Here is a 127,667-nt window from a genome sequence, read left to right as displayed (position 1 = left end):
GGAGCCTGGTGGGCTGCAGTCCATGGGGTCACTAAGAGTCGGACATGACTGAGCAACTTCACTTTCACTTTTCACTTTCACGCATTGGAGAAGGAAATGGCAACCCACTCCACTGTTCTTGCCTGGAGAATCCCAGGGATGGGGGAGCCTGGTGGGCTGCCATCTATGGGGTCGCACAGAGTCGGACACAACTGAAGTGACTTAGCAGCAGCAGGTTAATTTTAAAATAATTAAATAAAATATTCAGTATAATTCTAAATCCTCCCCCCTCTTTTTTTTGGATGGGTAATTCAAGGCTGTGGTTTTTCCAGTAGTCATGTATGGATGTGAGAGTTGGACTGTGAAGAAAGCTGAGCACCAAAGAATTGATGCTTTTGAACTGTGGTGTTGGAGAAGACTCTTGAGAGTCCCTTGGACTGCAAGGAGATCCAACCAGTCCATTCTGAAGGAGATCAGCCCTGGGATTTCTTTGGAAGGATTGATGCTAAAGCTGAAACTCCAGTACTTTGGCCACCTCATGCGAAGAGTTGACTCATTGGAAAAGACTCTGATGCTGGGAAGGATTGGGGGCAGGAGGAGAAGGGGATGACAGAGGGTGAGATGGCTGGATGGCATCACTGACTCGATGGATGTGAGTCTGAGTGAACTCTGGGAGTTGGTGACAGACAGGGAGGCCTGGCGTGCTGCCATTCATGGGGTCGCAAAGAGTCGGACACAACTGAGTGACTGAACTGACTGAACTAATATTGACATAAGTACTGAAATGTTTCCCGCCTCTGTCCTTCGGCCACCATTGTCACCTCCCTGGGAGACAACTAATGTCATCTGGTTTCCTGTTCTGGCTTCCAGACACATTTTATCCATACATAAGGCAATCTGTACACATGTTTTCCCATCATTTACAAAAAGAATAATATGCACTGCTATCTGGAGCTCTAACCTATTCCCCACCCCCAGCCCCCACATAACAGGTCTCGGAGGCAAGCTTTCTATTTTGTGGTTGTGTTGTAACTCATCATTCAAAAGGCATCAGTGGGCTTTCCTGGTGGCTCAGTGATACAGAATCTGCCTGCTAGTGCAGGAGATGCGGGTTTGATCCCTGGTCCGGGAAGATCGCACATGCTATGAAACAACTACTGAGCCTGTGTTTTAGAGCCTGGGAATTGAAACTACTGAGCCCATGCTCTGCAACAATGAGAAGCCCGGGCACCACAACAAAGAGTAGCCCCCGCTCACCAAAACTGGAGAAAAGCCCCAAGTTGCAATGAAGACCCAGTGCAGCCAAAAATGAATACATCTTAAAAAAGAAAGCACTTAAGAAAAAAAAAAATATCAGCGTTTGTTCCCTGCCGAGGTTCATGTAGTCAGTCCTAATCCTTTGCTGCACACGTGCTGCCGTTACAGTGAGCGACTGTGTGCTCACATGGCTTCCCCCACGTTCAAGGGCATCTGTAAGATAGGTTCCCATCGGGAACCGCTGCACGATCTAACCCAGTAATTTAGAAAGTCGTTGCCCCCAGAAAATATTTCGATGGTTGATAAGGCAGGTCTCTCTTCATTCTTTTTTCATTCTTCTTAGCTTTTTCTTGGGCAGCTTCTTTTTTTTTTTGTATTCTTTTTTAAAAAAAATTACTTTCCCTTATGGTTTATCACAGGTTATTGGGTAGAGTTCCCTGTCCTATACAGTAGGACCTTGTTGTTTCTCTCTCTTTTTTTTTTCTTTTGTCCTACCCAGTTAAGGGGATATTTTCTTGCCCTTTTAGAAGTCTGACATCTGCCAGTGTTCTGTAGACTTTTTTTTTCCAGCCAGGCAGCAGGTGAATTTTTAGTTCCCCCAGGGATTGAGGAGGTCATGGCAACCCACTCCAGTATTCTTGTCTGGAGAATCTGCATGGACAGAGGAGCCTGGTGGGCTACAGTCCATGGGGTCACAAAGAGTCAGACGCGACTGAGCGACCAAGCACAGGGATTAAACCCATGTCTCCTGCTGTGGAAACGCAGAGTCCTAACCACTGGACTGCCAGGGAATTCCCTGTAGATGTATTTTTTCCTTAATTTATTTTTATTTAATTGAAGGCTAATCACTTTGCAATATTGTGTTGGTGTCTGCCATACATCAACGTGAGTCAGCCATAAGTATACATGTGTCCCCTCCCTGTTGAACCTCACTTGCATCTCCCACTCCATCCCATCCTTCTAGGCTGTATATTTTTGATGTGTGTGTGGGAGAAGGTGAGCTCCTTGGTCAGATCACAGGACCCTGTTTCTTATCCATTCTATATTTAGTAGTTTGCATTGGGCAGCTACCTTTTTTAAACTTTTATTTTAGACAACTTAAAGCATATTCAAAACCAGGAGGAATAATATAATGAACCTACACTTAACCAAGAAGGGCTTCCCAGGTGGCGCTAGTGGTAAAGAACCCGCCTGCCAGTGCAAGAGACCCAAGAGATGTGGGTTCAGTCCTGGAGGGCTATGATCCACAGCATCGCAAAGAGTCGGACAGGACTGAAGCGACTTAGCACACATGCACACTTAACCAACAGCCAGCATCAACAGCTTCTAATACTCATGGCCCATCTCTCTCTCTCTCTTTTTTTTTTTTTTTTTCGGCTGCACTAGGTCTTAGTTGCAGTACTCGGGAGCTTTGTTGCCGCATGTGAGATCTAGTTCCCTGACCTGGGATCAGACCTGGGCCCCTGCATTGGGAGACCAGAGTCTTGGCCACTGGACCACCAGGGAAGTCTCCCCATGGCCAGTCTTGCTTCAACTTGACCCCTGCCTCTGGATCATTTGGAAGCCAATCCCAGAAATCATGGCATTTCATCTGTTAAAACTGGTATATACCTTGAGAGATGTTACCACAAGCAATAACTACAATGTCATTATCACAATTGAGAAGTTCAAACAGTCATCCCTTAATATCATGATATAGTTCAGAGTGTTTAGATTTTCCCTTCTTCAATATTTGATGAATGGTTGTTTACAGTTCATTCAAATAAAAATCCAAACAGGGGACTTCCCTGGTGGTTCAGTGACTAAGACTCTGTGCTCCCAATGCAGGGGGCCTCACGTTCTATCCTTGGTCAGGGAACTAGAGCCAACATGTCATGACGAAGTCCCAGCACAGCCAATAGGTAAGTAAAATCAATCAATAAATGTTTATTAACAATCCAAACAAGGTTCATGCACTGCTTCTGGTTGGAGGCAAGTTCCTGTAAGTTTTGGGTTCCTCTTCTTCCTTCCCCCCCTTGCAACATATTTGTTGAAGAAACTAAGCTGCTTGTGTTGTAGATTTCACCAGTCTGATGGTGTCCTTGTGATGTAGTTTACCACATTCCTCTGTTCTCAGTTTGACCAACCAAGCATCAGGTTCTGTGTCCAGTTTAGGGGCAAGTCTCCCTCACAGAGGGCAGTGAGTCCTCTCAGCAAGTGACACTCAGGGAATGTTTGTCCGTCCTTTCGTGACACAAGCCGCCACCTGGTCGATCAAGAGGCAGGCTTTCTTTTCCAACATTTTATCTGAACAATTACAAACATTCAGAAAAGCTGGAAGAAGAGTACAGTGAATATTCACGTGCTGGGCTTAGTCACTCAGTTGTGTCCCACTCTTTTCGACCCCATGTGCTGTAGCCTGCCAGGCTCCTCTGTCCATGGGGATTCTCCTGGCAAGAATACTAAAGTAAGTTACCATGCCCTCCTCCAGAGCATCTTCCCAGGCCAGGGGTTGAACCCAGGTCTCCCGCATTGCAGGTGGATTCTTTACCAACTCAGCCACCAGGGAAGCCCATAGGTTCCACAATTACCATGGTGCTAAATTTTCTTTATCATACTGTGTCTCTCCATCTGTCTGTCCATTCCATCTGTCAATCCATCTCATGTTTTGGACACAAAATAGGTGGATGTCACTTTATTTTATTATGAATGTTATGAATATGAATGTTATAATTTTAACCATTTTAAAATGATTTAAGGGGCTTCCTTGATGGCTCAGTGGGTAAAGAATGTGCCTGCAATGCAGGAGACACAGGAGATGCGGGTTTGATACATGGGTTGGGAAGATCCCCTGGAGAAGGGAATGGCAACCCATTCTAGTATTCTTGCCTGGAGAATCCCATGGACAGAGGACCCTGGTGGGCTACAGTCCATGGGGTCACAAACAGTCGAACGTGACTGAGCAATTGCTGCTGCTGATGCTAAGTCGCTTCAGTCATGTCTGACTCTGTTCGACCCCATGGACTACAGCCTACCAGGCTCCTCCATCCGTGGGATTTTCCAGGCAAGAGTGCTGGAGTGGGTTGCCATTGCCTTCTCTGACTGAGCAACTAAGCACACACAAATGGTTTAAGTATATAATTCTGTGGCATTAAATACATTCATGATATCCTATAGTCATCATCACAATCTGTTTACAGCACTTTTTCATCTTCCCCCAAAAGAAACTGTCTTCATTAAATACTAACTTCCCGTTTCCTTCTCCCTCTAGCCCTCCTTCTAATTTCTCTATGAATTTGCCTATTCTAGGGACCTCGTATAAGTGGAATATTTCTTCGTTTGTGTCTGGCTTATTTCACTTAACATAATGTTTGGAGGTTCATCCATGTAGCATGTTCAGAATTTCACTTGTTTTTGTGTGTGTTAGTCGCTTAGTCTTGTCTGACTCTTTGCAACACTTGTTTTTAAGGCTGCATAATATTCCAGCTATGCTTCAATTTATTTATCCATTCTTCTGTCGATGGGCAGAATTTGGGTAGCTTCCACATTTTGGTTAGTCTGAATCATGCTGCTATGAACATTGGTGGGAAAGTATCTGTTAGAATCCTCATTTTCAATTCATTGTTGGAGGTGGTTTAGTCACTAAGTAGTGTCCAACTCTTCCGACAACATGGACTGTAGATCTCTAGGCTCCTCTGTTCATGGGATTCTCCAGGCAAGATTACTGGAGTGGGTTGCCATTACCTTCTCTAGGGGGATCTTCCTGACCCAAGAATCGACCCCGAGTATCCTGCATTGCAGGCAGATTCTTTACTGACTGAGCTATAAGAGAAGCCCTTTCAATTCTTTGAAGGTCTATATATCTAGGAGTGGAAGTGCAAAATCATTCAGTTCTATGCTTAACTTTTTGAGAAACCACCAAACTTTCCTACAAGTGGTCGCACCATTTTATATTCCTGCCAACAGAATACAATGGCTCCGTTTCTCCACATCGTCACCAAGAGTTGCTACTTCCTGTTTTGTTTTGTGTTTTTGAGAGTCACCATAGCAATAAGTGGAAGTGCTATCTCACTGTGGTGTTGATTTGCATTTCCCTAGTGGCTCGTGATGTCGAGCATCTTTTTGCGTGTCTATTGGCCATTTGTACATCATGAGAAATGCTGGACTAGAAGAAACGCAAGCTGGAATCAAGATTGCCGGGAGAAATATCAATAAGCTCAGATATGCAGATGACACCACCCTTATGGCAGAAAGTGAAGAGGAACTAAAAAGCCTCTTGATGAAAGTGAAAGTGGAGAGTGAAAAAGTTGGCTTACAGCTCAACATTCAGAAAACGAAGATCATGGCATCTGGTCCCATCACTTCATGGCAAATAGATGGGGAAACAGTGTCAGACTTTATTTTTCTGGGCTCCAAAATCACTGCAGATGGTGACTGCAGCCATGAAATTGAAAGACGCTTACTCCTTGGAAGGAAAGTTATGACCAACCTAGATAGCATATTCAAAAGCAGAGACATTACTTTGACAACAAAGGTCCGTCTAGTCAAGGCTATGGTTTTTCCTGTGGTCATGTATGGATGTGAAAGTTGGACTGTGAAGAAGGCTGAGCACCGAAGAATTGATGCTTTTGAACTGTGGTGTTGGAGAAAACTCTCGAGAGTCCCTTGGACTGCAAGGAGATCCAACCAGTCCATTCTGAAGGAGATCAGCCCTGGGATTTCTTTGGAAGGACTGATGCTAAAGCTGAAACTCCAGTACTTTGGCCACCTCATGCGAAGAGTTGACTCATTGGAAAAGACTGATGCTGGGAGGGATTGGGGGCAGGAGGAGAAGGGGACGACAGAGGATGAGATGGCTGGATGGCATCACTGACTCGATGGACATGAGTCTGAGTGAACTCCGAGAGTTGGTGATGGACAGGGAGGCCTGGCATGCTGCAATTCATGGGGTCGCAAAGAGTCGGACACGACTGAGTGACTGATCTGGTCTGATCTGATCGGTCATTTGTATTAGCTTCTTTGGAGATTTACTTGAGTCCTTTGCCCATTTTTTATTTTTTAAAAAATATTTATTTATTTGGCTGCACCGGATTTTAGCTGTGACATGCATGGTCTTTTCATTGGAGCACGTGGGATCTAGTTCCCTGACCAGCGATAGAACCTGGACCCCTGCATTGGGAGCATGGAGTCTCAACTACTAGACCACCAGGGAAGTCCCCTTTGCCCATTTTTGAATTGAGTTTGTCATGGTTGAGTTGTAGGAATTCCTTACAATCTAGATGTTAATCCCTTATCAGATATATGATTTGCAAATACTTTTGATTTGGGTTTTAGTTTCTCTCTTGGCACCATGTGGGAAGTGGACTTTTGCAGAGGCAGGGCAAACGAGGAGAGATTTAACTGGGGCAGGAACGCCAGGTGAGAAGGGGGCGTGGCCTCAAGGATGGGGCAAGTGGATGAACCCTGAGTGCTATCAAGGTCCTCAAGAAGGTCCCTCTCTGGAGCTCAGATCAGGCAGGTCAGAGGCCTGAGAGATGGAACTGATGGAGTAGGAGTGCCCACCTCTCTCTCTTTCTCACTCACACACACACACACACACACACGTGTCCCTTCTCTTGGGATGAGGAGACCAGCTACCTGGAGGAAAAGGGCAAGAGGGATGAAGACAGGGTAAGAACTCAGTTAAAAGTATCACCCTTGGCAGACGATGGCTCAAGATTTAGCTGTTCCTCAAACGCTCCACCTCAGCACTGCACACAGGCAATGGGAGAGCACCTGGAGATCTTCAAAGATTTGTTGTTGTTGTTCAGTCGCTCAGTCGTGTCTGACTCTGTGACTGCTTGGACTGCAGCATGCCAGGTTCCTCTGTCCTTCCCTGTCTCCCAGAGTTTGCTCAAATTCATGTTCATTAAGTTGGTGATGCTATCTAACCACCTCACCCTCTGCCGCCCCCTTCTCCTGCCTTCAATCTTGCCCAGCATCAAGGTCTTTTCCAATGACCTTGGAAAAGACCTTAGGTGGCCAAAGTATTGGTGCTTCAGCATCATTCCTTCCAATGAATATTCAGGGTTGATTTCTTTTAGATTGACTGGTTTGATCTCCTTGCAGTCCATGAGACTCTCAAGAGTCTTCTCCAACACCACAATTTGAAAGCATCAATTCTTCTGCACTCAGCCTCCTTTATGGTCCAATCCTCACATCTGTTAATGACGATTGGAAAGATAAGGAGCCCTATAGAAGTCACCCTGGCAGCCAGCATAGAGCTTGGCACAAGTCCCCGGTAAATGTGGGCTCTGTTCATTGTCACAGTTTTACTCATCATAGGGGATCCTTCATTGTCACCCCCCAAATCTTTTATTTGCCTTCCAGGAACGTTGAGATCTCATGCTAACTCTTTGAAGCCCTGCCCAGAAGTCTGCCCATTGTTCCCTCCTTGAAACGTCACCTCGAAATCCCACCCCTTTTCCTTCAAGGCCGGTGTTCAGATATCCCCATTAACTTCCTCTCTGGGAACAAAACAGCCTTCTTCACCTAAGTTCAACAGGAAGGAGATGTCTTACCACCTTCACCGCTGCACCCCTCCAGGCTTTCCAGTACTGCGAAAAAAGGAAGCCAATTGCACTAGCACTTCCTGTGGGTTGATCTGGGGACAAGGAGTGTAACTGAGCTCTCTCTGAGACTCCTCGGAGACTCGCCAGCACTCTCCATTTCCCTGAGACCCTCATTGTGGACTCCCAGTGGGTGGCACAAAATATTCCCCTGCCCCTCCCTCATCCGGGGCAAGGTGTGGCCCCTGGGCTTCTGCATTCTTAGCTGCAGTCACAGTTCTTCCTTCCCCTGGAGGTCCTGCCTGTTCGACGGTGCCCAGCGCTTCATTAAGGGAACTTCTTCCTCCAGGCTGGTCACCATGATGCCCTCAGGGCCACCACCCAGGGTCTACTGGACTTCGCTCATCTTTCTGCTTCTTGCCTGCTGTCTGTTGCCCACAGGTGAGGCCCAGTGAGCTGGGGAGGGCTGGAGATGGGGGGTTGCTGGGGAGGGGAAGGAGAACAGTGCACCTCACACCCTGCTGCCCAGGGCTGCGGCAACACTTCTTTGACTCAGATCTGTCAGGGGGCTTCCCAGTATCCTTGGGGGAAAGTGGTGGCTCCTTAACTCAGCCTTCAGGGCTCCCTGAGGCCAGGTCCCTGCCTTTCACTTGTTCCCTGCCCCCTTCACAGCACAGACACTTACCCACCCAAACACTTATGCCTGCACATATTTGCTCCCTGCTCCATCCGGACTCGTGATCTCTGCCTATGTTCTTCAGTCTGCCAGGATCACTCTTGCCTTTCACTTGGCTAAATCCTCCTTGACCCTTTAAAACTGACTGTAGCGGTTCCTTCCAGGAAGCCTTTCCTGACTCACTTCCTCCTGGCCTCCTTCTCAACTCTCCTTGGTTCGTGATCCATCATCTGTCTTTCCCACTAAACTGAAACACCACCGAAGGCAGAGACCTTCATATCTTGGCTAAGGGGGTTGTTGAAGGATGGAACCTGCAGCTGGGTGGGCTGGGGGGCACTGGAGCCCCCAGCAGAGACTCTGTTCATGCAGGTGCCCAGGGACAGACCTACCAGGTACGAGTGGAGCCGAAGGACCCAGTGGTGCCTTTTGGAGAGCCCCTCGTGGTAAACTGCACCTTAGATTGCCCCGGGCCTGGATTAATCTCCCTGGAGACAGCCCTCTCCAAGGAGCCCCACAGCAGGGGCCTGGGCTGGGCAGCCTTCCGTCTCACCAACGTGACTGGCGACATGGAAATTCTCTGCTCTGGCATCTGCAATAAGTCCCAGGTGGTGGGTTTCTCTAACATCACAGTGTTTGGTGAGTAGCCGTGGCTGGAGGTGGGATGGCCTTGGGCAGTGGTGGGGGTAGATGACCAGTGGTGCAGGGAGCAAGGTGGGGCTGGGGCCCTGAATTTGCACAAATGGACCTGGACACTCAGTCAGAGCTCAGACCTGGGTGTGTGTGTGTGTGTGAGAGAGAGAGAGAGAGAGAGAGAGTCAGAGATAGCGGGGTACATCTCAACCGCATGCCAAAGCAGCAGCTGTGAAATCAACTTATCTGGTTCTCAATAAGCATTTTGTGTGTGTGCATGCATGCTAAGTTGCCTCAGTCGTGTCGGACTCTTTGTGATCCCATGGACTGTAGCCCACCAGGCTCCTCTGTCCATGGGATTCTCCAGACAAGAGTACTGGAGTGGGTTGCCGTGCTCTCCTCCAGGGGAATCTTCCTGACCCAGGGATCCAACCTGCATTTCTTGAGTCTCTTGCATTGGCAGGTGGGTTCTTTACCGCTAGTGCCACCTGGGAAGCCCAATAAGCATTTTAAAAATGATATTTCAGGAATTCCTTGGTGGTCCAGTGGTTAGGACTCCAGGATTTCACTGCCAAGGGGCTGGGTTCAATCTCTAGTCAAGGAACTAAAACTGTGGAACGCTCTCAGTATGGCCAAAAAAAAAAGGACATGTCTTTTACTCAATTTTTAAAATTTCTTTTAATATAGTTATTTATTTAGTTAGTTTGGCTGCGTTAGGTCTTAGTTGCAGCCCACGGGATCTTTCTTCGTGGTGCATAGACTCTAGTTGTGGCACATGGGCTTCAGTAGTTGTGACATGCGGGCTCACAGAGCATGTGGCTCTGGGGCTTTGTTGCTCTGTGGCATAGGGAATTTTAGTTCCCCAACCAGGGATTGACCTCGTGTCCCCTGAATTGCAAGGCAGATTCTTAATCACTGGACTACCAAGGAAGTCCCTACTTTTTCTTTTTTTTTTTTTTTTTGTATTTACTTATTTATTTGGCTGCCCTGAGTCTTAGTTGTGGCAGGCGGGAGGTAGGATCTAGTTCCCTGACCAGGGATTGAACCCCTGTGCATTGGGAGAGTGGAGTCTTAGCCACTGGACCACCAGGGAAGTCTCCTGTTGCTTTTATTTTTATGACAGGTAATAAATTCATGTGGTTCCCAAATTGAAAAGTATTAAAAAAAAAGGGGGAGTCAGTGTCAAGTCTCCATTCACCTAGTGTCGGCTGTGAGTGGCTGTTGTTTTTAGTGCAGACGCATAGGCGCTCACCCAAAAGCACTTATGCAAGCCCGGGCTGGGGAGGTACACTCATGAGCCTCATTTCACAGATGAGGAAACTGAGGCTCAGCGGGGGTAAAGTCACTTGCCAGGGTCCATGAGCAGAGATGCCTGGAGTCCAGGTCTCAAATCCCTGCTCTTCACAGCTGAAGTCTTCCTCTCCAGACCTGATATCTCTGTTACCAGTTTCTTATGAATCCTTCCAGGTTCTCTGAATTTAAAAGAAGACAGGGAATTCCCCAGCTGTCCAGTGGTTAGGACTCAGCGCTTTCACTGCTAAAGGTCCAAGGTTCAGTCCCTGGACGGGGAACTAAGATCCCACAAGCCACGTGGTGCAGCCAAAAACAAACAAACAAAACAACCCAATAGACTAGGAAATAGCTGAGTACACCACTCAGGGTGCCGACGGTTTTGTGAGGCCTCAGAAAAGTGTAGTGTACATCTGGAGCTGTGTGTATGCTCTTCCTGTGCGTGCACTAGTGTCTGTATTCATGGTTGTGTACCTATATGTCTGTGAGCATGTGGATCTGAGTGTCCTTATCTTTGTGTGAGTGTACTTGTATGTCTACAAATGTGTTTGTATGCTGTGTGTGCCTGCATGTGTCTCTGGACTTGTATCTTTTAAAAATAACTTTAAAATTTTTATTTATTTGTTTTTGGCTGGGCTGGGTCTGCATTGCTTCAAAAGCTTTTCTCTCATTGTGGCGAGCGGGCCTACTCTCTTGTTGCAGTGCTCGGGCTTCTCATGGCTTCTCTTGTTGCAGAACCCGGGCTCTAGGATGCACGGGCTTCAGTAGTTGCAGCTCTCGGGCTCTGGAACACAGACTCAGTAGTTGTGGTGCACAGGCTTAGCTGCTCCTTGGCATGTGCGATCTTCCCGGATCAGGGATCGAACCCATGTCTCCTGTATTGGCAGGTGGATTCTTTACCACGGAGCCACCAAGGAAGCCCCTGGATTTGTATCTGTGTGTGCCTGCACATGTGTATGTGTCAGTACCTGTGCCCGCGTGTATATCTATGTGAGTATGTCTGTTTCTGAGCATGTGTGGATGTCTGGGCCAGTATGTGTCTATATGTGTCTTTGTGTGTATTTCCGCACGTTTGCCTACGTATCTGGGTATCCCCGTCTGTGTGACTGTGAGATGCCTCTGTCCAGTGCTGTGCAGGAGCCTATTTGTCCTGGCTCACAAGAGCCCACTGGGCTCATCTCTTCCCAACTCTGTGTCACATTGAGTGGCTTTAAATCAGCCCAGAGTGGGAGTATTTACACCACAGAAATTGGCGAATACTCCACATGCGGGCTCCCTCATCCACCATAGAGAGCTCAGGCATAATCAGCATTGGCTACCATACAACTAGCCCTTGAGTGGAGGTTAAGATGGAGGCCTCCTTGTTAAATACTCTAAAAGTGTACATTTGTTGTTGTTCAGTTGCTAAGTCGTGGCTGACTCCTTGCGACCCTGTGGACTGTAGCCCACCAGGCTCCTCTCTCCATGGGGATTCTCCAGGCAAGAATACTGGAGTGGGTTGCCATTTCCTTCTCCAGGGGACCTTTCTGGACGAGGAGTCAAACCTGAATCTCTTGCATTGGCAGGCAGGTTCTTTACCACTGAGCCACCAGAGAAGCCCTGTAAATGTTTAGATGTTAAAAATTTTCCATGGAAGCCAGTCTACAGGCCTGTGACAGCTTCAGAGCCAGGCTTGAGAGCTGCTCCCCCAGGGGAGGACCAGGGTTTGGAATGTGTGCCTTTGAGAGCCACTGCAGCTGCAGCTGGGATTGGACCCAGCCTGGATCTGTTGAGTACCCCCAGGACTGTACAGAGCACCCTCAAGAGGCTGCCCTAGGCCTTGAGCACTTGGGACAGACTGGGGAGGACTGGACCAAGCTCTGGGAAAGGCCAAGATCAGAGTCCAGGCCAGAGGCTGAAGGAGGGGTCAGGGGACTTCCTAGATCTAATGTCATGGAGGTAGGTGGGCACACAGATCTGGAGTTTGGGAAACCCACTAAGCCTGGCTCTGCCCCTTCCTGGCTGCACATCCTTGGGCAGACTACCTCACCTCGCTGGGCCTGTTTCTCTGTCCATAAAAGGGAAGAACAATAGAGGAGATTTCACTTGGTTGGTGTGTGAATGAAGGTAGATGACATTTGGAAAGAGGAAGGAAAACTCAAGATAAACAGGAAGTGTTATGATTACTATTAACATCATAAATGGCCATAAACTTTAGTCCTCTTCCTTGCTTCCCCCCCGCCCCCTTAACTGTGAACAGAAAAACTGATTCATTTCAATGCCTGCCAAGGAGTCCAACAAAACAGGAAATAATAATCATGCTGTTAATGATAATGGCAAACACATATACTAGCACACTTGTAAGTCCAGCAGGTTTATTAACTTGAAGTTCACAGTCCTGCACTGGGCCACCCTGGGCTCCCCTCCACGGTGGTCTTTGCCGGGCTGGCTGGTAAGTTCTACTCTCCCCTTCACACGCCTCCATTCAGGGTTTCCAAAGCGTGTGGAGCTGGCACCCCTGCCCCTCTGGCAGCCTGTGGGTGAAGAACTCAACCTGAGCTGCCTGGTGTCTGGCGGGGCCCCCCGGGCCCACCTCTCCGTGGTGCTGCTCCGAAGGGAGGAGGAGCTGGGCCGGCAGCCCTTGGGAAAGGAGGAGCCCGCCAAGGTCACGTTCATGGTGCAGCCGAGAAGAGAGGACCATGGCACCAATTTCTCCTGCCGCTCTGAACTGGACCTGCGGTCCCAAGGACTGGAACTCTTCCAGAACACCTCGGCCCCCAGGAAGCTCCAGACCTATGGTGAGGGAAAGAACTGCAGACGGTGGGTGATGAGTGGAGCCAGAGTTAAGTGTTCCCTGGCCACGGGAATTCCTGAGAATGGGGTGGCCTGGCCCTCAGGGCTTTAAGGAACACATGCCCTTGGCCATTGGGCAGGGTAGCCTCAGATGGGAGGCTCACAGCCTTGGAACTTCTGAAGAAGGCTGTGTGTGTTCTGGAAAGGGAGTGATGCAGGCTGCAAGGTATCCTGGGAAAGAAGGACCCTGGTTTAGGGGGATGAATGTCATGGGGAAAAGGATCTCCACAGCTGTGAGACCTCCACCTGCTCACTTCTATCCTTCTTTCAAGCCATGCCCAAGACCGCCCCGCGCCTCGTTTTCCCTCGGTTCTGGGAGATGGAAACCTCCTGGCCTGTTAACTGCAGCCTGGATGGGCTGTTCCCAGCGTCGGAGGCCCATATTCAACTGGCGCTGGGGAACCAGATGCTGAATGCCACAGTAGTGAGCCACGCGGACACGCTCACGGCCACAGCCACAGCGAAAACCGAACAGGAGGGCACCCAAGAGATTGTCTGCAACGTAACCTTGGGGGTCGAGAACCGAGAGACCCGGGAGAGCTTGGTTGCCTATAGTAAGAGGGGGCGGAGCCAAAACTGCTCAGGAGGCGAGGGGTGGGGCTGACCCGGGAACGTGACTACGTGTAGTAAGAGGAAAAGTGAAAGTGTCCGACTCTTTGTGACATGGACTGTATAGTCCATGGAATTCTCCAGGCCAGAATACTGGAGTGGGTAGCCTATCCCTTCTCCAGCGGATCTTCCCGACCCAGGAATCGAACCGGGGTCTCCTGCATTGCAGGCGGATTCTTTACCAACTGAGCTATCAGGGAAGTCCCATAGTAAAAGTAGTAGTAATAGGGGGCGGAGACAAAATAGCTCAGGAAACGAGGGGCGGGGCTGACCCAAGAGAACGTGACGGCCTCCAGCCCAAGGGGGCGTGGCACACAGGCAAAGACTAAACCTGAGACAGTAGGGGCCTAAGTAACCCGAGAGGAGCCTGAGTGCCTGAAACTGGGTCGGGTGAGGGCTGCAGAGTAGACGAAGGGGTAGCCTGGATACCCCGAGGGGAAGGACGCAGGTGGGGGCAGGGCTTCACCCAAGGGAGGTGTGTGGTCAGCAAACTCCTGGGAAATGCCCCGCCTTTAGGATTCCAGGGGCCCAACCTGAACCTGAGTGAGTCTAACGCCACCGAGGGGACCCCAGTGACTGTCACTTGCGCGGCCGGACCCCAAGTCCAGGTCATGCTGGACGGAGTTCCAGCCGCGGTACCAGGACAGCCTGCCCAGCTTCAGCTAAAGGCCACCGAGATGGACGACAGGCGCACCTTCTTCTGCAATGCCACCCTCAAGGTGCATGGGGTGACATTGCACCGTAATAGGAGCATCCAGTTGCGTGTCCTGTGTGAGTAGGTCACGCTGACCTTTAATCCCTTGCTTCCTTGATTTGAGACTTGTCTCTCCCTTGCCCCATTGTGCCTCGGGTGTGTTGGGTGTGTCTGATCATTTGGCGGTCCCACAGACGGCCCCACGATTGACAGAGCTAAATGTCCCCAACGCTTGATGTGGAAAGAAAAGACTATGCATATCCTGCAGTGCCAGGCCCGGGGCAACCCGAACCCCCAGCTACAGTGTCTGCGGGAAGGCTCCAAGTTTAAGGTGCCCGTCGGGATTCCATTCCTCGTCTTGTTAAACTACAGTGGTACCTACAGCTGCCAGGCGGCCAGTTCACGGGGCACGGACAAAATGTTAGTGATGATGGACGTTCAAGGTGAGCCTCGGCAAGGCGTTATTTATCCTAGATGGGCAAGTTTAGGAGGGGCTGAGACGAGCGTATTTATTCTTCGCTTTTCCGCACAGGTCGGAACCCGGTCACTATCAACATCGTCCTGGGAGTGTTAGCGATCTTGGGCTTGGTGACTCTCGCTGCAGCCTCAGTGTACGTCTTTTGGGTGCAGAGGCAACATGACATTTACCACCTGACGCCAAGGAGCACCCGGTGGCGCCTCACGTCTACACAGCCCGTGACTGTGGCAGAGGAGTTATCCTGAGCTCAGTGATACTGAGCAAAGACGACGGGGGCTTGGCTGTACCTATCTTCAAATTCCGAATAAAGGCTTTAAAATCCTTACACAGTGGCTTGATTCCATCTCGCAGCTTCGCGAGTCTATTGAGTGACATCGCGATAGCGGAAAAGGGCGGAACCTGTAGTGCCCAGACAGGGCTTGAACACCGAGGGGTGGGCCGAGGCTTACCCAATGGACTGAAGGAGTCGAGGGGAGGCGGGGCTCCTCTTGGCCAATCGGCGGTCGCGTCCTCGTTGCCGCTCTATGCCGCTCCGCCCCGGCTCGCTGGTCCCAGAAGGCGCCGGGTTTCCCAAGATGGCGGCCGACGTGTCCGTTACTCACCGGCCGCCGCTGAGCCCAGAGGCTGGGGCCGAGGTTGAGGCTGGTGATGCCGCGGAGCGCCGGGTGCCTGAAGAAGAACTGCCGCCACTAGATCCAGAGGAGATCCGGAAACGCCTGGAACACACCGAGCGCCAGTTCCGTAACCGCCGCAAGATACTGATCCGGGGCCTCCCGGGGGACGTGACCAACCAGGTATGGGGGGGGGGGCCGTGTGGGAGCGTGGCGGGAAATACCACCGTGCGCGTGCGCGGGGGGAACCGGGCGACACCAACGGTGGCGTGCCCGGGGGGGGGGGGTCGTCGGCGGTGAGTCCACGCGGGATCGGGAGAGACCAAGAGCGGGACGTAGGGGGTCGGAGATGGAGGGAGAAACCAACTTTGGACTGAGGGAGGACGTTGCTAGGGGCGACCAGAGGCTTGGAAGGAGCCAAGTGGTTGAAGGGGGCGGGGAATGGAAAGGGGCGGGCAGCTTTGGCCATGTTGGGGGGATAGTGAATGGACAGCCAGATTGGGACAGTGGAATCAGGGACGCCAGTTGCTTCCTGCTCTAGCATGGAGTGGTGGTATCTCATATCCATAAGCTTCATGGTTGACTAGAATGTGCCTTTCTATAGCAAGCGTTTTTGAATTTCTTTTAGGGGTAGATCGGAAGTTAAGGCAGCCCCAGGGGTCTTTTTTCCTCAAAAGCCTCAGGATTAATTTGGAAAAATGGAGTCATCTCCTGTCCCCATGCCACAGGCCTGCAGAGAAGGAGGGGGCATTGTTCCATGTAGCCCTCCTTGGCTGATCCTTGTAATCCATGGGTGCCCTTCTCTTGGCGCCAAATGGGGCAGGACTTCCCAGTGCTCTTTGGACCCGGGAAGATTGAACCTAGTCTGCCCTACCCTTCAGCAATGGAATGGGTTCTTTGTCCTTGCTGTGGAGAATCCCTGCTCCCCTGGCCCCTCCAGCACACCTGCCACTGGCTCTCTCTGCCCATGGGTGGTGAGACCCTAGGAGTGTTGGGAGGGGTGTGATTTGGGGACAGATCTGAGACAGGTGTTTCTACAGTCAGTCAACCTCCTACTGCCCACCATCTCCCAGCCGGAAGCGTTTCTTATCTCCTGCAGGGTGCACAGTGTGTCTGGCAATAAAAGGCCCCAGAGCCTCGCCTCCGCAGCTGGCTTGCAGGAAGCTGTCAGTAGGAGGGAATGGGGAGGCACGTGAAGCCACACAATGTGGGCTTATTAAGTACACAGGGTCCCCAGTCAGGTACCCAGGGGTGGCATTCCCACTGCTGTGCCATGACCAGCTGCTTGACCTTTGACAATTTCCTTCACCTCTCTGAGCCTGTTTCCTCATCTACAAAATGGACTTGTTAATACCCGATTTGCAGGGTTGTTGAGTCAGTTTTGCAAACTGAGGTTCAGGTGGGTTAAACAACTTCCCTGTGGGCAGAACTGGGTCTTGAACTCAGACCGACCTGACTGTCTAATAAGAGCGTGTTGTGTTGGTTAAAAGCATGGGTTCTATAGCTGAGCTCTGCCTCCCAGCCCTGCCAGGTATGGCTGCAATGGCCTTGGGCAAGCAACTGCTCTGAAACTCCATTTTCTCACATGTAAAATGGGGCTGGTGATTGACCTGCCTTCATAGCTGGTCCTCGTGAACGTGCCACTGGGTTGCTCTCTTCATTTCTCCATGATTCTCTGTGCTTTGGCTTGTCTCCACAGGAGGTGCATGACCTGCTCAGCGACTATGAGCTCAAGTACTGCTTTGTGGACAAGTACAAAGGGACAGGTTTGTGGGACCCTGGGGTGGGGTGGGGTGGCCTAGTGGCAGGTGATGACAGTCCCTGAAGCTTGAGAGTCCTGGCCCAGTGTCTCCTGAACTTCAGGCCCAACATTCAGCAGAGAGAGGGGGGCCGTGAACCAGATGGGAGCCAAGGGATTGGAAGGGCACCAGTTATTCTGGAGGACTTGAAGAAGGTCAGACAGGCCTGGTGGACTGGCCAGCAGAGGGAATGTTTGGGATGGGGTCCCCAGTACCCAGGTATCTTCTGGGTGGCCTGGAAGAGAAACAGCAAGGATGCCCCACGATGGACACCCAAGATGAGGGACAGATTGGAGCAATAGTCTGTCCTGCCCTGGGTCTAGGAGACATGCCTCCCGAAATGACGGCCTCCCTCTGGCCTCTCTGCTTCCACGATTTCACTCACCTGCCTGCCTTCCCCTAGGCAGCCAGCTCTGATCTGATTACAAATCTGATCAAACCTGGTCCTAACACTGATCATGCTTCTGTCTCCTCACAACCTGTCTGAGCTCCTCCTGATATTACCTTGCAAAGAGGTACCTCAGCCTTACCATCTCTTCAGGTGTGTAAGGTTCCAGGCTGTTCCCTCTGTTTTTAACGTCTCTTCCATTCAGGGCGGCTCTTCCGAGTGCCCAAGCACACCCCGTACCTCATCATAGCACTGACCACCCTAGGCTGTCGCTGCTGACCCACTCGCCTGCCTCCACGCGGTCGTCATTTCTATGGGAACAGGGACTGGTCTTGGCCCCCTGCATGGAGGATGTCTGTATCCACCAGGCATCGTGCCAGGTGTTAAACCTGCCAGGGCCGTTGCCTGCAGTCTGTAACATGGGCGAGGAGGAGCTGAGCATAGGTGACCCCTCGAGGCCTACCTGGTGGACTAGGGTTGTGGGTAAGATCTTGGACCTCGGAGGCTAAGAGTCCTGGGCTCTTGTCCTGGTCTGTCCTCACTGTTTGGCCACAGGCAAGTGACTTACCCTCCCGAGCTTTGGTTTTCTCACCCGCAAATTGGACATGGCCTGTTAGAGTTGGCTATGAAGCCAAAAGCATTAAAACATCTGAAAAACTGTGGGTGCCTGGGAGGCAGCCTGCCGGGGTTCAAGTCCAGGCTTCTCCACTTGAGCAGGGCACTGCCCTGTGCCCATTTCCTTGCTGGAAAGATAGTGGTTGTGAGGAGGAAGTTATTCCCATTTGACAAAGGAGGAAACAGATTTCAGAGCCACTCAGGGGCTGGCGTTGAAACCCAGGCTCCAGGGACCACATGGGTAACCACTACTACCCCACATGGCATATCTTATGGAAAAACCCAAACAAACGTTTTGGCCAACACAGTAGTTCTTAGGATGGGGCCAGGCCCCCAGTGGGTGAGCATCACTATGGGTTGTAAGGAGCAAGCCTGGAGGAGCCAGGCGACACTGGCTATTGTTGCCTACTGCTGGTGACTCTTCCAATCCACTGGTGCCCATGATGTCCTGGTGGTTCAGTATTCCTGAGGTCACGTGTGGTTTAGAGGGAGGTGGGTGTGGGCGGACATGGGGTAGAGGCGCAGGCCCTCGGGGGGCCCCACTGACCCCATGCTCCCACCTGCCGCAGCCTTTGTGACGCTGCTGAATGGGGAGCAGGCGGAGGCCGCCATCAGCGCCTTCCACCAGAGCCGCCTGCGGGAGCGGGAGCTCTCGGTGCAGCTGCAGCCCACGGACGCCCTGCTCTGCGTGGCCAACCTGCCCCCCAGCCTCACACAGCAGCAGTTCGAGGAGCTGGTGCGGCCCTTCGGTAGCCTGGAGCGCTGCTTCCTGGTCTACAGTGAGCGCACTGGTCACTCCAAGGGCTACGGCTTCGCCGAGTACATGAAGAAAGACTCGGCCGCCCGTGCCAAGTCAGACCTGCTGGGCAAGCCTCTGGGCCCACGCACCCTCTACGTGCACTGGACAGATGCCGGGCAGCTGACACCTGCCCTGCTCCACTCCCGCTGCCTCTGTGTTGACCGCCTGCCGCCTGGCTTCAGTGATGTGGATGCCCTGCGCCGGGCGCTGTCAGCCGTCCACACCCCCACCTTCTGTCAGGTAAGCCCGGTGCCCGGTGCAGGGACCTGGGGGAGCAGATGTGAAGCCCAGAGCACCTCGGAGGGGCCGTGTGAGTCACCTGCTCTCTCCAGTCTTCTGGGTTCCCTTTCAGTGAGGCCACTTTGAATGGTTTTCTTGTTAGAAAGGCCATGTGGTACAGTGGGTGACAGCCCAGCTAGGAGCCAGATGGCTGGGGTTCAGATCCCTGCGCACCCTCTGGCGACTTGCTTAACCTCCCCCTGAAAAATGCAAACAAGGCTACTTTTGTAAAAAAAAAAAAAAAAAATGCTTTGAGACCCGCTCACCCTGCGTTCACATCCACCCCTGTGCTCATGCCTCCAGACCCCAGGGCCAGCATCAAGGAGGCCACTGGAAGAGCCCACCGCAAGTCACACATGGCCAGATCCCAGCCCTGCCCTGTGGCCCCAGACAGGTCACTCACTCTCTGAGTCTTGGTTTCCTTCCTACCCTTGTAAGTAGAGATTCAGCCCTCATGTGGTGGTTTAGGACAACAATCCCTAGTTCATTCTGGTCTCACTTGTCAGGCCCTTCTGTAAGGGTGCCTAGCCCTGTGACAGGTGCAGTGGGGCGAGAATAGGCCAGGCCCAGCTCTCAGAGAGCTCCCAGGTCCCCAAAGTGGACATTCCTTCAGCACACACTGGACACATCCTAGGACAGACAGCCAGGGTGGACAGAGGCAGCCCAGGAAGCCCAGGCCACCCTGGAGGAGGCTGGGATATGGGCTCAGAGCCCAGGTCTGCTGCCGTGGATGTTGGTGCCAGGGAACTGGTGTTAGTAGGAACCCCACTTCTTGCTGCTCCTTTTGCAGCACGCCTACTGTGTGCCAGGCCCTGGATGGGACTCAGGACACAGGTGACATATACTTACAGTCAGCAGCCACTGACTGGAGATTGAAGGCAGCAAGACCATGACCAATTACAGGTTCTCTCTCTGGGTGTGGCTGTCCCCATCTCAGAACGGATCTGGTCCTGCTTTATGACTGGGTTATTGTGAATGGTTGCTCACTCATTCCCCCGCTTATATATCTGCTGAATCCCTGGCCGGGAGGTGACCGCCTCCAAGGAGCCCAGTCACACAGGGCATCCTTGTTGAACAGAGCCTGGGCTTGGGAGTTAACCAGGTCAAAGCCTGAGCCTCCATCCCCCTATTTAGGAGCCACACAGTTTCGATTGCCCTTTGACCCCTTTCTATATTCATTGGATGAGATGGATGTGATTGTGAGAAGCAGCCCATCCAGGCCTTGGTGCAGGGCCTGGCCAGCAGCAAAGGTGAAGTGTTCACTACAAGTGGGCTGAAGGCCAGACTTTCCCTGCCTGGGCTAGTGGGCACTAGGCCCCCACCCACAGCCACCCTACCCAGTGGATCCAGCTAATGGTCTCATCCTACAGATGAGGAAACCAGGGGGCATGGATGGGCACTTGCAGTGACCTCCCCAAACTGGCCAGAAAGAGATGGACTGGGAGTCAAGATCAGGCAGCTGACCAGGGGCCCACGCTCTTAACTGGGCACCCCCACCTCCCATAAGGGAATTTGCTGCCCATGTCAGGGGGCATTTTATTTCCTACATGATCAAGAGGAGAGCATGAAGGAAAGCCCATAGCAGCCTAGTCTGGTTCACTCTGCCATTTATCAACAGGTCAATTTATGTATGTGTATATATATGTATATATGGATATATATATATGGCTTCCCAGGTGGCTCAGTGGTAAAGAATCTGCATGCCAAGCAAGAGATGCAAGTTCCATCCCTGGGTGGAGAAGATCCCCTGGAGAAGGAAATGGCAACTCACTCCAGTATTCTTGTCCGGGAAATCCCATGGATAGAGGAGCCTGACGGGCTATAATCCATAGGGTCGCAAAAGAGTCAGACACAATTTAGCAACTAAACAACAACAAATATACATGTCATTTGTATTTATTCTTTAAAAAAAATTTTTGGCTGCACAGAACTATTGAGATCCTAGTTCACTGCTGACCAGGGATCAAACCCTTGCCCCCTATAGTGGAAGTTCAGAGCCCTGACTGCCAGGGAAGTCCCTACATATTTTTTTTAATATAAATTTATTAATCTTAATTGGAGGCTAATTACAATATTGTATTCATTTTGCCATACATCAACATGAATCTCCCACGGGTATACACGTGTTCCCCATCCTGAACCCCCTCCCACCTCCCTCCCCATGTGCCTACATATCTTAATTGGTTCATTTTGTCGCAAAGTTGCTTAAAAACTATGAGTGCTATGTAGTAGCATTAGTTGCTCAGTCACGTCTGACTCTGCGACCCCATGGACTGTAGCCCGCTAGGTTCCTCTGTCCATGGAATTCTCCAGGCAAGGATACTGGGGGATAATCATCTCCAGGGGATCTTCCCAACTCAGGGATTGAACTGGAGCCTCCTGAATTGCAGGGAGTCACTTCACCTGCAAAGTGGGTGTGCCGAGACCACCTGTATCCGGGGTGCAGTGAAACAGCACCTGTGGCCCCTGGCCCATGGGCATGTGGGGCCCAGCCAGACGCTCTGCCAGGATCTGCCCACCCTGGGACAGCCCTGGACAAGTGTCTAGCAGCCACAACACCCTGAAAACCAAAGAGTCTTGTTGTCTGAGTCAAACTGACATGGGGTCATCTGTGGCCTTCCTCTTTGCATCTTGCTGCCGAGCTATTCTCAAGCTTGATTTCCAGGGTGCCCCAGAACCCCCTGGGGGTGACTGATACATAACATAGGGTATGTTTGGCTCCCTCTTCTCATCTCCAAAACATCCTCAATCCTGGAACACAGGGACTTCTTTGGTGGTCCAATGGTTAAGATGCTGTGCCTCCAGTGCAAGGGGTGTGGGTTTGATCCCTGGTTAGGACCAAGATCCCATATGCTGTGCAATGTAGCTAATAAAATTTAAAAAAAAAAAAAAAAAAGGCCTGGAACACATCCTCCCCCAGGATTGAGGGCTGAGGGCCTGAAGTACCAAATGACTGCTGTTAAGGCAGGTGAAGGGGCCTCTGGCTCACTCGTGATCACATCTCTATTTCTGCCACACACTGGCTGTGTGACCCCACCCTCCTGCCCAGCACTACCAGCCTTAAACCCGAGCTCAGTGACCATCTGCCTCATCATCAGACTGTGTGCCCTTCCCAGCTGCACCTGTAGCATCCTCGGCCTGAGGTGTGCGGTCGGGCTGAACTCCAGAGCTACCTGCTTCTCCCACCAGCCCGTCCTCTCCAGGCCCTGCAGTGTGTACTCTGGAAACCCAGGCAACATCCCCAAGAGGCACTGGCACAAGGCCTGGTGGCTCTGACCAGTGGGAAGCCTGGCTCTGCCCTCCCACCAGCAGTGTGACCTTGAGCATGCTGACCTCTCTGAGCCTCAGTTGTCCCCTCTGAATAATGGGCAGGATACAGCCTCCCAGGGCTGTTGAGAAGGTTCGATGAGTTAACACAGGAACTGGGCACAGGGCCCAGAGTCCATTCTGTCTCTGGGGGTTACTGTCATCAGAATCCTCATCTGGTCATGGCTGTCACTTCAGTTGATGGTGGTCACTGCCACCCTGGTGCTCACGACTGTCTCTCCCCTCCACAGCTGGCATATGGCCAGGACGGGCAGCTGAAGGGCTTCGCTGTGTTGGAGTACGAGACGGCAGAGATGGCAGAGGAGGCCCAGCAGCGGGCAGACGGCCTGGCCCTGGGAGGCAGCCATCTGCGCGTCTCCTTCTGCGCCCCCGGGCCCCCTGGCCGCAGCATGCTGGCTGCTCTCATTGCTGCCCAGGCCACGGTGAGTGCGTGCTGTGGGGGGCGGGTGCCCCAGAGGAGGGGCATGGGGAAGCCAAGGAGTCAGGCAAGGCTCTGAACTGCCCCTCTGATCCTCTCTGCAGGCCCTCAATCGGGGCAAAGGGCTCCTACCAGAGCCCAACATCCTGCAGCTGCTCAACAACCTGGGGCCCTCTGCTTCCCTCCAGCTGCTGCTCAACCCCCTGCTCCACGGTGGCGCGGGTGGCAAGCAGGGTAAGGCGAGGGAGGCCCAGCACTCAGAACTGGGCACTTCCCTGGACTCTTGCTGTCTGAGCTCCAAGTGACATGAGCCCACAAAGAGGGTCTGGGATGACGCTCCCCAAGGGAGCTGGTGCCCTGAGTCCTTTGCAAGGGGGCAGGGTCATGGAGGAGGGACTGTCCATCCCTGGGGGGTGAGGAGGGAACTCATCACCCAGGCTGTTTCTTGGGGTATGTCAGTTGTCCTCATGTTCTCAATGGGCCTGGTGCTGTGCTTCCTCGGGGGGTGGGGGTGGGGGTTCCACCCTCGGACCGCTTCATTTTCTGGGTCTCCCGCTAGGCCTCCTGGGCGCGCCCCCGGCCGTGCCGCTGCTCAACGGGCCTGCCCTGTCCACGGCGCTGCTGCAGCTTGCCCTCCAGACCCAGAGTCAGAAGGTAACCTCAGGCCTGTGGGCCACAGGCTCCCTCACACACATCCCGCAGCCCCTCGTGATTCCATTTCCAGCACTGCTGCTTCTGCCAACGGGTAGCTTACCATCTACCAGCTGTGGGCCCTCGGACTGTGTCCCTGGGGGCCTGGTTCGCAGGTGCTCAGGAAGTGACTTAGTGAAAGCCAGGGCCCCACAGGGGAATAGAGGGGCCTCTCGTCCCCACCCCCTCAACACGCACACGGAAAAACTGACATACCACACACAGGCGGCGCTAGTGGTAAAGAACCCGCCTGCCGATGCACGAGACTTAAGGTAGGGAAGAGCCCCTGGAGGAGGGCACAGCAACCTACTCCAGTGTTCTTGCCTGGAGAATCACATGGACAGAGGAGCCTGGCGGGCTACAGTCCTTAATGTCACAGAGTCGGACAGGACTGAAGCGACAGCGCACACATACACAGAACACGCGCCACCCTGTCCAGTTTGATTCACTGGGGCCGAGTCAGCGGCTCGGGTGTGTCTGAGGGTAACTGACAGGTGAGGCTGTGGGCGTGGGCTGTTGTGTGAATAAGAGTGACTGAATCTACGTGTGGCTGTCACACACTGCATCTCCAATCAGGGTGGTTGTGTGTGTTAGACACTGTGCGTCTGTGATAATCAGCAAGGGGACTAGGTGTGAACCGGTGGACATCACTGTGTGAATTGCTGACAGTAACTGACTGGGTGACAGGCTTTGACCCGCTGAGCATGGCCCATCCCATGTTCCCGGGGTCTCCCCAGCACCTGGGCAGGCCCTGGCATGCAGGAGGCCCCTGGTCACTGTTGGCGGGTGGGTAATGGCCAGGGTGTCACAGACATTGGGAGATGCCCTGTGTCTGCCTGTGATTGGCTATGGGCTGGGCCTGTGGCCCCCCGTCTCATCTCCAGCTCATTATCCTCTGTCCCTAGAAACCTGGGATCTTGGGAGACTCTCCTCTGGGCACTCTCCAGCCTGGGGCCCAGCCAGCCAACCCCCTCCTCGGGGAGCTGTCTGCAGGTAATGCCAACTCCCTCCTCCCCATCTCTCTGGGCTTCATCCCACTTCCCCTTCCCTCTCCTCCCTGGGTGTGGTACATTCCCAGCTGTGCAGCTCTGGGCAAGTGACCTAACCTGTCTGAGTCCCGACCTGTCAGTTGAGCACATGGTGCCCGCCTCCTTGGGGAGTCACGGACGTCCTGGGAGTTGATGGACTTCGAGAATGCTGCTCAGTGTCCGAAACTTAGTGGCCCTGGTTCAAGCAGAGGCTCCCAGGCCCCAGAAGAAGGGGTCCTGTGTGGTTGGGCTGCTGACACCCTTCTTCTTTCTGTAGGAGGGGGCCTGCCCCCTGAGCTGCCACCCCGGCGAGGGAAGCCACCACCCCTGCTGCCGCCACTGCTCGGCCCCTCTGGAGGTGACCGGGAACCCATGGGCCTGGGTCCTCCAGCACCCCAGCTTACTCCACCCCCCGCCCCCGTGGGGCTCCGAGGTGCGGGCCTCAGAGGCCTCCAGAAAGACAGTGGGCCTCTGCCAACGCCCCCTGGGGTAAGGCCCCACTTGGTGCCCAGCCATCACCCCAGCCTCCCGCCCTGCAAGCTCCCCCGTGCCAGAGGCCCTCATGAATCTAGCCCTCCCACCACAGGTCTCTCTGCTCGGGGAGCCCCCCAAGGACTTCCGGATCCCCCTGAATCCCTACCTGAACCTACACAGCCTGCTCCCAGCCAGCAACCTGGCGGGTAAGGAGGCCCGGGGCTGGGGAGGCGCTGGGAGAAGCCGCCGCCCAGCTGAGGGCCCCCTGCCTCACCCCCCAGCCCCCGGAGGCGGTGGTGGAGGTGGCGGCAGCAGCAAAGCCTTCCAGCTCAAGTCCCGCCTGCTCAGCCCCCTCTCCAGCGCCCGCCTACCCCCTGAACCAGGGCTGCCTGACAGCTATGGCTTCGAATACCCCTCAGTAAGTATACATGGCCACCCTGGGGGCAGCCCTTCCAAAGGCCCTGTGTCCCGAGAGCACGTCATTCTCCAGTCCGACATCTTTCTAATACTGACTGTGCTGGGCTGGGCTGAGTGCACGGGAGACAGGAGGGAGCATGCCAGACGTGGTCCCTGCGCTCAAGTCTCTTGTCTGTCTGTCTCTGCGCATCATCAAACCCTGCTTCCTGTCAGTCTTTCTCTCCCAAGAGGCCTGTGGCCACATGTCTGCTTCTTCTCAGCCTCCTCTCTGCCTGTCCTTCTCACTGCTCCCCTCTGCAGGCCCCATCTCGGTCCCTGGAGAACTGCTCCTTCTGTGGTTCTGACTTCTAGGCCAGATGTTGCAGACTGGCCACATGTGTTGTGTTTGGCCCACACTGGATTTTTTAAAAAATAATCGAGATAAATGCCAGTGACAAATTACTGAAACCACAAGAGTTCGCACCTGGGTGCCCTGCTTGCCTTAAAGACCCCAAGCTCCTGCCTCATACCTTCACAGCCCTCTGGGGTCCAGGTGCAGCCACCCCCTGGGACCAGGCACCGCTTCTGTGTCACTGCCCCACCCTGCTTGCTGAGTTTGCCCCAGGCACTAGAGTCTGCCTCCTCCTAGTGACAGCTGTGCTGTGGAGCTGAATTTGGGTGAGGTTGGTTATAGACACCCCTCTGCCCCCCACATTCAACGTGCTTCTCCCACTCTCATTCAGGATGTGGGACCTCGGCGGCTCTTCTCCCACCCACGGGAGCCAACCCTTGGGCCTCACGGACCCAGCCGACACAGAGTAAGAGCCTCCCTGTCCATCCCACCTCCTGGGTGTATCAGTTAGCTCATGCTGCATAAGAAGCAGTCCCAGTACTTTGTGACTTAGAACAGGAAATATTTTATTATTCTCACAGTCCTGTGGGGTGTGGGGGTTGGGGGGGCAGTTCTTTGTAGTCACCAAGCAGTTCAGCTGGGTCTTGGGAGTTCATAGTGGCTTCCTTCATGTATCTGGCAGTCAGTGGGCTGGGGATGCAGCCCCGGCTGCAGTGACTTCCCTGCTGCACTTGGACCTCATCCTGCAGCTGGCCAGCCTGTGCTCATGCATGTGCTAGTGGTCCCGGGGTTCCCCGGCGGAGGAAGGGCGGGCTGGCCCCTCTGCTGGCATTGTCACACACTCTCCTAGGGGCCAGAGCGCAGACTTCTTTGGGGGACCTCCCAAAGGGGGTGGCACAGCAGTGACCTGTCTGACTCAGGTGGCCCCCTTTCTGCAGATGTCCCCCCCACCCGGTGGCTTTGGCGAACGGGGTGTCGGAGGTGGCGGTGGGCCCCTCTCCCACCTCTATGCGGGCTCACCCACGTCCTGCTTCACCAGCGGCCTGCAGGCTGGCCTCAGGCAGAGCCACCTTAACAAGGTGAGGCGCCGCCCCCGCCAAGGACGCGGCCCTGAGGGCAACCAGGACACACGCAGCCCCGGGGGCCTTCAGTGTCACGGCCGGGTGGGTGGCAGGGGTCAGTTTTGCTCAGGGTTGAGCTAAAACAGGCCGTCCTCCTCAAGCCTTATGTCTTGCATGTAGTACTGCCCAGGCTTCTGGGCCTCTTACTTCCTCCCCCAGCAGCCCAGGGTGTGGGTGATGTAGCCCCAACCCACGGATGAAGAAACTGAGGCCCAGAAGGATGACATAATCAGCCCCCAGTCTCAGAGCTCGTAACTGGCAGCGGCAGGATTTGAACATGAAACTCTCGCCTCTGCTCCAGGGGCTGCTTCCTCTCCCATCCCACATCTCCCATTTCTCCCAGGTGGTTGGCTCCTCCCCACTGGGCTCCGGAGAAGGGCTCCTGGGCCTCGGCCCTGGGCCCAATGGCCACAGCCACTTGCTGAAGGTATGGGCAGGGGGTGGGGACCATCAGGGCTGGGGAGTGGTGGCCCCTGGGTGGCCCCTGACCCACCAGCCCTTCCCCTCTGTCTCCAGACCCCACTGGGTGGACAGAAACGCAGCTTCGCCCACCTGCTGCCCTCACCCGAGCCCAGCCCAGAAGGCAGCTATGTGGGCCAGCACTCCCAGGGCCTTGGTGGCCACTACGCAGATTCCTACCTGAAGCGCAAGAGGATTTTCTAAAGGGCCAGTGCTGGAGATGCTCAAAGGCCTGCACCAAATCGCTTTGGGGTTTTCTGGTGTTTTGTTGTTAGTTTTCTTTTCCTTTGGGTAATAGAAAAATCTCTGAAAGACTTTGCTGACCAACCAGCAGGAGCCCAAGGAGTGCGGGGGGCATCTGGGAGCACTCTGCACCTCTGGCCTGCTCCCAGCGTGGAAACCCTGCAGCCTTAAGAGGGAGGGGCACCAGCCTGCTGTCTCTCCCCTCCCCCCGCCACCGTGTCCGCCTGTGTCCGTCTCTCTGGGAGTCCCCTCCTGCCTCGTCGCTCCTGTATCTTGGCCTTTCGAGTGCCTTGGAGGTTTCCCTGACCTCCCGTGAGGATCAGAGACTGTCCCCCCTTTTCTAACTTTGACAATTGACTTTGGTTTCCTTTTCTAATTTTTATTATTTTTAAACAATCCAGGACGTTCCCTCCCTGCCCCCCCAGCTCTGATTCCTTCAAGGCCCAGCATGTCTGGGCCTCCATTCCACATTTTCCAGTTTGAAATGGCTCAGCCCTTTTTTCTCTCTCCCACACTTGTTGCAGGCATGGCTGTCTCCTGCCCTGGCCTGCCCTCTCTGGCCTGTACCCCAGCTCCGGGTCCCCTGCTCCCTACCATAGTCCCCTTGCCTTCTGATGCCTTAAAAGCCAGGCCCCAGACCCCGCCGGCCAGAGCCTCTCAGATGCTGAGCTCCGGAAGCTTGACTCAGGACCAAATGGCTCTGGCCTGGGGATCGGGCCCCTCTACCCAAGGTCCCCGATCGTGGGGACAGTAGAAGGCCAAAGTTTTGGTCTTGGCAAACCAGTCCCACCAGCCCTTTCTGCCCAGGCCTAGGTGCGGGGTGGGCTTTCTCTGCCAGCTTAACCCAGTTCCCCTGCTGTCCTACTGTCTGTTGGGCATTGTGCATCTCACTGAGCCTCTGTCCTCTCCCCCATGTTGAAGATGAGCCCTGCCTTGTCATCCCCAAGCCAGATCACCCAGAGCTGGCCTCCCTGTGGCCCAGTGCTGGAAAATAAGACAAGGTGCAGATAAACTCTGCCCCTTCCCACCAGCAGGACCTGTTAGCCTGAGGTGACCCTGGGCTGTGACCCTGGCCAGCTGGGCCACCAGCTCCCCTCCCCTGACTCGGCGTCCACATCCACTCCGGGGGGCTGTCTCCTCCCCATTCTCACACAAACCTTTGCTGAATTAAAGTTTGTAAGTAAATGGTTTTAAAGAAAGCAGACCCGGCTGGTTCTTGGGACAATGTGCCTGGGTGGGATGTCGGGGATAGCCCTGCAGGTCTTGGCTCATCCGAGCCTGCGCACTGCGCTCCCAGTTTGGCAGCCTCCCCTGGACGCGCCTCCATGCCGTGCAGCGACGCCAAAAAAAAAAAAAAAAGGCGCTTCTATTCGGGTAATTACAGGGCAGTGGCTTCTAAACGCACCAAGGCGCATGCTTAGTCCCTGGTCACGTGATGCCTGTCATGGCCGCCTCCGTGGCCTGGGGAGGTGTGAATGCTGGGTTCCTGCTGCGGGCTGCCAGGGGTGCCTGGTGGAGCCGTCCTGGAGGCTTTTGGGGGTCCGGGGAGGCGGCGGCGCCAGCGATAGCCAGGAAATTCCGGGCGACAGGTACCTGGGGAGCCTCGGGCGGGCGTTGTTAACCCATCGTACTCCAGCTGTGCCCGGCACGGCAGCTCACCCAACCGTGTTTTCCAGGCTCGCGCCCGGCGGGGGAGGAAGAAGCCGGCGGCCCCGAGCGGCCCGGGGACGTGTGAGTGTGGGAGCCAAGTCCCCCGTTAATAATAGCACGGGGTTCCTCCGGTCCCCACGTTGCCGTACAGCCTCATCCCTGTGTCCCCCCTTCTGCATCACCCTATTTCCATGTCCCGTCAAACCCCAAACATGAGTTCCTAACCCTATATTCCACCTGGCCCCTGCTCCCATCATCCAGTTGAGGCATCTGCACTCTCATCTGCCCCCAGGGTGAACGTGGTGTTCGTAGACCGGTCAGGCCAACGGATTCCGGTGAGCGGCAGAGTCGGGGACAATGTTCTCCACCTGGCCCAGCGCCATGGGTTGGATCTGGAAGGTGGGAGCCGGGCATAGGGAATTGGAGATATCTTTATTCATTCGTTTTAAAAAAACACAAGTCAGATAGGATTCTCCACTACCTAATCTTGCATGGCTTCCCACCCAACATGGTTAACTTCAGACTCCTCAACAGGATCTCATCCCCTGCTCTCTTAATCTTTATTCATTCAGCAGTTATTTATTGAGCATTTAGTAGAGGTTCCTAAAACTCCTGCCCGCCAGGAGCTTGTATTTTCTTCCTTTTTCCTCCCTCTCTTCTAGCCACACTGACTTGCTTGCTGTTCCTCAAATAGCCAAGTTCATGCCTGCCTCAGGGCCTTCGCATTTGGTGTTCCATCGAAAGTGCTTTCCCACCAGACCTTCTGGCTCCTCATCCTTCAGGCCTTGCTGTAAATGTCATCTTCCTGACAGTCTTATCCCTCTCAGCCCAACCGCAGCCCCCATGCCCCAGTAACTCGATTCATATCGGTGTGCTGTACTGTCTGCATAGCACTCCTCATTGTTTTGTTTCCTTCTTTGTCGTTTCTCCCCAAAATGAGATCAGAAACCGTGTTTGCCTTGTTCACGCTTATCTGTTGCCTGTCATGGTATTTAGATGTAACAGGTATTAAATCAGTATTTGTTAAAGGAAAGATAATAATAGCAGACGTTACTTTAAGCCCCTTACCACATTTTGACTGATTGAATCTATTTCATGACAACATTATGCAATAGGAGAGAATGTTATCCTGTTTTATAGGTGAGGAAACTGAGCCCCAGGTTGAGCAGACCTGGTCCAAGGTCAAGTAAGTGGCAAAACTAGATTCAAACCCAGCCTATCTTAGCCACTAATCTGTGCTACTCTTCTGTGAATATTGAACACATACTGTGTGCCAGGTAGCAATGTAAAAAAGCAGATAAGGCCCTTGTCATTTCACACCAGTTTCAACCTAATAGGGACAATAATCCCATGCATAAACATGTAATTATATCATGAGCAACTGGGAGAGTGGTCTTTTAAAAAGTGTATAGTGTTGGGTGTATGTATGTATACATGGCATGAGTACATGCTCAGTTGTGTTGGGACTCTTTGCAACCCCATGGACTCCTCTATCCATGGAACTTTGCAGGCAAGAATACTGGAGTGGGTTGCCATTTCCTACTCCAGAGGATTTTCCTGACCCAGGGATCAAACCCACGTCTCTTGCGTCTCCTGCATTGGCAGGCGGATTCTTTACCACTGCACCACCTGAGAAGCCCCGGTGTATATAATAAGGAGCTGATTTCATCATTAGACAGTGGCTGGGGGAGGGGGGAGAATTGGGGGCAGTCTGGCAGACCTACCTTAAGTTCTGTTCTGGAATCGGATTCTTTACCACTGCACCACCTGAGAAGCCCCAGTGTATATAATAAGGAGCTGATTTAATCATTAGCGGTTGGGGGAGGGGGGAGAATTGGGGGCAGTCCTGGCAGACCTACCTTAAGTTCTGTTCTGGAATCCATTGGCTGGCAGTTCATGACAAAGATTAGAACATGGGTTTTCAAGGCACGTGGCCTGTGTTCAGATTTTTTCTGTTGCCAACTGTGTGACCCTGAGCAAGTTACTTACCATCTTTCAGCCTCCTCGTCTATAAAGTAGGATAATTTAGTTCCTATCTCACCGGGTTGCTGTGAGGATTAAGCAGGTTTCATGTGTACGGTGTGTAATACCTGGCACGTGGTTGGTGTGCAGCGAGTAGTTGGAATGATTGTACTAGGTTATCTCTGTCTCATGTGGTGAGGATGTTAATGAGCTGGGAGAGAGGGCTGAGAAAGACACCTGGGGATGACTTGAGTTTCAAGGCCCAGACTGTTTCTTCTCCAGACAGGGAAGGTGGGCGACTTAGTCACTGCAGCCCACAGGGGAGGGTCTGCTGGATCAGAAAGCTGTCTTGTAGCTCCACCCTCATGGTCCGACCTGTCTGGAAGAGAAAGAATTCTGTCCTGTTTACTTAGAACAAGTATCTCTCGAGGCATCTACAACCTCCCAGGCTCAGTGCTGAATGCAGAGAGAAGAGGCAGGTTGACACAGCACAGGGAAACCGAGAAATGATGGTGGTAACTTCAGATTGTGATAAATGCTGTCCAGAAATTTTTAAAGGGATAACAAGAGTTGGGGGAAGGACAAGAAATAGGAGATGGGAACTTGGAGGACAACTGAGTAGTGCCCCAAGACAAAAAGGCCTAGCTATGGAAAGACTGGAGAGAAGAGCATTCCAGATCACAAGTATGCCAAGGGCAGAGGTCCTGTGCTAGGGGCTGAGCTTGGCATGGAGGAATTGAGCGAGGGGGCTGGGGTGGCTGAAGGGGCTGAGTGCAGTGAGGTGGGAGAATCTCAAGGGCTGAGGTGACGAGTTTGGGTTTTATTCTAGCTATGAAAACCGTTTGGAAGAGGACATTATCCGGAAGCCCAGCGCTCAGTCAGAAGCCTGGGAACGTGTCCGGGGCAAGCAGGAAACCCTCGACTCTGTACCATTCACCCCTTTATTTCCTGACCCCTTCTCCTGCTGCAGCACTAGATGCCGAGTGAGTCGGTCCCTCGGAGCATCAGGGCAGCCCAGCAAAGTGGCAGGGTCACAGCAAGCGTTCACAGGCTACAGGGAACCTGTCTGGCCTGTCTCCTCTCAGCTACACTGAAGTCCAGTCCATGCTCATTAATGGTGCCAGGTGCCCAGCCTGGTCATCAGCCTTCTGGAGAGTTTGGGGGAAACCCTGAAGTCCATTTGCAAAACCTGTGTGCAGATCAGCAACAGTCAGCCAAGTCAGTGACAGGGTGGAGGATGCACAGAGTGGGCCTGCAGGCCTGGGAGGGAGAAATGAGAGTCACATGGTGAAACAGATTCACCGGATTCCTTCATGGTCCAGTTGTTTTCATTGCCATAGACCTGGGTTTGATCGCTGATCAGGAACTAAGATGCCACAAGCCTGAGGGTGTGGCTCCCCACCCCCCCCCCCCCAAAAATAAGAAACAAAGGGATTTTTTTTTTTAAGCCCTTCTCTGAATGGTGCTTGCCCAAGCACGGTCCCTCACCAACGGTCCCTCACTTGCCGCCCCCAGGGGCCTGCGAAGCGTCCTTGGCGTGCTCCACCTGCCACGTGTATGTGAGTGAGGACCACCTGGACCTTCTGCCGCCTCCTGATGAGAGGTGAGTAGGGTGGCCCCTCCCAGCCCTGAGCTGCAAGGCTTGGTTGCTGAGCCTCGGCATTCCGGGATCCGCGCAGGCCATAGCAGAGGGCAGCCCTGGCTTTTCTCTCCCCTCCAGCTGCTGGCGGGAGAGCTTCCCTTCTGGCCCCTACCCCTGGATCCATTAACAACTGCTGCCGCCCTTTACTCCAGGGAGGACGACATGCTGGATATGGCCCCTCTCCTCCAAGAGAACTCCCGGCTGGGCTGCCAGATCGTGCTGACGCCTGAGCTGGAAGGGGCCGAATTCACCCTGCCCAAGATCACCAGGAACTTCTATGTGGATGGCCACGTCCCCAAGCCCCACTGACATGGGCAACCGGACGGCCCCAGACACTGACGGCCCCAGGGCCAGGACTGGAAGAACATAGCCAAGATGCCAGCCCAGCCCAGAGCGCGGACAGATCGGAGAAAGATGGCGGAAGCACCCAGAAAGTCAAAACCCTGGCTTCAGAGAGATCCCATGTCCCAGCTCTGGTGGGGCCCGGCCCCTAATGGGGCTGCCTCAACCAAGCTCATGAGAATGGGGGTGTGGATAGGGGTGGAATCTAATTGGAGCGATAATAAAACTGTTTAACAGATATCTGGCATCTTGAGCGTCCTTGGGGTTGGTGGGGGTGGGGTGCAGGCTCTGGGGTCTACAGCTGCATCTGCCAGACCTCCCCAGCTTTCCCCTACCACGGCGGTGATGGGCCAGCGGGAAACTGAGGCAGAGAGGTCTGAAGGCGAGGTTCCGCGAGCCAGAGGATCAGCATGGCAAGGCCCCGCCCCGCCGTCGCGGAGGGATTTGGAGGGCCCCAGACCGCCCTCGGCCACAAGGGGTAATCACATAGTCTGAGCAGAGTCGGAAGGGAGAGAGGGACCCAGGCGGGCCTGAGGGTGGAGCCTTGGAAGCCCGTGCCCAACATCACCCGCTAGAGGCGCCCAATCCTACTGGCTCCGCCCCCCGCCCCCCCCCAGGTGGAGCCCCTTGCACCCTCGGCCAGAAGCGGGCCCCCCCACCCAGGTGGGGCTCATCAAGTGGGCCCGGCGTGGGCGGGGCCAGGCGAGATTTGGGAAGGGGGGCTGGGCTAGGAAGCAATGGAGGCCGAGCCAGCCCCGGACTTCGCCATGCTGCGAGAGCTGCTAGCGCCGCCCTGCCTGAACCCTGAGCCGCCCCCGGAACCCCCGATCCGGCAGGCACCAAGGACCCCAGGATGCCTCAGACCCAGTGGCAGGTGCGTACACGAGCAGCCCTTCCCCCCACCTGGCCCAGTGGTCAATGGGTCATGATCTCTGGTTCCTAGGGTTACTCAGGGGTCAAAATGTTAGTTACTGGTACTCGCAAGGACGAGATCCTGATCCCCAGGGATATTGGGGGGGGTCATATGGGGGTCAGAGACTGTGCAGTTCTTGCTCCGTGTCTTTGGGACCCTCGTAGTTGCCGCCCACGGAAGGGGGTTGACCACACCGGCCATTGTCCCCAGGTCCTTCTGGCCTGCACACCAAGACTCGGTCACCGCCCTGCGCTTCCTCCAAGAGACAGCAGAGGAGCTGGCCCAGACCCCCTGGGACACCCAGGCTCTGGGGCCCTACTGGGAGCCGAAGGCCCTGGAGACCCTGGGACCTCTACCTCAGGCCAAGGATGACAAGAACATGCTGACCCTAGTCAGCCAGCAGAGCCCCAACCTGGGGTCCCCACGGGCTCCCCCTACTTCTCCAGCCCAACCACAGAGAAGGCCCCGGAAGCAGTCAAACCCCCAGCGGGGTGCCGAAAAAGTGGACCCTCTTTTTGAGGGGGTGACCCTGAAGTTTCAGATAAAGCCGGATTCCAGCCTACAGATTATACCCAGTTACAGGTAGGAGCTGGCCTGGGCAAGGGCACCCTTTCTGCAAGTAATAACAATATCAGTGGGCCTTCCCTAGTGGCTCAGTGGTAAAGAATCCACCTGCCAATGTAGGAGATGCGGGTTTGATCCCTGGGTGGGGAAGATCCTCTGGAGAAGGAAATAGCAACCTGCTCCAGTATTCTTTTGCCTGGGAAATTCCATGGATAGAGGAGCCTGGCAGGCTACAGTCCATGGGGTCAAGAAGAGTCGGAGAGACGACTCAGCAACTAAACAATAATAATAGAGCTGGGGGGTAGGGAGGTGCTCCCAGGCATTTGCTTATGGACTACCACCCCAGCCCTGCATTACAAATGGCCTCATCTCTGTAACTGCCTTTCTCCTTTTTTTATTTCTTTATATTTTTAAAAAACTTTTTTTTGCCTGTGGGATCTTTGTTCCCTGAGCAGGGGTGGAACACTCACCCCCCTGCACTGGGTGTGCAGAGTGTTAACCACTGGCCTGCCAGGGAAGTCCAAACAGCCTCATCTCTGAGTGAGACCTCAGGCTGATGCCTATTCCTGTCCTTTCTGCTATGAGCCAGTCAAATCCAGGCCTGAGCCAGAGTCTTCTCCTAGTGAAATGGCTTCACCATACCTGGGGGCTGCTGCTTCTGTTAGTTTTTCCTGCAATGATAATAGCTACCATTTGTCAGACATGACACCAGCCATAGAGGTAACAGCACTTGGTGTGTATGGACTCACTGAGGCCTTGTGAAGCCCACTTTACAGATGCAGAAACTGAGGCACAGAGGATGAAATCCCTTGTCACACAGCAAGGACATGGGAGAATTGAGTTTTCAACCTGGCAAAGCTGGCCATAGGCTTACTGTCTCCTCAAATGATTATGATTACTCATGAAGGGCAAGGCCAGGCCTTTCAGGCATCAGATGCCCCCTTGGTCAGGGGAGGGGGGAGCAGTGCTAGATGCCTTGATAGTAAATCTTCATTTGGGGGAATTCCCTGGCAGTCCTGTGGCTAAGACTCCACGCTTTCATTGCTGAAGGCGTGGGTTCTATCCTGGTTGGGGAACTAAGATCCCACAAGCCGTGTTGTAAAACTAAATAAATAAATATCATTTAAAAATCTTAATTTGGGGGCTGTCTGGGGCAGGATCCAGACCCTCTGTGCTAATGCCCTGTCTACTCCCCAGCCTGGCCTGCAGCAGCCGCTCTCCAGGGCCTCCCACTCCAGGCCCTGCCAGAGGCCCAGAGGCCAACCCGGGAGGCAGCGAGGCCCTGGGTGAGTCCTGGAGACTTAAGAGCTATAAATACTGGGGAAAGGTGCAGGGGGCAGCATTTTCTTTTCTTCCTTATCTTTCTCCCCATCCTGCTTCCCTATTTAGACCCATCCAGGAGGAGTCGCAGCATCCCCCATCCACTCAAGCTGAGTCACCCTCACCCCCGGCTTCCTCCTCTGCTGAGCTTTGCCATCTGTCTCCCTTCCTGGCTTTCCCTCTGTCTTAGATCTGGGGCTGGCTGGGAGTTGGGGGGGGGGGGAGCCTTCATAGAGAGCCCCCTCCCACCCACATATACACAAAAGGCCCATCCCACACAGGTCTCCTGAGCTCAGGCTCCTGGCCTCTGACCCCGCCCTTTGACCTCTGCCCTTTCAGCACCCCGCCGCTGTGCTTCCTGTAGGACCGAGAGGACCCCTTTATGGAGAGATGCTGAGGATGGTACCCCTCTCTGCAACGCTTGTGGCATCAGGTCCTCAAAATGGAGAGGGGTTGGGGGTGGGGTCCTCACTTGAGTCCATGCTTAGCGAGCATGGGGTATTGGGAAAACACCCACCTCTGGGAACGTGCCTCCCTCGTGGCGGTTTCTGGGCTCCCCCTGCCTGCTGAATGTCGGTTTCTTGCACCCCCATCCCAGGTACAAGAAATATGGCACCCGGTGCTCTAGCTGCTGGCTGGTGCCCAGGAAAAATGTGCAGCCCAAGAAGCTATGTGGCAGATGTGGGGTGTCCCTGGGCCCCCACCCAGCCTCAGCTCAGGAAGGGTAAGCCCTTCCTCACCCAGCCAAGCCTGTCCTGCCTCAGTTTCTCCAGGGGGAAAAGGGGCTGAATTCCTCCTAGGGGGAAGAGCCTGAGTCTTGAGGGGTCCAGCCTACCTCCTCTCCACCCCCTCCCCATCCAGAGACCTCAGATGGAAGACCCAGGCCTCAAGGCCCCAGAGCTCCTGGTTGGGGGGGTCACTAGCCCCCTCTTTGGCTCCTGCTTCAATCAGGCTTGGCTGAGCACCCCGCTCAGGAAGTGCTGTCAGCAATGACACTCATATTGTTAATAGAAGTGACAATAAAGAATAGATCTGTTCAGAAGGGGCACTGTAACTTTGGGATCCCACCTTGCGCGCCCTCACCTGCCTCTCCCCTGGCCCAGGAATGTGGGGAGGGGTTTTTTCACCGGGTTTTCCGAGGCACACACACAGTCATCTAAACAGCTACCAGCCTTCTGCCCCACAAGACAATTAGTCACCTTTGTTACAACATCCCATAGAGGGCAACTGCCAGCACATGCAGAGGCAGCACATTCAGAAAGACAGACACAAGGACTTCCCTGGCAGTCCAGTGGTTAAAACGCCATGCTCCCCATGCAGGAGACAAGCGTTCAGTCCCTGGCCAGGGAACTAAGATCCTGCATGCTATGCAGTGCAACCAAAACTTAAAAAAAAAAATTTTTTTTTAAAGACCCAAGACAGACACACAGGCTGGCAGGTACATGAAAACACAGAGGAGATACATCAGCAGACACACGCGTGCTGTCGCTCATCAGACACAGACCACACACAGGACAGAACGACACACATGAGGCACATATGTTGATAGACACAGGACACACACGCGCAGTACAGACACACACGAAAGACACATCGACGGCACATAGACACAATGGGCCCTTCATCTTGCAGCCCCACCGCGGCCTGCAGAGTGTCCCCTTCCCCCCTCCTTCCGCACACCTGTGTTCCCCTTCCCCCTTTCATGTTCTCTGACCTCACCAAAGGGTGTCCCCAGCCTGAAGCCAAAAGCCACATGGGAGAGACATGGAGCTCTGCCCCTGTCACTAGGATACACAGGACACCACTGCTCGGAAGGAGGGGCAGAGGGAGGGGTGGAGGGCAGAGAGTGTCAAGGATGGGCAGGATGGTCCCTGCTGTGGGGGTGTGAGTGAGGCCCGCTTGGCCTCAGAGGGAAGATAAGCCCCTGAGACCCCCTTTGTCTCTCCTGACTGAGCCTGTGGAGAAGGCCTAGGGCCAGATGGCTCAGCCCTCAGATCCCTGACTCACCCCATCCTGCCTTCCCTGGGCTCAGCATAACCTCCCGCACCTCTCCTGCAGCTGCTACCTTATCCTTTGTGGGGTGAGGGGGGAGGGTGCTCTGCTCGGACACCACATCTTCAGAGAAGCCTTCCTTGAGCATCCAGCCTAAAATGGACACCCCTCCCACCCCACATTAGGCTCTAGTTCAGCTTCTTAGAACGCATCTCCCTCTTAGAACCTGTGGAGATTCTAAGAGGTTCAGAAGCTTCACCTCAGGACTTCCCTGGCAGTCCAGTGGTTAGGACTCTGTGCTTCCACTACAGGGGGTGCAGGTTCAATCCCTGGTTGGGGAACAAAGATCCCACAAGCCACGTGGTGTGGCCAAAAATAATTAAAAGTTTTAATTAAATGTTTCACTTCTGTACTGGTCCAGGGTTGTTTCGTTCACATTCATCTCCCCTACTGGACCATGACTTCAGAGATCCAAGCTCACCACCTCTGTGTTCTTCACCATGAGTTCCCCACCCCACCACCAGTGCCCAGCATGGAGAAGCTCTTGAGGGATAGATACAGTACACAAGGGTCTCAGATTATGTGTCTCCAAACCCCTGGCTGTTTGTATCCACCAAGTCATATCCACTAAGTCAGTGTTTATGGAGCAAGTATTGTGTGCCAGGCCCCCATGGGGCACTCAGTTGGGAATAGAACAAGGATCCCTGCTCTAGCAAAGCCAATGTTCTAGAATAATAGTAAGCAAATATTCAGTGAGGACTAATAGAATGTCAAGTAGTGATCATGCTACAGAGAAAAATAAAGTGGAACTTCCTGGTGGTCCAGTGATTAAGACTCTGCGCTTCCAGTGCAGGGGGCCTGAGTTTGATCCTTAATCAGGAAACTAGATCCCACATGCTGCAACTAAGATCTGGCACAGCCAAATTAAAAAACAGAATTAGAAAAAGAGGGCTTCCCTGGTGGCTCAGGAGTAAAGGATTCACCTGCCAGTGAAGGAGAAACAGGTTCAATCCCTGATCTGGGAAGATCCCACATGTTGCAGAGTAATTTAGCCCACGGGCCACAACTACTGAGCCTGTGCTCTAGAGTCCAGGAGCCCGCAGCGACAGAAGCCGGCCCTGTGCTCGGCAACAAGAAGGTGCGTGCATGCTAAGTCGCTTGAATCGTGTCCGACTCTTTGTGACCCCATGGACTGTATAGCCCGACAGGCTCCTCTGTCCATGGGATTCTCCAGGTAAAGAATATTGAAGTGGGTTGCCACACCCTCCTTGAGGGGATCTACTGGACCCAGGGATCGAACCCGTGTCTCCTGTGGCTCCTGCATCGCAGGCAGATTTTTTACCACTGAGTCACAAGGGAAGACCCCCCTGCAATAAGGTCACACACGACAACGAAGAGTAGCCATGCTCACCGCAACTAGAGAAAGCCAGTGCAGAGCAACAAAGACCCAGCCCAGCCAGAAAGGAAGAAAGAAAGAATAAGAAAGTAAAGTACATAAGGAGGTGAGGAGTTGGGGATGACACCATGTTCGCAGGGAAGGCCTCTCTGAGGAGGTGACCTCTGTGTAGAGACCTGATGGTAAGGAACCAGCTACGGGGGGTGAGGACACCTGAGGCCGAGGCGATGGCACGAGCAAAAGCCCTGTGGTAGGGAGGACTCTGTGGGACTCCGGAAACCTTGAGGACTCGGGTGAGGGCAGAGAGATAAATAAAGGGGCGGGGGTACAGCAGGGATTGCACTTCACTTGGGCCTTGTCGCCTTCTGTACCTGGCACCCAGCACTGGCTTGGCCTCTGGTGCCCCTGTTTCCTGCTCTCACCTTTTCTCCTGAAATGTTGAGGTGCAGGGGCCAGCCTGTGGAGCTGGAGCTGTCCAGGCCTGCTTCCTTCTGGCAGCTCTGTGTTCCTGCTTTTGAGGGAGGAGGAAACGGGGCAGTGGAGGCACAGCTGCTCTCTCCTTCTGCTGCAGAGGGTGAGGGGGATGGCTGGTGGTGTGCTGTGGGGGATGGGGCACGCAGCTGGTACCCTCTGTGTCTCTTCTGAATCACGATGGCCAAGTCGATGAAAGGCATGCTGGGGGACATCCCAGTGGTCCAGTGCCTAAGACTCCGCCTTCCAATGCAGAGGACGTGGGTTTGATCCCTGGTCGGGGAACTAAGATCCCACCTACTGCGGGTGCAGCCAATAAGTAAAAAATACTGAAAGACAGGTTAGGGGTAAACTCCACTGTGGATGGCACAGGATGAAGGAGGCCTTGAGGGTGGGGCAGGGGTGGACTCTGTAATAGGAGGGACATCCCAGAGGCTGACACTCACAGACCCAGCTTTGTTTACCCATCCCTGCAGGGCCTGGGGGCCTGGCAGTGCCTAGACCCCTGGGAAGGGCCTCCACCCATCCAAGGAAGGCAGGCTCAGCTCTGCTCGGAACCGGGCCTGGGGGAAAGCTCATGTAGCTCCCACCCCCAAACACCAGCCGGATTAGAAGGCAGCGCTGGGTGGAAGAGATAAGTGGCTGAAAGGGAGGAAGGAGCAAGGTCCCCACCCTGGCCCAAGGGTCTAGGGAGGGCAGGAAACGGCGCCTGGAGAGCAAACTTCAGGTCTAGTCATGAAAAGGTGGCTTGGACCGTGCCTGACATGTAGTAGGTCCTCAAAAGCCAAAAGGTTTTTTTGAATCAGTAACCGGCAGGGCTGGGATTCGAACCCTGGATTGCTGAATCCCCATCGCAGAATGAAGCAGATGGAGCCGGAGTCCTTTAAAAAAATTTTATTGGGGGAGGGGGTAGAAAATGCGGGGTGACGCCCCTAGAATTGAATACATAAATAAATAGAACAATAAATCAGCCCCCTTGTGAGTCTGGGCGGGGCGTCCCCGGCCCGCGGGGAGAGGGGTGCGGGCTCAAGCTGACGGCAGCTGGATGGCGAAGACCTCGCCCCCTGCCGGCACCTCCGAGGTGCCCGCGGCCTCTGATCCACCTTCAGCTCCTGCGTCCCTGCCGGCGCCTGCACCCGCGCCGTTCAGACACACGGCCTCGCCTGAGCTCTCGGCCTCCTGCACGTTATACTCGCCCTTCTTGCAGGCGGTGGACTGCACGTAGAAGGCCAGGCCGGCCCCCGCGGCCAGGAGTGCTGCGCCCCCCGCCGCGCCGCCTACAGCGACCCAGAGCCACGGACCTGCGGGGTGGAGACGCTCAAAGAGGATGACGAGCTCCGGCTCGGTCCACACGCCCAGCCCGGGCCACTTCTGTCCCCTCCCCACAGAAATGAAGTCAGTCCTCATGCGCCTGGCAGGGAGCATCAGGGAACTCAGCCTTGGAGGAGAAGAGTGACCCCAGTAAAGGGCACCCCCAACTCGGGTGAAGCCCTTGACCCATTTTACACACCACCCCATCACAGGGAGGATAAAAGCCCCTAACCCCAGGGATACCAAGTCAACCAACTCTGCTGCTGCTAAGTCACCTCAGTCGTGTCCGACTCTCACCCTCAAAACGATGGGGAGGGTGATTTGGTCATTCCTACTCCCCAGAAAGACCCCAGCCCCTAGGGATTTCCCCAGCGGTTGAGACTCCGCGTTTCAACTGCAGGGGGCGCAGTTTCCATCCCTGGTCAGAGAACTAAGTGTCACATGGCAAAAAAAGTTGAAAAAAAAAAAAAGAACCCAACCCCACCTAGAGATACACGAAATGAGAGTGGGAATCTTGGGGCCTCGCCCCAATCCTCTTCTTTTGGTCCCTCTTTAACCCCCTTCTCCACAGAGACACAGTGGAGGCTGAATTGTATCAAGTCTTCACTGCTCAAAAGTTAATATAAATTCCCTCCTCATAACAGTCACATCCTCCAAGGTTCCCTTACTTTGACTCCAGTCAGCTCCCTGTCCCTCCACTTGCCATCTCGAACCCGCCATCAAAGCCCCACCCATCAGGGCGCCCCTAATTTCTACCCTGGTTCACATCAGTCTCATCTGTGGAGATTGAGAGGGAGGCAGGGGTGGGATCAATAATACCAAGGCGCAGGTCACAGCCGCCTTCAGATCCCTCACCCCGCCTCCTCCCCATTGCCACTTACCAGCCACTCGCACTGTGATGCGCCGCGTGTGGCGCCCATGCGCGTTGGTGGCTGCGCACTCGTACTCGCCGCCGTGGCTGCCCATGGCGCCAGCCACGCTCAGCGTGCTATTATTGCTCGACAGGCCAATGTTGAGCGCCCCCGGGGGCGCGCGCCAGCTGATCTGGGCTGGGGGCCAAGCCTCGGCTCGACAGGTCAACGTGAAGTTCCCACCTGGCCGCACGCCTCCTGGAGGTGAAGCAGCCAGCTCGGCCACCACTGGGCGGTCTACAGGGGACAGGATGTGGAAGGGGGCCAGCTGCTGACCAAGCGCCCCTTTTTGAGACCGCCCCTCCTGAAATAAACAGGCAAGGATTCTGCCTTCCATTAGCGTCCCCTCCCCCTACCACTGGCCTGTTGGGATTAAACTGAGCCCTGCTTCACTGAGTGGAAGGAGGTGGGGACCCAGGCCAGTGCCTTTCAGACCCAGAAACTGAGGGGAGCCGGCTTTTGTTCCCTAGAGTTTTCCTTTACCCTCATGTTAAGGCCCGGATTCCTTGTTCCTGGGAACGGGACTAGGAGAGGTGCCCTTGAACAACCCTGGGCAATCCCACCTCTTCTATTCACTGTCCTGGAGACCGAGTGCCATGTATCTGGTGCTGCCCTACTCACATTCCACGCCCACGGTGATGATCCGGGCGTCCGTGCCGTGTGCGTTGGTGGCCAAGCAGCGGTAAGTGCCCGCATCCTCTCGGGACACCCGCAGCCGCTGCGGCCGGGGCGCGCCTTCCCGGGAGCAGCTCACTTGCGGGGAGGGGCGACCCCGGGCGGAGCAGGCCAGCGCAGCAGCCTCCGCGCCTTCCAGCCAAGACTGGTGACTTGGGCAGGTAGATTCATCCATTTGCGGTGGCGCTGCAAAACAGCCACGGGGTTGTGGGGGGATGGGGGGAGTGGGTCAGGGAGAGGCCGAGACCCGGAGCGCTCCCTACCCTCCGCCCGCCTGGGCCTCGCTCACACTCCGCGCTCACGGTGACCATCTTGACCATGGAACCGTGCCGGTTGGTGGCATTGCAGATGTAGGTACCCGGTGCCAGATCACTAGGGATGCGGGGGGCTCTGGAACCTGGGTCTGGGGGTGCCAGTGGCAGCAGCACCCCCTCACTGGTGCCTCCGGAGCCAACACACTCCACACTTGGCTGTGGCTTTCCAGCCACCTCACAGGAAAAAAGTCGCCCAGATCCTTCTACCCATGTCCAGTTGCTGGGGCAGCTCACCTCCTCAAACCTGGGGCCATCTGGGAAGCAGTGCAACTGGAAGTCAGTTATTCAAGGTTATTCTGACATGCCCCATCTTGAACCGTGTTGTCCCCACTCACATTCCACTGTCACAGCCACATTTTTAGCTGCCGACCCTCGAGCATTAGTGGCTTCGCAGCGGTAGGTGCCTGCGTGCTCCCGGGCCACACGCATTAGGCCCTCGATGACCTCGGCTCCCCCAAAGCGCACACAGCTCACGTTGGGTGGTGGGACCCCAAGAGCCACACAGCTCAGGGAGACCTCTGTTCCTTCCAGCCAGGTAATGCGTTCAGGGCAGCCCACACTGTCCAGCGCTGGTGCATCTAGAGAGGGGAGTATTGTTGAGTCTGGGGTTTAGTGGACAGTCTAGAGTCCCTGGACCCTTTTCTCCCATCCTAGGCAGACAGGCTACACTCTGCACAGGGACTCGCCACCGAAGCAAAGGAGTTTGGCACTGATCACTGTTTGACCCTCCCCAGTCTTTGACCTAAAAATTGTTAGCTGGTTTGGAGCACCCACCTTTCCAAGACTCAGCTCAAACGCCACGCCCCAGGCCCCCGTGCACACTCCCACCTCCTCCTCTCCGTCCTTCTCTTAAGATCTTCCCATAATCCCGCTCACCACCTTCTCAAAATCCTGCTCAAAAGCACACCTTAGACCCTGTTTCCACACTCCTGTGTAGTCAGGCCACCCCTAGGACCTGAGAACCAGACAGAAGTGTGCCCCATGTACCCCAACTCACACTCCACCGTCAAGGTCACATCCTTGACCGCCTGGCCTTGGTCGTTGGTCGCAGTGCAGCGGTAAGTGCCAGCGAGCGCACGAGTGACCGGACCCAGCAAGCCCAGGGCCAGCACCGCCGCGCCGTCGGGCCGCGCGCAGTGCACCGAGGGCTGTGGGTTTCCGCGGGCGTCGCAGCGCAGTGTCTGCTCTGGTCCCTCTGGCCACGTCCAGCTCCTGGGACAGTCCGAATCGTCCAGCCGGGGAGCGTCTGAGGGCAGGGGCATATATATACAGGAGCCTAGACGTGAGAAAAGCCTCCACTTCCACGATACGGCCAGAGATCGGGTAGGCCCTTGAGATGACGAGGAGGGAGGCGAGAGGTTAAAGGCCAACTCACATAAGACGCGCAGCTCTACGCTCTCGTTCTTACTCAGGGTCTCCCCGTCAACTTCGAGGGTGGCGTCGCAGAAGAAGCCACGCCTGTCGTCGTACTCCGTGGCGTTTAGCTGGAGCTGGGCGGGCTGTCCCGGGGCCGCGGCTGGAATTCCGTCTAGTGTGACTAGGGCTTGGGTCTCCGCTGCGCAGGTTACTGTCACGATCGTCCCCTCGGGGGCGTTGGGCTCGCTCAGAGTAAGGTGGGGCTCCGGGAAACCTGGGGCGGGGGGCATTGGCCGGGAGACCACTGACCGCGCCCCTCCCACCTCTCAAGGCTGCAGCTCAGTAAGCCGAAACTTACCCCTGCAGCCGAACAGTGCGTACAGTGCAGGTTCAGAAACGCCCATCTTTCCAAGACTCAGCTCAAATTCCACGCCCCAGACCCCTGTGGGGACGCCCACCCCACAGGTGGGCTGTTAAGGCTTCTCTTCCTTCTTGCCCCGCCCTCTTGAGGAGATCAGGCCACAGATCTAGGTATCCTCGTCGGGTCTGCGATCTTGCCGTTGGGGCAGCATAGACTCCACCTCTCTAGCTACTAACTAGTAGGTAGTAGCTGCCCCGCCTCTTCGGGACTCTCGGGCCACGCCTATTGGGGTACCACGGCCCCACCCACTATTGGCCCCGCCTTCGCCTTCCTCTGGCTCCACCCCCAAGGTCCCACTCTTACTGTAGACAGTCACGTTCTCCCGGGTCTCTCGGCTCTCGCCCCCCAGGGTCACGTTGCAGACCAGTTGCCTGGCTCCCTCCTGCTCTGCGCTAGCTGTGGCTGTGGTAGTGGCCATGAGAGCGTCCCCTTCGAGAGTGACATCGGGACTCAGCCTCTGGTCCCCCAGCGCCAGGTAGACACCAGCCTCCGAGACTGGAAACAGCCCATCAATGACGCAGCTCACGGGTCCTTCTGAACCCACTTCCAAGAGCCGGGGGGCAGTGAGGCGAGGGGGTTCCGGAGGCAGGGCTGGTGGTAGAAAAACAGAGTTTGAACTTTTGTACCGAACGCTCAATATGCTCTAAGCGTTTCACATGTACTATAATATGGAATTATCCTCAAGGCAGAGAGGAAAATAACTTCCAGCTGGTGAGTGTTGGAGCAAGAATCAGAATTCTGATTCCTCTGCCTTCAAAATTCTTAAACACCAGCCCGACCCCTCTTGGGCCCCTTCTCCTCCTAGCTACTCACTGAAGGTTCGGAGCTCTCTGGGGGCTGAGCTGTTTTCAAACAGCCCCAGGCCATGAGGCCGAAGGTCCAGCTCAGCACGGCAAGAGAAATTAGCCCCATGGTCCTCCCTGCGCGCCAGGACCGTGGCTGTGAGCACGGCGCCCCGCGCTCGGGGTGACTCCCCGGCGAAGCTGCGGCGGATCAGCTCCTGGGTTCCCCGCAACAGGGTCAATGTGAGACTCCCACGAGGTCCAGCACCGGGGACCCTACAGCTCAGGGTGAAGTTCTCGCCCACTGGCTGCCAAGCTGGCAGCGGCACCAGCTCCACACGATCTGGCCGTTCTGCAAGGAGGAGGAACTACGGCTGTTGGAAATGCCTGGCTCAGAAGGACTTGGCTTCGAACTCCGGGGACCAAGAAGGGGAGGGGGTGCGGATTCAGAGAGTGGGGTCTGAAGAAGAGGACCCCTTGACCCAGGGAGCGGGACCTGGAAGGGAGGGAAAGTAGTGGAGTTAAGAGCGTGGCAGCTGAGAACTCACGAAAAGTGCGAATGAGCCCACGCGCCTGCAGTGTGCGCCGCGCGCAGCGGAAGAAGCAGACGGGCTGAGTCTCCGGCTCGCGAATGTCCACCAGCTGCCGCGCCAGCCAGCGCAGACCCTTCTGGGTCCCATTCCGGCGCAGCGAGGTCTCCAGGCCACCGCGCTCGGGCCGTGGGCAGTTGGTGCTGCAGTTCAACCACAGTGATCCCCCGCGTTCCACGAGCGCCACTCGGGGCTGCAGGTCCGCCCAGAAAGGTTCCTGCGTGACGGCTGCTCGGAGAAATGCAAGGTTAGCCTGGGAGCCACCTCCCTGGGATCTACGTGCCCCTCTGCCCGAGTCAGGGATTCCCAGGGAAGGAGCAGAGGCCACAGCCGGGAGCCAAATCCTGCCGAGGTCTCGGGCTTACAAGCGCGCTCCCGCGACCCAAACCTCGAGGGTGTCTCTGGTACATGGTAGCGAAGAGTCCTGCTCTCCAAGCTGCCAGCAGAGTGATGGGGAAGCATACGGGGAGGGGAGAGATGAGAGGAAAGATGGGGTCTCCAATGCACACAGCAATGCTGGGAGGAGGGGACCCCGGGGGTAGGAAGGGAAACCACCTGGTTCTCACTGTTCTCGCCAAGAGAGGGGGAGACTGGTTGAAGTGGAGGAGGTGTCGAAAGAGAGATGAGACCGAGTCAAGCAAGGGTAAAGGAGGATTCCAACCCCCGGTGAAGAGGTGAAGAGTACGGAAAGAGGTCTGGGGCTGGGCTCAAGAAAAGAACCGCGGGAACAGCCGACAGCCGATGGACTCGGTTGCCAGGGCTCCGAGCGGAGCGGAAACAGCGCCTTTGAGTCACGGCAGTAGGTGAGATCGGGTCTTCGTTGATTTCGAGTAAGGAAGACGCCGTAGGGACTATGGTGCATAGTAGAACATAAGGAGGTACCCCGGGAGGGGTCAAGGGAGACGTGGGGTCTCCAGAGCTCGAGGATGGATGCAAAAGAGCAACCAGGATCTCGAAGAAGGTAGGGTAGAGACCTGGGCGATCGAGAAGTCAAGAAGCTGGGTCTTCAGTGTGTGTTGTGGGGAAGAGGGTTAAAGAAGGCCCCTGGGCTCAAGGTGGGAGCAGAAGCGTGGGAGCGAGGCGAGGGCGGAGAGGGGAGGAGCTTGTGGCCGCTTCTCGGGTCCAGGAACTCCGCCCCCACCCTGTCCGGCTTACCTGAGAGGCTGAGGAGCCCCAGGCCCAGGGCAGCCCAGAGGCCGAGCAGCGCCCGGTGCAGCCCTGGCGAGGGCCCTGGCATCGCCGCCGCGGGGGAAGCGCAGGAGGTGAGGGGACCGCGAGCGCTGAGCTGGGCTAGAGGACGGCGGTGCGCGGCGGGTGGGGTGTGGAGGAGGCTGAGTTGCGCTCGGGGATTGGTTTAACGTTGGTAACTTGGTTTCCAAGGAGGGGGCGGCAGCAGAGGCGGCGGTAGGGGGCGGGAAGGCGAGCTTGCACCCGGCTACCGGCCTTGGTGAAGGCGTGCTGGCAGGTGCTAGCGACCCCCGGGGTCTACATGGAGGCCGGCCCCATCGCCCGGAGCCTTCTGGGGGCGGCTGCACGCTCCCGCGTCATCCCCGGCGGCGACGCGAAGGTTGTGGGGGATGCAGGGTTGTCCTTCGCAAACCCCCACCCACCACTTGCTTAGATGCCATAATGAGCTGGACTCCGAACTCCATCTCCATATTTAATCCCTCCCACCAGAGCCCCTGAAAGCGGGGATTGAGTTGGGGGCTAGGAGAGATCTGAGAAGCGGAAGCTGGGGGTGGAAAGGTTCTAGGAGATTTCGAGATGGCTCGCTCACTGATCCTTTCCCTTTTAACCCCAGGGAGCTAAGAGTTACAGCCACGCCTCTAGTCTTTCTCTGGCTCCGCCCCCGCACGCGACAGAAGGGGCGGGGACGAAAGTGACAGCGAGTTGGGAACACGTGTGCGTGCTCGCTGCGTTCTCGGGCGTCTAAATTAGGGTCGGCTCGGCTCTGGGTCTTGTATTTACCCAGCGTGCAGCAGGCACGTGTCTGCGCGGCGTGTGTGAGCTGAAGCCGCCGAAGAGCGTCCCCATCCGCTTTCTGCGCGGCGGGCGGGGCCCTGGACCACACGGGCCTTGCCAGGCATCCGCTGCAGGTCTGGATTCTGTGTCCACCCGAGGCCAAGAGGCCAACTGTGATACTTTTGACCCTGTCTCTGGGCCCCAGATTTGGACGCTCTCCATGTGCCCACCTGGCCGGGTGACTATCAGGATGTTTCCAGGCTGTGAGTCTGTGACACACACCCGCCCCCTCCCACACACACACCATATGGTTGCACCTTCTCAGTCACCACCCGGGTATCTTTTCTGCAGATCCAAGTCCCTCAAAATATACATATGACCCCGCCCACCTGTACCCTCCCTCTTAGAGCTAATGGTGAACTCTGGGGATTACTTCTCGCCCCGCCCCTGCCCTCCAGTAAAGTGCAAGGTCTAAAGGGGGCGGGGTAGGAAACTTAACATCCAATCAGAGCTGCTGTGTGGCAGCGCTGGAGCCAATCAGAAGAAGCCACACCAGGAAGCAGCCTTCTCAGATCTTGAAGCCCCCTAGGGCCCATGTTTTGCCCTTCTGCTCCTCACTGATAATGACCAGGAGAGAGGTTCTTACTACACAAGCTGGCAGTGCAGGGGGATTGGGGCTCCCGTATGGGAGACTAGAGTGAGGAAACCTCAAGGGCCCTCAGGGAGACAAGGCAACTTGGAGAAAAATGAAAGAGGCTAGGCCAAAAAAGAAGACCACTTCAGTCATAGGAGATGCCCTAATGGGGGAACTTTATGCCCAGGGGCAGAGCTGGCTGAGAAAGTCTTTATTGATCCAGGCAAGGTTCCACCAGTTGTCCCAGATTGCTTTTTCCTCCAGTTCAGCCTGCATGGACCAATGCCTCTATGCCGGAGGCTGCATCGATAGGTACTTTCGCAGACAGAGGGCCCCCACGACAAGAAAGATCCCCACAAAGGCTGCGATGGAGGTAGAGGCCAAGGCTATGGACGCAGGACTCCAAGCTGGGAATAGGAGGGGAGAATTCGAAACAGAGCGCTTGGAGGTGTGAGGACCCCCATGGACATGCTCTAGCTTGGCCCTTGCCCCCTTTTGGGGTCATAACACCTCCCCACTCCTCCCAGGATTATAAGGGTGCCTCACCGGGGACTGGCAGCGTCACGGGTGCCGAGCTACTGAGGACCACCAGGCCGTCCAGATTGAGGCGGGCGTGGCAGGTAAAGGGCTGCCCAAAGTCACCGGGCCGGGAGGGCAACAGGTAAGTCAGCGTCACGTTGGCCAGATCCAGGCCGGTGAAGCGCTCCAGGCTCTCGGAGTAGATGACTCGGCCACCGCGCCTCAGAGTCACCACGAAGAAGCCCACGGGGAAGACGTGTGTCACGTGGCAGCGCAGAGTGTAGTCACTGCCCATTAAGACCGGAGGCTCCAGGATCACGCTGCTTGGCTGTTCTAAAGCAAGAGGGGGCCGCTGGGCAAGGTCCGAGGGCTCCTCCTAGCGCGACTGTCAACTACCCCCACTCCGTCCTGCTCCCCTCACCCCAGACCGGCTTGAGCCCTGTCCCTCACTGTAGGCTGTAATCCTGGCCGTGGTCCCCCGGGTTTCTCCCGCGCAGGTGACGAAGCAGTGCACATCGGAATTCCAGGCCCTCACATCCAGCAGCTGGTAGGATACCCAGCGGGGCCCACTGAGCGTCTCACCCCGCCGCAGCTCGGTGCGGAGGCTGGAACCCTCCGGGAGTGGGCAGCTGCTGCTGCAGTTGAGCCACACTGAGCCCCCCAGCGGCACTGCCTTGAAGTCGGGGCTTAGGCGCACCCAGAACTGTGGGTGAGAGCTGCCCCCCGGGCTTTGCGTCCGCGCACCCCGACGCCTCCGCGCGCTCCCGCCTCGTGGGTAGGAGGGCGACAGCAAAAGCAGAAGCAAGACGAGGAGCACAGACCCCATGGCAAAAAGCCCGGACTGAAGGGCTGGGCGCCAGGGAGTCACAGCTGGCTCTGGAGATAAGGAGGCTCGTAGCACCGCCTCCTCGGCCCCACCTGGTGGGGAAAGGGGGGTGAGAGACAGAGACTGAGGGGCCCAGGAGCCTTGCAGGATACACCCCACCCCTACAGCTTAACAAATGGACTCTCGACGGCATTCCAAACCAAACGTCATGTTTTTTTCTGGAGAGGGATTTTTTATTTTCACTAAAGTCTTCAAAGGCCCTAATAAGCCTCACATTTGGATTAGAGCCTGAGGGCTGGGCCTTGAACTCCCAGCCTTTTCTTGGAGCAGGAAATGGGAAAACTGGTAGAAAGAGTTCCAGCTGGACATGACACCTCCCCTCAACTCACACAAGGCTGGGAGGATGAAACAGCTTTATTAGCACAGGGGAGAGGCTTCCCACGCTGTGGGGGGGGCTACTCCCAGGCCTCTCCTCCCCACTGCCTGCAGGACCCTCGTCCCTGCAGGAATTTGGAACTGTGTGGTCCCACTGAGATGGAAACAGGAAGGGCAAGGCAGGGGCACACAGGGGTTGGGCAGAGTTTCATGTGACCCTGTGGTGTAGCTATGAAGGAGTGAGCACCACATTTAGGCCTGCCACCAAGTGTCAGAATCCCATGGACAGAGCAGCCTGGGAGGCTACAGTCCATGGGTCACAAGAGTCGGACACATCTCAGTGACTAAACAACCAAGTGTCATTGTGAGCATTAGCAGAGATGCATATGGGTGGAGAGGTGTCTTAACAGAGGTCAGCGCTAATTCTGGGGTATAAGGGCTCAGTGGGTCATCTCTGGGCATGTCACCAGCAATACCCTATCATCATTACTAATCCCTTTCTGGGAGAAAGCAGCTTGGCCAATGGAGTGGGAAATCCTAGCCCCACTTAATCTTTTTGCCAGGCACTCTTGTGCAGTGCATAGCCCTAATAGTTGTACCTGACGACCCTGAATGAGATTCGACTGAGAGCTCCCTGAGGGCTGGAATCAGTGTTCTTGTTTACAAATTCTAGCCCCCATAGAAGGCACTCAATAAATAGCTAGTAGAAAAACCAGTGAATAAATATGTCATCATCAAGATCTGGGAACAGTCTGTGGACAGTAATGCCGGAGCTGGTTTCTGTTCAGGAAGTGTGGGGATTTGTGTTTCAATGCTGCATGTGTCTGAGCAGGGCTACATCTCTCTTCGGACTATAGGGCCTCAGCACACACAGCAGGAGGTGAGTTTCAATGTTTCCCATTTGAGTGTCCCCATGCTGGAGGTAAGGGTCTCCATCACACAGCCTCCGGCCAGGTCAGACTTTGACATCCCTCAGAGTCATGCCCTGAGTCTTGGCCCCTTCTTTTGTCTTAGTCCTGTGGCTCCAGGTCAGGTGTGAGGCCTGGGGGTCATAACTGTGCAGAAGCCATGACCCCACATGCTATTTGTCCTGACTGAGTCCTCTATTTGGTCCTCTGGCATCCAGGGAAGGTGGGTGTAGCTTAACGGCATGTGTCCACCATTGGTTGATGCAGCCCCATTTGTCATGGCTTGGGGAGCTGAAGAAGTCCTATCCTGGGGTGGGCTCAGGGCGGCGTGGATTGTGCATTCAGTTTCAAGGCAGCCTCTTCTTGGGCCTTCCGGGCCTTCTGCAGCTCGTATTTCTGGATCTTCCGCTGGTAGTTATAGACATAACCGGCGGTGCCCAGAGCACCCAAGATGAGGGTCACAGCTACTACCGGAATGACAATGTCCAGGATATTCTGGCCGTCTGTGGGGAGGACACAAGGCAGCAGTGAGTGTTGAGCTGGCCACATTGCCCCTGCCCTGCCCATTCCAGAACTCGAACTCACGGAGCACGTTCAGGACCACTTCACGGGTGACTCTGCCACGAGCGCTGGTGGCCCGACACAGGTAGGTGCCCGCCACCTCCCGCCTAACGGGCCTCAGGTCCCCGATGGGCAGCGAAGCCCCGTCCCCTTTCCGGCTACAGTTCAGCTTGGGGATTGGGTTCCCCTGAGCCTCGCACTTCAGGGTCTGTTCCGAGCCTTCCTGCCACGTCCAGTTTCCCGGGCAATCCCGCTGGTCTAGTCGGGGGCCGTCTGAAGAAACACAACAAGATTAGGGAGGGGGTCGGTAGGGGTGATGGTAGGCCTTGGAGGGCAGGAGCTCTTAGGGTCTTGGTGGTTGGGGCTTGGAACTTAGGGGTCATTGTCCAGCGGCCTCACTCACACAGGACATGGAGCTCCAGGGTCTGGTGTTTGTGGACCACCTGCCCAGCTATCTCCAGGGCAGCAGAGCAGGAGAAGTTGCTCCTGTGGTCGCTGGCACTGGCGTTCAGCTTCAATTGGGCCCTCGGACCCGGCGGCACAGCTGAGGTTCCATTCAGCTTCACCACAGCTCCATCACGGGTCACACATTCCACAGTCACAGTAGTCCATTCTGAGACCTCAGGAGGACTCAGGGTCAGGGTGGGAAGTGGGAAGCCTGGAAGTGAGACACACAGTGAGCCCCACCCCTGGCATTAGCCCCAGCCCCTTGGAAGGCTCACTTGGGTTTCTACTTACTATAGACAGTCACGTTCTCTTGCGTCCTCCGGCTGACCTCTCCCAGAGTCACTGAACACTTCAAGGAATGGGTGCCCTCCTCATTTTCCTCCATCCAGGCCTTGGCCAAGACAGAGTCACCATCGTACGTGATATTGGATTCCAGTTTCTGGTCCCCCAGCACCAGGTAGACCTTAGCGTCTGAGGCTGGGAACAGTCCATCCAGCGTGCAATTCACCGGCCACCGTGAGCCTACTTCCACAATCGGGGGGACCTCAAGGTGAGGGTCGATCGATGGCAGGACTGGCGAGACAGAGCCGGTGTAAACAGGGGGCAGACAGACATCCTGAAGCCCTCTCCCCGGCCATTTCCATCCCCCGGCCTGGAACGCCCTCTTCCAGGGAAACTGGCTAGGTCACTCTTGTCTCAGGACACACCTACCGCTTGCCCTGGGTCACAGCCTTTCCAGATCATCCTTCAGTGCAGGCACCCAGCCCAGAACATTCCACCCCAGTGGCCAAGAAGATGCTCTTCCCAGAAGCCTTTGCAATCAAGGTTGCCACTTTCTCAGCAGCCCCATGGCCAGGGGCCTCTGCTTCCCAGGGACCCCGCATCCCAAGCAAGAAATCCCCCTCAGTGCATCTTCTCTGCTGGCTCCCCAGTGCCTCACCATAGGTCTGGAGCTTCCTGGGGGCCGAGGTGTTCTGGAAGAGTTCCAGCCCTTGTGACCGCAGGTCCAGTTCCCAGCGGCAAGAGAAATTGGTGCCATGGTCCTCTCTTCTCGACTGCACTGTGAACATGACCTTGGCGGGCTCCCCCTTTCCCACGGGCTGCCGGCCCAGCTCCTCCTCCCCTCGGAGCAGCACCACGGAGAGGTGGGCCCGGGGGGCCCCGCCAGACACCAGGCAGCTCAGGTTGAGTTCTTCACCCACAGGCTGCCAGAGGGGCAGGGGAGCCAGCTCCACATGCTCCGGGAACCCTGCAGGGGAAAGGGGTGTTATGTGAACAGGACAGGCTGGCTGCCTGCCCACAGCGGGTGTGTTGGGGCCCTGGACACACCTGCTCCAGGAACCTCACCACTTTTTCCCCACAACACTCCCCAAACCACCTAAGCCAGATGGGAATGTTAAGAGCTTCAGGATAACCTGGTGAGATGTCCCCAAGTGGTTGTGAAGGAGGCAAAACAACTCTTTATTCATTGCAGCATCTGAGAGTCACAAGTGGGAAAGGAACTTAAAGGCTATTGCCAGGAGTCCCAGCAAATAAATACAGTACATTTAAGCTGCCCAGTCTCTAGACTTTGCTATAAAAAAACAAAACAAAACAAAACTTCTGTTCTTCCTTCTCTCTTTGGCCATATTTTTCTGCATAGCATCTCTCACCTCTGAGGTACAAAATCATCGACTGAGTTCATTTGTTTTCTATTATTCCTGCCATGGAATGTCAGTTCAGGAGGGCAGGAATCTTTTTTTTGTTCCCTGTTGTACTGTTGGCACACGGGAGGTGCTCTGTGTTTGTAGAAAGAATGAGGTTGGAGTACCCACACCTATTTGAGGCCTTTCGGAAGCCTGCTTTTGAAGGTTCCCAAATAAACTGTCTGATCCCCTGAAATGTCAAAAATGTAAGAACAACCCACAGATGCTCAAAAAAAAAAATACCCCCAAGTATCCCCTGAAACCAGTATCTGTGGGCAGGGTATTCACAGGCCAGGGTCTCCATTCTGCATGAGGTAAGAATTCCAAGCCTGGATCTTCCTGCCAGTGGAAATTGCCAGCATTAGCTGTGGCTTAGCATTGAGAGCCCCCTGCTCCACCCTAGACTCCCCAAGGAGAGGTCTTGAGGCTTCCCACTCCTAGTCCCTTCTCAAGTGGCCCTGAAATGTCACTTAAACAGCAGTGATGTTGGGAGTTGGTTTTGGGACATGAGTTCACCTTCTCCCCAGATTGCCAACCCCCTGAACAAAGCAAACTTTCCTTTTCCAACCAAAAAAAGAAAAAGCAGAGATCTTAACATGTTAGGAGCCTAGAGTTGATTCCTAGCTTTTCTGCTTCTTTGCTATGGGTTATGGGGGAGTGACTTTGCCACTGAACAGTCCCAGCCCTTGTGGCTATAGAAACCAAGCCTCAGTTTTCTAAGCTGTAAGCTGGGACTAATGAAGGTAGGAGTAATATTATTTTTTTTAGGACTATTATTAATCCACTTCAGAAATTGAGAGAGTGACTGTAAATGGGCATGAGGTTAATTTTAAGGTGAGGGATATGACAGATACATTCTTAAAGTAGATTGTGGTTGTACACTTCTATAAATACACCAAAGTTCATTGCATTGTACATTAAAAGCTGTTAAAAAAGAGGGGGTGAGAAAACCCCCAGGCATTCAACTCTTACTTCTGACCATCTGTTGCAAACCCTTGTTTGCAGAGCTGAAGGCCTCCTCAGACCACAGTCCCAAAATGGGACTCACATCTGCAAGCCTAGCTCCTTGCCCTGAAAGCCAGACTGGGGCAAGAGGTCTGTTCCACCGGTATCTCTCCTTGACTCCCCATCTTTAGTGCCAAACTGAGTCCTGATTACTCCACCCTTCAAATGTTTGTCGGCCACTCCCTTCTTGTACGTGTCACTGCCCATGAGATGTGTGACCTGGATTGGGTCCACGGCCAGCTGCTCTCTGGCTTCCTCTAAGTTCAGCCCTCTGCTCTAGATCCCTGGCCTGCTTACACATCCTCCATGGCTCCCTATTTCCCAAAGGAGAAATCTCAGCTTCACAGCCTGGCAGTCGAGGTCCTGCCAGACTCAGCTCCAGTGACACTGATCTTTTGATAGTCAATCCCTCTGGTTTCCCCAATCCCAGGCTGTTTGTTTCTCCACTCCAAACCTTTGCCCAGTCTGCTCCTTCTGACTAGAATGCCTGTCTTTACCAACTCCTACATGTCCTACAAAGCCCAGCTAGGGCTTCCCTCCTGCAGGAATTACAGCTCCTTCTAGAGAAAGCTCAGCCATCCAGAGATGCTCTCTTATCTTTCCACTGGTGGTGGGGCAAGACCAAGCTACAGTGTCTCCTAGGTGACGCCTTGCTACTGGGTACGCCCATCTGTTCCATTTCCCAGAGGTGAAAACTAAGGTAAAGTCTGGAAGCCAAAGAAGGAGAAACGTAGTAGTGCAAGGACTCAAACCTGGCGGGAGGGGCTTTCAGCTCTCAGGCTGAGAGGCAGACAGTTATGTGAAGACGTTTCTGGGTGGGGGTGTGGTTTCAGAGGCCACTGGGAATGTTTGGGGACTTCCCTCACTTGGCTAGCCGATGCTCAAACATCCTTCAAACCAGAAACAAACCTGATATTTACCCCAAAGCTTCTTTGACACAGGTACTGTGAAGGCAGAATGTCCTTCAGGCCTCACTGCATCATTAAATCCTTCCAAGGAGGTTTCAAGTGAAAATCAATCAGGAGCCATGGGTTTCCCCCTCTCTCCCCCACACTGGGGTCACCCAGTTAGTGAGGACCCTACTGGGACTAGGGGTTTCCCAGGTGGCTCAGTGGTAAAGAATCCACCTGCCAATGTAGGAGGCAGTGGATGCTTGTTCAAACCCTGGTCAGGAAGATCCCCTAGAGTAGGAAGCAGCAATCATTCCAGTATTCTTGACTACAGAATCCCATGAACAGAGGAGCCTCGCAGGCTATAGTCCATGGGGCCGCAAAGAGTTGGACACGACTGAACACACACACACACACATATGCTGGGACTAGAACCCAAGGCTGTCTAATCCCAAAGCCAGTAGGCCAATCTTCTTTCTTTCCTCCTTTTTTATTTTCTTCTGTTTTAATTTGAAATTCATGTCTCTATTTCTTTACCAACTCAGCTATCAGGGAAGCCCAAATGAATAATATAGTATCCATGGAATTCTCCAAGCCAGAATACTGGAGTGGGTAGCCTTTCCCTTCTCCAGGGGATCTTCCCAACCCAGGGATAGAACCCAGGTCTCCTGCATTGCAGGCGGATCCGTTTTTCCAGTAGTCATGTATGGACGTGAGAACTGTACCATAAAGAAAGCTGAGCACTGAAGAATTGATGCTTTTGAACTGTGGTGTTGGAGAAGACTCTTGACAGTCCCTTGGACTGCAAGGAGATCAAACCAGTCAATCCTAAAGGAAATCAGTCCTGAATATTCACTGAAAGGACTGATGCTGAAGCTGAAACTCCAACACTTTGGCCACCTGATTCAAAGAACTGACTCACTGGAAAAGACCCTGATGCTGGGAAAGATTGAAGGCAGAAGGAGAAGGGGAAGACAGAGGACGAGATGGTTGGATGGCATCACCGACTCAATGGCCATGAGTCTCAGCAAGCTCCGGGAGTTGATGATGGACAGGGAAGCCTGGAGTGCTGTAGTCTACGGGGTTGCAAAGAGTTGGACATGACCTAGAGACTGAACTGAACTGAACTGATTTATTGCTTATATTCATGTTAATTCACTGTCACACGTCAAAATGCCCAAAGGAAACAAAAGGTACACAGAGAAAACTAGACCCCCTGCCCTCTCCCAGAGGCCCCCAGCTTCTCTGCTCACAGCCAGCTATTATTCTCATTTACTGTGTTTCCTCTCAGGGCTCTTTAATGCAGAAACACAGTCTTCCTCACCTAGCCCCTGTGGCTCTCTAACACTGTGATAGGTGTACTACTGAGTCTGGACAGGACCTTACTTCTTTTGAACTTGACAGTACCCCTGGCAGTTTCCATCTCATTCTTTTTTAAAAAACATTTTTAATTGTTATACTAAGAAGCAGAAAACCATAAAAAAGTAAATGTGCAGGTTAATATAACTGCTTTAAGGTTAGGACTCTTGTAAATACTACTCAAGATAGAATTTTTTTAGTCACCCCAGAAGTCCCCTAAATGCCCCCATCAACCACTAGCACTCTCTCTCTGCTAGAGTGACCACTATCCCACCTAAAAAGATGGAAACAAGCCAAATGGCCATCAACTAATGGGTAGATAAAATGTTCTACATCCATACGATAAAATATTATTTAGCCATAAAAGGCATTAAGTACTAATACATGCTGTAACATGGATAAACCTTGAACAGTTTGATAAGTGAAAGAAGCCAGATACACTGGGCCACACACTCCATGATCCATGTAAAGGAAATGTCCACAATAGGAAAACACAGAGACAGAAAGCAGGCTAGTGATTGCCAGGGGTTGGGGAGAGCGGTCTCCTTCTTTTATACAGTTGCATACTATTCCAGATCGAACTGCTTTCTTTCCCCAGTTCCCTACATACGAGTGGCTTGCAAATTTTTGCGCGTCCTGATCAAGCCACAGTGAATAACCCTGCCCCCTCTCAGTTCCCTCATGGGTAGGACCATCTATAGGCCCAATTCCCAGGAGTGGGCTTCTCTATCAAAGGACCCCTTTGTGTGACATTTTTGAAGACTGCTGCCCCCTGCCCCACTGGAAGTTGTGCTTTTTGCGCCCCTACACTGTCAGCAATGTCCTAGGATTACCTGCTTCCGCACACCCTTGCCAACACAGCTGTTATCAATTCTCTGGATTGTTGCCAATAAGTGAAAAGTGTCATCTCAGGGCTAATTTGAATTCTCATCTTTTTTTTTTTTCCCCCTTTGGCCAAGCTGTGAGGCTTGCAGGATGATAGATCTCAGGGATTGAACCTAGTCCGAGGTAGTGAAATCCCGGAATCCTAACCACTGCCAGGAAACCCCCAGCATCTTTTTCTAAAGAGTCAGATCTACAACTTTGTCGTCTGTTTAAAGAGGCCTAGAGAGCCAGCATTCTTGAATGTTCTGATTCTCTGACCATACTCCAAAGGCACGCCCAAGGAAGTTCAAGGAAGAGTTCCAGACCAACAATGAGACTTTTCAAAGATAGAACCCCTGCTCTTCAGTGAGACCCTGCCTTCACCCACCAAGTTATAAAGGTTGTTCCAACCTGCTGGGGACTCCCCTGTCCACCTCCCCAGCACAGTCTGCCTAGTCCAGGCCCTGGACCCAGCCACTCACAGTATACGGTGAGGTTCATTGAAGCTATTGTCTGTTCCTTGTGACAGTTTGAGTAGCAAAACAGCTCGATGTCTTCCTGCACATCACGCAGTTGAAAAACCTTCCAGTTGTCCCCACGGCCCACTTCCTCCTTGATTAATACAGTCTCTAGGCCAAATGTTGACTTTTGGTCACAGGAGTTACTGCAGTTCACCGTCAGGGAGTCTCCACGGGGTATGATGGCTTTTGAAGGATGTATTGATATTCCGGCACCTCCAGGCCCTGGAATCAAAAGGGGGGTTGTCAGGCATGACAGCTGGGGCTCATCAATATTACTGCATTCAGCCCGTGCTGGGGACACAGCATTGAACAAGACAAAACTCTGCCTTCAGTGTGGGAGACAGAAAAATTCATGAGTAAACAACATAATTAACAACTGATGCTGACAAGGGTTTTGGCAAAAACAAAATGGGATGAGAGAACAGACAGTGCCTTGGTGACTGGGGAATATGTGAGCCAGAGATTAGGATGAAGAGCGGAAGCAAGCCATTCCAGAGAAAAGGAAAATGACCTTCAGGAATAGCAAGTACAGAGGTCCTGAGGCAGGGTGGCTGGAGCAGAGTAAGGGATAAGTTGGGGGGAAACAGGGTCAAGAGAATCATGCAGGCAGTGTTAAGCCATGCCAGGGATGTGGTCTTCATTCTGAGGAACTTCTGAGCAGACGGGGAGGATTTTAGCAAAAGAGGGGCATGAAGTCAGTGTATGTTTCAATCCCAAGAGGTCAAGGGGAGGGAGCCAGTCCTTCAGGGGTAAAGGGGCTCCAATCAGGCTAGTCCCCACTCCCTTGGACAAGCGGTTTCCCCTCTCTGGGCCTCACTTTCCTCTATCTATAAAGTGGGCAAATACAGTCACCACAACTTCCGCTGACATAAGCAACTCCTAGCACAGGGCAGGTAGGCAGTGGCTGCAGATAAGAAAGAGGCGGTCTGTTCTGATGAGCTCCCTCAGACCACGGCACTTTCAAAGCTGAAAAAATGTCTCTCTGAGCCCATCCATCCTATTCGCCAACCCCCGCCCCCCCCCCCCCCCAAAAAAAAAAAGATTTCTGCCTTCAACTTTGGGTCTACTCCATCTGGGATGGAGGGAAACAGCAGCTCTTTGAATTCTCCAAGGGTGATTCTGGAATCCTTCCCAATTCAGAAGGAAATTTTGAGATCGGAAGGGATGCTGGGCCTTCCCAGGTGGTAAAGAATCCGCCTGCCAGTGCAAGTGATCCAGGTTCGATCCCTGGGTTGGGAAGATCCCCTGGAGGAGAAAATGGCAACCCGCTCCAGTATTCTTGCCCGGAAATCCCATGCACAGAGGAGCCTGGTGAGCCCTACACACGAAGCGAGGTTACTCAGCTAGAAAAGGGTAGACTCCAGATCAGAGTCTGAATTAGAACTCTTCGTTGAGCTGGTAACCATGGTGTGGATTTTTCACACTCCTGCTTTTCAAAGTGGCCAGCATTTGAGGCCAGCTGTCCCGCTTCTCCTGGGCTTCCCCCGTAGCTCAGCAGTAAAGAATCTGCCTGCAATGCAGGAGCCGAAGGAGGCACGGGTTCCAGTGTCCCAACCCAGGAGACTGGGTTGGGAATTCAGTATTCTTGCCTGGAGAATTCCATGGATAGAAGAGCCTGGCAGGCTACAGTCCATGGGGTGGCAAAGAGTTGGACACAACTGAAGGAACTTAGCACAGCACACAGCACAGTTCCCCTTCTCACCTTCCTCCTAGCTGGAGGTGAGGAAGGGCTGCAGGGGCATCCCACTTCTCAACCTCTGCTCCCTGGGCAAGTCAGCCCTGGAATTCCCCTGAGCAGAGTCCTGGACTTCCCCCTAGGGACACGGGGTGAGGAACAGAATGTGCATGGCGGGGTGGGGGAGGGGGGTTCCAGTCTACCTAAAGGTTGGGGCGTGTGTCTACACCGTCAGACCACCTCCTGGGGCCAGGACACAACCACTGCGAGGTGGCCACTGTTAAACGTCTCCATTTTACAGCGGAAAACCTGTAGATCCTCGGGAGGGGCAATCCGCAGTCGGAGAGCACAGGATAGAGCCATGAAGGGTCTGGGTGGGAACCCTCGGCTGCTGACTTTCAATCGGTGCCTCTAACCCCAACTTCCCAGAAACACTGACCTAAGTACGAATAGCCTTATTCCCAGCCGGTCGGGAGCCGGTCGTCCCATGGCTTCAGGGCGCACCTCGGATCCCGAAAGCTGACTCGACGGCAGCCCTCACCCCTGACTCACCTGGGAGCAGAGTCCCGAGCAGGGCCAGGAGCGCAAGCTGTGCTGCAGGGGCGGCGCCGAGAGCCATCGCAGGCGGAGGCGGGGCGGACCAGCTGGGGCGGAGGCGCGCGGCTAAGACTGTGGCGCCCAGGGCTTCGCGGGTCCTTTTATACCGCTGGGCTGGCCGAGGGGGGCCAAGGGGGCGGTGCTTCCCGGAAACCTCCTGCTTTCCCCTCCGGAACAAGGGCCCTGGCATTTCCGGATTGAGAGGGTGCCTGGCCGAAGTCGGTTATGTCCCCCCTCGGTGGCCGCTCAACACCGGAATTTCCGAATTCAAGTCCTGAGGGCTGCCTGGCGGCAGCAGCCAAAAAAATAACCCAGGGAAGGCTCCCGGAGCTAGGGTTCCTGTCCCCGGGCCAGGCTAACCTTGATTTTGCGTTTACACTGAGCTAAGAGCTTTATTGGATCCTGCCAACCACCGTAGACGGTAGGGACTGTTATCGTGTCCCTTCCACGGAGGGGTAGACTGAGGCTTCCAGCTTCGAGGGCATTAGAACTCAAGTCTAACTCCCCAGCACAAGCAGGCCTCTAATCGAGTGGACCGTCCCTCGCTTCGGTGGGGCCCAGGATCCTCCTGGGGCGCTCTCGATCACGGGTGCCCCTGCCCTAAGGGGCAAGTACCCGCCCAGATGACACCGAGATTTCTCGAGAAGCGACCGCAGCAGGCCCAGGCACTTCCAGGCGCCTGTGAACCCTGGAGGGGAAGACTCAAGGCGCATCACATCCGGGGCGCTGCATCCCCCACGGATGGGCGCTTCTACTCCCCTACTCATCGCTTCCCCTTTCGGCCTGGACCTCGGCCACGGGGGCGTCTTTACAGCTTCCAGGAAAAAAAAAAAGGAAGCCTCGTGGTCCTGACGCAGCGAGTTGCTGTTCCCAGGCTCCGCGGGGAAACTGAGGCCAAAGACCTCGACCGGGGCGGGGAGCGGGGGCGCTCGAACCCTTGCCCTCGGCAGGGAAACTGAGGTAGCTCCCAGGCCCGGAATGGGGGAGGAGAGGGGGCGCTCAAACTCCCGCCGTCTGCGCGCAGTTTCTGAAACTCCAACCCCAGGTGCCAGCACTCAATCTGTGCGGGTGTTCGCCCGGGCTTGTTCTATTTGTATTTGTAGGGAGAGGGCGCGGGATGCTGGGAGGTCCGGCGCTGCGCATTTAAGCCGCATGCCATCGCCCCCGGCTTCAGGCCTCGCCTGCGCCGGTCATCCACAAACTCGGCAACCGCGCCTTCAAGGCTAGGGATCCTGGAGTCTCCAAGCGCGGAGCCCCGCCGCCTAAGGCTTCCTGTTGTGGGGCGCGCGCTTTGTCGCCATGGAGACCAGAGAAAGGCCAAGAAGGTCGCGCGGCAGACTGGGAAGGGAGGATCATTCAGGGACGCTCGAGCCCTTCCCCCGGGGAAGGGGCTGCGAGTCACTGCCCAGCCAGAAAAGCTTTCCTCGCTGCTCCCAGATTGTTCCTGAGGAATTTCCACGGGGATCTTTCTTCTTAAGGGTGGAGGGTGCTGAATTCCCGCCCCAAACGGCCTGGGAAAAGGTGCCGAGTGGGGACCGGGGACGTCCCTCGGAAGGTCTGGGAAAATCCTCCGCTGGGGTCACTTTCCGGCGGGTTTTTAGCAAGTTAAGATCATTGTTTGTTTTGGCCCCAGCCCCAAGTGTGCGAGCGGAGAGCTCCCCCGCGCGGCCCAAGTTTTACGGAGGTTTCAGTTCAGTCCAGTTCAGTTCAGTCGCTCAGTCGTGTCCGATTCTTTGCGACCCCATGAATCGCAGCACGCCAGGCCTCCCTGTCCGTCACCAACTCCCGGAGTTCACTCAAACTCATGTCCATAGAGTCGGTGATGCCATCTATCCATCTCATCTTCTGTCGTCCCCTTCTCCTCCTGCCCCCAATCCCTCCCAACATCAGAGTCTTTTCCAATGAGTCAACTCTTCGCATGAGGTGGCCAAAGTATTGGAGTTTCAGCTTTAGCATCAGTCCTTCCAATGTTTAAAAACCGTAAACCGTGGTTCTTCCTTCTCTAGCTCCACAGTGGCTTAAACAGTGTTGACAGCCTAGAGTGTGGACTCCCTGGTTGCTCAGTGATAAGAAATCCACCTGCCAATGGAGAGGAGACAGATTAGATCTCTGATTTGAAAAGATCCCACATGCCTCGGTGCAACTAACCGCATGCACCACAACTACTGAGCCTGTGCTCTAGAGCCTGGGAGCCACAACTGAGTCCCCGTCCTACAACTACAGAAGCCCAAGCGCCCTAGAGCCTGTGCTCCACACGGAGAAAAGCCACTTTAAGGAGAAGCCAGTGAACTGCAACTAGAGAGTAGCCCTCATTCTCCACAACTAGAGAAAAGCCCACACAGCAAAGAAGACCCAACACAATGAAAAACAAAAAGAAAATTTAAAGAACCTACTGTGTGCCAGGCATCATTCCAGGTGCTGGGGGCACAGTAATGAACAGAAGAGACCAAAATTCCTGCCATCATGCAGAGATCGTTATTAAAAGTAGGAGCAACAGAAACAAAAATAAAATACATAAAGGGACTCTTCCCTGGTGGGCCACTGGCTAAGATTCCACTGTCCAAAAGCCCCAGCCCAGGTTCCATCCCTGGTCAGGGAACTAGATCCCACGTGGCATCACTAAGAGTTCACATGCCTCAACTAAAGATTCCCCAAGTGGAAGTAGAAGATGGAGGATCACCCAAGCAACAACTAAGACTCAATACAGATAAATAAATGCATAAATGTTTAAAAAATAAAACATATGGAGACGTAGCTTGTGCTTGGTGCTAAGAAAAAAATAAAGTAGGGAAGGGAATAGGAAATGTGAGGGTTCAGAAAACTCTAAATAGAGCATCCTGGGAAAGACTGAGAAGGTGATATTGAACCAGGAATAGAGGGAGGTGAGGAGTGAATCCTGATTATATCAGGGAAGGAATGTACCAGGCAAAGTACACTGGATGTGCAAAGGCCCTGAGGTAGGAATTGACTTAAGGAAAAGCCAGGAGGCTGCTGTTGCTGGAGTGCAGGGAGGGAGGGAATTGGGGGAGAGGCGGGTAGGGAGGGAATGGGTAGAACATGGGCTGGGGAAAACTTTGGCTTTTCCTCTGAGTGAAGTGGGAGCTGTGGAGGGTTCTGAGCAGAGGGGAGACACCCCTGACTCAGGCATTTACAGGTACCCTCCTGAGACAGCAGTAGCTACAGTGTGTGTAGGAGAGGTTTGGTGGAGGACAGGGTGGATTCAGGAAACTGGGAGCAATGATGGAGCCTGGAGTGGGCCATGGAGACTGGAGACGTGATCCAATTTGGCATTCAGTTTGGCAGCAGGCACACTGCACTTTTGGGACTTGGAAGCAGGGCAGAGTCAAGGTCAGCTCCTTGTCCTGCTCTGATATCCTGTGAGGGTGGAGGGCCATTTCCTGAGATGAGGATGGGATGATAATGAGCGACAGTTTGGCAGAATAAACTTGCACTCTCTGTCTACATTCCCTTTGTGCTTTCTTGAAAGAAAGGGAAGCAGATGCTCCCCCATCCCCTTTCCACAGCCATCAGGAAGGGCAGGGCTTCCTCCAGGGTGCCAGGCAGTCTCAGGAAGGGAGGAATGGCTCCAGTGCAGACCAGAGGCTGTGCACCAGAGCAGAAGTACCCAAACCCCACTCCAGGCACTGTGCCTGCTCGGAACTCATCCTGAGCTCAGGTGGGACCACCTTGCTGTTCCCTTGAACTGGAATTCACTTCCTCTCATCCCTGACGGAGCCAGCCCTTTCTTGGGGTCTCAGCCTCCACTTACAGCCTTTCCAGAGGACATCCCTGGTGGTACAGTGGATCAGAATCTGCCTGTCAATGTAGGGGACAATGGTTCCTTCCCTAGTCAAGGAAGATCCCACACGCCTCGGAGCATTTAAGCCCATGCACCACAACTACTGAGCCCAAGTGCTGCAGCTACTGAAGCTTTCACACCTAGAGCCTGTGCTCCACAACAAGAGGAGCCCCTGCAATGAGAAGCCGGCTCTCCCCAACTAGAAAAATGTCCAAGCAGTAACGAAGACCCAGTGCAACTATAGATAAATAAATAAATACATTCAGTTCAGTTCAGTCGCTCAGTCGTGTCCAACTCTTTGCGACCTCATGGACTGCAGCATGCCAGGCTTCCCTGTCCATCACCAACTGCCAGAGTTTGCTCAAACTCATGTCCACTGAGTTGGTGATGCCATCCAACCATCTCATCCTCTGTCCTCCCCTTCTGCTCCTGCCTTCCATCTTTCCCAGAATCAGGGAAGTTTTGTTTTCTTTTTTTTTTTTTAAAAAAAAAAACCTTTTCCCAATGCTCCTCTGGCCCCTTCCATCCTGGGCTACAGCCTAATCATTCCCTGTCACTTGCTCTAATGGTTTCATTACTGAAACTCATCCACTGGTTGAAATTCTTTTGACTGACTTGATTATATCACTTCCATTTGCGTGAGTGCCAGAAGGCCAGGGAATCTCTCAGCCTCAGCACGTGAATCAACGTCCAGTCATTAGAGGCAGACGGTCAATAGTATTGGTTGAATGAATGAACTTCACTTATTCTCAGCATTCCGTACATGCTGTTCTTCCAACCCAGGATTCCTTTCCCACTGCTTTTATGGAAGGTACTAGAGGATTTCATCCCCCAGCTTGTAACAGGGCTAGGAACACAAGGTCCAGACATCTTTTTACTTTTCTGGCTCCCAGGCTCTTCATTGTAGCCAGCAGGCTTACTGGTTGCCACACTCAGGCTTAATTGCCCTGTGGCAAGTTCCCTATTCAGAGATCAAACCCGCAACCCCTTCATTGGACAGTGGATTCTTAACCACTGGACCACCAGGGAAGTCCTCTTTTTTTCTTTCCTTTTTTTTTTTTTTTAAGCTGCACTTTTGTGAGCTCTTAGTTTCCTGACCTGGGATTGAACCCTGCCCCCACAATGAAGGTGCCAAGTCCCAAACACTGGATTACCAGGGAATTCTCATCTGTCTTTTCAAAAGAACAGCTTTGTTTCCTTCAGATAAATACCCAGGAGAGGACTGGCTGGAGCATACATTAGTTCTATATATGTATTGAAATAGAGTTGACTTACAATGTTTTGGGTAGTTCTATTTTTAATTTTCCAAGGAATCGAGGAACCGCCGTACTGTTCAGGCCCTGGTCTGAGTAACATTCCACTGTAAGGCCAAATCAGGTTTTGTTTTTCATTCATGGAACGACTTTGGTAGCCTCCACCTTTTGGCTATTCTGAATCATGGTGCTATCAGCATTCCTGTACAAGTGTTTGTATGAGCATCTTTTCATTTCTTTTGGGTGTCTACCTGGGAGTGGAAATGTTGAGTCACATGGTAATTTCATGGTGAACGTTTTGAGAAACTGTGAGACTGTGTTTCCTGGCAGCTGAACCATTTTACATTCCCACCAGCAACATACAAAGATTCCAGGGTTCCAATTTCTCTGCATCTTTGCCAACATATATTTTGTTTAATTATTATGGTCATTGTCATCCTAATGGATGTGATTAGTGGCTCAGTCATGTCCAACTATGTGACCCAATGTACTGTAGCCCACCAGGCTCCTCAGTCCATGGAATTCTCCAGGCAAGAACACTAGAGTGGGTAGCCATTCCCTTCTCTAGGGGATCTTCCTAATGCAGGGACTGAACCCAGGTCTCCTCCACTGCAGGGAGATTCTTTACTGTCAGAGCCACTAGAGTGGGAAGTGGTATCTCACTGTGGCTCCCCAGTACTTCTGACATGTCCAGTGGATGAGACCAAAACAGAGCTGTGATGTACAGCTTGGATGTTCAGGGACCAGCAATTGCTGAGAGGATGGGGCCAAAGGGCACAGCCACCAGCTGTGACCTTGAGCAAGCCATGTCACTGGTGATACCTTGATGGCCTCAGCTGCAGAAAGGGATGGTAATGCATCCTGCAAAGGGTGGGAGTGAGATTTCAGTAGGACCATTAGGGACTGCTGTGGTGGTTCAGTGGTTAAGAATCCACCTTCCAACGCAGGGGACACAGGTTCAATCCCTGGTCCAGGAAGACTCCACATGCCTCGGGGCAACTAGCTGGTGCAGCACAAATTCTGAGCCCACGCTCTAGAACCCCTGCTCTGCAACAAGAGAAGCCACTGCAGCAAGAAGCCCTCATGCCACAACTACAGAATAGTGTCCCCTTCCCACTCGCTGCAACTAGAGAAAGCCTGCAAGTACTAAAGACTGACGCAATAAAAAATAAATAAATAAAAACTACAAAAAACAAACCCAACATCATTCATGGGACTTCCCTAGTGGTACAGTGGTTAAGAATCTGCCTTCCAATGCAGGGGACACAGGTTCAATCTTCGCTCAGGGAACTAACATCCCACACGCCTCAGGGCAATTAAACCCTCAAAACTACTGAGCTTGTGAGCTTTAGAGCCCATGTTCCACAATAAGAGAAGCCCACTAGCCCCAACAAAGACCTGGCACGGCCAAAAGAATGAATAAGTAAATAAATAGATGGATAAATAAAATTCAAAAGACCAATTTTTGCACAGGAGAACAGATAGCAGTAGTTGCAAGTTGTCTGTTTCCTTACGACTGAGCTCGGACAATCCCACCTCAAACTTCCTGGTCAGGACCACAGACTTCCTCCTTTTTCCCCACAGATGAATTCACTCTCACATCATGGTTCCTCATAACAGCCCAAGAGTGGAAAGCAAAACTGCGTGGTGTGTGGATGTTGATCGAAACAGAACTTGGCTCCTCCATCCACTCAGGTCAGTTCAATTCAGTTCAGCCACTCAGTCGTTTCTGACTCTTTGTGACCCCATGGACTGCAGCACACCAGGCTTCCCTGCCCATTAACTTCCGGAGCTTACTCAAACTCATGTCCATCGAGTCGGTGATGCCATCCAACCATCTCATCCTCTGTCATCCCCTTCTCCTCCTGCCTTCAGTCTTTCCCAGCATCAGGGTCTTTTCAAATGAGTCAGTTCTTCCCAACAGATGGCCAAAGTATTGGAGTTTCAGCTTCAGCATCAGTCCTTCCAATGAATATTCAGCACTGATCTCCTTTAGGTTGGACTGGTTGGATCTCCTTGTAGTCCAAGGGACTCTCAAGAGTCTTCTCCAACACCACAGTTCAAAAGCAGCAATTCTTCGGCCCTCAGCTTTCTTTATAGTCCAGCTCTCACATCCATACATGACTACTGGAAAAACCATAGCTCATTGAAAGTTTATTCTGTGGCGGACTCTGCCATGCCACTGGCTGCGAATCCTGCCTGGAACTCAGGTCCACATCAGCCTCACGTTCAAATCTCTGAACTTGGTGTTGGATGGGAGCCCAGGTCAGGCTTCTCCCGGCTGGAGGCCCTCCTAGAGCAGAAGGGCCTGGTCCCCCAGCTCTTGACCCTCTGTCTGTCCCCCTTGCCTCCTCTCACCAGCCTTTGGGTCTCTCCTACCGAGGTGTAAGGAGGCATCGCAGAGCAGTTCCTCCTGGGCTGGCAGCTTCCCCTTCCTTAGGTTCCCCAGCAGTGTGCTCGTGTTCTGAGCAACTTTTTGAGGTTTCGTCTTTCCTGGGTACGTCGTTGCTAGATGGAGGCATCTTTTTTCTTAAATATATTATTATTATTATTTGTCTGCTCCGGGTCTTCCCAGGTGGCGCTAGTGGTAAAGAAGTTGCCTATCAATGCAGGAGATAGAAGAGCCTGGGGTTTGATCCCTGGGTTGGGAAGGTTCCCTGGAGGAGGGTACAGCAACCCACTCCAGTGTAGTTTGCCTGAAGAATCCCATGGACAGAGGAGCCTGGTGGGGGTACAGTCTATAGGGTCACAAAGAGTCGGACATAACAGCATGCACACATCACCGGGTGTTAGTTGCAGCATGTGGGATCTAGTTCCTTGACCAGGTTTTGAACCCACACACCTGCCTTGAGAGAGCAGTCTTAGCCATCTGATCACCAAGGAAGTATGAGATGGAGGCACCTCTGGTATGGGCTGTGGCTCTTTTCTCAGCCCTTGGGGTCAATCTACCCTCTCATCTCTCCTAGTGGGCATCCAGGTGTGTGTGTGTGTGTGTGTTAGTCACTCAGTCATGTCCGACTCTTTGTAAGCCCATGGACTGAAGCAACTCTCTTCTGGCCGTGGGATTCCTCAGGCAAGAATACTGGAATGGATATCCATTCCCTTCACTAGGGGATCTTCCTGACCCAGGGATCAAACCCAGGTCTTCTGCGTTGCAGGCAGATTCTTGACCATCTGAGCCATCAGGGAAGCCCTTCCACACCAACCACCAAAAAGCAGACACCTTCACTCTACATCACAGCCCCCTTCCTCTTGCCCTCTGGATCTCCAGGATATCAGATCCCAGCCCCATCACCTCACTTGAGCTTTCTTAAGCCAAAGTCAGTCTCAGTCTTGGGTGTTCTGTCTTTAGGATATATTTCAAATGCTATGAAGTCTTCTTTCTCTCTGGGCTCTGGGTTAACCTATGTCCTAAAAGTGTATGATAGGGTGTTTTTTTTTGGTTTGTTTTGTTTTGCTTCACTGCAGGGCAAGTGGGGTCTTTGTTCCTTGAGGAGGGATTGAACCCCAAGGAGCAGTGAAAGTATGGACTCCCAACCACAGGACCACCAGGGAAGTGCCAGTGTGATAGGGATTTGCATGCAGCAACAGCTCCCCTGAAGAAATCTCTTCACCCATCTCTCTCTCTTTTTAAAAAAATATTTTAATTGCAGAGAATTTCAAAATAGGCAACAGTGAAGAGGACATGTGGTAAAGCCACATGTGCCTGCTTCCACAGTCCACATGGCCAGTCTTGCTCCATCCTGTCATGGGTTCAACTACTTCTCTTCCCAGGCAGAGGTGGGGGGGAAGTGCTGACCCCCAGATTGTGATCTTATTTAGAAACAGGATTTTTGCAGATCCTCAAGTTCAGGGAAGATCATTTGGATGGGCCCTAACTGAACATGACTGGTGCTCTTATAAAAAGGGGAAATTTGAACACACACACACACACAGGGACTACGCCCTTTGAAGATGAGGACAGAGATCCTGGTGATCAATCAAATAAAGAAGTGCAGAGTGTTCGTCGCTTGGTCATGTCTGACTCTGCGACCCCATGGACTGTAGCTTGTCAGTCTCCTATGTCCATGGAATTCTCCAGCCAAGAATACTGGAGTGGGTAGCCATTCTCTTCTCCAGGGGATCTTCAGAACCCAAGGATGGAACCCAGGTCTCCTGCATTGCAGGTGGATTCTTTACTGTGTGAGCCACCAGTAAAGCCCAGTGGATATGCAAAGAAATGCAAAGGACACCAACAAACCACCTGAAGATAGAGGACAGGGATGGGACAGAGCCTGCCTCACAGCCTCAACAGGAATCAGCCCTGTTGATACGTATTTTTTTCTTGGCTGGGCTACCAGGCATGCAAGGATCTTAGTTCCTTGTCCAGGCCTTGAACCCATGTCTCCAGCAAATGGAAGCACAGAGTCCTAACCACTGGACACCAGGGACGTTCCAACCCTGCTGACATCTTTTTTCCTTAACACTGTTTATTTATTTACTAAGCTGGGTCTTCCTTGCTTTGTGGAGGCTTTCTCTAGTTTCAGTGATCAATGGCTACTCTCTAGTTGCAGTGCCTGGGCTTCTCATTGCGGTGGCTTCTCTTGTTGCAGAGTACAGGATCTAGGTGGGCAGGTTTAACTGGGGCACACAGGCCCAACCACTCCATGGCATGTGGAAACTTCCTACAGGAGGGACTGAATCTGTGTCCTCTGAGGGCTCAAACCTGTGTCCGCTGCATTGGCAGGCAGATTCTTAACCACTGGACCATCAGGGAAGTCTCCTGCTGACATCTTGATCACGGACTTCTGACTTCCAGAACTATAAGATGGTACAGTTCTATTATTTGTTTGTTTTTTAAAAATCAGGTTACTACATTTATTAGTTTTTTTTTCTTCTTCTTCTTTTTTCTGGCTTTACCGTGTAGCAGGTAGAACTTACCCCACCAGGGATCCAACCCATGCCCCCTGCAGTAGAAGCAGTCAGTCTTAACCACTGGACTAGGAGGGAAATCCCAGTCCTATTGTTGAAGCCCTCGTCTGTGCTACTTTGCTAAAGCAGCCTAGGAAATGAATTCACACATTATGCCCTGATTATTAGCACATCCTGACACCGAATCCTTTTTAAATTTATTTATTTATTTATTTTTGACTGCTTGGGTCTTCATTCCTGTTCGTGGATTTTCTCTAGGTGTGGCAAGCAGGGGCTAGTCTCTAGCTGTGGTTCACAGGCTTCCTTCCTTGTGGTGGATACGCTCGCTGTGGAGCTCAGGCTCTACAGTGCAGGCTCAGTAGTTGGGGTGCATGGGCTGTTTCTCAGCCACATGTGGAACCGTCCCGGATTAGGGATTGAACCTGTGTCCCCTGCATTGGCAGGCAGATTCTTAACCACTGGACCACCAGGAAAGTTAGGGATCACTTTTTCTGATGCCTTTTTCATCCTTGATCTGGCCAAAGAATTGCAGTGTGGAGCAGCAACTTCTGACCTCTTTCTTCACCCTGTTCCCTGTTTTCAGCCGTGCTGAACCCTATTAAGCATCTCTATGACTAGGCTGGGAGCTGTCAGAGCAAAAGAATTGTCTTTCTTAGGGCCTTCGTTCCCTGCGGGACTGATGAGAGGCAGAGGGAGAGGCTGGTAATGATTTGGGTTTAGCTCAGCATTTCCCACTCAGCCTCTGTATCCTTTCCTAATACTTGCTCCAAATTGCCTTTTTACTTTTTTTTAAATCAAAAATGTATTGTTATTTCTAATGGAAATATAGTCGATTTACAATGATGTGTCAGTTTCAGATGCACAGCAAAGTGACTCAGCTATGCAAGCAGGTATGTGAGATCTTAGTTCTCCAACCAGGGATCAAACCTGCACCCTCAGCACTGGAAACATGGAATTCAAACCACTGGGACTGTCAGTTTTTTCTTTTTCTCTCGGTCAAATATGATGCTTTAAGGATCACAATTTATGTCCATCAAGGACTTTTGAAGAGTGTGTTGTGAGCGCTGAAGCCAGTCCTGAGAGGCATCCCAGAGAGGTTTTCAGGGAGGAGCTGTTCAGTCAATGAGTCACTGTGGTCACACGGCCGGGCCCACACACCAGATGGCCATTTTGGCTGACTGTAAAGAAACTACCACTTTATTTTGTACTCTGTGTTGTGACTATTAAAGAAAAGTAATAACTTGGGGCATTAGGGACATCCTTGACCTCTGTCTAGATACTAGATGCCAGCAGCACCCCCACCCCAGGGGGAACAACAAAAATGTCTCAGACATTGTCAGAAGTCCCCTGGGGCTGTGGAATCACCTGGGAAGAGAAGGACCGATTTAGCCCCATGAAAGTGACAAAGCAACGGTCTTGTCCTGGCCATATTGCCTCTGGGCAATATCTTACAGTATCTTAGAGCCTAAAAGCAGCCCCAAATCAGCCTTTTGAAAACAGTTAAGTCATGGATGGGGCACATCAGGAGAGGGCCAGGGTGAAAATGCAGAGTCCTGGGCCCTGGAGGCAAATTCTGCAGGTCCTGGTAGGGCCCAGGGAGCTGTATTTCACAACTTCTCCACTTGAAAGTTTAAAAAGCATTTCCCCCGGCTCTATTAAGATGTAATTGACAAATAGAAATCGCATATATTTAAGGTGTACAACATGATGATCTGATATATATATATATATACTCACTGTAAAATGACTACCACCGTCGAGCTAATGCACTCATCACCTCACTTGGTTCTCTTTTTCATTTTTTGGCCATACCACACAGCCTGAGGGATCTTAGTTCTTCAGCCAGCAGCTGAACCTGCACCCCCTGCAATGGAAGCACAGAGTTTCAACCACTGAACCACCAGGGATGTCCTTAGCTAGCATTTTTTGTATGAATAGTAAGAATACTACCGTCAAACTACACGATGCAGTATTATTAGCTATAATCACCATGCTGTACATTGAATCCTCAGAACTTACTCATCTAACAACTGAAAGCTTAAATCCTTCAATCAAATTTGCCCCCAGCCCCAGGCAACCACCCTTCTACTCTCTGCTTTTGTCCATTTGATTTTTAAAAATTTCACATGTAAATGAAATCATATGGTATTTATGCTTCTGTGTTTGGCTTATATCACTTAGTATGATGGCCTCCAGGCTCATCCATGTTGTTGCAAATGGCAGGATCTCCTTCTTGATGGCTGAATAATATTTCCTGTGTGTATATGTGTCTGATGATCCCTTTCTTCTTTTTGGCCACACCAAATGGCATGTGGCATCTTACTTCCCCGACCAGGGATCAAACCCGTGCCCCTCTCTGTGGAGGCACGGACTCCCAACCACTGAACTACCAGGGAAGGCCCTGTAGCACTTCTGCTTTATTCAACCATCCATTGACAAATGCTGAAGTTTTTTTCTGTATCTTGGCTACTATGAGGAATGCTGCAAAGAACATGGGGGTGCAGATATTTCTTCAAGAGAGTGATTTCATTTCCTTTGGATATATACCCAGAAGTGGGATTGCTGGATCATATGGTGGTTTTACATTTAATCCCATGAAGAACCTCCACGCTGTTTTCAAGAATGGAAATGACGTGCTAACATTGTATCATATACGTGCTTATATGGCTTGTGTCTCCTACTGTCATGTAAGATCTCCGAGGGTAGAAACAAAATAGAGTATTCAATATGGACTTAGAGGTCTGAATTCTCTTTTAAATAAGCTTGCTGCTGCTGCTGCTGCTAAGTCGCTTCAGTCGTGTCCGACTCTGTGCGACCCCATAGACGGTAGCCCACCAGGCTCCCCCGTCCCTAGGATTCTCCAGGCAAGAACACTGGAGTGGGTTGCCATTTCCTTCTCCAATGCATGAAAGTGAAAAGTGAAAGTGAAGTCGCTCAGTCGTGTCCAGCTCTTTACTATCCCATGGACTGCAGCCTACCAGGCTCCTCCACCCATGGGGTTTTCCAGGCAAGAGTACTGGAGTGGGGTGCCATCACCTTCTCCATTAAATAAGCTTACTGAAGCAAAATTTAGAGGCCACAACATTTCACCCATTTTAAGAAGAGAAATCAATATTTCCTTAGTAAACTTGCCAAATAGTGTGACTGTCACCACTATCCACTTTTGAAACACTTACATCACTCCAAGAACCCTCATGCCTGGTTCCAATTAATCCCCATTCCTGCCCTTCAACCCTAGGCAGTCACCGGTCTACTTTCTGTCTCTATAGATCTGTCTCTTATGGACCTTTTATAGAATGGGTCATACAATTTACATTATTTTGTGTCTGACTTCTTTCACTAAGCATAATTGAGTTCCATCATGTTAGTATGTGTCAGCATTTTGTTCCTTTTTCTTGCTGAGTCATACTCCATCATATGGATGAACCAGATTGTGTTGATCCATTCATCAGCTGATGGACATCTGAGTTGTTTTCACTTTAGGACTATTATGAAAAATGCTGCTGTACATATGCATGGACAAGTCTCTGTGTGGACATACCTGTTCATTTCTCTTGGGTAGATTCCTGGAGACAAATTTCTAGGCCACATTGTAAGTTTAGCTTTGTCTTTCCGAGAAACTGCTAAACTGTTTTCCAAAGTGGCAGGGCCATTTTGCATTCGAGGTTGGGATTACGAACATACCATTTTACAGACGATGAAACCAGCGGAGATTTGTCAGGCGATTTGTGAGTCTACTTGGAGTGTCAAGTGTTGGAGTTGAGATTCAAATCTGTTTGTTTTTGCTTTTCACTTTAGAATATGCACTCCTAAAACTAACATCACAAATGCTGCTGACAATGAGTCACACCTACCCATCTCCATTTGCCTTTCATGACAGATTTAACTGTTCTGGGACAGGATGCTTAGGGAAAGGCAGTAAATGTCGGATGTATGAATTTGAGGAAGTACGTTTGCTTCGAAGATACATGAGAAAGATGTAGAGAGTGTGAGGATGGAGAGATGGATTAGAAACCCTTTGAAGATGGCTAATGAAATGACAGGTCCAAGCAACTGTCCCTAGAGAAGCAAATCATTAGGGAACAGTCAGAGAGTTTACAAAGGTAAGATCAGGTGGATGGCATGTGAACCTCTTGATCAGTTGTAGTCCTCAGAAACAGAAAGAGAAACGCAGAATCCTGTCCTCCTGGTGACTGTCTCCAGCACCACCTAGAACGAATTAATAGCTTTCATTTCTTGAATTTGACTGGTGACAAAGGAACACGTTAAGTAACGTAAGGGGATGCCATCAGCCAATATCAATCTATGGGAAACTGCAGGGCAAACAGCCTGGCTTTTTTTACTTTTTATTTTTTGCTGATCACACAGCATGTGGGATCTCAGCACCCCAACCAGGGATTGAACCCCTTGCACCTGCAGTGGAAGCTCTGAGTCCCTTCCCCGCCCCAAACTCCAGCACTCACAGAGCATGTTCACGACCACTTCCTGGGTGACTCCACCACGAGCACTGGTGGCCCGACACAGGTAGGTGCCCGCCACCTCCCGCTTGACAGTCCTCAGGTCCCCGATGGGCAGCGAAGCCCCGTCCCCTTTCCGGCTACAGTTCAGCTTGGGGATTGGGTTCCCCCGGGGCTCGCACATCAGGGTCTGCTCCGAGCCTTCCTGCCACGTCCAGTTTCCCAGACAAACCCGCTGGTCTAGTTGGGGGCCTTCTGAAGAAACACAGCAAATGGGGAGTGGGGGAATAGGGCAGATCAGGGATCTGGACACCACTCACCTTCTGGGTCTATGTGTAAGAAGACTTAGGCGGGAATTTGGGTAAGGGCCTCACCAGGGTGGGGGTGGGGTGGGCCTTGGAGGGCAGGAGCTCTTAGGTCTTGGAGCTTAGGGGTCATAGTCCAGCGGCCTCACTCACACAGGACATGGAGCTCCAGGGTCTGGTGTTTCTGGACCACCAGCCCAGCCACCTCCAGTTCAGCAGAGCAGGAGAGACAGCGTCCATTGTCCTGGGCACTGGGGGTGAGCTGCAAATGGGCCCTCGGGCCCAGAGGCCCAGCCGGGGCTCCGTTCAGTGTCACCACAGTTGCAGCACGGGCCTCACACTCCATGGTCACTGTAGTCCATCCTGAGACCTCGGGTGGCTCAAGGTCCGGGAGAGAGCCTGGAAGCCTGGAGGTGTGGCACACACACAGTGAGCCCCGCCCCTGGCATTAACCCGCCCCAGCGTTATCCTGACCCACCTCCTAAGGCTCTCTTGGGTTTCTACTTAAGTGTAGAAATCACGCTCTCTCGTGTATTCCGGATCTCATTCCCCAGACTCACTGAACACTTCAAGGAATGGGTGCCCTCTTCCTCCTCGTTTCCCTCGATCCAGGCCTCAGCCAAGACGGAGTATTCATGGAACGTGACGATGGTTTCCAGCCTCTTGTCTCCCAGCACGACATAGACCTCAGCGTCCCAGGCTGGGAACAGTCCATCCAGCGTGCACTTCACCGGCCACCGTGAGCCTACTTCCACAACCAGGGGACCTCAAGGTGCGGGTCGGTCGATGGCAGGACTGGCGAGACAGAGCCGGTGTAAACAGGGGGCAGACAGACATCCTGAAGCCCTCTCCCCGGCCATTTCCATCCTCCGGCCTGGAACGCCCTCTTCCAGGGAAACTGGTTAGGTCACTCTTGTCTCAGGACACACCTACCGCTTGCCCTGGGTCACAGCCTTTCCAGATCATCCTTCAGTGCAGGCACCCAGCCCAGAACATTCCACCCCAGTGGCCAAGAAGATGCTCTTCCCAGAAGCCTTTGCAATCAAGGTTGCCACTTTCTCAGCAGCCCCATGGCCAGGGGCCTCTGCTTCCCAGGGACCCCGCATCCCAAGCAAGAAATCCCCCTCAGTGCATCTTCTCTGCTGGCTCCCCAGTGCCTCACCATAGGTCTGGAGCTTCCTGGGGGCTGAGGTGTTCTGGAAGAGTTCCAGCCCTTGTGACCGCAGGTTCCAGTTCCCAGCGGCAAGAGAAATTGGTGCCATGGTCTTCTCTTCTCGGCTGCACTGTGAACATGACCTCGGCGGGCTCCCCCTTTCCCACGGGCTGCCGGGCCAGCTCCTCCTCCCCTCGGAGCAGCACCACGGAGAGGCGGGCCCGGGGGCCCCGCCAGACACCAGGCAGCTCAGGTTGAGTTCTTCACCCACAGGCTGCCAGAGGGGCAGGGGAGCCAGCTCCACATGCTCCGGGAACCCTGCAGGGGAAAGGGGTGTTATGTGAACAGGACAGGCTGGCTGCCTGCCCATAGCGGGTGTGTTGGGGCCCTGGACACACCTGTTCCACAAACCTCACCATTTTATCCCCAGAACACTCCCCAAACCACCTAAGCCAGATCGGAATGTTAAGAGCTTCAGGATAACCTGGTGAGATGTCCCCAGGTGGTTGTGAAGGAGGCAAAACAACTCTTTATTCACTGCAGCATCTGAGACTGACAAATGGAAAGGAATTTCAAAGTCTATTGCCTGGAGTCCCAGCAATACATTACACTTAAGCTGCCCAGTCTCTAGACTTTGCTGTAAAATAAAAAGAGAAATTCTTCCTTCTCTTTGTGGCCTTATTTTTCTCCACGGCAGCTCTCACCTCTGACATACAAGATCATCGACTGACTTCATTGGTAGAGAAACCACAGAATGTCAGCCCAGGAGGGCAGGGGTGTTTGTCTGTTTTGTCCCCAGCTGTACGGTTGGCACCCAGGAGGTGTTCTGTATTTGTAGAAAGAATGAAATAGAGTCAGGCACACTGACTCGAGGCTTTTCGGGAGTTTCCTTTTAAGGGTTCCTGAATGAACTGTGTGATCCCCTGAAATGTCAAACATATCAGAACAGACACTCAAAACGAAGCCTGAGTATCCCCTGAAGGCACCATCTGTTGGTGGGGGGGGGGTGGTATCCACAGGCTAGGGTCTCCATTCTGCATGAGGTAATAGAATTCCCAGCCTGGATCTTCCTGCCAGTGGAAATTGCCAACAGAGCCCCAGTGAACTGTGGCTTAGCACTGAAACATTCCCCAGACTCCCCAGGGAAGGGTCTTGAGGCCTCGAACTTCTAGTGCCTTCTCAAGAGGCCCTGAAGTGTCACTTAAATAGCAGCATTGCTTCGAGTTGGTTTTCAGACCTGAATTCACCTTCTCCCCAGGTTGCCAGCATCAAAAAAAAAAAAAGAGCAGTGATCTTAAAATGTCAGGAGGCTGGAGTTGATTCCTAGCTTCTCTGCTTCCTTGCTTTGGCCAGTGGGGGAGTGACTTTGCCACCTGAATAATCCCTGCCCTCAGGGTTAGGGAAAGGAAGCCTGAGTTTTCTAAGCTATAAACTGGGTCTAAAGAGAGTAGGGCTCTTGTTATTATTATTATTAATTTACTTTTAAATATTTATTACCTGATGTGTGCGGGATCTCATTGCAGCATGCCAGATCCTTCCTTGAAGCAAGAAGGCTCTTCCCTGCGGCAAACTGTGCTTCTCTCTAGTTATGGTGGGCGGGATCCAGAGTGCCCAGCGTCAGTAGATGTGGTGCTTGGACTCAGTTGCCCTTTGGCATGTGGGATCATAGTTTCCCAGCCAGGGACGGAAACTCCTGCATTGGAAGGCAGATTCTTAACTGCTGTACCACCAGGGAAGACTCATAATGTTTTTCTTCAGACTATTATTAATCCACTTCAGAAGTTAAGAGGATGACTGTAAACTGGAATGAGGTTACTTTTAAGGTGAGGAATGTGTGTGTATGCTCAGTCATATCTGATTCTTTACGACCCCATGGACTGTAACCCACCAGGTTCCTCTGTCTATGGGATTTTCCAGGCAAGATTTCTGGAGTGGGTTGCCATTTCCTTCTCCAAGGTGAGAACTACATTCTTTAAAAAAAAAATTTTTTTTTTAATTTATTTATATGGCTGTGCTGGGTCTTCATTGCACACACAGGATCTTTAATTGTAGCATGTGGGGTCTAGTTCCCTGATCAGGGATGGAACCTGGTCCCCTGGGAGTAGAGTCAGCCACTGGGCCACCAGGGAAGTCCCTAGTATTCCCTTCTTGTACACTTCACTGCCCACGACATGTGTGACCTGGATTGGGTCCACAGTTAGCTGCTCCCTGGCTTCCTGTAAGGTCAGCCCTGTGCTCTAGATGTCTGCCTGCTCACACACTCTCCATGGCTCCCTATCAACAGAAGGAGAAGGTCTCGGTTTCTCAGTCTGGCATTCAAAGTCCTGCCAAACTCAGCTCCAGTGACACCAATCCATTGATATTCAGTCCCTCTAACCTCCCCAGTTGCATGTCAGTTTGTTTCCCCACTCCAAACTTTTGACCAGGCTGTTCCTTCTGTCTACCCTTAAAAAAAATATTATTCTTTAATTTTTGGCTCTGCTGAGTCTTCTTGCCGTGTGAGCTTTTCTATTATTGAGGTGAATGGGGGTACTCTCTAGTTGTGGTGCACAGGCTTGTTATCGGGGTGGCTTCTCTGATGGGGATTCTGGGCTCTAAGGCTAGCAGGCTTCAGTGTTGTGACCCACGGGCTTAGTTGCTCTGCGCCATGTGGGATCTTCTCGGATCAGGGATTGAACCTATGTCTCCTGCACTGACAGGCACATTCTTTACCACTGAATCACCAGGGAAGCCCTGTTCCTTCTGTCTAGCATGCTTGTTTTTACCAACTCCTGTGCGTGCTTCAAAATCCAGTTAGGGGCCTCTCCTACAAAAATTACAACTCAATCTAGAGAAATTTCAGCCACCCAGAGACGCTTCTTCATCTAAATACTGGCAGTGGGGCAGGACCAAGCTACAGTCTCTCCTAGGTGACCCTTTGCTACTGGGTGCGACTGTGTGATCCATTTCACAGAGGTAAAAACTAAGGCAAAGTCTGGCACCCAAAGAGGGAGAAATTTAGCAGAGCCGGGACTCAAACCTGGAAGGTGGTGCTTTCAGTCTCAGGCTGAGATGCAGAGGGTGCTATGAGGAGGTTTCCGGGGGGTTTTCAGAGGCCACTGAGATTGTTTGGGGACTTTGCTCACTTGGCCAGCAGCTGTTCAAACATTCCCGAAACCAGAAACAAAGCCACTGTTTGCCCCAAAGCTCCTTCTACTCAGGCACTGTGAAGGCGAATGTCCCTCAGGCCTCATTGCATCATTAGACCTTTCCAAGGGGGTCAAGTGAAAATCAATCAGGAAGCCATATGTTCCCCCTCACTCCCCCACATGAGCATCACTCCAGCACATGGACTTAGTCGCTCACAGGCATATCTTGGTTCCCCTACTAGGGATTGAACTTGTGTTCCTTCCACTGCAAGGCAGGTTCATAACCACTGGATCACCAGGGAAATCCCTCTTTCTTCCTTTTTTATTTTCTTAGTTTGAATTTCATGTATCTATTTATTGCTTATGTCATGCTAACTCACTGTCACTTCAAATGTCCAAAGGAAATAAAAGGCACATGGAGAAAACACATCCCCTGCCCTCTCCTGGAGCGCCCCCTGCCACCCCGGTTTCCCTTGTCACAGCCAGCTGCTTTTGCTGTGTTTTTGTCCAGAGCTCTTTAATGCAGAAACACAACCTCTCTCTCCCCACCCCCATGTCTCCCTAACACTGTGGTACCTTGACAGTCATTCTGGGCAGACCCTACTTCTTTTGAACTTGACAATACCCCCAAAATGTTCTGTCTCATTCTTTTACACAGTTGCATACTATTCCATGGGATGACTGAACCATTGTTTCTCTCCTCAACCCCCTATGTTTTTTAAAAGAATTTTTTGAACTTGGACCATTTTTAAGCTCCTTATTGAATATGTTACAATATTGTCTCTGTTTTATGTTTCGGTTTTTTGGCTGTGTGGCATGTGGGATCCCAGTTCCAGACCAGACATCAAACCCGCACCCCCTGAACTGGAAGGTGAAGTCTTAAGCGCTGGACCACCAGGGACGTCTCCCCAGTTCCCTACATTAGAGTGACTTGCAAGCGATTTCCCTTCCAGATCAAGCCACAGTGAATAACCCCCTACCTGCTTCAGTTCCCTCGTGAGTGGGAGCACCTATAGGCTCAATTTCTAGAAGTGGGTTTTCTATGTCAAAGGACCCACACATGTGACATTTTGGGGACTGATGTCTGCTTCCCCACCAGAAGCTGTGACTCTTGGGACCCCCACTCTGTCAGCAATGTCCACAGACTGTCTGCTTCCCCACACTCTTGCCAGACCAGTTGGTACCAGTTTTTTGTATTGTTGACAATGTTTGAAAAAAAAAAAAAAACTCAGGGCTAATTTTAATTCATATCTTTTACTTATTTATCTATTTCTTGGTCTCAAGGCTTGTAGGGACTCAGTTCCCTGACCAGGTACTGAACCCAGGCCACATCAGTGCCTCCACACTACCAGGAAACACACCACAGTGTTGTGTTTTTTTTTTTTAAAGAATCAGATCTAGGACCATCTCAGCTTATTAAAGAGGCCTAGAGAGACAGCATACAGGAACGTTCTGAATTCCTGTCCATATTTGAAGGGCACCCCTATGGAGTTCAAGGAGGGCGTCCAGATGACATCAGACTTTCCAAAGATGGGCCTCCTGCCCGTCAGTGAGACCCTGCCTCCACTCACCAAGTTACGAAGGCTTTCCAACCTGCTGGGACTCCCCTGTCCACCTCCCCCACCCAGTCTGCCTAGTCCAGGCCCTGGACCCAGCCACTCACAGTATACGGTGAGGTCCATCGAAGCCATCGTCACTTCACTGTGACACATTGAGATGCACAACAGCATGTGGTCTTCTTGAACATCACTCAGTTCAAAAACCTTCCAGTTGTTCCTGCGGTCCACTACCTTCTTGGTTGATTCAGCCTCTAGGCTCAAAATTGCCTTTTGGTCACAGGAGATACTGCAGTTCACCCTCAGAGAGCCTCCTCGGGGTATGATGGCTTCTGAAGGATGTATTGATGTTCCGGCACCTCCAGGCCCTGGAACCAAATCGGGGGAAGGGGTCAGGCCTTACAACTGGGGCTCATCAATATTACTGCATCCAGCCTGTGCTGGAGACACAGCATTGAACAAGACAAAACTCTGCCTTCAGTGTGGGAGACAGAAAAATTCATGAGTAAACAACATAATTAACAACTGATGCTGACAAGGGCTTCGGGAAAGACGAAACAGGATGAGAGAACAGACAGTTCCTTCGTGACCAGGGAATGTGTGAGCAGAGATCAGGATGCAGAGCAGCGGTGGGCCATTCCAGAGAAAAGGGAAATGACCTCCAGGAAAAGGAGCAGCAAGTGCAGAGGTCCTGAGGCAGGGTGGCTGGAGCAGAGTAAGGGGATAGGTTGGGGGAAAATGAAGTCAGGAGGATCATGTAAGCAGTGTTCAGCCGTGCCAGGGATGTGGTCTTCATTCTGAGGACCTTGAGTGGCCATGGAGGATGTTAGCAAAAGAGGGGCATGGAGTCAGTGTCCGTTTCCCTCCCAAGAGGTCAAGTGTGAAGAAGCTCCAATCAGGCTGGTCCCCACTCCCTTGGACAAGTGGTTTCCCCTCTCTGGCCCTCACTTTCCCCTGCCTGTAAAGTGGGCGAATACAGTCACCACACCACCCGCTAGCACAGGGCAGGTAGCCAGTGGCTGCAGGAAAGAAGGAGGGGGTCTGTTCTGATAAGCTCCCTCAGACCATGGTGCTTTCAAACGGAAAAAATCTCTGTGTGAGCCCACCCATCCTAACCCTGCCACCCTCCCCAGACCCCCCTCAAAATGATCTCTGCCTTCAGCTTCAGGTCTACTCCATCTAGGATGGAGGTATGTGGAAACAGCAGCTCTGTGAGTTCTCCAAGGGTGACTCTGGGATCCTTCCCACTTCAGAGAGAAATGGTGAAACCTGATGGGAGGCTGGGGCTTCCCTGGTGGCTCAGATGGTAAAGAATCTGCCTTCCCAAGCAAGAGACCCACGTTGGATCCCTGGGTCAGGAAGATCCCCTGGAATAGGCAATGGCAACCAGCTCCAGTATTCTTGCCTGGCAATTCCATGGACAAGAGCCCCATGCAAAAGGGGAGGTTACTCAGCTAGAAAGGGGTAGAATCCAGATTGGAATCCCAATTAGAACTCTTTGTTGAGCTGGTGTGGATTTTCCAGTCTCTTACTTTCTGACAGTTACCACCATCTGAGACCAGCTGTCCCCCTTCTCCCCTTCCTCCTGACTGAAGGTGGGGAAGGATTGCTGGGGCATCCCATTCTCAATCTCTGCTCCCTGGGCAAGTCAGCCCTGGAATCCCCCTGAGCAGAGTCCAGGACTTCCCCCGGGGGCACCGGTGAGGAACAGAATGTGCATGGCGGGGAGGTGGGGTAGGGACCCCAGTCTACTTAAGCTTGGGGTGGCCCTCCTCACAGTCAGACCACCTCCTGGGCCAGGACACAACCGCTGAGAGGTGGCCGCTATTAACTTCACTTTACAGCGGAAAACCTGTAGATCCTCGGGAGGGGCAAACCGCAGAGCAGTCGGGCCAAGAAGGGTCTGGATGGGAACCCAGGGCTGTTGACTTTCAATCGGTGCCTCTAACCCCAACTTCCCATAAACAGCGACCTAAGTACGAATCGCCTTATTCCCAGGCGGTCGCGGGCTGGTCCTCCCACGGCTTCAGGACGCACCCGGTGTCTCCAAAGTTGACTTGACGGCAGCCCCCGCCCCTAACTCACCGGGCAGCAGAGTCCAGAGCAGGGCCAGGAGCGCAAGCCGCGCGGCACCGGCGGCGCCGGGAGCCATCGCAGGCGGAGGTGGGGCGGGGGAGCTGGTACCAAGGATCGCGGCCAAGACTGGCGCCAGGGCTTCATGGGTCCTTTTATACCGCTGGCCAAGGAGGGGGAGGGGGCGGTGCTCCGAAGAAACCTCGCGCTTTCCCCTCCCGGACCCTGGCTTTTCTGGATTGAGAGAGTGCCTGGCCGGATCCTGCTTTGTCCCCCCTAGCTGGGCGCTCAGCACTGGTATTTGCAAATTAAAATCCTGAGGCTTGCCTAGCGGCAGCGGCCGTGAAACAAATGACGGAACTGCTCCCGGCGCTAAGGGGCCCGTCCCTGAGCGGACCTGACCTTGATTGTGTGTTTACGTTACGCTAAAAAGGCAATGACACCCCACTCCAGTACTCTTGCCTGGAAAATCGCACGGACGGAGGAGCCTGGTAGGCTGCAGTCCATGGGGTCGCGAAGAGTCGGACACGACTGAGCAACTCCACTTTCACTTTTCACTTTCATGCGTTGGAGAAGGCAATTGTAACCCACTCCAGTGTTCTTGCCTGGAGAATCCCAGGGACGGCGGAGCCTGGTAGGCTGCCGTCTATGGGGTTGCACAGAGTCGGACGCGACTGAAGCGACTTAGCAGCAAGCGCTTTAAACTATGGAAAATTCTTCAGTTCAGTTCAGTTCAGTCGCTCAGTCGTGTCCGACTCTCTGTGACCCCATGAACTGCAGCACGCCAGGCCTCCCTGTCCATCACCAACTGCTGGAGTCTACCCAAACCCATGTCCATTGAGTTGGTGATACCATCCAACCAACTCATCCTCTGTCGTCCCCTTTTCCTCCGGCCCTCAATCTTTCCCAGCATCAGGGTCTTTTCCAATGAGTCAGCTATTCGCAATAGGTGACCAAAGTATTGTAGTTTCAGCTTCAGTATCAGTCCTACCAATGAATGCCCAGGACTGGTCTCCTTTAGGATGGACTGGTTGGAACTCGTTGCAGTCCAAGGGACTCTCAAGAGTCTTCTCCAACACCACAGTTCAAAAGCATCAATTCTTCAGTGCTCAGCTTTCTTTATAGTCCAACTCTCACATCCATACATGACTACTGTTGACAAAGTAATGTCTCTGCTTTTAAATATACTATCTAGGTTGGTCATAACTTTCCTTCCAAGGAGTAAGTGTCTTTTATTTTCATGGCTGCAATCACCATCTGCAGTGATTTTGGAGCCCAGAAAAATAAAGTCAGCCTCCGTTTCCACTGTTTCCCCATCTATTTGCCATGAAGTGATGGGACTGGATGCCATGATCTTAGTTTTCTGAATGTTGAGCTTTAAGCTGGCTTAAAATTCAGCATTCAAAAAATGAAGATCACAGTATCCGGTCGCATCAGTTCACGGCAAATAGATGGGGAAACGATGGAAACAGTGACAGGCTTTATTTTCTTGGGCTCCAAAATCACTGTGGACGGTGAGTGTACCAATGAAATTTAAAGATGCTTGCTCCTTGAAAGAAAAGCCATGACAAACCTAGACAGCTTACTAAAAAGCATTTAGGAATCCTGACATGATTTTTGCCTACAAAGGTTGGTATAGTCAAAGCTATGGTTTTTCCAGTAGTCACGCATGGATGTGAGAGCTGCACAATAAAAAAGGCTGAGCGCCAGAGAATTGATGCTTTTGAACTGTGGTGCTGGAGACTCTTTAGAATCCCTTGGGCCACAAGGAGATCAAACCAGTCAATCCTAAAGGAAATCAGTCTGAATATTCATTGGAAGGACTGATGCTGAAGCTGAAGTTTGGCACCTGATGCAAAGAGCCAACTCATTGGAAAAGACCCTGATGCTGGGAAAGATTGAAGGCAGAAGGAGAAGGGTTCGACAGAGGATGAGACGGTTGGATGGCATCATCATTTCAATGGACATGAGTCTGAGCAAGTTCTGGGAGATGGTGAAGGACAGGGAAGCTTGGAGTGCTGCAGTCCATGCAGTCTCAAAAAGTAGGACACGACTGAGCGACTGAACAACAAGAAGAAGCAGGGAAGATCCAGCACAACCAAAAATAAACAAGTAAATTTTTTTTAAGTTTTTTTTTTTTTTTTTTAAATAAGAGCTTAGGGGCCAGCGCCGGTCCGGTGGGAACGTGGAGGATGAGGCCGCTGCCGGGCGCTCCCGGTGTGGCGGCGGCCGTATTAAAAAAATAAATAAATAAATAAATAAATAAGAGCTTACTGTGAGCCAAGTGTCATTCCAGGTGCTGGGGACACAGTAATGAACAGAATAGACCAAATTTCTTGCTATCACACAGAAATCATTTATTAATAGTAGGAGCAACAGAAACAAAAATACAATATGTAAAGGTGGTCCTTTGGCTAAGACTCTGCTGTCCAAATGCTGGGGCCCGGGTTCCATTCCTGGTCAGGGAACTAGATCCCGTGTGGCATAACTCAGTTTGCATGCCGCAACTAAAATTCCCCAAGTGGATGCAGAAGATGCAATCACCCAAGTGGCAACTAAGACTCAACACAGATAAATAAATACATAAATATTAATATATATATATGGAGATGTAGCTTGTGCTTGAAAAATAAAGAGAAAAATAAAGCAGGGAAGGGAATAGGAAATGTCAGGATTCCTAAAGCAATAAATAGAGTATCATGGGAAAGACTGAGAAGGTGACACTGATCAAGAAACGGAGGGAGGTGGGGAGGGAGTCCTAACAATATCAGGGAAGGAATGTACCAGGCAGAGCTCACGGGATGTGCAAAGGCCCTGAGGTAGGAACTGCCTTAAAGAACAGCCAGAAGCCTGGTGTGGCTGGAGTGCAATGAGGAAGGGAGGGAATTAGGGGAGAGGAGGGCATGGAGGGGATGGTGTGGAGCAAGGGCTGGGGAGTACTTTGGCTTTTCCTCTGAGTGAAATGGGATCCATGGAGGGTTCTGAGCAGAGGGGAGGCACCCCTGACTTGGGAAATTACAGGCACCCTCTTGAGACAGCTGGAGCTACAGCGGGGGGTGGGGTGGGTGGAGGACTGGGTGGAACCAGGAAACTGGTGGTGCCTAGAGTGGGCAGTGAGGACCAGAGATGTGGTTCAATTTGACATTCATTTTCGCAGCAGGGCACATTGCACTTGATGCATGGTCCTGCTCTGATGTCCTGAGAGGGTGGAGGGCCATTTCCTGAGATGGAATGATAATGGGGGATAGTTAGGCAGAAAAATTTGTGCCCCCAGTCTACACTCTCTTTGTGCTTTCTTGAAAGAAAGGGAAGCAGATGCTCCCCCATCCCCTTTCCATAGCCATCAGGAAGGGCAGGGCTTCCTCCAGGGTGTCAGGCAGTCTCAGGAAAGGAGGAATGGTCCCACTGCAAACCAGAGGCTGTGCACCAGGACAGAAGTACCCAAACCCCACTCCAGGGCACTGTGCCTGCTCGGAACTCATCCTGCGCTCTGGTGTGACCACCTTGCAGTTCCCTTGACCTGGAATGCCCTTCCTCTCATCCCTGGTGGGGCCAACCTTTTCTTGTGGCCTCGGCCTCCTCTTAACAAGCTTTCCCGAGGATTTGCCTGGTGGTACAGTGGATCAGAATCTGCCTGTCAATGTAGGGGACAATGGTTCCTTCCCTAGTCCAGGAAGATCCCACACGCCTCGGAGCATTTAAGCCCATGCACCACAACTACTGAGCCCAAGTGCTGCAGCTACTGAAGGCTTCACACCTAGAGCCTGTGCTGCACAACAAGAGGAGCCCCTGCAATGAGAAGCCGGCTCTCCCCAACTAGAAAAATGTCCAAGCAGTAACGAAGACCCAGCGGAACCATAAATACATACATACATAAACAATTAAAATTAAAAAAAAACTTTCCCAGTACTCCCCTACTCGCTGGCCCCTTCCATCCTGGGTCACAGCCTAATCATTCCCTGTCACTTGCTCTAATGATTTCATTACTGAAACTCATTCACTGGTTGAAATTCTTTTGAATGACTTGATTATATCACTTCCATTTGCGTGAGTGCCAGAAGGCCAGGGAATCTCTCAGCCTCAGCACCTGAATCAATGTCCAGTCATTAGAAGCAGACGGTCAATAGTATTGGTTGAATGAATGAACTTCACTTATTCTCAGCATTCCGTACATGCTGTTCTTCCAACCCAGGATTCCTTTCCCAGTGCTTTTATGGAAGGTACTAGAGGATTTCATCCCCCAGGTTGTAACATGGCTAGGAACACAAGGTCCAGATATCTTATTATTTTTTTGGCTCCCAGGCTCTTCGTTTTAGCGAGCAGGCTTACTAGTTACCACACTCAGGCTTAATTGCCATGTGGCAAGTTCCCTGATCAGGGATCAAACCCGCAACCCCTTCATTGGACAGTGGATTCTTAACCACTGGACCACCAGGGAAGTCCTCTTTCTTTCTTTCCTTTTTTTTTTTTTTTTTTTGAAAGCAGCAAGTTTGCAAGAACTGTTTCCTGACCTGGGATTGAACCCTGCCCCCACAATGAAGGTGCCAAGTCCCAAACACTGGATTACCAGGGAATTCTCAGCTGTCTTTTCAAAAGAACAGCTTTGTTTCCTTCAGATAAATACCCAGGAGAGGACTGGCTGGAGCATACATTAGTTCTATATATGTATTGAAATAGAGTTGACTTACAATGTTTTGGGTACTTCTATTTTTAATTTTCCAAGGAATCGAGGAACCGCCGTACTGTTCAGGCCCTGGTCTGAGTAACATTCCACTGTAAGGCCAAATCAGGTTTTGTTTTTCATTCATGGAACGACTTTGGTAGCCTCCACCTTTTGGCTATTCTGAATCATGGTGCTATCAGCATTCCTGTACAAGTGTTTGTATGAGCATCTTTTCATTTCTTTTGGGTGTCTACCTGGGAGTGGAAATGTTGAGTCACATGGTAATTTCATGGTGAACGTTTTGAGAAACTGTGAGACTGTGTTTCCTGGCAGCTGAACCATTTTACATTCCCACCAGCAACATACAAAGATTCCAGGGTTCCAATTTCTCTGCATCTTTGCCAACATATATTTTGTTTAATTATTATGGTCATTGTCATCCTAATGGATGTGATTAGTGGCTCAGTCATGTCCAACTATGTGACCCAATGTACTGTAGCCCACCAGGCTCCTCAGTCCATGGAATTCTCCAGGCAAGAACACTGGAGTGGGTAGCCATTCCGTTCTCTAGGGGATCTTCCTAATGCAGGGACTGAACCCAGGTCTCCTCCACTGCAGGGAGATTCTTTACTGTCAGAGCCACCAGAGTGGGAAGTGGTATCTCACTGTGGCTCCCCAGTACTTCTGACATGTCCAGTGGATGAGACCAAAACAGAGCTGTGATGTACAGCTTGGATGTTCAGGGACCAGCAATTGCTGAGAGGATGGGGCCAAAGGGCACAGCCACCAGCTGTGACCTTGAGCAAGCCATGTCACCTGGTGATACCTTGATGGCCTCAGCTGCAGAAAGGGATGGTAATGCATCCTGCAAAGGGTGGGAGTGAGATTTCAGTAGGACCATTAGGGACTGCTGTGGTGGTCCAGTGGTTAAGAATCCACCTTCCAATGCAGGGGACACAGGTTCAATCCCTGGTCCAGGAAGACTCCACATGCCTCGGGGCAACTAGCTGGTGCAGCACAAATTCTGAGCCCACGCTCTAGAACCCCTGCTCTGCAACAAGAGAAGCCACTGCAGCGAGAAGCCCTCATGCCACAACTACAGAATAGTGTCCCCTTCCCACTCGCTGCAACTAGAGAAAGCCTGCAAGCACCAAAGACCCATGCAGCCAAAGCAAAACAAATAAAGAAAAACTAAAAAAAAAAAAGACCATTCATGGGACTTCCCTAGTGGTACAGTGGTTAAGAATCTGCCTTCCAATGCAGGGGACACAGGTTCGATCTTCACTCAGGGAACTAACATCCCACACGCGTCAGGGCAACTAAGCCCCTGAAACTACTGAGCTTGTGAGCTTTAGAGCCCATGCTCCACAATAAAAGAAGCCCATTTGACCCAACAAAGACCCGGCACGGCCAAAAGAATGAATAAGTAAATAAATAGATGGATAAATAAAATTCAAAAGACCATTTTTGCACAGGAGAACAGATAGCAGTAGTTGCAAGTTGTCTGTTTCCTTACGACTGAGCTCGGACAATCCCACCTCAAACTTCCTGGTCAGGACCACAGACTTCCTCCTTTTTCCCCACAGATGAGTTCACTCTCGAATCATGGTTCCTTATAACAGCCCGAGAGTGGAAAGCAAAACTGCATGGCGTGTGGATGTTGATCAGAACAGAACTTGGCTCCTCCATCCACTCAGGTCAGTTCAATTCAGTTCAGCCACTCAGTCGTGTCCGACTCTTTGTGACCCCATGGACTGCAGCACGCCAGGCTTTCTTGTCCATCACCAACTTCTGGAGCTTACTCAAACTTATGTCCATCGAGTCAGTGATGCCATCCAACCATCTCATCCTCTGTCATCCCCTTCTCCTCCTGCCTTCAGTCTTTCCCAGCATCAAGGTCTTTTCAAATGAGTCAGTTCTTCCCAACAGGTGGCCAAAGTATTAGAGTTTCAGCTTCAGCATCAGTCCTTCCAATGAATATTCAGCACTGATTTACTTTAGGATGGACTGGTTGGATCTCCTTGTAGTCCAAGGGACTCTCAAGAGTCTTCTCCAACACCACAGTTCAAAAGCAGCAATTCTTCGGCCCTCAGCTTTCTTTATAGTCCAGCTCTCACATCCATACATGACTACTGGAAAAACCATAGCTCATTGAAAGTTTATTCTGTGGCAGACTCTGCCATGCCACTGGCTGCGAATCCTGCCTGGAACTCAGGTCCACATCAGCCTCACGTTCAAATCTCTGAACTTGGTGTTGGATGGGAGCCCAGGTCAGGCTTCTCCCGGCTGGAGGCCCTCCTAGAACAGAAGGGCCTGGTCCCCCAGCTCTTGACCCTCTGTCTGTCCCCCTTGCCTCCTCTCACCAGCCTTTGGGTCTCTCCTACAGAGGTGTAAGGAGGCATCGAAGGGCAGTTCCTCCTGGGCTGGCAGCTTCCCCTTCCTTAGGTTCCCCAGCAGTGTGCTCGTGTTCTGAGCAGCTTTTTAGGTTTCGTCTTTCCTGGGTACGTCGTTGCTAGATGGAGGCATCTTTTTTTTTTTTTTTCCTCTGGCCCCATCCTGAACCATGAAACCTGCACCCCCTGCAGTGGAAGCACAGAGTCTTAACCACTGGATCACCAGGGAAATCCTGAGATGGAAGCATCTTTTCTCTTAAATGTATTATTACTATTATTTGACGGCACTGAGTCTTCCCAGGTGACGCTAATGGTAAAGAATTCTCCTGTCAATGCAGGAGACATAAGAGCCTGGGGTTTGATCCCTGGGTTGGGAAGATTCCCCAGAGGCGGGTACAGCAACCCACTGCAGTGTAGTTTGCCTGAAGAATCCCATGGACAGAGGAGCCTGGTGGGGGTACAGTCCATAGGGTCACAAAGAGTTGGACATAACAGCATGCACACATCACCGGGTGTTAGTTGCAGCATGTGGGATCTAGTTCCCTGACCAGGTTTCAAACCCATGCCCCCTACCTTGGGAGAGCAGAGTCTTAGCTACCTGATCACCAAGGAAATCTGAGATGGAGGTATCTTTGGTGTGGGCTGTGGCTCTTTTCTCAGCCTTTGGGGTCCTCCTATCCTCTCATGTCTCCTACTAGGCTTCTGTAAGTGTGTGTGTGTGTGTGCCACTCAGTTGCATGTCCGACTCTTTGCAACCCCATGGACTGAAGCCTGCCAGGCTCCGCTGTCCATGGTATTCTCCAGGCAAGAATACTGGAGTGGGTATCCATTCCCTTCTCCAAGGGATCTTCCCGACCCAGGGATGCACCCCAGGTCTCCTGCATTACAGGCAGACTCCTTACCATCTGAGCCACCAGGGAAGCCTAGTGGGCTTCCATGCTGACCATCAATAAGCAGACACCTTCACTGCACATCAGAGCCTCCTGCCTCTCACCCTCTGGATCTTCTGGGGGTCAGTTCCCAGCCCAGTTAGTTCATTTGAGTTTTCTGAAGCCTGATCAGCCTCAGCGTGGGCATTCTGCCTTCAGGGATATTTTTCAAAGGTTGTGAAGACACTTTCCTCTCTGGGCTCTGGGTTAACCAATGTCGTAAGAGGTTGTGATAAGGTTTGTTTGTTTTTTGGCCACGCTGCGTAGCATGTGGGATCTTAGTTCCATGACCAGGGATTGAATCTGGTCTCCAGCAGTATAAGTATGGAGTCCCAGACACAGGACTACCAAGGAAGTCCCCCTGTGATAGGCATTTTCATGTAAGAACGGCTCCCTGAATAAATGTCTTCACACATCTCTATTTTTTTTTAATATTTTAATTGCAGAGAATTTCAAAATAGGCAACAGCGAAGAGGACATGTGGTGAAGCCACAAGTGCCTACTTTACACTCCTTATGGCCAGTCTTGCTCCATCCTTCCCCTTACTCCCTGTCATGGGTTCAACTACTTCTCTCCCCAGGAAGAGGGGGGAAAGTGCTGACCCCAGATTGTGATCTTATTTGAAACAGGGTTTTGCAGATGGTCAAGTTCAGTTGAGGTCATTAGGATGGGCCCTAACTCAACTTGACCAGTGCTCTTATAAAAAGGGGAAATCTGAACACACACAGATAATACCATTTGAAGATGAGGACAGAGATAAGGGTGATGAATCAAGCCAAGAAATGCCAAGGACGCCAACAAATCTCCAGAAGCTAGGGGAGAGGGATGGGACAGATCTTGCCTCATAGACTCAGAAGGAATCACCCCTGCCCACTTTTTTGGGGGGTAGGGAGGGATGCTCTGTAAGGGGTTTGGGGATCTTAGTTCCCTGACCAGGGATTGAACCCATGCCCCCCTGCAGTGGACTGAGTCATAACCACTGGCTCACAAGGGAATTCCCAATCCTGCCAACATCTTTTTCTTTTTAACATTTATTTTGTTGCACTAAATCTTTAATTGTGGCATGTGGGATCTAGTGCCCTACCAGGGATCGAACCGAGGCCTCCTGCATTGGGACCATGGAGGCTTAGCCACTGGACCACCAGGGGAGTCCTCCAACCTTGCCAACATCCTGCTCTTGGACCTCTGGCTTCCAGAAGTGTGAGCTAGTACAGTTCTATTGTTGAAGCCCTAGTTTTTGTGTGCTCAGTCATGTCCGACTCTTTGTGACCCCACGGACTGTAGCCCACCAGGCTCCTCTGTCCATGAATTTCCCAGGCAAGAACACTAGAGTGGGTTGCCATTTCCTTCTCTGAGCAATTTCCCGACCCAGAGATCGAACCTGCGTCTCTTGCATCTCCTGCATTGGTAGGTGGATTCTTTACCACAGAGCCAGCTGGAAAGACCCTCCTAGTCTGTCGTGCTTTATGGTAGCCCAGGAAACACACACATTTTATGCCCTAATTATTAGAAAGAAAATTCTAGACTCTAGGTCATTTTTTTCCGGTGACTTTTTCCATCCTTGATCTGGCTAAGGGATTCCAGTGTGGGGTAACAGGTTCTGACTGCTTTCTTCACTGTTTCCTGATGGCCATGTTGTGGACAACTGAGCCCCATTAAACACAGCTATGGGGCTGGGTGCTGTCAGGACAACAGATGTGTCTTTCTTGGGGCCTCGATGTCCCTGCAGAGCTAGTGAGAGGCACAGGCAGAAGCTGGTAATGGTTTGGGTTTAGCCCAGCATTCCCCACCCAGCCTCTGTACACCTTCCTACTACTGGCTCCAAATAGCTTTATCTTCTTAAAATATTTTAAAAATTATTTTTAAAAATCGAAACATAGTTGACTTACAATGCTGTGTTAGTTTCAGGTGTACAGCACAGTGACTCAGCCATACATGCACGCCGACCAGGGGCTGAACTTGCACGCCCTGTATTGGAACCTCAGAATCTTAACCACTGGACAGCCAGGGAAGCCTCAGATTTTTCTTTTTCCCTCAGTCAAATCTGAAACTTTAAGGATCATAATTTTTGTCCACTGAGGACGTTCAAAGAGTGTGTTGTGAGCTCTCAAGGGACTCTCGAGAGGCATTCCAGAGATGTTTTCGGTGTCGAGCTGCCCAGTCCATGGGTCTCTTTGGCCGCCTGGGTGGGCCTGCAGGCCAGATGCAGTTTCAGCCAACTTTAAAGAAACAGACCACATTATTCTGTAGTCTGTGTTGTGACTATTAAAGAGATAATAACTTGGGGGTGGGGCAGACTTAAGAATCAGTATGTCCGCTTGGTGTTTTTAAAAAACATTTATTTGCACATTTACTGACCACATTGATCCTGACTCCGTGTTTAGGGAAAGTCCCTGTGATGGAAGCCCCAGTTTCCACATTATACCCATTTGGAGAATCAGGCCCACAGCTGGATGGAAGGATGGTAATAAACAGGACCACAAGCCCCATCAGGGATACGAGCACTCGGCCAGAGTGCCTGGGATTGGGAGGCAGCACCAGTGGGTTCTCAGAGATGGCTGCTTCTCTGCTGTGCACTCCCCAAGGCTGACTCACCCTGGCAAAGTTGATCCTGGGTCATTTCTACGAATGGGGTCTCGAGGCAGCTAGGCACCCAGAGACGCCCAGCACCAGGGGAAGCACCGAATGGAATTACTCACAAAACGGCCATCAGCTGCAGTGCTTCCCCTCTTTGATTACAAAATAAAATGTATCTGACGTGAAAGAGAGACGTGGGTCTCTGGCGAGCTGCCCTCTTCCCAGTATTGATGTCTGCTTGGCTGCTCTCTGGGTGTGGCCTCAGCCTCCCACTGGGACCAGGGGGCCTGGGATGGGGAGGCGTCTCCCAAGCCCACCCAGGGCTTAGCCTGGCTCAGAGCAGGAAGGAGGGTGGTCTGTGTGCCCTGGGGGGCACGGGGTTGGGGCTCAGGGGAAGTCTCGGTAGGGCAGGCGGAAGGGGTAGAGGGGTGTGTAACGTGAGTCATGCCAGAGCAGCTTCTCTTCCAGGAAGGCGACGGTGGGCAGGGTCAGGACCAGGGTCTGGTGTTTGAGCATGCTGTGCACGTTCAGGCCTGGGGGGGCGAGGGGAAAGGGGGGCACAGTTAGGGCCAGCCCCCCGTCCCCCAACAGAGACACCACAGTCTAGTGTAGGGTCCTGAGCCCAGCAGCCTGGGTTCAAACTCTGGCTCAGCTGCTCACCCCTGGGAAGACCCTGGGCAAGGGGTGGTCCTCAGCTCGTCAACCTCAACCAAAACATCCAGGGTACCCCGACTCTGCCCTGTGCCAGGGAAGGGTTCCCACCTCACCTTCCCGTTGGGGAGACAGATGATAAACAGAGCAGATGAATAAACACGATGTACTGAGGCGGGTCCATGCGGCTGCAGGGAGTGATGAGGGAGGGAGGGGAGGGGAGTGGAGAGAGAGGAGGGCAGGGAGTGCAGGATCTGTGGGCCTCCAGATAAGCCAGGCTTTTACCCTGAGTGAAGTGGGAGCCCTGGAGGGTGGTGGGCAGAGAAGGGACGGGATCTTAGTGAGGTGCTCAGGCGCCCTCTGGCGGCCGTAAGTGGGACTGGGCGGGGAATGCGAGATCAGGACAGATTTTGGCAGTTAGCAGGTACCTGGGACCAGGACAGAAGCAACAGAGTGGGAGATGCTGGGGGCTGGCCCAGGGTGGTGAGAAGTTGTTGGATCCTGGACACGTTCATAGACAGAGCTGACAGGGTGGGCTAACAGACTGGAATGGAGGAAGGAGGTCTTATGTGCAGTGATGACTATGAGACCCCCATGTGCTGCTGTCCAGGAGGCAGCTGGGCGGGCAATCAGGAGGCCAAGAGAGGGCTCTGGGGACTAGTCAACCCCTCTATGGATCGGGGGTCCTGCTCAGGGCAGCTCTGATCCTGTGTGTCTGAGTGAGGAGCTGGGTGAGAGCAGCCAGGGGGCCCTTGGACTCACTCCACCCCGGCACTGAAACCCAAGCTTGGACTGACGCGACCTCAGAGCGTTTCTTTAAGAAAGACATCATTCTCCCCGGCTGGGCTGGGCCAGCTGGGGGTTGTGTTGCGGAGGGCGGTCACTGCCCAGGGCCACTCCATGATTGAGTCAAAGATACAGGATGTGAACTGGCCTGAGGCCCTTTGCTCACCGATAGCCGGGATCAGGTTGAAGGTCTTGAGCCCAGATGTGGCTGCTACGACGTTCTGGGGCATGTCCTCGTGTTCTCTGAAATAGAGGCCAGGAGGTGAGCCCTGCCAAGGACGGAGCCTGCCTGCACCCCCGCCCCTGCCCGGCGCGGCCCCCTCACAAGTCTACAAAAAGGACAGAGTCGCCCCAGCGGCGGTAGCGGGCCAGCTCCATCAGGTACTGGGGGTCTGTGGTGGGCAACTCCAGGGAATCCACGATGTGCAGGTCATCCTGGTAGGAGGAAAGGACGGGCTGAGTCTCCTACTGCCCCCCTGGGAGCCACTTGGGCCCCCCTGCAGCTATTCAGGCTCCCCTACCCCCACAGGCCAGATCCCAGCACACGTGGCTCCCGCAGGATCGGTGCTGTCACCTGGGCCAGCTTGACGGTCAGCGCCACCTTGAGGCCTTGCACCCGCACTTTCATGGGCAGCATGTAGTAGTAGCTCGTGGGGCCCCGGGGGCCGTGGGCAACACCTCCTGCAGGGGCAGAGGGATGTGTGAATGGGTGAAGGCCCCAGCTGGGCTTGGAGGTCAGAAATCTACCCCAGTGGTGGGCCCAGAGGTGGGTGGGGGAGGCTGCTGGCAGCCAGGCTGAAGTGCAGCAAACAGGGTGGGGGTGTCAGGGCGGGGTGGGAGCGGAGGATGGATCAGGCACCACCTGGGACAGGTAATTTCGCCTCAGAGGGGCCTGGTGTCCTCAGCCATCAATCCCTGAGTGAGGATAATTCTACTTGGCTGCTCCCCCTGCTGGGCCCTGGGAGGCAGCAGGGGACCTGATAGGATCCCTTCCTCGTTCATATTCAGACAGAGGCTTGATCGCAGAGGGAATCAGGGCTGTGTGGGGCAGCACAAGGGGATTCAGCGGGTAGGGGGGACCCAAAGAGGATCATGGAGGGCTTCCTGGAGGAGGCAGGGCCCAAACACAAGGGAAAGTGAAAGTTGCTCAGTTGTGTCCTACTCTGCGACTCCACAGTCCATGGAATTCTCCAGGCCAGGATACTGGAGTGGGTAGTCATTCCCTTCTCCAGGGGATCTTCCCAACCCAGGGAAGGTTGAGAGGAATTGGCCAGGCAAATGGAAGATGACTGAGTCAGCTCTACCTGGTCAGGAGGGCGTGGAAGGGACAGAGCGGAGAGGGGGTCTACAGCCACCAGGGGCTGGAAGGCCAAGATGAGGGGCTCAGACTTCACACAGGAGCTAGGAGGCTTGGGAAGATCCCTCTGGGTGCTGTGTGAAGTGTGGGCCAGGAGAGGTGAGCTGAGAGGTGGGGCAGAAAGGGGCTGTGGCCACGGCCTGATGAGAGGTTGAGGCCAGGGCTGCGGGGACTTGCGGGGAAGTGCACAGTCTCGCCAACCTCTGACTGCACACACGTGGGCAGACCTGCTCACCTCCTCGCCAGATTGGGGAGCGGATGCTGCCGTGTCTGGCGCGCCCACTGCCTTTTTGCTGCCAGGGCTTCCGGCCACCTCCCCGCACCTCAGCCCTGGTCTTGGTCTTGGCGTAGCTCTGTGGGCACAGAGTGAGGAGAGAGTCAGGTTCACAGGCAGATGCTATCGCAGCCGAAAGGCACCAGGCCCACTGACGGGGCAGTGAGCTGGGAGGACCGGCCCGCTGCTGGGGAGCTGGAGAGGAGGCACAGAGACTGGGGCTCCATCAGGTCAAGCACAGAGTGCTTTGGGAGGGAGAGAGGGATAAAGAAGTCAAGAGCTTCCTCCTCCACTCCAGAACGTCAGCCTCAGAAGGGCAGGGGCGCTGCTGCCTGGCACACAGTAGGTGCTTCGTATTTTTTGAATGATTTCCATGTGGTTGTAATTAAAAGGAAGGTAAGGGCTTCCCTGGTGGGCCAGTGGATAAGAATCCATCTTGCAATGCAAGGCACACCAGTTCAATCCATGGTCCCGGAAGATCCCACATGCCTTGGGACAACTAAGCTTGTGTGCCACAACTGAAGCCCACCCCCCGCTAGAGTCCATGCTCCGAAACAAGTGAAGCCACTGCAATGAGAAGCTGGTACACCACAACAAAGATTAGCCCCTGTTCGCCAAAACTAGTGAAAGCCGGCGTGCAACAATGAAGACCCAGCACAGCCAAAAATAAAATCAATAAATATATCTATTTTTAAAACAAAAAAAAAGAAGAAAACAACCTAACTTTTAAAAAAAGGAAAGTAGGGGAATTTCCTGGCAGTCCAGTGATTAGGACTCTGTGCAAGGGGCCCGGGTTCAACCCCTGGTTTGGAAACTAAGATCCCACAAGCCAAGTGGCCAAAAAAATAAGAATAAAATAAAATTTAAAAAATGAAAGGAAGGTGGGATATGGGGAAAGCTGTGGGGGTTAGAATCGGGGAGAGGTGTGGGATGGGGGATCCTGTGAGGCTTCCAATGCCAGGCTAATGACTTCATTCCCAGGGCCATGGGGAGCCAGGCAGGGCTCACAAGACTCGAGGTGGCCACATGAAAGGCAGGGGCCCTGACTGAGAACGGCATCTTCCATGCTCTTGGCACCAAATCCAAACACCCCACATTGCCCCTGCTGACCTCCAGGGCCACCCTGGGCTCCCTCTGATCCCACAGGCCTTTGCCTGTGAGGCTCCCACTCCCTCCATGCCAGCCCCACTGCCCCCTCTACCTACTTAGCTCCTGCCTATCACATCCCTGAGGTTAAATGCCCCTTTCTTCTGAGACAACTTCCCTAATGAAACATTTATAGGCATGGCTGCTTGACTCCCACTCTCCCATTCTGACTAGACTGGGAGCTTCATGAGGGCAGGGACCTTGCCTGTCATGTCCCCTAGCAAAATGCCCAGTGCGCAGTGGGTGTTCAGAAAATGCCTAGTGTGAATTCCCTGGTGGTCCAGTGGCTAAGAGCCTAGGGATGGGGGTGGGCTACGGTCCATGGCGTCGCAAAGAGCACGCAGGCACAGACTAGAGCTTCGTCAATAGAACTGTACTGTCTCACACTTCTGGAAGCCAGAGGTCCAAGATCAAGATGTTAGCAGGGTTAGAGGACTCCCCTCGAGGTCCAGTGGCCAAGCCTCCATGTTTCCAGTGCAGGGGGCCTGGGTTCGATCCCTGGGCAGGGAACTGGATCCCACGTGCCACAGGAAAGACCCAGAGCAGCCCAACAAATAAATAAAGGTATGAGTATAATTAGCAATACATAAAAATAAATCTTAAAAAAATTCTCAGTGCTCACATTTAAGAAAAAAAAAAAAAAATGGCCCATTGGGGAATGGTTCAGGAGAGAGAAAATGAGGCCTGAGCCAGCCATCCAGAGAAGACACAGCACGGCCTTCCTCAGCCTCTGCCTCAGCCTCACCCCACCTGCCCTGCCCAGGGCACTCACAATTCTCTTGAAGTTCTTCTGCCAGATGGCAACCTGGTGCAGGATATCCAGCCTGTGAAGGAAGGAGATATAAGAGGGTTGAGTGCACTTAAAACCCTCCCCGCTCCATGAGATGAGAACCTGGGCTCCTCCCATCCACTCCCAGGGCCCTGCGGTCCACTCCAGTCCCTCTCCGGGCCAGCTCCAGTCCCTCTCCAGGCCCATCTCGCACCACCTCCAGCCCTGCTCCATCTGTTCTGTCACTTCTTTACAGACTAGCTTGCCTCTCTGACCCTATGCCGTCCCGTACAGTGGATGGCCACATGTGCAGCTACTGAAGCCCTAAAAAGCGGCCAGGACTACACGACAGTATTTCATTTTTTTAAAAAAATATTTATTTATTTTGGGTTTCCCTAATGGTTCAGTGGTAAAGAATCTGCCGGCCAATGTATGTTCGATCCTTAAGACGGGAAGATCCCACATGCCTAGGAGCAACTAAGCTCGTGGGCCACAACTATTGAGCCTGTGCTTACAGCCCAGGGGCCACAAGTATGGAAGCCTGGGTGCCCTAGAGCCCAGGCTCTGCAACGGGAGAAGCCACTGCAATGCGAAGCCTATGCACCGCAACTACAGAGCAGCCCCTGCTCGCCACAACTAGAGAAAAGTCCGTGCAGCATTGAAGACCCGGAGCAGCCAAAAATAAACAAATAAACATTTTTAAATGTATTTATTTAATTGACTGCATCAGGTCTTAGTTGTGGCATGTGCGATCTTTAGTTTTGGCATGTGAACTCTGAGTTGTGGCATAAAGGATCTAGTTCCCTGCCCAGGGATCCAACCCGGGCCCCCTGCACTGAGAGTGCAGACTCTTAGCTACTGGACCACCAGGGAAGTCCCAACATTTTAGACTTACCAGGCCAAATGAAATATATGACTGAAATCAATCTTACTTGTCTCTTGCCATTTGAGAGAAAAGGTGGCTACTGGAAGAACTGAAATTACACATGGGGCTCGCATTGGACAGGGGTGCCAGGCTGGGGTGCCAAGGGTTGGCAAACTATGGTTTGGTTCAGTTCAGTTCAGTTGCTCAGTCATGTCCAACTCTTTGCAACCCTGTGGACTGCAGCACACCAGGCCTCCCTGTCCATCACCAACTCCCGGAGCCTACTCAAACTCTTGTCCATTGCATCGGTGATGCCATCCAACCATCTCATCCTCATCAAGGTCTTTTCAAATGAGTCAGTTCTTCCCAACAGGTGGCCAAAGTATTGGAGTTTCAGCGTCAGTCCTTCCAATGAATATTCAGGACTGATTTCCTTTAGGCTAGACTGGTTGGATCTCCTTGCAGTCCAAGGGACTCTCAAGAGTCTTCTCCAACACCACAATTCCAAAGCAGCAATTCTTCAGCGCTCAGCTTTCTAAATCCAACTCTCACATCCATACTTGACTACTGGCTTTGACTAGACTTTAACTAGCTTTGACTAGATGGACCTTTATTGGTAAAGTAATGTCTCTACTTTTTAATATGCTGTCTAGATTGGTCATAGCTTTTCTTCCAAGCAGCAAGCGTCTTTTAATTTCATGGCTGCAGTCACCATCTGCAGTGATTCTGGAGCCCCCCAAAATAAAGTCTCTCACTGTTTCCCTTGTTTCCCCATCTATTTGCCATGAAGTGATGGGACTGGATGCCATGATCTTAGTTTTCTGAATGTTGAGTTTTAAGCCAACTTTTTCACTCTCCTCTTTCACTTTCATCAGGAGGCTCTTTAGTTCTTCTTTGCTTTCTGCTATATGGTGTCATCAGAGAAGGCAATGGCACCCCACTCCAGTACTCTTGCTTGGAGAATCTCATGGACGGAGGAGCCTGGTAGGCTGCAGTCCATGGGGTCGCTGAGGGTCGGACATGACTAAGTGACTTCACTTTCACTTTTCACTTTCATGCATTGGAGAAGGAAATGGCAACCCACTCCAGTGTTCTTGCCTGGAGAATCCCAGGGACGGGGAGCCTGGTGGTTGCCGTCTATGGGGTCACACAGAGTCGGACGTGACTGAAGTGACTTAGCAGCAGCAGCAGCATATGGTGTCATCTGCATATCTGTGGTTATTGATATTTCTCCCGGCAATCTTGATTCCAGCTTGTGCTTCATCCAGCCCGGCATTTCAAATGAAGTATTTTATGGTTAGAAAGGCCAAGTCTGGCCTGCTGCCTGTTTTTGTAAATATGCTTGACTAGAACACAGCCATGTTCATCCACTTACTCATTGTGCACAGCTGCTTTTGTACTGCATCAGCAAAGATGAGTAGTTGCCATGGAGACATTACAGCCTTCAAAGCCTATAATATTTACTCCCTGGCTCTTTACAGAAGCTTGCCGTCCCAGCTCTAGACTGGGAGCAACATCAGCAACCTCAGTGCTCATTCATTGCTATATCCCTGACACCCAGAATGGAATCTGGCACCTGGTAAGCACTTCCTAAGTATTTACAGAATAAATAAAATGCTTCCTCTCTCTCTCTCTCTTTTTTTTTTTTTTAACCTTGCAGCATGTGGGATCTTATTTCCCCAACCATTGATGGAACCCATGTCCCCTGCAGTGGTAGCTCAGAGTCTTAACCACCAGGGAAGTCCCAAAATACATTGTTTTTAATTTTTTTTTTTCCTTTGGTCACCTCTTAGCAGATTGGGATTCTGTAAAAACAGGGGACAAACCATACAAAAATTATAGTAATAAATTAACAGCAGTTATTATCTGCCAGACACAGTAGACATAAGAGACATCAAACTCCTTTGCAAGCAGAAACTTAGTCCTTGGAGTTGGCCCATATACTGTTGAGTATATAGTTTACAAGCTATGTGACCATAGGCAGATTTCTTAACTTGCTTGTGCTGTTTCTTTAGCTACAAAATAAGAATAAAAAATAATAAAAAGGAATTCCCTGGCAGCCCAGTGGTTAGGACTTTGCACTTTCACTATGGAGGGCCTGGGTTCACTCCCTGGTCAGTGGACTAAGAGCCCACAAGCCACATGGCCAAAAAAAAAAAAAAAAGAAGTTAAAATAAAATAAAAATAAAATGCAAATAGGCTGAGCCAGACACACAGTACGGACTTAACCACTGTTAGTACCCATTTTTGCAAAAACCAATAACAGCAACAATAATCAACATTTCTACAGACCGTATTACGGGCCAGAATTATCTCATTTAATCTCTTGAGGTTTGACAGAATGGTGACATCGAAACACAGGGGGAAGGTAGGATTCCAACCCAGTCACTAGGGATACAGAGCCCTGTGCCCTTAACCCTCAGAGAACGTTACCTCTCAACCCTCACCTTCCCACAGAGCCCTGTGCCCTTAACCCTCAGAGAACGTTACCTCTCAACCCTCACCTTCCCACAACTCTGAAGCAAGAAAAACCATCATTCCCTTTTGACAGCTGGAGAAAATGAGGCTTGAACCCAGGTCATCCTGATTCCTAAACCCCCGATCCTCATCCCTCTGCCACCCAGTTCACCATTTCAGCTCCCACTGACCTGGGCGCCGTAGAGAAAACGTCTGGGTGCAGTTCGGTCAGACCCACGCGCTCCTGCTCATAGCCCCGCAGAGATTCAACCCAGGCCTGCACCGGACGCCGGTGCAGGGGTACCGGGAGCTCGCACCTGCGCAGTACGGGTGCCTGGGGACCTGGAATGATTGGGAAGTCAGGAGTAAGGGTCAGAGTTCCCAGTCGCCACCCTTCCTGGGGTGACCAAGCAACCTCACCTGCGTTCGCCAAGGGTTCTGGTTTCTCCGCCGACTGCACTGCCTCTTCTGTCAGCGCGCTCAGGCCCTGTAAACGGTGGGAGGGAATGAGAGAGAAGCCCCCGGGCCCTCCAACTTTTATCCTCCGACCCCGACCTCCGTCCTCGGCCTCACCCGGCAGCCCCTGGGCCGAAGCCAGGCCCGGGCCCCGGCCCGGACTAGCTGCTGCATCTTCGCGTAGCTCTCCACGTTTAGAGAGGTCAAGGCTTCCTCTGGAGTCTAGCGACGCCTCGAGATGACGTCACGCCCGCGACACCGCCTGCTCTGATTGTTTTCGGCTTAGGAAAGCGGAGCATGCAAGATCGAGGACCGCGGGGCTCGCCTCAGCGTGCCCCCACCTCCGCCCCAAGACTAACGCCCCAAACCCCAATTCTCTCTGCAGGTCTAAGAACCCTCTGCAACCCCGGGAGTGCGAGCCCACAGTGAGAAACACCGCCCCTTCGTCGGTCCCGCCCCCAAAGGGCCCGAGGGAATCCAGCCAATGAAACCTCCCTACTCAAAGGACACGCTCCTCATTCAGCCAATGAGCTGTTAAGTATGAAAAAAAAAAAGTTCTGGGGCGGGCACTAAAGGGAACATGGCCAATAGTTGTTACGCTTTTATGTCGGCCACGCCCTCTAGGTCCCGCCCCATTGGGGCCCCGAAGTCTCTAAGTTGCGGTTTCTACAGGAACGTGGATTTTTGTTTGTTTAAATGCAGGGCTTTATATCCCGCAGAAGGCCCTCAGGATAGGACCTGGAGGATAGATCCCCAGGGTATGTCCCCGTTCAATGCCTCAGGTTAGGGATGTGTCTCCCTCATCTCCTTGGCCAAGATGTCGCGTCTCATACAGCCCGAGTTCTCAGCGAGCACAGTGGGAAGTCCACAGATTCTAGCTTGCTCTCGTCCCCTCTCACAATAGAAATCCAAATGCTCATTTAAAAAAATAATTTTATTCATCTATTTGTTTATTTAGGCTAGTTCTTCCTTGGTGCGCGAGGTTTTCTCTAGTTGTGGGGCACGGGCTTCTAAATACAGTGGCTTTTTTTGCCGAGCACGGAGCTCTAGGAGAGTGGGCTTCAGTAGTTGGGGTGCGTGGACTCAGTATTTGAGGCCTCTGAGGTCTAGAGCACAGGCTCAATAGTTTTGGCTCACAGGCTTAGTTGTTCCAGGGCATGTGGGATCCTTCGTGACCAGGTATCGAACTCGTGTTTCCTGCATCGCCAGGCCGATTCTTTACCACTACTGAGCCACCAGAGAAACCCCAAATGTTCCTTTTCTAGGTTCTTTGCCATGTTCCCCATCGGGCCTCCAGGCGGCGCCACGACCACATAACAGCCTTTCTTGCCAGGCTCAGTTCAGTTCAGTCGCTCAGTCATGTCCGACTCTTTGCGACCCCATGAATTGCAGCACGCCAGGCCTCCCTGTCCATCAGCAACTCCCAGAGTTCACTCAAACTCACGTCCATCGAGTCGGTGATGCCATCCAGCCATCTCATCCTCTGTCGTCCCCTTCTCCTCCTGCGCCCAATCCCTCCCAGCATCAGAGTCTTTTCCAATGAGTCAACTCTTCGCATGAGGTGGCCAAAGTACTGGAGTTGCAGCTTTAGCATCATTCCTTCCAAAGAACACCCAGGGCTGATCTCCTTCAGAATGGACTGGTTGGATCTCCTTGCAGTCCAAGGGACTCTCAAGAGTCTTCTCCAACACCACAGTTCAAAAGCATCAGTTCTTCAGCGCTCAGCTTTCTTCACAGTCCAACTCTCACATGACATACATGACTACTGGAAAAACCATAGCCTTGACTAGACGGACCTTGCCAGGCTAGACCTGAGCATTTGGCTGCCAGCGTGATTTGGACCGAGTTCAGTGGCTAAGAACGTGTTTTCAGAGACAAATTCAGTGTACTCATCTGGAAGATGGGGAGGTGGTAAGATTTGATGAAATGATTGAGGCAAAGCATGTCATGCGTGAAACATGCAGAGCATTATTATATTATTATTATTAATTGAAGGTAAGTTTTGTCATCAAATCAAGACAAGAACCAAGGCAGGGAAAGGGGTGGGCACTGGAGGACCTGAATGCTGTGCTAAAGATGTAAGACATTGTTTCTTTTCTTTTTTAAATTTTCATCTGATATATGACATATGGATATTTTTGTGAAGTATTAATGAAAATTTACAATGTTATATTTCATTGTGTACTCTACTCTTGTAAGAACTGTGAATGTGTGTTTTAAACTTCACACACTTTGCAATTTCAAAAGGTCTTTTAAATCCTTTATTTTGTACAGTCTTGTTTATTCACTTTATGTTTGCATAATTCACACACCTAGTAAAGAAAATTTCAAAAACTGCACAAAGAAAACTAGAGTGAATGAAAAAATCTGTCTCCTCCAACCTCTGTTCCCTGCTGGGCCCGCCCCACACCCCTTTCCCTTCCCAGAATCCACCGCCACAACCAGCTGTGTCTCTTCTCTGAGAACCAGTTTATTATTTTACAGGCAGCTTCTCCAAGTCTGTCCCGGGCAAGAGAATTTAGATTTTATGTGGTGAAGGATGGGACGGCACTTAGTTACTTAATGATTTAGTGGGCACCTACTGTGTACTGCTGGGGTAAATCCAACAGACACCCTTGAAAATACTCACAGCTCAGTGCAGAAGGCTGAGAGATCAGAATGGGGGAGGGAAGTCTATAGAGTCTCTGAGAGCCCAGGGGAAGAACACCTAACCCATGGGGGCAGGAGTCTCACAGGCGACTTCTCTGAAGCTGTAACCTGAGAGCTAAGGCTTAAAGTTCCATTAAGAGTTTGTCCAAAGGAGAAAATGTGATCCAGGCTGAGGAAATAGCAGTTGCAAAGGGTAGAAGTCGGGGCAGGAGGGGGGGAGGGGGGAGGGTTGAGGGGGTGGCTGGACCTTCCTAATGGCCACAGGCTTTGTTTATTGACTCATTCATTTCTGTTGACCCCGCCTCAGGGCCTTTGCATTGTTGTTCCTTCAGCCTGGATCATACTTTTCTTTCTCTTTAAAGGCTTTTTTTTTTTTGATGTGGACCAAGTCAACGGTTATGAATTTGAGCAAACTCCAGCAGACAGTAAAGGGCAGGGCAGCCTGGCATGCTGCAGTCCATGGGGTCACAGTCAGGCACGAATTAGCAACTGTGAACAATAGCAGGTTTTATTTTTTGTTTTTTATTAGTCGCTCAGTGATGCCGGACTATTTGTGACCCCATGGACTGTAGCTCACCAGGCTCCTCTGTCCATGGGATTCTCCAGGCAAGAATACTGGAGTGGGTTGCCATGCCCTCCTCCAGGGGATCTTCCCAACCCAGTCTCCTGGGTTGGGAGACTGGAACCCGTGTCTCCTTCTGCTCCTGCATTGCAGGCAGATTCTTAACTGTCTGAGCCACTGGAGAAGCCCTTATCCTGCCCTATTTTTTTTCCATCAGTATTTATATTCTAATATATAACTTCCTGGATTTTTTTAAATGTCTTTTGTCTGTCTCCCCCATTAGAGGAGAAATTTTGTCTCCTCCTTGGCAGAAATTTTGCTCTGTCTGGCCCCTGCAGACAGTATAGTGCCTATAGTACAGTAGGGACTCAATACATGTTTCTTTTTTAAAATTTTTTATTTTATATTCAAGGAGAGCTGATTAACAATGTTGTGATAGTTTCAGGTGGACAGCAAAGGGACTCAGCTACACATATACATGTATCCATTCTCCCCGAAACTTCCCTCCCACCCAAGCTGCTGCATGACATTGAACAGAGCTCCCTGTGCTATACAGTAGATCCTGTACTGTATGGATAAATGTTGATTATCCATTTTAGTTTTTACGTATTTATTTTAGTTTTACCTGGGCTGGGTCTTCGTTGCTGAACACAGGCTTTCTCTAGTTGTAAGACTGGGGACTATTCCCTGTGGTGTGTGGGGTTCTCATAGCGGTGGGGCATGGGCTCTTCAGCATTCGGGCTTCAGTAATTGCAGCATGTGGGCTCTAGAGTGCAGGCTCAGTAGTTGTGGTGCACAGGCTTAGATGCTCCATGGCGTGTGGAATCTACCCAAACCAGGGATCAAACCCATGTCCCCAGCATTGGCAGGTGGAGTCTTATCCACTGTGCCACCAGGAAGTCTGGTTTTCCATTTTAAATATAGCAGTGTGTACATGTCCGTCCAGACTCCCTAAATATCCTTCCCCCTCTTGAGTGAATCCCTTCATTCATCATCCTGATGCAGTGCTCAGACACTCAGTCGTGCCTGACTCTTTGTGACCCCATGGACTATAGCCCACCAGGCTCCTCTGTCCATAGGGATTCTCCAGGCAAGAATACTAGAATGGCTTGCTGTGCCCTCCTCCAGGGGATCTTCCCAACCCAGGGATCGAACCCAGGTCTCCCACATTGCAGGCAGAGTCTTTACTGTCTGAGTCACCAGGGAAGCCCTGATGCAGGTATGTTACCAAAAACAGAATCCTCTCTGTCTCTTGGGTCTCAGGATCTGTATCCCCACTGAAGTCATGGGCAAATAAGGTACCCAGTGAATGATTATTTACCCAATGACCCTGGAATCATATAGACATAGGTTTGAATCCAGGGGCAGCTGCTAACTGGTCGGGTGTCCCTGGGCAGATGGTTAGCACTTTCAGAGTTCAGTCTCCTTATTGGTAGGTGGAACACCCACAACCTCTCCCCTGACCAGCTGTGTGGTTGACGAGTTCTCTTTCTTTCCATCCTCAGCCCCCACAGTATCTCCCCGCTCCCTACAATGGAGAGAGCCTGTAAATACCTGACTAAGATCACGTCCCTCCTCTGTTCAGAACCCTCTATGGCTCCTTTTTCACTTAGGGCAAAAGCCAAAGTCCCCACTGGAGCTCACAAGGCCCTGAAAGACCTGTCCCCACTGCCTCCCACTGCCCTTCTCTGTCCCTCTCTGGTTTCCAGTGTGCTGGTTGTTCTAGGCTCCCTCTGTGGCTGGGGGCAGGGGGAACATTGTAGGGGCTGAGGATGGAAAGAAAGAGAACTCAACAACCATACAGCTCATCACGGAAGCGTTTGTGTGTGTCCCACCTCCCCATTAAGAAACTCAACTCTGAAAGTGCTAACCCTGTGCCCAGGTAACGCCTGACCAATTAGCAGCAGCTCTTGGATGCACTGGTTTTCTCACCAGAACCTATCAGTTTCACATCAGCCCCAGGGCTTTTGCACTAGTCTTGCCTTCTACATGGACCACTCTCCCCGAAATATCTGCATGGTTCACTCCCTCACCTCCTTGTGTGTGTTTAGTGGCTCAGTTGTGTCTGACTCTTTGCAACTCCATGGACTGTACCCCGCCAGGCTCCTCTGTCCATGGAATTTTCCAGGCAAGAATACTAGAGTGGGTTGTCATTTCCTTCTCCAGGGGATCTTCCCAATCCAGACTCAAACCCAAGTCTCCTGCCTTGCAGGCTGATTCTCTACCCACTGCGCCAGTGGGGAAGCCCTCACCTCCTTCGGGTCTTTACTCACATGTCACCTTCTCAAGTGACACTAGGTCTAAAAATCATGGTTCTGTTCCTACCCCATATATCTAATCCACCTTCCCAGTGTCATTGTTTCCTGAACTTCCACCACATCCTAACAGATGACATAAGGTTCTTATTTGTCCTGCCTCTTGTCTGTCTCCTCCATGAGAATATCAACTACTAGACAACAGAGATCTTTGTTTCTTTCACTGTTGGATCCCTTTGCTAAGAAGGAGAAGGGTGCCAGGCACCCAGAAGATTTCAGTACATAGTAACTGAACAAATAGAATGTAGAGGAAGCAGTTTGCACATGGCTCCCCCACAGGCATATTGATTGCAAGCCTTAATGAAAGGGTGGTAATGACCTTCAGACCTGCACACCGAGAGGCTAAAAGTTTGACCATTTTTGTCCAAGCCTGAGTAGAGGTTGAAGGTAGAGGTGTCCAGCCCTTCCCTGTGGCTCAAAGGCTCAATTGTAGTGGCCTCTGCCCCCAATGGGCCAGCATCAATCTTTGCAGACCACAGAGGGTCTCTGCTGGCACCGGGCACGATAGCAATTTCGTCGTTGTTGTTCAGTCACTAAGTTTTGTCCAACTCCTTGCGACCTCATGGAGCATACGAGTCTCCTCTGTCCTCCACTGTCTCCCAAAGTCTGCTCAAATTCATGTCCATTGAGTCAGTGATGCCATCTCACCATGTCATCCTCTGCCGCCCTCTTCTCCATTTGCCTTCAATCTTTCCCAGCATCAGGGCAATTTAGGGAGCATATACTGGAAACTGGAAGGTCCCCCAAGGTCTGGTCATTTCTAGCCTCCCATTGTTGTGCCAGGGTTTTCACAAGGGCAAGAGGTCAAGGCTGGGATATTGGGGGGCAGCCTTCAGATAGAAGATGAAGATCATGGGTGCAGGCTGGATTGGGGGCTCTGACCTCTTGGGGGGAGCTGTTTAAAGTATACCACCCTCAACTGCCAACACAGCTGCTGTTTTGCAGCTCAGTTTGTGGGTAACGGCCAAGCAGGTGAGGAGGAGGAGTCCCCATGGAGGTTTTCTCCACTCCCCTCAACCCCTAGGGATGGGCATGATTTGCATAGATGTTTCCATTCTCTTCAGTTCAGGTGGGTGTTTGGAGCAGAAAAAAAGGCTCAAAACCAGCCTCCCAGGTTTTGGCAGAGAGTCAGGCCCCTGCAGGGCACATGGGCTCTCTCAGCCTCAGTTTTCCCTTCTGTAGAATGGGGGTATAGTTCCCCTTTCCTCATTTGGTTTGTGTCAGTCTTGAGCCTGTGTACCCTCAGATCACCCACTCCCTGTTCTGTCCCTGCCCCATGGTTAAGGTCTGACCCCTGCATAGGATAGCCCCTCTTTTGCCCACTGCTTTTTGCCCAGATTTAGTCAATGGCAGGCACTAAGGGTAGATTGGAGGGTGGGAGGATGGAACAAGCCAGAGTCGTTCTCCCCATTTGCTTCCCACATCATCTCCCACTGGACATAGCCTCCCTCTTTGTCAATTTCTCATCAACATAACCAATCCTGGTATTAAATCCCATCTGTTTGAGATACTTCTATTTTCCTAAATTGACTCTGACTCATTTGAAGAGACCCTGATGCTGGGAAAGATTGAGGGTAGGAGGAGAAGAGGATGACAGAGGATGAGATGGTTGGATGGCATCACCAACTCAATGGACATGAGTTTGGGTAGGCTCTGGGAGTTGGTGATGGACAGGGAGGCCTGGTGTGCTGCAGTACATGGGGTCGCAAAGAGTCAGACACGACTGAGTGACTGAACTGAACTAATGCAACGCAGTTGTGAAGGATTTTTATTTAAGATACAATTAAAAAAAAAAAAAGATGGAGAACGAAATGGCAACCCACTCCAGTATTCTTGCCTGGGAAATCCCATGGACAGAGAACCTGTCAGGCTACAGTCCATGGGGTTAAGAGAGTTGGACACAACTTAGCGACTAAACAAACTACATTTAGTACAAAATGCTCAAATGGAAAAATAAGTAGGTTTATACCTTTATGAACCCAGTGAAGTAAGCTAAGGATTCAAAAAATTCTTTTAAGTAATGTACTAATGGTTAATTAAGATTCATATCTCAGGTATTTTTCCTGGTTATATTTATAGTTATATTTTGAAGGGTTTTTTTTTTAGGTACATTAAAATATGACCTGCATTTAAAAAAAAAAAACCCAGAAATTCTTTTTTTACAGTGCACAGTTCTGCAAATTTCCACAAACATATGTAGTCATATTACCACCACCACAATCAAACTATAGAAAGGTTCCATCACCAAAAAATTCCACTATGCTTTTTTGTTGTCAGCCCCTCCCTCCACCCTCAGCCCCTATATATCCCTGGTTATTCATTGTATGTATAGTTTGGCCTTTTCTGAAATAACAGAAGGGGAATCATACAGTATGCAGCTTTTTGTGCCTGCCTTCTTTCTCCCACCACAATGCATCTGAGATTCATCCATGTTGTTCTATACCGCTGCTTTCTTTTATTGCCTGCACCACGTCTTAGTTGTGGGATTTCAGGGCTTTTTTTTTTTTCCCTAATGGAACGCTTCGTGAATTTGCCTGTCATCGTTGTGCAGGGGCCATGCTAATCTCAGTATCATTCCAGTTTTAGTATATGTGCTGCTGAAGTGAGCACCACATGCGAGGTCTTTAGTTGCTGCAGACAAGCTGTTAGTTGCAGCACGTGGGATCTAGTTCCCTGATCAGGGATCGAATCCAGGTCTCCCACACTGGGAGCCTGGAGTCTTAGCCACCAGACCTCCAGGGAAGTCCCACCACTAGTTCCTCTGAGAACTTGAAGTTTCAGATATTACATTCCTGAGTGGTCTTCCATGTGAAGACAAACTGCAGCATGTCTATTCATTCATTAAAGGAGCTGCTGTGAGCTTCTGATGGGTTGATATTTACACAGGACTTGGGACAGTAAACTGGCGCATGATGTATGTGTCAGCTGTTATTACTTTGCTGGAGCAGGGCTGAAGTGGGCTACGGGGGTTCCCCTCCCCTCACAGCACGTCTCCCTCATCTAGAAGAGAGAGCTGAGCCTGGGCTGCAGCTCCATCTGGTGCCGACGTGGCAGGGGTGGCCTCCCCCAGCGGCCTCCCTACCCCATCCCTGAAGCTGAAAGTGGGCCTCAAGCCCATGGGTGGATGAAACGAGGCCACTGCAGCTCCACAGCCTGCCAAGATCAGCATCTGGAAAGCCTCTCTGCAGCTGGGCCCCTCCCCCGCTTGTGCTGGGGTGATGATGAGAAAGTTGGGACCTGTCTCAGACACTGCTCCTCCTGCCAAAACCTGAGAGCTGGGGGATGGGGGTGGGGGGACAGTGGAGGCCCACTGGATCAAGGGACATTCTAGGCCTCATCCTCATAGGGGAGTTCACAAAATCGGGGGTGGAGACTTCCCTGGTGGTCCAATGGCTAGGACTCCAGGCTCCTGATGCAGAGGACCTGGGTTCCATCCCTGATCAGGGAACTAGACCCCCACATGCTGCCACTGAAAAATCCTGCAGGTGACCACTTAAGACCCCGTGTGCTGCAACTAAGACCTGGTACAGCCCAAATAAATAGATTAAAAAAATTTTTTTTTAATTGGAGTAGGGTGGGATCAGAGGTCAGAGGGATTCCTTCACCTCTGGACTGTGGAGAAGAACATTCTACACCTCACCAGTTGCTGATGTGGTTCTGAGCAATAACCACAGCCCTCCTATTCCAAGGCACCAGGGCAGGGATAGGGTGGGGGTGGGGGTGGGGGTGATGTTCACTGCATCAGGAGTGGGACAGGGACTTGGGATAAAAAGAAGAGCAGAGAGGGCTCTGGTTCAAATCCCACCACAATCGTGTGCCTCAATTTCCTTATCTTTAAAATGGGGTGATGTGGAAAGTGCAAAACTATGGGGACAGTGAAAAAAACCAATGGTTGTCAGTGATTAAGGATGAGGAGAGGGGAATGAATGGCCAGAGCACAGAGGGTTTTTAGGGTAGTGAAACTATCTGTATGATACTATAAGGGTGGATAGGTATCATTATTTTTTCTTCCATTTTTTCCCCATTTTGTTTAGTCACTAAGTCGTATCTGACTCTTTTGCAACTCCATGGACTGTAGCCCACAGGCCTCCTCTGTTGGTGGAATTTTCCAGGCAAGAATACTGGACATCTTCAAGAATGTCCCTTGAAGATCCCCTTCTCCAGGGAATCTTTTCGACCCAGAGATCGAACCTGCATCTCCTGCATTGGCAGGTGGATTCTTTACCACTGAGCCACCAGGGAAGCCCGTGTATCATTATGCTGCTGCTGCTGCTGCTGCTAAGTCGCTTCAGTTGTGTCCAACTCTGTGCGACCCCATAGACGGCAGCCCATCAGGCTCCCCCATCCCTGGGATTCTCCAGGCAAGAACACTGGAGTGGGTTGCCATTTCCTTCTCCAATGCATGAAAGTAAAAAGTGAAAGTGAAGTCGCTCAGTCGTGTCCGACTCTTAGCGACCCCATGGACTGCAGCCTACCAAGCTCCTCCACCCATGGGATTTTCCAGGCAAGAGTACTGGAGTGGGGTGCCATTGCCTTCTCCGATGTATCATTATACATTTGACCAAACCCATAGAATGTACAACACTGAGTGAACCCTCATGTACACCACGGACTTGGGGGGTGATAATGATGTATGTTTGTAGGTTCATCAGTGGTAACAAATGTACTACTCTGTTGTGGGGAGCTGTTGACAGTGGGGGAAGCTATGCATGTAAAAGGGGGTAGATGGGCCATTCTCTGTACTTTCTGCTCAATTTTCCTGTGAACCTAAGACTATTCTAAAAAACTAAAGTCTAGGGACTTCCCTGGTGGTCCAATGATTAAGTGCTTCCAATGCAAGGGGTGCAAGTTGGATCCCTGCTCTGGGAACTAAGATCCCATATGGCACTTGCTGCAGCCAAAAAATGAAAGAAAAAGAAAGTCCCTATAAAAAGTGGAATTATGATGATAACAATAATACCCACCTCCTAGGCGTGGAGGACTCATGCAGCCGCACCCAGCACAGTCTGTCTGTGTCTGTGAGCATTAGCCATTAGTGTCGGTGGCCCTGTAATTACAGAAGGCTGCTCCAAGCCTCTTCCTTTTCTTCTTTTTCCCTTGCTTGTGAGCTCGGTAAGAAAAGGGCCCCATTTCCTTCCTCTTCCACTGTTCTCTCACTTAGAGATTCCCGCTCTCTGAGTCCCCGCCACAGGGAGGTTCCAGCTTTCCTCTAGATAACCCGCCCCGCCACCGCCGCCCAGACGATCTGGGTGTCTACGCAAGTGGTTCCCAGTTCTCTAGCCTGTCCCCTCAGCTGACCCGGTGTAGATCTCATATGGCCCCAGTAATGGGAGGTGGAGGGGGAGGCGGAAGTTGCTTGCGGGTGTATCTGTGTGTCCCTGGGGACATCACCTTTGTCTAGGCGCCACGGTACCCCTAACAGACGGCCGGATGTATCTGCAGACTTGATATTACCCACACACTCCCCCCTCCCGCAGGTCCCTTGAGAGGACGGCAAACTGCTGAGGCAGCCTAGGCGAGCTGGGGAGGGGGGCACTTCCTCCCCAGTCTCAGGTCCTCACAGAGGGCTAAGATTTCCGCTCTGATAGCTCCCTTGCAAGGAAAGGACCTGGTTTGTCTTTGGTTTTTTTTTTTTGTGTGTGTGTGTGTGCCTTGTCCTCTATGGGTTGAACACCTGGTTTCTAGACTTTGCATGGCTGCACTTCATCTGGGCAGAGGATTCGGAGAGGTTTTGCTGAGGTTCCGAGTGGACCCCACCATCTAGCCCCGAAGCTTAGTGGACACTGAATCTGAGTCAGGAAAAGGAGCAAAGCCACTCTCCGGCTTTTTAAAATCTTCTCACCAAAGCCTTGCTACCTCGTGTGTTAGAACTGTTTGGTTTCTTCTGTCTCTTCCATTGGACTTTCAGTTTTGGATGGCAGAAACCAACAAGGTATCACTATAGCTAGCTCAGAGCATTCTCTGTTGCATTACATGAATATATATGCCACAGACACGTAACACTAATATATTGACTCTTAATATTTATTTCCTTATTGATAACTTAAATATGTGTATTCTTAATATAAATTCATTTCACAGTGACATGTTGAATAAATAGCACAGGTATGTTTATTGATGATGTTATTGTTGATTTATGTTATTGATACTATTTGTTATTATTATTATAGAAACAATTTTACAGCTAAAAAGCCTGGTGATTTGTTACTTCAATGTGATTTTTCATGTCTTTGTAAATTTTTTGAGTTTGTAATATGAGCTAAAAATTTCAAACATTCCCTCCCCCCAGGGTACCCCATGAAAAGTCTGGTCCCCTCTCACCTGTCCCCCTGCCCGCTCTGTGTCCCTCCCTGAGGGTAACCACTGTGACGGTGTCTTGTGCCTCCCCCCAACCCCCCTGATATGGCCTGGTTGTCCACAGGCAAATGTGTATGTATTTTCACCTGTCCCCCTGTCTCTCTCCCTGGAGGTAACCACTGTGACGGGGTCTTGTGCCTTCTCCCCAATACGGCCTGTTTCTCCACAGGCAAATGTGTGTGTATTTATACAGTCCTTATAAATAAATATATCCAGAAACGCAGGCAAGCGAGCAATGCAAACTCATCTACATTGTGCTTTTTTCATCTTACGTTGAAAACAGTTTCATATCAGGACGACTCCGATTTTCCTTTTTAATAGGCATAAATCAGGTCAGATCAGATCAGTCACTCAGTTGTGTCCAAATGGATCAACTTTAATTTCCTTTTTCAAAGTTTTGCTTTTCAACCTGATTTATGGAGTATGGTATGCATACAGAAGCGTGCACTAAACTTCTCTTTCTCTCTTTTTTATTGGTTGCATTTTTTGGGATTCAAGCATCCATAGTTTTTTTTTAAATTTCATCTTTTATGAAGCATGATTGACGTGTAAAATGGTAAGTTAAAGTGTACATCCAGGTGATTTGACATATGTATATACTGAAAGGATTCCCCCTCATCCAGTTAATGAACACATCTTTCACCTCACGTTTTTATCTTGTGTGTGTGTGTAACAGCAGTTCAGTTCTACTCTCAGCAAATTTCAATTCTTTGATACAGTATTATCAACTGTAGTCACTGTGCTGTATATTATATTCGCAGCCTTATTTATCTTATAACTGAAAGTTTGCACCCTTTTGCTAATCTCTCCCCATTTCCCCCACACCCCAGCATCTGGCAATCACCTTTCCTACTCTCTGTTTCTATAAGTTTTTTTTAAAGATTCCAGTATAAGGGATAGCATGCAGTATTTAGGGGCCTCCCCTGTGGCTCAGTGGTAAAGAATTCACCTGCAATACAGCAGCTGCAGGAGACCCTAGGTTGGGAAGATCCCCTGGAGGAGGGCATGGCAACCCACTCCAGTATTCTTTCCTGGAGAATCCAAATGGACAGAGGAAAACGGAAGGCTACAGTCCATGGAGTTGCAAAGAGTTGAACACAACTGAAGTGACTTAGCACGCATGTGGTACTTGTTTTTGTCTGGCTCATTTCGCTTAGCATAAAGCCCTCAAATTTCATCCATGTCGTTGAAAATGACAGAATTTCTTTTCTAATCAGTGAACAATATTCCATTATGTATATGTGTATGTATATATATGTATATTTATGTGTGTGTGCATTCTCAGTTACTCAGTCGTGTTCGACTATTTGTGACCCCATGGGCTGTAGCCTGCCAGGCTCCTCTGTCCATGGGGATTCTCCAGGCAAGAATACTGGAGTGGGTTGCCATTTTCTACTCCAGGGAATCTTCCCAACCCAGGAATTGAACCCTCATTTCCTGCATTGGCAGGTGGATTCTTTATCCCCGGGGGACACCGTATGTATAAATGAATCTTACATCTTTATCCATTCATCTGTTGACAGACACAAGTTGTTTCCATATCTTGGCTACTGCAAATAATACTGCAACAGATGTGGAAGTGCAGATACCCTTTTGTGTCATTTTGCTTTACAACACTCTTTACTGAAGTATATTAGACATACGAGGAATTCCCTGGTGGTCCAGTGGTTAAGATTCCTCACTTTCACTACCAAAAGCCTGCGTTCTATCCCTGGTTGAGGAACTAAGATCCCACGTGCTGTACCGCACAACCAAATACACACAGAAGAGTGTACCTACCCTCTCCCTGTTTTTTCTTACACTGTCTGGGTATCAGGGCTTCCCTGATGGTTCAGACAGGAAAGAATCTGCCTGCAACGTGGGAGACCTGGGTTCCCTCCCTGGGTTGGGAAGATCCCCTGGAGGAGGGCATGGCAACCCACTCCAGTATTCAGTAATCCACAAAGAGTCGGACACTAAGTGACTAAGCACACGTCTGCGTACAAGCAGTCTAACTTTCAGCTTAATTGATCAATTAATTTTTTTGACCACATGGCTTCTTAGTTTCCTGACCAGAGACTGAACCTGGGCCATGGCAGTGAAAGCCCCAAGTCCTAACCACTGGACCGCCTGTGAATTCCCTCAACGTAACTTATTGTTGGAATAGGCCAAGTATGTACATGTTACAAAAGTCAAAAGATACAAAAGCACTCACAGAGTGAAAGTTATGTCCCTCCCATGCCGTCCCCTATCTTTCAGTTCCTCTCCCAGGAAATTTATCAGTTTCTTCTTTCTGTAATACTTTAGATATTCTGAGCAAGTATGTGTGCATGCTAAGTTGCTTCAGTCGTGTTCAACTCTTTGTGACACTATGGACTGTAGCCCGCCAGGCTCCTCTGTCCATGGGATTCTCCAGGCAAGAATACTGGAGTGGGTTGCCATTTCCTCCTCCAGAGGAAACTTCCTGACCCAGGGATTGAACCCAAGTCTCCTGCAGCTGCTGCGTTGCATGAAAATTCTTTACCACTGAGCCAGTGGAGAAGCCCTGAGCAAGTATAGTAGAACATCAACTTGGGACAGGGAGTTTTATCTGTTTTGTTTCCTGATATATCTCCAGCCTTTGAGAATGGTGTCTGGCACATGCGGGTGCTTACTGTATTGTGGTAAGTAAACATATAAGCAGATGATGTATTCATTTCCACAAATAGTGCCTTTCTGTACATAGGTTCCATGAAGGGAAGGACTTTTTTCCCTTTTCTGTTCACTGCTATGCCTGTGCGTGGGATCTTGGACACTCAGTCATGTTTGACTCTTTGTGACCCCATGGACTATAACCTGCCAGGCTCCCTTGTCCATGGAATTTTTCCAGGCAAGAATATGGGAATGGGTTGCCATTTCCAAAGGAGTGAGGGACATATCGTCTAGTCCCTGATTTCACACGCACACATCAGTAAATGCAGGTGGGCTTCATCTCTGCGGCCAGGCACACAGAGATGCCCAGGAAAAGCTCAATGGGAAAAAATGGGAAACTAAAGAACTGGCTAGGACTTCCCTGGCAGTCCAGTGGTTAAAACTCTGTGCTGCCACTGCAGGGGGCATGGGGTTTGATCCCTGGTTGGGGAATTAAGATCCCTCATAGCTCAGCCAAAAAGACTGGGACCCAACTTAAAAAGCAAGAATTAGCTTGGGCCCGCTGGTCGACCACAAGGAAAATACCCAATTGGACAGAGGCAGTGGAGGCTGCTGAGTGCTCCCCCAGTCTTCTAGGGCAGAGGGGCCAGGGCCTCAATTCTGGGGCCTTATTAAGGCAAAAACCAATCCATTCTTTGTGGCAGGGCCTAGCACATAGTGGGCTTCCCTGGCTCAGTGGTAAAGCATCCACCCATCAGTGGGTCCTGGGTCAGGAAGATCCCCTGGATAAGGAAATAGCTACCCACTCCAGTATTCTTGTTTGGGAAATCAAAATCCCAAGGAGGAGTCCAGGGCTACAGTCCAAGGGGTTGCAAGAGTCAGACACCACCTAGCGCCTAAACCACCGCCACCACCTAGCACATAATAGGAACTTGCTTTTTTGTTGGATGAACACACAGTGGGCGCTTAATGCCTGTTTGTTGTGTTGACCTTAGTAGGTGCTTCCTGGCTCCTTGCTGAATAAGTAAGGCAATTCCTTGCCCTCCTGCAATTCCAGGATCCCAGGCAGGGGCCAAGAGTATATCTGCAATCCAAGACAGTTATTTCAGGTTGAGGCCACCTGGGCAGGAGCGACTGGACAGTACGGGTCTGCGTGACGTCATGCGTTGGCCGGTTCTCACGGGTGGGGGCTGGGAGGGGGCAGGGCTGGAGGTGGGGGTGCGGACAAAGGGACCCTGTGCGCCTCCCCCACGCCCGCCCTCGCGCGCGCCCCGCTGAGCTGATCACATCTGGAATTCATTGCTGCTGCCGCCGGCCGGAAAGGAGGAGGCGGAGACAGGGCGCGGCGAGTGGGGGGGCCAAGGCGGCTCTTCCCTCCCTGTCCCTGAGTCCCCAGTCCCCAGCCCCGGGACGCAGTGGAGCCCGGCGGGCAGTCCCAGCCCCTGCCGCGGCCGTCCCGGGGGACGCAGGCGCCAAAGCCCCTCCGGCCCGGGCAAGGAGCCGGATCGGCCTAGCCAGGTGAGCGTGCGTGGCGAGGGGGAGGCAGAAAGGGCGGGCCCGGGTCCCCGGAGGTCTCGGATCGGAGCTAGGAAAGCCCGCTAGGGGTCGGGGGCTCCCTGGGCGCGCACGCACTGCTGGTCCTCCGGTTGCACCCAGGGAGTGGTCATCGTGCGCCCTCTCCACGATCCTAGGAGGCCCCATTGCCTTGGCCGCGAACCCCCAGACTGAGTTCCCCGCCTTCTCCAGCGGCAGGAAGTTGGCCGGGAGGAGAAGGCGGAATCCAAGCGCTTTCGGTCGGAGACTGGGAGGCAGGATGGCGTGCACCCCGGACCAGGGGGTTTGGGGACTGTGTATGGGGGAGGGGAGGACGCCCCTCTTCGCTGACTCTGGCTGGACGCTGGCGAAAGGTGCTGCGCTCCGCAGTACAGCCAAGCCAAGGGGCGGGGCTCCGGAGGAAGGCAGATGCCCACCTCCTGCACTTCTGATCCTCTGCCTCAGTTTCCCTGAGTAGTTCATCTCTTCCAGTCCTCCGCCCCGCCTCCCGTGGGGTCGTGGCTTTGTTCTGGAAGGAAAGTGAACCTGAGGCTGCGTGGCTTCGGCGCCTCTTCTTTCCCCTGGGGCCTGGGGATGGGGCGCGGGCGCGGGCACGCGTGCCGCCGACCCCGCGCGGTTCTGGGCCCAGACAAGCGTGGGAACCTAGCCCACTCCTTCTGGCACGAGTTGACTCATCGGGGATTTCCATCCCCTTACCAGACTCTTCCCTAGTCAGACACTCCAGGCGCCACGCGCTGAGCCCACGGTGCCCCGCGTGGCGCGACACGGGCGCGGCACTCGCGGTGCAGCTGTCGCTGGACCCCTCACCCCGCCTCTCCCCAGTCCTCTGGGAAGATCGAGGCGGGGCCCCGGGCTGGACGCACAGGCGTCGCCCATTCCCACTTGGAGACTTGGGGGTCCCCTGCGTGCGGCTGTCGCGGAAGAAAGGAGGCGCGGCCCCAGAAGCAGCCAGTGTGGATACCGTGCATTCCACCGCCAGATAAGGAGGCCGAGACTGCGGCCCAAGGGCGGGGGCGGGTTGTGCGTGTCTCCAAGGAGACGCTGGGCTTCGCCTGGTGGGGGTGGCCTGCCAGCGGACCAGAGGTGTCTCCAGCCTCCTTTACTGTTGTCTGAGCCTGGGCTGAGTTTAGGAGCCTCCACCCTCGGGGGCCCTCGTTCACTTGTTCATTCATTCATCTATTCATCCATCTATCCATTCATCCATCCATCCCACACATTTTCTGAGTGCTTTCTAAGTATGCCAGGCATTCTTCCAGGGACTGAAGGATTTAGTTGCTGGCCTCTGACACACATTCAACCATGGAAGCTGACAAAAAACAAGAAATACAATGATAATTTTTGAAATTGGCAAGTGCTGTGAATATAATAAAAGATGCTGTGATAGAAAGGGCCTAGGGAAGGTGGCTAGGATAGCCTAGTGGTTAGAGGCCACTAAACAGAAACCTGAAAGATAGGAAGGCCATGCCAGGTGAACAAACAGCAGAGGCAAAAGCTCTGAGGTCGGCATGGGGCTGAAACGTGAGAGGCCAGTGTGGTTCAGTGGAATGGCTCTGGGGGAGAGTGGGAGGAGGGGAGGTGGGCAGGGGTCACTTTGGATACTGGGGAACCATGGAAGAGTTTGGAGGTGAGGAGTGACATATTGAAGCTATAAATTTAAAAGCTCCCCCTGGCTGCTGCATGGAGAATGGCAGTATAGGGGGGTTTGGATGCATGCATGTGAGCTTGGTCGTGTCTGACTCTTTGTGACCCCTGGACTGTAGCCTGCCAGGGATTTCCTCTGTCCTTGGGATTTCCTAGGCCAGAATACCAGAGTGGATTGCCTTTTCCCCCTCCAGGGGATCTTCCCGACCTAGGGATTGAAATGCAGGCAGATTCTTTACCACGAGCCACCTGGGAAATGGAAACTGAAGGGAAACGGAGCCCAGGGGGATATCCTAGGGCAAGGGGTATGGGATCTGTGAATGCCCAGAGGAACAGTAACCACAGGGCATGCCTCCATAGAACTTGCGGGATGGGCTCCTGGAAGCCACTGAGACTTCCTCCTGCCTTCCTCTCTCTTTAATCTCCCCCTGAACAGTCTTGGTGTGTCTCGCTTTCCTTCCCTCCAAACCCCATCGCTTGTCCCTCTTGCTTCAGGCCTGGCCATTCCCCAGTGCTGAGCCTAGTGACCTCTTACTGAGCATCTGGGAGGTGACTGCCTTGGTGAAGATGAAGAGGAGTCAGGCTCTGCGTTAGCCACGCCTGGGAGCCTGATGCAGGGAGGGGAAGCAGGCCAGGCCTGTATTTGCCTCAGGGTGACTGTGCCAGCTCCAGCCTCCAGACCCTGGTTCCTCTTTCTGGGAATCGTCCTAATGGAGAAGAAAGAGGCATTCGTCTTCTCTAACTAACCACCCTTCCTTCTGAGGCTATAAGAAGTGATGGTAGTCTCCCAAGGAAGAAGACGACATTTTGGTCAGTCCCTGGGGTATGAGGACTGAAACCACTTCTTATTTATCTAGGAATCGGCCATAAATCTTTCTCTGGGCCGCCAGACAGGAGAGAGGTTTGAGGGGCGGTGCAGGGGGCACACCCTGGGTTCTAGCCCACCAGCAAGGGTGCTTCCCAGACCTGCCACAGGCCCTCAGTTCTCAATTATGATCCCCAGGAGGGGGCCAGTAGGCCAGGGCAGCTCGAGGGTGACTGGTCGGGGTGACCCAGCGGTCAGGCTGTGGTTCAGACTCTCCCCGGGGACATCCACAGTCTTAACAATGTCCTCGAAAAGAAATGAGCTCCAACCGCCTGGAAAGAGCCCGCTCAGTAGTGCAAACCATAGAGCGCCCCCAACTGGGCCAATCAAATGTCGAGGATGCAAAGCTCAGGCCAATAGGCCTGAGTTGCTCAATACTCTGGGATTGAAAATAAGCCAATCAGAGCGCGGGGCTGTTTCTGGCCTGTCGGTCGGTCTGGTAAGGCCCAAGACCTGGGCCAAGCCCGCTGCAATGGGCAGAGGGCATCGGGGCGCCTGGGCCCCGTCCGGCAGGGAAACAAGGGGCCTCTGTGTGGCTATCTGGGCGGAGCGACAGTCCCTGGGGATGCGCACAAGCCTTTCTCTGTTCCCAAACTAGGACGGATGTCCTTTTGCCCAGGGGGAGCAGCTGCCTCTATCAGGCCGGGGGCCAGGGCGCCCCTCCGAGGGGGTGTCCGAGACTGAGATGGCTGGGCGACCCCAGAAGCCCCTCATCATTCCCAAGCTCACTGAGAACCAGCCTAACCAGCCTTTTCTGGAACCGGTGCTCCTGGCATGCACGAGGTCCTTGCAAGGCATGTTTCCAGGGACTTTGGGAGGGCTGTTCCCGTACCCGCCCCCCTCCATTAACTAACTGCTGGTCTGGAGCTTCTTCCTGGCCCCCGTGAAAGGCAGACCCTACACCAGTTCCTCTGAGACCACCTCCTGGCCCCCGCCCCAATTCCCAAGGGGGGGAAGGCCATGGTATTGGCCTCTAACCCTCTCTGCCTACGCTCTCCTTCCAGCCCCCTCCCCCAACGGCTCAGTTTTCCTTGGGAGAGGGGTGACTCAGGCTTTCATGGAAGGGAATACCATCCCCTCCTCTTCCCCGCGGGGCTGCACGCCCCCTCACCACTCACATGACTTCGGCCCAGCTGCCCCATCCTCCCAGCCAGGACCTCCCAGAAGGGTCTTCTGTGGCTCCCCTATCCCATCATCCCCTCCCAGCCTTCCCCACACCGGATGTGACTGGAGAGCAAAGACTCCACCCTGTGTGTTCCAAGGCCCTCACATCTGGATTTCATCCTGGCTGGGGAGGGGGGTGCCACAGGGCCCTGCCCACCCAGCTAAGACCCTGTGTCCCAGGGCAGGGCTAGATGGTGCTGATGAGAACAGGCTGTTGTGGACTCTTGCCCAGCTGGCTCACTCAACATCCCCTCCCAAAAGACTGGGAGGAAGGCACCTAGTCCCTACCTATGGTATGGCAGGAAGAGGGGAGCTAATAATATTAGCTAATATTTATTACGTGCCTGCTATGTGCTAAATGTGCTGCATGTATCATTCAACAGGATTTTCCCATCACCCCTCTAAAATGGGCTTTCTTCTCCCCATTGCACAGATGAGGCCACTGAGACCTAGAGACCAAGCATCGAGTGACTTGGCCCAGCATCCCACACCATGTCAGATATGGGAGTGGGGCTGAACCCTGGATTGCCTGCAAGGTCTATGTCCTTGAAGATGATGTGACCTCTGTAATGCTCAAACCTCGGGGCCGCCCTGGTGTCTCCCCAAAACCTTATCTTGGGAACACCTAGGGCCTCTAGGCTTAGACCCAGCCTGAAGTCCAGAGCAGTGGGTGGTAATGAGCAGGGGATGGTGCTATCAGCGACCAGCATCTCGCTGACCCAGGTTGGCAGGTGGCACGGGGCCCGAGGCTCCAGTGTATTCAAGAAAGGAGACAAGCCTCCAGGTTCTGGCTAAGACTCCCTCTCTGGGTGGGTGGGTAAGGCTTCTAGAAGTCTACTTCACGTCTCTTATGCCCTTTAGGGGAGCTTCTGTTCCTTTGCAAGACACTGTAGTCTAGAGGTTTTAGACGCTTTGGAGTGGGTCTCTGAGGCTCTGCCACTGACTAGTTTCGAGGCTTTGGGAAAGTGAATTGATCTCTCTGGGTTTCCCATTTGTAAAGCAGTGCTCGTTTGCTCAGTCACTCAGTCGTGTCTGACTCTTTGTGACCCAGTGGACTAAAGCCTGCCAGGCTCCTCTGTCCATGGGATTCTCTATACAAAAATACTGGAATGGGTTGCTATGCCCTCCTCCAGGGGATCTTCCCAACTCAGGGATCGAACCTGCGTCTCTTGCCTCTCCTGCATTGTCAGGCAGATTCTTTACCACTAGTGCCACCTGGGAAGCCCCCCATTTGTAAAGCAAAGATGACAATAATTCTGACTTCATGTGACAGAGCTGGAACGTGAACCACAGCCTAGTCCAGAGTCAGTCCAAGCTGCAGCCACAGCACTGACCTGTCTGTCTGTGTTTTCTCTCTGCAGCATCAACAGCCCCATGGCCCCGGCTGGCTACTGAGCCCCACCATGGGCGGCGTGTACTCAGAGTACCTAAGCTCCAGCAAGGTCAGGGAACACTATAATTACACCAAGGAGAGTCCCGACACAAAGGATACGCCCTCCCGTCAGGTGGCCTCGGCCCTCATCATCCTCCTGTGTTGTGCCATCGTAGTAGAGAACCTGCTGGTGCTCATCGCAGTTGCCCGCAACAGCAAGTTCCACTCGGCCATGTATCTGTTCCTGGGCAACCTAGCAGCATCAGACCTGTTGGCGGGCGTGGCCTTCATAGCCAATACCTTGCTCTCGGGTTCAGTCACACTGGGGCTGACACCTGTGCAGTGGTTCGCCCGCGAGGGCTCTGCCTTCATCACGCTCTCCGCCTCCGTCTTCAGCCTCCTGGCCATCGCCATTGAGCGGCACGTGGCCATTGCCAAGGTCAAGCTCTACGGCAGCGACAAGAGCTGCCGCATGCTGCTGCTCATCGCAGCCTCGTGGCTCATCTCGCTGGTCCTTGGCGGCCTGCCCATCCTCGGCTGGAACTGCCTGGGCCACCTGGAGGCCTGCTCCACCGTTCTGCCGCTCTACGCCAAGCCCTACGTGCTCTGCGTGGTGACCATCTTCTCGGTCATCCTGTCGGCCATCGTAGCTCTGTACATCCGCATCTACTGCGTGGTCCGCTCCAGCCAGGCCGATGTGGCTGCCCCACAGACGCTCGCCCTGCTCAAGACGGTCACCATCGTGCTGGGTGTCTTTATCTTCTGCTGGTTGCCCGCCTTTAGCATCCTCCTCTTGGACTATGCCTGTCCGGTCCGCACCTGCCCTATGCTCTACCAGGCCCACTACTTTTTTGCCTTCGCCACCCTCAACTCGCTGCTCAACCCAGTCATCTACACGTGGCGCAGCCGGGACCTGCGGCGGGAGGTGTTACGGCCGCTGCAGTGCTGGCGGCAGGCAGCAGGGATGCAAGGGCGGCGGGACAGAACCCCGGGCCACCACCTCCTACCCCTTCGCAGCTCCAGTTCCCTGGAGAAGGGCATGCACGTGCCCACGTCACCCACATTTCTGGAGGGCAACACAATTGTGTGAGGGGCAAGTGGGCTGACAGCCAGGCCACCTTGGCAGAGAGTTCCATGGAGAAGCTCCAGGGACCCGGGACAGAAATGGGGCCGAGGGGGGCAGGGGTTGCCAAGTAAGATGCCCCCATTTCACAGACCCGGGTGACGCTGAAGATTTTTCATGCTTGGGATGGTCGACTGAGGCTTTGACCAGTCAGATGGCACAGTGGCAGCAGGGTCCTGGGGCTCAGCATGGTGACCTCGTTGGAACTGGATTGTGGGGAGGACTGGGGACGGGGGTGGAGTGGGGGAACCTGGAAAGGGCCTGAGTGACAGCAGGCAGGTGCTCTAGTGGAACACAGCAAAAGAGCCATTTCCAACCCCGTCTGAAGGATGTCAGCATTTCACAACGCTGACCTGCCGCCCTGCTTCTGACTCCCCTCTCTGAATTTACCATCCCCCCTTGCCACCTTCTTCTGGCCACCTCGGAGCCTACTCCCCTGGAACCACTGTGTCCCTAGGGGCTGGAGACCTCCTCTCTGACCTTTCTGGGTGGCCCTGGGGCTAACAGTTCCTGGCCTCAAATCCACAGCTTCCCCAAATGTCACCAGCTGCCACTCTGGCAACTTCTTCCTTGTCTTTTCTTCTCATTCTACAAGTGAGATGCCAGGAAACCACGTGGGGGGTGGGGGGGACTAACCCCCATTCTCAGACCTCATCGGCCAGATTGCACTACTGGGGGCTCAGAAGAGTCACCCAGGGCTGAGAAAACTGGTCTGGGGACCTGAGGAGGGCTCTCCCAGTGGGGCAGGGTGGAATAGGAGAAAGTTCTAGGGGAGCTGTTGACACCAGACCTCTGGCCCCCCATAAAATAACCACCCTTCCTCAAGCTCCACTCACTTCCAGACCCAGCCAAGATACCCAATCTAAGGCAGGACAGCCTTGAGCCTCCTGTGCCTGCTTTCCAGCTACATCAGATGGAGCACAGGGGGTGGGGGTACCAAGGACAATGGTGGGATACCCTCTTTTAACCCACTCCAGAAGGACTTTGCTAAATTCTGTGGATGGAGGGAAGGGATATTGCGGTACAAACATGTATTTATGTGCGTCTGTCAGTGTCTGTGCGTGTGTGTGTGTGTGTGTGTGTGTATGTGTGTGTGTGTGTGTAATATCTGTGGTCCCCTCCCCTTGCCATGTCTCCCAGGATGCATGCTATTTTGTCTCCTCTCGTCTGTAATGAAGCTGCCAAAGAGGGGTCTGGTCCCTGCACCGACCCCTGTGTCATTGCTGGCTTATCTCCCCACTGGAGAACTGGGGTGCAGCTCACCTGGGGGTGGGGGGAAGGAACCCTCACACCTGAAAGTGATTTCTTGTGACTGCAAAGGCTGGGGGAGGGGATCTTTGGGGGGGCAAGGAGCCAGTTGGGGGCTTGTATCCCCTTACACAGCTCCCCGGATGCCCCTCCTGCCAGAGACTCAGGCCCAGGCCAATAAACGGTTCAGTGTCTGTTTCTGGTGGTGGTTGTCTTTTGAGTCTTAAGGCAGCGGTTGCCCCATTAGCACCCTGGGGGTGGGTGGGGGCAGGGAGGGTGGCTGCTATCCAGACCACTCATCCTTTTCCAGCCTTGCGGTTCATTTGTTCCCCTCCCCCTCCCCCTGTCAGAGCCAGGATCTCAGTGGCTTCTGAGAAAACCGGGTAAATACTGACGTCCTCCCCACCCCTGGGCAGTTGTCTGGCCCTTCCCAGTGATTAATTAGTCCCAGGACCTCTGTGCCATCCTTCAAAGAGAAAGTCTGGCAGGTGGTGGGGGCACCCCTTCTTCGTCCCAAGTGCACATTCCTGCCAGGGAGCTGGAGAGATGGTCTTGGGAGACACAGACTCAAATACCCCTCTAAAGCCCAGTGTTCCCTAAGTGAATGGCCAACCTCATCACGCACTTTCTTTTTTTCCCCCCTTAATTATTTATCTGGCTGTGCCAGGTATTAATTGTGGCATGCAAGATCTATCTTTGTTGTGGCATGCAAGATTTTTAGTTGCAGCATGTGAACTCTTAGCTGTAGCATGTGGGATCTAGTTCCCCGACCAGGGATAGAACCCTGGGCCCCCTGCATTGGGAACATGGAGTCTTAGCCACTGGACCACCAAGGAAC

At 52.5% G+C, this 127,667-nt stretch overlaps 10 protein-coding genes, 1 non-coding gene and 1 pseudogene across 27 annotated transcripts; 5 read left to right on the top strand and 7 right to left on the bottom strand.

The window, feature by feature from the left end:
• The first annotated feature begins 7,730 nt into the window (after nt 1-7,730).
• ICAM3 (intercellular adhesion molecule 3) lies at nt 7,731-15,297 on the top strand. Its single transcript, XM_019964140.2, has 7 exons — nt 7,731-8,204; nt 8,809-9,075; nt 12,828-13,136; nt 13,464-13,745; nt 14,317-14,571; nt 14,689-14,937; nt 15,027-15,297. The coding sequence occupies exons 1-7, from the start codon at nt 8,123-8,125 to the stop codon at nt 15,215-15,217; spliced, it is 1,635 nt and encodes a 544-aa protein (XP_019819699.2). The 5' UTR covers nt 7,731-8,122; the 3' UTR covers nt 15,218-15,297.
• Nucleotides 15,298-15,309: 12 nt separating this feature from the next.
• RAVER1 (ribonucleoprotein, PTB binding 1) lies at nt 15,310-29,170 on the top strand. Of its 5 annotated transcripts, none has more exons than XM_070792801.1 (14): nt 15,310-15,766; nt 17,283-17,349; nt 18,955-19,424; nt 23,021-23,212; nt 23,313-23,442; nt 23,768-23,862; nt 24,804-24,891; nt 25,204-25,415; nt 25,513-25,606; nt 25,682-25,818; nt 26,540-26,614; nt 27,087-27,227; nt 27,571-27,696; nt 27,786-29,170. In XM_070792801.1, exons 1-14 carry the CDS (start codon nt 15,497-15,499, stop codon nt 27,930-27,932), a joined length of 2,244 nt encoding a protein of 747 aa, XP_070648902.1. In that variant the 5' UTR covers nt 15,310-15,496; the 3' UTR covers nt 27,933-29,170. The 5 variants fall into 5 exon arrangements, with proteins under 5 accessions (XP_070648902.1, XP_070648901.1, XP_019819698.2 ...); XM_019964138.2 differs by having other exon boundaries at nt 15,317-15,766; nt 27,613-27,696; XM_070792800.1 differs by having other exon boundaries at nt 25,513-25,818.
• A 25-nt stretch (nt 29,171-29,195) lies between these two features.
• On the top strand, nt 29,196-33,805 carry FDX2 (ferredoxin 2). 9 transcript variants are annotated; one of them, XM_070792803.1, is made up of 8 exons: nt 29,196-29,560; nt 29,648-29,702; nt 29,914-30,020; nt 30,284-30,411; nt 30,762-30,807; nt 32,413-32,566; nt 33,099-33,186; nt 33,378-33,513. In XM_070792803.1, the coding sequence occupies exons 1-7, from the start codon at nt 29,196-29,198 to the stop codon at nt 33,144-33,146; spliced, it is 903 nt and encodes a 300-aa protein (XP_070648904.1). In that variant the 3' UTR covers nt 33,147-33,186; nt 33,378-33,513. The 9 variants fall into 9 exon arrangements, with proteins under 9 accessions (XP_070648904.1, XP_070648905.1, XP_070648906.1 ...); XM_070792810.1 differs by lacking the exon at nt 30,284-30,411 and having other exon boundaries at nt 29,273-29,560; nt 29,914-29,956; XM_070792807.1 differs by lacking the exon at nt 30,284-30,411 and having other exon boundaries at nt 29,273-29,560.
• Nucleotides 33,806-34,208: 403 nt separating this feature from the next.
• On the top strand, nt 34,209-37,301 carry ZGLP1 (zinc finger GATA like protein 1). The gene is made up of 5 exons (XM_070792270.1): nt 34,209-34,441; nt 34,661-35,062; nt 36,242-36,330; nt 36,704-36,797; nt 36,963-37,301. Exons 1-5 carry the CDS (start codon nt 34,305-34,307, stop codon nt 37,090-37,092), a joined length of 852 nt encoding a protein of 283 aa, XP_070648371.1. The 5' UTR covers nt 34,209-34,304; the 3' UTR covers nt 37,093-37,301.
• A 3,801-nt stretch (nt 37,302-41,102) lies between these two features.
• Nucleotides 41,103-47,953, bottom strand: ICAM5 (intercellular adhesion molecule 5). The gene is made up of 11 exons (XM_019964136.2): nt 47,739-47,953; nt 46,542-46,811; nt 46,025-46,345; nt 45,515-45,802; nt 44,810-45,064; nt 44,432-44,680; nt 43,770-44,012; nt 43,410-43,688; nt 43,067-43,306; nt 42,416-42,682; nt 41,103-41,524 (listed from the first exon to the last, which is right to left on the bottom strand). Exons 1-11 carry the CDS (start codon nt 47,818-47,820, stop codon nt 41,250-41,252), a joined length of 2,769 nt encoding a protein of 922 aa, XP_019819695.2. The 5' UTR covers nt 47,821-47,953; the 3' UTR covers nt 41,103-41,249.
• Nucleotides 47,954-48,603: 650 nt separating this feature from the next.
• Nucleotides 48,604-50,598, bottom strand: ICAM4 (intercellular adhesion molecule 4 (Landsteiner-Wiener blood group)). Its single transcript, XM_019964134.2, has 3 exons — nt 50,149-50,598; nt 49,726-50,031; nt 48,604-49,586 (listed from the first exon to the last, which is right to left on the bottom strand). The coding sequence occupies exons 1-3, from the start codon at nt 50,522-50,524 to the stop codon at nt 49,468-49,470; spliced, it is 801 nt and encodes a 266-aa protein (XP_019819693.2). The 5' UTR covers nt 50,525-50,598; the 3' UTR covers nt 48,604-49,467.
• A 322-nt stretch (nt 50,599-50,920) lies between these two features.
• Nucleotides 50,921-61,601, bottom strand: LOC109561581 (intercellular adhesion molecule 1). The gene is made up of 7 exons (XM_019964133.2): nt 61,367-61,601; nt 59,101-59,361; nt 53,756-54,064; nt 53,107-53,388; nt 52,772-53,026; nt 52,393-52,641; nt 50,921-52,310 (listed from the first exon to the last, which is right to left on the bottom strand). The coding sequence occupies exons 1-7, from the start codon at nt 61,599-61,601 to the stop codon at nt 52,126-52,128; spliced, it is 1,776 nt and encodes a 591-aa protein (XP_019819692.1). The 3' UTR covers nt 50,921-52,125.
• A 282-nt stretch (nt 61,602-61,883) lies between these two features.
• On the bottom strand, nt 61,884-76,482 carry LOC139184079 (intercellular adhesion molecule 1-like). Of its 3 annotated transcripts, XR_011567523.1 has the most exons (4): nt 76,290-76,482; nt 75,838-76,083; nt 73,112-73,238; nt 61,884-63,490 (listed from the first exon to the last, which is right to left on the bottom strand). XR_011567523.1 is itself a non-coding variant. In XM_070792799.1 (3 exons), the coding sequence occupies exons 1-3, from the start codon at nt 76,480-76,482 to the stop codon at nt 73,213-73,215; spliced, it is 465 nt and encodes a 154-aa protein (XP_070648900.1). In that variant the 3' UTR covers nt 65,712-73,212. The 3 variants fall into 3 exon arrangements, 2 of the variants coding, with proteins under 2 accessions (XP_070648900.1, XP_070648899.1); XM_070792799.1 differs by lacking the exon at nt 61,884-63,490 and having other exon boundaries at nt 65,712-73,238; XM_070792798.1 differs by lacking the exons at nt 61,884-63,490; nt 73,112-73,238 and adding an exon at nt 73,757-75,583.
• Nucleotides 73,757-84,571, bottom strand: LOC109561580 (intercellular adhesion molecule 1-like; annotated as a pseudogene).
• A 9,778-nt stretch (nt 84,572-94,349) lies between these two features.
• Nucleotides 94,350-103,802, bottom strand: MRPL4 (mitochondrial ribosomal protein L4). 3 transcript variants are annotated; one of them, XM_070792796.1, is made up of 10 exons: nt 103,487-103,802; nt 103,334-103,400; nt 103,105-103,255; nt 99,595-99,646; nt 97,638-97,755; nt 96,620-96,726; nt 96,371-96,480; nt 96,212-96,288; nt 95,376-95,447; nt 94,350-95,141 (listed from the first exon to the last, which is right to left on the bottom strand). In XM_070792796.1, exons 1-10 carry the CDS (start codon nt 103,541-103,543, stop codon nt 94,996-94,998), a joined length of 957 nt encoding a protein of 318 aa, XP_070648897.1. In that variant the 5' UTR covers nt 103,544-103,802; the 3' UTR covers nt 94,350-94,995. The 3 variants fall into 3 exon arrangements, with proteins under 3 accessions (XP_070648897.1, XP_019819691.2, XP_070648898.1); XM_019964132.2 differs by lacking the exon at nt 95,376-95,447 and having other exon boundaries at nt 103,487-103,798; XM_070792797.1 differs by lacking the exon at nt 94,350-95,141 and having other exon boundaries at nt 95,423-95,563; nt 103,487-103,801.
• Nucleotides 103,803-111,401: 7,599 nt separating this feature from the next.
• On the bottom strand, nt 111,402-111,505 carry LOC139184263 (U6 spliceosomal RNA). Its single transcript, XR_011567856.1, has one exon. It is a non-coding gene; the product is annotated as a U6 spliceosomal RNA (small nuclear RNA).
• A 7,657-nt stretch (nt 111,506-119,162) lies between these two features.
• Nucleotides 119,163-127,027, top strand: S1PR2 (sphingosine-1-phosphate receptor 2). Its single transcript, XM_019964131.2, has 2 exons — nt 119,163-119,380; nt 124,448-127,027. The coding sequence occupies exon 2, from the start codon at nt 124,490-124,492 to the stop codon at nt 125,546-125,548; it is 1,059 nt and encodes a 352-aa protein (XP_019819690.1). The 5' UTR covers nt 119,163-119,380; nt 124,448-124,489; the 3' UTR covers nt 125,549-127,027.
• The last annotated feature ends 640 nt before the right edge of the window (nt 127,028-127,667 follow it).

This window comes from Bos indicus, chromosome 7 (assembly GCF_029378745.1).
Source record: "Bos indicus isolate NIAB-ARS_2022 breed Sahiwal x Tharparkar chromosome 7, NIAB-ARS_B.indTharparkar_mat_pri_1.0, whole genome shotgun sequence".
Taxonomy (NCBI): Eukaryota; Metazoa; Chordata; class Mammalia; order Artiodactyla; family Bovidae; genus Bos; species Bos indicus.
The sequence above is the reverse complement of the archived record's forward strand: the minus strand, read 5'-3'. Positions and strand labels throughout refer to the sequence as shown.

Coding starts and splice junctions, on each gene's coding strand:
- S1PR2 (XM_019964131.2), top strand. CDS start 124,490: ATGGGCGGCGTGTACTCAGAGTACCTAAGCTCCAGCAAGGTCAGGGAA.
- LOC109561581 (XM_019964133.2), bottom strand. CDS start 61,601: ATGCCAGGGCCCTTGTTCCGGAGGGGAAAGCAGGAGGTTTCCGGGAAG. Junction 53,389..53,755: donor CAGGAAGCTCCAGACCTATG/GTGAGGCACTGG, acceptor CTGTCTCGCCAG/TCCTGCCATCGATCGACCCT. Junction 53,027..53,106: donor AGAGAACGTGACTGTCTATA/GTAAGTAGAAAC, acceptor TCTCACTTCCAG/GCTTCCCACTTCCCACCCTG.
- RAVER1 (XM_070792800.1), top strand. CDS start 15,497: ATGCCGCTCCGCCCCGGCTCGCTGGTCCCAGAAGGCGCCGGGTTTCCC. Junction 26,615..27,086: donor ACGGACCCAGCCGACACAGA/GTAAGAGCCTCC, acceptor CCCTTTCTGCAG/ATGTCCCCCCCACCCGGTGG. Junction 27,697..27,785: donor GCCACAGCCACTTGCTGAAG/GTATGGGCAGGG, acceptor CTCTGTCTCCAG/ACCCCACTGGGTGGACAGAA.
- MRPL4 (XM_070792796.1), bottom strand. CDS start 103,543: ATGCAGCAGCTAGTCCGGGCCGGGGCCCGGGCCTGGCTTCGGCCCAGG. Junction 96,481..96,619: donor TGACCGTCAAGCTGGCCCAG/GTGACAGCACCG, acceptor TCCTCCTACCAG/GATGACCTGCACATCGTGGA. Junction 96,289..96,370: donor TCTGTCCTTTTTGTAGACTT/GTGAGGGGGCCG, acceptor CCTCTATTTCAG/AGAACACGAGGACATGCCCC.
- ICAM4 (XM_019964134.2), bottom strand. CDS start 50,524: ATGGGGTCTGTGCTCCTCGTCTTGCTTCTGCTTTTGCTGTCGCCCTCC. Junction 50,032..50,148: donor GGCCAGGATTACAGCCTACA/GTGAGGGACAGG, acceptor CTCTTGCTTTAG/AACAGCCAAGCAGCGTGATC. Junction 49,587..49,725: donor CGTGACGCTGCCAGTCCCCG/GTGAGGCACCCT, acceptor TCCTATTCCCAG/CTTGGAGTCCTGCGTCCATA.
- ZGLP1 (XM_070792270.1), top strand. CDS start 34,305: ATGGAGGCCGAGCCAGCCCCGGACTTCGCCATGCTGCGAGAGCTGCTA. Junction 34,442..34,660: donor TGCCTCAGACCCAGTGGCAG/GTGCGTACACGA, acceptor CGCCCACGGAAG/GGGGTTGACCACACCGGCCA. Junction 36,798..36,962: donor TGCAACGCTTGTGGCATCAG/GTCCTCAAAATG, acceptor CCCCCATCCCAG/GTACAAGAAATATGGCACCC.
- ICAM3 (XM_019964140.2), top strand. CDS start 8,123: ATGATGCCCTCAGGGCCACCACCCAGGGTCTACTGGACTTCGCTCATC. Junction 9,076..12,827: donor CTCTAACATCACAGTGTTTG/GTGAGTAGCCGT, acceptor GCCTCCATTCAG/GGTTTCCAAAGCGTGTGGAG. Junction 14,938..15,026: donor AGTGATGATGGACGTTCAAG/GTGAGCCTCGGC, acceptor TTTTCCGCACAG/GTCGGAACCCGGTCACTATC.
- FDX2 (XM_070792803.1), top strand. CDS start 29,196: ATGTGCCTGGGTGGGATGTCGGGGATAGCCCTGCAGGTCTTGGCTCAT. Junction 29,703..29,913: donor CCCGAGCGGCCCGGGGACGT/GTGAGTGTGGGA, acceptor ATCTGCCCCCAG/GGTGAACGTGGTGTTCGTAG. Junction 32,567..33,098: donor GCTGCAGCACTAGATGCCGA/GTGAGTCGGTCC, acceptor TGCCGCCCCCAG/GGGCCTGCGAAGCGTCCTTG.
- ICAM5 (XM_019964136.2), bottom strand. CDS start 47,820: ATGCCAGGGCCCTCGCCAGGGCTGCACCGGGCGCTGCTCGGCCTCTGG. Junction 44,681..44,809: donor CGTAGAGCTGCGCGTCTTAT/GTGAGTTGGCCT, acceptor CCCTGCCCTCAG/ACGCTCCCCGGCTGGACGAT. Junction 43,689..43,769: donor TGTGGCTGTGACAGTGGAAT/GTGAGTGGGGAC, acceptor ACTGCTTCCCAG/ATGGCCCCAGGTTTGAGGAG.
- LOC139184079 (XM_070792798.1), bottom strand. CDS start 76,482: ATGGAGTGTGAGGCCCGTGCTGCAACTGTGGTGACACTGAACGGAGCC. Junction 76,084..76,289: donor CCTGGAGCTCCATGTCCTGT/GTGAGTGAGGCC, acceptor TTTCTTCAGAAG/GCCCCCAACTAGACCAGCGG. Junction 75,584..75,837: donor AGTGGTCGTGAACATGCTCT/GTGAGTGCTGGA, acceptor AATTCGTTCTAG/GTGGTGCTGGAGACAGTCAC.